This window comes from Anguilla anguilla, chromosome 3 (assembly GCF_013347855.1).
Source record: "Anguilla anguilla isolate fAngAng1 chromosome 3, fAngAng1.pri, whole genome shotgun sequence".
Lineage (NCBI taxonomy): Eukaryota > Metazoa > Chordata > Actinopteri > Anguilliformes > Anguillidae > Anguilla > Anguilla anguilla.
Genome location: NC_049203.1, coordinates 55,742,221 through 55,864,116, shown reverse-complemented (window position 1 = coordinate 55,864,116; position 121,896 = coordinate 55,742,221). Strand labels below are relative to the sequence as shown.

The following is a 121,896-nucleotide window of genomic DNA, read 5'->3' as shown; positions in this document are numbered from 1 at the left end:
CTGGAGGATTCTCACACGGAGGAAAACCACTATTGGGTGTGAGAGGCGACCCCACTCCATGATCCTCCCTGGGGAAAATTCCGTCCCGCAACTGTCGTTTGTTGACAAAGTCAGGTCCTTCAAGAAGCTGAAGTCCCCCTCTGTCTTCAAAGAGAAGTCCTTCAAGCTATATGGGACAAAATTCAGCAGGACTCTCAAAGATGACCCTAATTTGGTATCTCCCAGCCAGGATTACCTTGGCCATACAGATTCTCAGAAAAGACCCTTCAGGAGCAAAGGCAAAAGGCACTCTTATGCTGGTCACACAAAGGAATTTGACTGCTCAATCGAGGACATAGATCTCACAAGCTCCTCAGAAAACAAGCATCAGCTGCCTCAAGACCTATCCAGCAGCCCGAATGGTAGCAAAATGTGCGAAGGGGCAACCCACGCAAAAGAGAAAGCACACCCCAACGTCTCAAACATCAACAGCTCATCTGCCCATGAAGAGCATCCTTGGAGGGACTGCCCCAAGACGCCACAGGGTGGGAAGAGGTTACATGGAGCTGATGTCTGGAGCTACCTAAGAAAAATCTCCCTCATGGGAAAAGGGTCCTCTGGCATGTCCGAGAAAAGTTTTGACTCTGAGCTTCACTCCCTGGACAAGACGATCGATTCGGATTGTGCCTCTGCAGACTTTGAGTGCATCCAGGACCACAACGCTCCGTCCACGGCACCTGGTGCTGACAGCAAAGGTGGCCATTTCAGAGGTCTCTTTAGGTTCTTTAGCAGTGTGGCTGAGACGGCCAGGAAGTGGAGGAACTCTGCCCGGTCCTTCTCTCCTCCCGAGGGGGAGGGGTCCCATTTGGGTTCCCCCTGCTCTCAGAGGGCAGGTCTTTTTACCAGAGACATGCCTCTAAACCCAGGGAATGAGAACATGGGTGCTGCAGCTATGTCTCCTGACTCCGGTTCATGTAAGGCCATATCACTTGCCAGTCTTGAAGGAGGTTCTCCACGGGTGGTCTTGAGGTCATGGAAGGCTTGCTCAGACTCCCGAGGTCCCAACGGCCACCTCTTGGACCCACCGGGAACTCCACATGGGTCCCCCTGCTCGTCCAAGGCCTCTGCGGAACACCGTGCTAGGTGTGAGATTCCAGAAAGCAGGGTTTTCTTGGAGATGGAAACTGGGTCAGATTGCAACACTACTGAGCACGCAGGAGATGCAGGAAATTATAGGAATTTTGTGGATGTCTCTGTCTCGGTCTCTGCCAGTCCGAGACAAGATCAGGGGAATCAGAGGAATGCAGAAGGCACAGAAAACTGCTCAGATACAGACTCTGCATCAGAGGGATTAATGACCATGATAAAGGTAAGGGGTTATATTTATTTGTGTCTATTCATTCGATTAAAACCCAGTTCACCAAAACCAATGTTCCCCTCCAAGAAATCATTATGTAATTAATGAAAGTATTTCATTTCTGTTTTTCCTTGTGAAATAGGGATACCCATTAACATATATGGTAAATGACATTTAACATTACAGGATACATCTAGAACACGTTTAGGACTATAGGGATGCACACTAGGGTAGAGTGTGGGGTGGTGATTTGCATTATAACATACGTTTAGTACAATATATAGGCCATCATTTAAATGTAATTAGGAATATGTTTTAAAACGTGTAATTCTATGGTAAATGAACATAATAATCAATGTTTTCATTTCTGATGTAAAAAAGTAAACCAGTGAAACAAAAAACAATCTCACAATAAATCTTTCATATCAGTGTGAAACTAGATGTCCACAGGGGCTATTATGCTACTGGTATCACTAAATGGAGAAACATGTGCTACATTAATATTAAATCCATTCATTTTAGACTTCATTTGCACTGTAGAATAACCCTGATGGCCAAATCCTGAGATAAAGATTTTGCAATGAAGAACTGGGTAATGTCAGGCAATTTCTGTTTTCTGTGGGGAAAAAAAACACTGCCTCATAAGTCCCTAGAGACAGCTTATGTGTTAATATTGCCTTTGATATTAGTTTCCTGCACAATATAAATTATACAGCTGAAATACAGTAAAATGGAATTTGCCTGAGGAACGTCGTAAAGATGTTGAGCAGATCGATCTAATAATTCTGCTGTTCAATTAACGACCAATTTGTCTTTATTTGGCAGTGCGGCTGTTTTTTATGACGCCTCATTTTCAGAACATGAGCAGCATCATTACATTTCTTAATGGAATCGCTTCTTCATCCCATTACTGCCGTACATTCTGCCATTCATTCCTGGGGATGGTCTGTCTCATCACTGCTTTTCTTCCACCATGTTTGCATCCTGTCAGCCCCGTCAAATATTAACCATTCAGGGTAATGCCATTACCACACAGACAATGACTCATTGAAAATTCACTGACAAAAAGGAGGTTTAGAGTTAAATTTTCAGGTTTGAGGAGATCCTAAATGCTTACGGAAATCATTTTGCTCTATCTGCTGGATAGTACAGGTATATAAATCAGAACAAAGAAACGTATAGCCCACGCACACCTACATCCCCCCTCCCTCCCCCTCCCCAGTGTTTCACCCATGGACAAACCTGTAGTTGTTTAGGACCAGTGAGGACGCCGAGTCTGGTTTTGCTCAGCATAACCAGGCTCTCCATCTCACAGCCGGGTCCTGCTCTCCAGGTGTTTGCCCTCAGTCCTCACGCCTTGGTGCCCCTGCGACTCATCTCACTGTAATTAAATGGGGTGGCTGTTCATGGATGTGGAAAACGGGCCCAGACGCTCTGTCAGAATGGCTCACACTTCCCAGCCACCTGGGTCTCGGCAGAATGTTCCCTGTCGCCTCGCATTCCAGAACGCGCTGGCTGCCTCCAGTATCACTGTGCATCATTTTGCGCATGAATGTGACTTTTCCAAGGAAATGGCCACCGCTCAACATAGTGAAGTCACGCTAAGCACAAATATAAAATGGTGAGGTTTCTGTGCCGTTTTGGGGTATTTTGCTCGTGTGTGACAGGTGGCTGCCACCAGTATAGACATAGTGTAAGTCGGTCTCATTTCTGAGCCTGTATAGTTATAATCATTTTTCCCCCTTAACTATTGGCTGTACGCTAGGACGTACCGGCTGGGCTTTGTTTAGGCAGGGGCGGTCCAGCCGACCTTGGCAGTGTCCCAGAGGCGGCTACCTCTCCGACGAGGAGGAAGCGCCGGCCGGTCTCCGTGTATGCGCCGCAGTTGAGCTTGCAGTGTCCCGTTCTGGAGGAAGGGGTGGTGTTCTCGGGGCAAGACGGGCACCACTCTCCGCTGTGGAAGCGGCGGGCCGGCCCCGACGTGCCGGGCGTGCCGGTGACAAGACGACCGCTGACACGCAGGAGACCGCATTCTGTGATAGACGGACGTGTCCCCATGGAGACCGAACCCATGCACCCTCTCACAGTAAGACATGTCCCCCACTCTGCTCTCTTCCTGGTGTGTGGCCAGTGGCAGAATCTTTTCCCCCGCTGTATGATCTGTCTTCTTTCCTCGCATCAGGACCAGACAATGTGCGTTTCCATAGCAATTGGCAAAAATTATTTTAACCCGTAAAACAGATGCCTCACTGTTGACCATTCAAGAGGAGATGCCACCTATCCACAATTATGTGGTAATAAGAGGCTACGTCACCCCCACCTCCCCATATCCCCCGTTTATTTCTAACTTAGCAAACAAAAACATGAATAATATTGAACCCTCAGCACAAAGCTCATCATAGTCATTCCCAGTGGTGTCATTTCTGTGCTAAAGCAGCACTTCTTTTGTTCAGGTTTTTATTCTAAGGCTCCCAGCTCAGCACTTTGTATAATCCAGTGAGGATGTGACAAGCCAGGAGCTCTAAGCCTGCGGATAGACTTCTCCATCCTGTGCTTGTCACAGAATGCACTCGGCATGAGAGGGCTAGAGCGGCGACCATCTTGATGCTCGGTTTGAGCAAAGTTGCGTAACAGATACATTCTATTCAAAGAAACATCTGGCCCCGTAAGATAAGAACGGAGACCCGCGTCTGAGTTCATCATTTCATTTACATTGTGCATTCTGTGTGATTCAGTCCTTCTGTATTTATGCAGTGCCGCTAATGGGCATTAAAGATAGCCAAGCGGTGACCCCTGCTTGACCATTTTTATTTTTACTCTCAGTACAGTTCTTACAGATTCAGTTGAAAAGAAAAACGAATTAATCGTAAATAATAAATATATACATCTTATATGAAACGGCATGTATGTTATCCTTGTTATTGTGAGCCACGTGAATTTAAAATGACTCTAAAATAGCATGCAATTAATTACTTGAATATTCCTCTACATATAATCATTTACTGCAACAAATGAGTATCTCTCTGGTAATAAACATATGAGTTATGACGTGTGAAGCTTGTGTTCTAAACATAGACTCGGAGTCTATTTTCTCAGTCCCAGCTGCATCCACATTGCAATGCAAAGCTGTGATTTTATTGTAAAACCTGGCTGGTTTGCCGTAAACCATGTGAGGTGACTATCTGACAGTAAATATGAAACCTCAAACTGAGAGCAGTAGAATGGAGATGTCTGCCCACAACCCGTCGCCCACTCACTGACAAATATAGCATCGCCTGCTGATGAATCCACATCTATTGGCTTTAGCTGCAGTAATGAGGAGACACCAGACTCTTGCACGCTGTAACAGTGCATGCAGTGGGAAACCTTAACCAAAAGGAACCAAGTTCTGAGCTGTCATCTTTTCACCCCCTCTCTCCTGGTCACGCTCCTGCTTTTATCACTTTCGTGCTTTCGTTCCATCTTTTCATCTGTCCATATCCCAGGGCATCGAGCCAGAAAATCATCTGCTTGGAAATGATGAATGATTTCACAGTTTGTGTGTCAGGATGTAGCCATGGCATGTGTTGTGCAAAGGCCATGCATTCTGATCGACATGGACAATTTTTATGCTTTCTTGGACTGATTGCACTTATGCGTTTGAATATTATGTACAAATTCATTATTATTTAAGGGCTATATTGACCAGTTATTTTAAAGGATACATTGCGGGAGGATATGAACATTCAAATCTATTTGTCCATGTCTGCCTTTCTGTCCATTTGTGAAACAACAGTCAACCAGTCTACTATTTATGTATCATTACATTTTTATCATAAGCTGCTCCTGTTCCCATGAATATGTCCTCAATTTGTCCTGTGACTGTCAGCCCATGTCCCGCCCCCCTGGCCTGTCTCCACGGGATCCTCCAATGAGGGCTACACTGCAGAGGTGTCTGTCCCTCCCCCTGTCCCAGAGCACACCCACCGGGTTGGAGCGAACCGGCTGGACTCCTGCTTCACCGCGGCCAGGTCACTGCTCCTGTAGCACGTATCTCTACCACTGTGCCTTACATAACATTATCCTGACATTCCCATAACATTTCTGCCATATTAAGAAAATAAACATAAATGAATGCAGATAGTTATATGCTGATAATAAACATGCACATGAAGTATAGTTATAATTAGAGTTGCATTGGTATGCACATAAGGCATTATCTAAAGTACATGCACATGCAAAGAGGTGTAATGTGAGAGGAATGGAGGGTTGAACTGTACCACTTTTGTTGAAACCTACAGGCTTAATGAGCATACTGTAAAACTGCTGCACAAACACATTCTGCTTGCAGCAGCCCAAAGGGTGACTGGTTGGGATTCCCTAATCCTACAGTTCTAGTAATAAACCAAAAAAAGCATGTGCAAACAAATATCTGTAAAATACACTATGCATTTTTACCAATATCTCATTTTTGAGCATTTTGAATTTGATTCTAGAGTTTGACTTGATGCAGCAGAGCTGATCTCAGTGCAGCATTCATTTTGCCACAGTGGGACACACTTGTGAAAAGCATGGGTGTCTGGGTAATGAGGTCATGGATTACAGAGCAGAGGCCTTTGCTTGACTAGGGATGGCTGAATTGTGATGTCAGTATCTTTCCCTTGCAGTAGACGTTGCACTGAAACTTCAGTCGGATGCTGCCTGGCTGCGTGATGGACACACGGGCACCACCAGGAGGAGGCTGCTCCGGCCTGGGTCAGAACAACTGCATGTGAACATCGTGAGTCCTGCCCCACCTTAACTGCACCCTCCCCCCGCCCAACTCCAGATCACCGTCACGAGTCACAGTCCTGCCCCCAAATTACTGCTCCCCCTCTCTAGCTCACCCGTCCCATTTCAGGCCAGCATCGTGCCTGCAACAGTTCAAAAATAGCTGGGGAGATGGTTCTTAGGATGCAGGGGAACATTATTAATTGATCCTATTTTTACAGCACGCTGAGTGGATTCAAACCAAGCAAGTGCGATGGCTGGTCCTTGTGAATACTTAATACATATACGCAGGTTGTTTGCGAGGTAGAGAGGAGACACTTTTCTCTCTTTTTGAAATATTTATTAAGGGTTTGATATTATGTGGGTGAGATTTATCTCAAAGTTGCTGTCTTCTTTAAAAAAGTATACTCCTACATTTTGGGTTTGGTCATGGTGACCTTGGAATTTGGGTTATAAAGGTGAGCCTGGGGGCCCCCCTGTTGATGTACTTCACTCAGTGAGGCTAATTGCATATGACATGATATCCAAAGGCAGCATCCACCCCCCGGTCTCTCTCTTCCACTGTGACGTCTCAGGCTGGGCGATTTTAAACTGACGGGACTGCCGTCTCACTGGAATAGAGCACGGCTTCCTAACAACTCATTATGCTTCACAAAGGCTCTGGCAAATGAGGCGGAGTATTTGCAAACGAAACATACCTTGAGGGCTCTTTTTCATAGTGGCACAACAGATTTGCACATCTGCAATTTGCGAGTGTGTATGTGTGTGTGATTGTGTGTGTAAGTGCGTATGTGTGTGCGCAATAGAAACTGATAGTCTTTCATGAAGGAGACCTTGTTTGAATTTGATCTTGAAGTGATTGAACGTAACTCAAAGGTCTCTCAGAAATAAACAACATTATGCCAATCTATCGTTAGTAAAGTGGCTGCCATTGTGCTTGGGTTTTTTTTACAAAAGCATTAGTCATGTGTAACTTCTGTCTTGCCCACCATCGGTGGTTTTATTCATTTTAATCTCCTGCCTTTTAAACTGCCACTTCAAAGGAACTCACACTTAATTCCTCCCTTCCCCACAGTGTACCCTGGCCACCTGACTCAAAAACGAGCCTCACTTATGAACCACCTGATTACCTGCTTCTCAAAAAGGCCCTGTTGCCATGACATAGCAGCCTTGTTTTCTTTTCTTGCTTCTTTCTTTAGAATTCCTGTGTGAATGTTTGAGAGGGAGAAAGATTTGTTTTTATTTTAATTTCTCTCAGTCTTTCATTTTCAAATGGGAAAATGGCAACTCCTGAAGTACTGAAGTATGTAGGGTTGGTATGTACAGCGCAGTGCCAGAACTTTAAACAGCTATGACTGCAGGCTGCAGATCAACCCTTTTCTAGCATTGTCGTCTCGATTCCTTTTGATTGCTCCACAAACCTGGGACACTCATTTTCTGATCTGTCCTCTGTGGTCACTCAGCGGTGCTGTAAGAAAAAAGAGCCAGTTATTTTATAGTGTTTGTCAGCAATAGGTGTGACAAATTCTTTTTTGTAGAGTTTGTCAGCGTCAGAGTCAGTGTGCCAAGATATTTACATTCAGTCTACTCCAGAACATCTTTTTGGGGGCTTGTTTATTTGTGTTTAGATTAAGTAACCCTGTTAGCATTAAATGTCTTCATTTTAATTTGTGAGTTATTTAAGGACAATTAAACGCGATTCTGTGGTGATCGTATTATGCAACTGTACTTATTAACAGATGAGTCAGCATCGCACAAAGAAACACATGACAGAAGATGGGGAAAAAATGAAGAAAAAAAAAACATAGGGATGGAAAAAACCCTTCTCTTCTATTCATGCGTATTAATTTAATAGCTCGCTGCCCAGATGTTAAGGTGATGCCTGCCTCCTAACAGGAACAGTCATGTTTCTGAGGTCCAGGCCATCAAAATGCCTTTGAAGTGCCAACACTAAGCACTCCGGTGTCCCTTCTGAAAATAGGATTATTGTCCGAGGGAAAGCATCACCGTGCGACAAAATATCCCAACCTGCACATTCCTGTGACGACTCCGCGCAGTTTTGGGATGCTTCTTTACTGTTTGGCTAAGAGGCTGTCGGTAAGGCACTGCTCTTTATTTCCACTTGTTTCTCTCACCATGTGAGCGTCATGCCGTTTCGTGTCTCGCGCGCTCCCTTGTATTTACAGCCTGCTGATTCCCGTTCCTCATTTGAAGTGCTAAGAACATATTCCCTGTGCATAATGATGTGAGCCGTGCTTGCTGTCGAGCTTGATTTGATTCCTGTCTCAGTGCACTGCATTGATTTTGGCTCCCTTCACTCACACTGTTCCACTTCCTGACTGCATCTGTTGACTGAATCCTATTTTTAATTGTGTATTGTTCAAAGTGAATACCCAACACTGGGACAAAGCTAAATTATACCACTGTGTAAACAATTCTTTATTAGCTTATTGTTTAGAGAAATACAATATTCAGCCTATGAGTATGTAGGATTTAGTAATATATTACTGTAATATATATTTTCTTCAGGATATGTAGGATCTAAAACAATACAAATGCGGTTTATCACATCATTTCTGTTTACTTTGTTTCAGGCAAGTGTGCATAGCTTTATTGCTTTTGAAGAATAATTTATAACTGCAAAATCATAAATTTAAACCTCCTTGCCACATATAACATTTACATGCTTATATTTGTATATTTTCATTTAAAGAGTGATTCTCCAATAATCTGTCAAACACTGATTTAATAAAACAATTTAACTTGCATTTATTTGAGATTCAGCTTGCACAGAGCGGGTTCACTATCTAGTTGTGCCATCTGTGATTTATAGTTCTTTATTTTTAAAAAGGGGTTTACTATAATAACCTGCTAATTTAAGGTCTGTAACTAGCTACTGATAATATATTCAGCAATCTCTGAAACATCCCCAGTGACTGTTCACCGCTTCTCTTATTCATGTTGCTCCTCCATCTTAAAAATGGCTATTCTGAATATTTGAACATATTATGTAGTTGTGTAATAGTGGACCATTGTTTTCAGTAAAAAGCTAGCTATCCACATTAGCTTGCAAGAGGTGCTGTATGGCTGCGGCAGCTATCTTCATGTCTCTGGGTCCTATACTCTGGGTCAATAGTAGGATATTTTGTTGTGTTTGATTTAAGAAAATGCAAAACATTAGACCCATATCCATTTAATAATGTTGGCATGGGTTTGATGTCAAAATTGCAAATTGGCCCTGCTATGTGTAAATTTGAGCCAAAAGCACATCTGTAATCCTCAGCCTTTCCTGTAAATTCAGGAATGTGCACTCATATACTTATGTATTTGTTCATAAGTGCATAGTTAGCAGCCATGTCTTTTCGGTTTTAAATCCACCAGGTGAGTTGTACAGTGATTGTGTCGGAAAAAAACAAACAAGCAAAAACAAAAACGGATTCTTCAGAGGTCAGGTGCACTCAAAAGTACAGAATATCTTTTTCACTAAAACCCTCCACCCCTGGGTCTACAGAAACACGTACGCACCAGTTCTCATTATAGACCTCATTGGTATCATCTGCATCTGATTCTGGACCATGGTGTGAATAACTGCTCTAAACTTAGCCCCATTTTTGTAAACTTTCTTTTGGTACTTTTTAGCACTTATATACTATGGGATTTTTCAAAGTGAACAACAAAGTTAAATGTGTGTGTCTGTAGAAAACTATTCCTTGCTTGGTTGACACAATATTACCTAAACATTACAAGAAATGAATAATGTGTTGATGCCTCCCACATTCTCGGACTGTTTAAATGATTAGAGACCTCGGCATATATTAATTAGGAAAGTATTGTTCTGGTAATCATATTTCCATCAGACTGAAATGAGTAACTGACCCCCAGCAACGCTAGGGTGAAGTATTGATCCAGTGATATCATTTGGTCTGCAAGCCATTGCTCAAGATGCAGAATCTACGTACATTTTCCAAGCATGCCGAGGAAGATTGTACTCATACATACACTTTCTCTCACACACACGCGCACGCACACATGCACACACACACAAAATGATAATGTCAATTTCTTTTCAAGACTGACAGCCTGGTGAAGTGGCAAATTTTATGTGAGCACAGGACGTCCATACTTGCGTATGTGGTGCAAGCTCGGATTAATAGATCTCTATAGTTGAATGTCATTGACTTTTAGATACTGTCAAACAAGGATTAATGAATTTTTCTAATTCCAGAATGCTGATGCTGAACAGTGCACAAATTCACCTCATATACTGTAATTATTCTGTGACAGCCTGCAATCTGTTTCCTTGTCATTGCGTTTCATGTGGGCTAATTTTGAAATATTGCCGCTGATGAGTTAAATGAATTTATTTATGTTTACTATTTGATTTATTGTTTCACAATGTTCATTTTATACCTATTTTCCCATTGAAAAATAATATTTCATAAATAAGCCTTTTCAAAACGATTTGTTGAATGAAATAATTTTTGCATATTCACCTTATGCAAGCTGTCCAAGGGTCTGAGTACTTTTTAAAGGCAGATAAAGGCAATCGCTTCTTACAGAGTTCCCCTTTCAGCCAGCCTGAAAAGTGTCACTCTGGTTCTGACAGACTGGCAAATGTGACCTTCACTGGGATGTGCATAGAAGACAGTGAGCTGTGGTATATTTGAGATTTCTGAAAATATTCCTACCCAGAAAGCTCAACCAGGGTCTTTCCTTGCCTGCTCTACCATGCAGAGTTCTTTGATCTGTAGATCTGTGACACTTCTGTCTTGCCCCCGCTGGTCCACGTTACAAAGCCCCTCAAAGCATCTAATTAGACATTAATCTTCAATCTACTCTGCCTCATTGTGACTGCCCCTCTTTCATCCCCACAGCTAAAACCTATGCTTTCTTATACATGAACACAATTTAAGATAAACCAGGCTGTCTTTTTTTAAGTAAAGTGAGTTGTTCATTTAGAGCCATGTTGGACCTCAAGACACTTTATTAAAATGACTGGCTTTTGCAACTGTATTGTAAAAGCAGTTGCATATGATTGTAGGATTACAAAATGTGTTTTGAAGGTGATTTACAATAGTGCTAGTGGAAAATTGATGATAAAGTCATTTATTCTGAGTGCATTGACTGGGTGTCTGCCATCTTCCAAGCAGCAAGCATAGACATTGATGCAGTCTAATTGCTTGTGCTACATTGCTAATAATATTTACATACCTTTTCTGAACTTTCAGGTTGGGAAGCTCATTAGTTAATGATGGAAGAGGGAAAAATAGAAATGCTAAGCCTCCTCTGGATACTGATCTAAAGACGCTTTGATGACAGATGTACACCAGTGCAGTGGCTTTAAATAAACTGGCTGTCAAAACGAATCATGCACCTTCTGTATAAATGTGTACCAGAACAGAGCGCTGTTCTTTTATATCTGAAATGCATAATGGACTCAATGCTTTTTGTTAGATTAGTGAAGGCAGAATATAGTATTTACTTTTTGTAGATCACACATAATACGCAGAATTGTGGCAAATAGATTAGGTTACATGGAACATTTCACAAAGGAGTAATACATAAGTGATCAAATGGGTGACTATTCACCTTCTCTGTAAAGTGCTTGATCCATGAAAGGTGCTAAGTCATATCCACATATGATTATGATGATGGTGATTATGATTATGATGATTCTTAATAATTGCTGATGTTTCTTAATAATAATAATAATAATAATAATAATAATAATAATAATAATACTTATTATTATTATTATTTTGTAAAATAATATTTCTATATATATCGTAAAGATACTTTTTCTGGCTTAATCTATTCTTTTATTAACCACAGTGGAGACCTATTATCTTTAATTCAGGAATACATTTACACAACTTTATGTGCTTCTGAATTATGGATAGACAGTTTCATTTACACATGTAATGAATTTTATATATGTTTGTCTGTTTGTGTTATATCATTCTGTTTTTTTGTGAGCTGTACCTATTTCCTGTAGTATAACTGATGCACTATAACATGGTCAAATAAAGTTTTAGTTTTTTGTTTTTAAAGAAAAAATCAGAATTATTTTAGGATACAAATTGATTTCTCTGTCAAGACATATTAGAGATAAAAGCCAAAGTGGAACTGAGTTCAATAGACAGGTCTCTGGCAGAACTTGCTTACCCAGTGCTCCTCTAATAGAAATATTCATAGGCCCAGAGACATGAATGTCCTATTTTAAAATTACATTTGTCAGAACTTGAGTTTTTTCATTGTAAAATCCTCTCCCCTCAATGCCGGCTCATCTTTTTTCTTGCTGATGATGGCCCATGAGTGCTGTAGGGTGCTGGAGATGTGTTTGCCGTGATTATTATCACATTATTTTCACACTTACGTAAATAGATTTTGGTGAGATTAGCTGGGTGAACGCAGCAGATTAATAAATGATGCCCTTAAAATACCAGGGATGACATATCAGCTGTATCTTCTCTGCTCTTATACTGTGGAACCTTTTATATGTGTATCTATGGTGTTATCCAGAATGCACCTGCATTACATTTATCACTGTGTATTATGACTTCGTGGTCAGCAAATGGATCTCTACACAGTCTGTAGAGATGCGATTTTGTGATTCCAGCAGTTTTTCCTTTATAGCCAACTGGAATAGCTGAAGTGTTATTCAAGGTTTAACAGTTTAGGTGTTTACTGTGAGAACATTTGATGCTTTTAGACAGTCTCACAGTAACCATGGCTGAGACTCCACCTCCTTATTATAGTGTCTCACACATAGATAATTTTGTATGTTATCGTCAATTCACCAAATAGCTTGTTGGTTGTTTTTTATACATGTGACAGTATGCTTACTGTAAATACAATTACAGTACCCATCTAAGTTCTGTATATTGTGAAATGTATTACTGCACCTTGCAAGCTAATTGCTGCCAGCAAGTTACTAAAAATTTTACAGTATTCCTATTGCAGTGTATATGTTGTCTTCAGTTGCCTCTCCCTGCCAAACTTTCTCAAACTAACCGTACAAAGTGCCTTCTCCAGTGAAAAAAAGTTATGCTAATATTTTATGGAGAGCGGTTTTGTCTTTACATATTCAGTCTTGATATAAATATCAAAAGAACTGAGTTCTTCTAGAACAGTCCTAAAGTATACATATTCTAAAAATACATTCTCTGTTTATCAGTACTTATGATTTGCAGTTTTCACTCAACTTTTGAGACATTAAAAAATACTCTAGGTAGAAGTTGACAAGAATATAAACCATATTCCTTTGAAAGAAATATTTTGTAACTAAAGCACAAATCAAAGAAAGCTGATTTGCACATGAAAACTCTCATGAAGCACACTTAAATTCTTGTATTAATGTAAGTTCCACTTGAATGGACAGAACACTCATTATTGTGCTACTGTAGGGGATGCAATTTTAAACCAAAGCTAACACATCTGTTAATACAGCACCCGCCGAACAAAGGTTATAGAGCACTTTTAAGGATGGAGCAATTGCAAACCCCTATTTCATGACATGCCACACTCCTGTCTTAGATATGTGCCATTCTTTGTATCACTCAAGAGAACTTCTATCACTAACAGTCTCCTTGCTGTATGTGTGGTGGTCAGTGCCTACTACCACATCTCAGAAAGCTTTGTTGATGATTTTGCGTACATTTTCTGGAATGCAAAGCTAATCCAAGTCTTCATCACAGTAATATGACACATATTTACGACACGGCACTTAGATCAGTACTAAAAGGTTTGCACAGTTTCTCACACTTTGTTTTGAAAATTCTCTTATGGATGGATAGAGGCTCTGTTAGCATATTATCCTATTATGCTGAGCCATCTCATTCTTGGAACAGGAGCTTAACTTATGTGTCTACCCTTTTATCTTTGATTATTTATTTATATTCTGAATATATTGATGAAAACTGTTACATTCTGAAAAACCTCACTAGTCCATGGCCCTATGGTTTACCCTTACTCTCAATGCTTAATGCATTTATTTTGTATTTTATTTTTATTTTAAACTACACTTGCCCTTGCTGCAAGTCCTTATGAAGAATAACATGAAGTCAGAGGTCACTTGCCTCAGTGTTAAAGCCAGTCAGTCTTTGCTGAAGGGATAGACAGATGGATACACCCTTCAACATAAAAGCATAGAAATCATTGCTTTTATTACGTCAGGGTGACCTGGCTTATCCACTGATTTCATGTCACTTAACATTATGTTTGAACTAAGCGTGCTAGCCATTTGCATTCTAAGGTACAGTGTTTACAAAAGAGATAAAAAAGTAATAAAATCCAGATATGTCACAGGTTGGCCTACGGCAGTGAGAGTGAATAACAGTCTTGAACATTTGGATTTTTTAACACCTGAAGGGTTACCCATTCTGCTGTGGTGCCCATGGTCTCTGCTTCACAGCCCTGGGTACTGAACACTGCACAATGCTGCAAGCCTCATTTATATTAATCATCTCTCTTGTGGCATTGTAGCATACTTCTGGTGCAGAACCCATGTGCTGGCAGCTGGCTGTTTAATGCAATCTGTTCCTGTGTTCCTGTGTCTTTAGATCAAATCTTCTGTCTCTAAATCCAAGACTTAAAGTGCTTGAATGAAGCATCATGTGAATACCATGTTACATGCACTGAAAACCATTGTTCTTCAGTGGAGCCCTGTCACTGGCTTACTTTTCATTGTTTGTATTGATGCTTTTGTCTAAAATATTTTCTCACATCTTTTGTGAGCCAAATTACTGAGCTTTGTGATATTCAGCCCTTCTCAAATCAAAATGTTGGGGAATACTCAGTCATTAGAAAATCGACAGAAAATGTAAACAAAACTAAACAAAACAAAATGGTAAATTTAGCTAGAAAGCTGTGTGGCAAATCAACATATTAAATAGCAACTTTGCAAGGAATATTGATGAAATGATTACATGCATAACTAGTCATCACTAATGTTACCTACATGAAGTGAACATTAGCTGTTTAGCTAGCTAGACAGTTTCATATCCGTCGGTTAGTGTTAGCGCTATTCTGTAGCTAGTCAGATGTTCTGTGGTACCTATGCTGATTTAAATCTCCCTGAATCTCCTCACTGGCAAACATGTAGATGCACCACAGATATCAGCTGCTTAAAGATAAATCTTGCGGGCTGTGGGGTGGCGGCATTAACTAGGCCACACACTCCAATGTCCCTTTTCTACTGTGGAGCTAGATCCAGGCTGTCTCATTATATCCTTTTTCAACATAACAAACTGGCCTGTTTTAACTCTAATGAAATGGGATATAATGAGCCAGGTGGGTTATAATGGGATATAATGGTTCCAGTTCTACAGCGGAAAAGATGTATAGCTGTAGGTCTGGTGTGTTGTACGTCTTGGCACAACCACAGCCTCTCTGTTTATGGCATGACACTAAATTATCATACATACAGCGAGATGTGTGAGGAAGACTGACTCGACCTATGCTATTCATCTTTTGTTAACTCATCCTGTGTGCATTGCTGGGTTTGTTTGAAGCACTCTTATCTTTAGAGATTCAAGAAAAAGAGTGTTCTTTTTGATTTGGTGGCTGTGAGCTGTACTTCTCATTTGCTTGCATTGCCTCAGCAGACACCAGTGCCTCATCTCTCTTGTGGTATTACATAATCGCCCTATTTGTATCATTATGTCATTGTAATTTTTTATGGGCACAGTATAAAGAACCTGCATGTGTCTGTGCAGTGTGATGCTCTCCACCAGGGACCTCTTTTTCCAGGATTGCGAGAAGGATATTTAAAATGTTGAAACAAGAAGGCACAGCAGGCCACCTCCTATAAATAGACATTATTGTACACATCACACATGTATGCGTTGGCAACATTGTTGAGAGAAGAGCTCCTTTATATGATGGCAATATATGGATAAGATATGACATTATATTGGTTCACAAGGCTCCATTTTATACATAATGTGATATTCATTATATACAGCATGGTATTTGCTAATCAGAACAAATTAGCAATACATTTACAAATTTATAAACTAAAGTCCTGGGTTCAAGCGTTACATGTAAATTGCATTTAATCATTAGTGACATTTAAGAAGCAACTACACAGGCTGCTGAAATAGAATGCAGTGGTGCCATGTTGGCTCCAATACTGCACAGTTGAGAATTGCCATAGCTACTCGTAGCTGAAAGCTCTCCCAGTTGGTCACTTGTCCAAAGTGAACAGCAGCAAGCATGGCACCACGTTCAGTGGGTTCTATTTTCTACCAGCTACAAGGACGATACACGTTCCAAGATTTCCCATGGCCACCTGTATTTTAGACTAAGGGGGAGCGGCTCACTGCTGGGCAGATAAGCAGTTGGAGCATCTCTTCCAGGGAGAGTGAAAATGTGCTGATTCTCTGTTCTGTGAAGTGAGGGATCAGCAGCTGAGCACAGGGAGCGATGTTTTCTCTCTCCCCCTTCTCTGTAGTTTGGCCTGATTTACATACTGCAGAGATACATTTCCATACCTTTGTCCTCGTATCGATCACTGGCGTACACAACAATGATGTGAAATCATCGCTCACCCGAGGGTCACAGCAAGGTTTCGCTCTGGACTGAGAGCCGTGTCACAGAAACGGAGAGAGCCTTCTGACACCGAAGATAAAGCTCCAAAAGGCTTACTTCACCCTTATTGATCACGTCGCAGGGCTGTCTATAATGGCTCTGTGAGATTGTGGCTGGCCTAAGGTCACCGTATGGTCTCTTCTCAGACACCGAGCCGCACGCCAAAATGGAGAGGGCCTTTTAATGCGAACTTAATGAATCTAAAAAAAAAAAACCCTGGAATTTTACCGTGATTGAATCTGACTTCAATAGTATTTTGGGGCAAACATTTTGCGCAAATAAAAAATCCCTAACGGTCACCTTGGAAATGTAATACGCATCTCTGATAATCAATAATGATAATAAATCTTCATTCCGCCATTATTACCCTCACTCAGTTCCAACTCTGCCAATAGTGTCCCCTCATTTTAATTAGTGATGTGATTTTAAAAACAGGATTTTGGAATATTGCTTTTCTTACTCAAGAGAGTAACTAAAGCAGACTGGCATGTATAATGACACATTATGCTGATGTGGTAATAATATGCTTCAAAAATGTCCCATAATATACAGAATTAAAAATAAATATTGGTTGCAAGTATAATAAGAATGCAGCAAAAACATGATACCTTTTTGTGAATGGTAAGGAATTATTAGATCTTGAGTAAATTTATTGTTAGGCATGGTTGTGATATGAAATTGAGAGCAATCTTGCATTTGTGTATTGATAGTAAAATACAAATGTACAATTATTTACATTTCAGAATATTTATCTCCCATCAAAATTTTTGACCCCTACAAATCGGTTTTACTTATTCAGTTGGTCATGTGACCTTCCATACAGATTTTTTTAATCGCAACAGTGGTCATTACAGCTGTAGGTATTGTTTTATAGTAATATGAGCCCAGCTTTCAGATTGGAAGCTAAATATCATGGTCTGTTATGCCAACAACTTTTTCATGTGTTTATATTTTATATTTGAATTGAGCCCTAGCTGTTGTGGTTTTTATTCTTTTACTTAGCTGTATACCCATAAAATGAGTAGGTAGTAGATATGAAGTGATCACGCAGGATAAAACCAAAGTCCACTGTGATATATTTTAAAAATAGAATTGGCCAAATACAAGAGATATATTTAAAAAAGCTTACATGCATGAGAAGGTTTTAAAAAATGCCAGACAGGACAGAAACAGTGCGCATGTGTGTGCCTGTACAGGCATTTGTGTATGTGTGTGTGTGTGTGTGTGTGTGTGTGTGTATGTGTGTGGAAGAATGAGGTGGCAGCTTAAAATGATGGTCCAATACTTGTCAGGAACGTACGCCTGAGGTTATTCCTCTGTCCCTTATAAGGGAGTGTTTAATTTTCACTTCCAAGATTGCTTCACAGCGCAGGCAGCGGCGCAAGTACAGCAATAAATCTGCGACCCGCTGCCTCTCTCCTTCAAGCCTCTCAGCAACAGCAATAAAGCTCAATAAAAAAGGACAGTGATTCATATTACGCCAGCTGCTCTAATAAGATAACTGTTTCTTGTCCCATAAATAATGAAATAAAACAATGCCTTGCCAGCAGAATTACCCGGTCAAGCATGATGACCATTTGGGCAAACCTTCTACAGGGGATGTTAACCACTGGCTGTTGGTCTTTGACCTTCTGAATAGCTTGAATTGAACAGCAGCCATACTGTATGGTAGTAGCCCCCCTGTCATTTCCTGTCTTCTGGTTCTGTCTTCAGAGCTACATGGTGAGCATTTTGAGTGCTCGATCAGTTGGTGTTTTATCACCTTTGATCAGAAAAGACGGTCTTCATGACCAAATATTTACTACATTTTTGTGTGACCACCTTATGAATTGTAGTCATCAGCCTAGAAGGCCAAATGTCTGGGAAAAATCAATGATTCATCTGTTACCCTGACTGAGGAACATTGTGATGCAACAGTTTGGAAAAGCTAAGGCTTTCTGAACATCATGTCTTTGGTATATAAATGTTGAAAAAATATTCACTTGTTCATTGTAGGCATGGCACCTTTCATAATTGCCATTTGAACAATTGCCCTGTTGTTAAAACAAGGCAGGTAAGTTAATTAGATAAATCATCATTAAATATCATCATAAAACGATACGAGTCTGAACAATGTATATCTCAGTGATTTTTATGGTCTCATTTTCCCATCACCTCATGTTTAACAGTGTTTACCATTAACTGCAGTGCTTAGCTGACCTGCTCACATAAACACAGCCTTTGGGTAATAAGTGAACTTTTTATTAGGGTTTATACTGACCATTGGCCTCAATGTTTTGATGGCTTCCTCCAGTTTCAGTGAACCTGTATTAATTTTGGATTCTGACCAAAATTTGAGTTCTTCATAGTCAAATGACTCTTGAAGCGGATGTGAGAGTTTCATTTTGGGGCGAAGTATTACTTTGATGACAGCCACTGGTTGAAAAACTTGTTGCAAAGAATTCACTTAAAGTAGACCAACCTGGCACATGACAGCATGACTTTCTGATTCATGTGCTCACGATATTGTCACATAAAAACGACATTTTATGACTGCATTTCCTCCAAGTGCCTTGTTGGAGAAATTTGATGGCAATAAATCTGGCTTTACAGTCACAGAATATAACCTTGCTGTTCCAACTTCTCTGTCTCTTCACACTAGTAAAACACCACCCTCTGTGGTAATGAATGTTTAAGTGTTAACCATAACACAAATTGCTGTAATAAAAAATCTGATTGGCTGGAGTAGACTCAGTGAAATATATATGATAGGTATAGGAATGAGTATAGGTTGTATATGGTAGGTATAGGTATCAGTGTGTGAGTGAATGGTAAGTGAATGGTGTGTGTGGCAGCCTGTCCCAGGTGTATTCCTGCCTCTCACCCAATGCATGCTGGGATAGACTCCAGCATCCCCCGCGACCCCATATGTGTGGATAAATTTGCTGTGTCTTGTCTTGCTGTGAGGAATGTCTCAAAAATCCACAAATGAGTGCCGGTGATATGTAAAGGCACATTGAGTCATTGTCAAATGAATGTCCACACATTGGTAAATATTATCCAAAAAAATAAAACATGTTAAGAAATTAGAATGTATTGTTACATTTTTCTGTTTGGTGTTTGTGAGAGCAACAACATATGCAAACTGGTTATTTTTTATTTGTGAACAAATTATTTTTGTAAGATACGAAAAATATTTGTGAATCTCATTTTATTTTTGTAAGATTCATTTTATTTGTTTAATGATTTATGAGACAATAATAGCATCGTAGAAATGCGGTTTTCAAAACACTGTACTTTGTAAAAAATATCCCGTAAAAAGGGTGAAAAGACTGGCAGCAATGTTTGCCAGTGAAAAATCCTTTAATGAAGGGAAAAACTCAATATCCTGTAATTTTGTGGGATGGCAGTTAAATAAGAGTTATTGCCTTTTTCTATATGACTATATAACTATATATGACTCTGCAAGTGTTTTGAAATAAAAAATAAATTTTTTCAATGAACATTTTCCTATAAAAATAGTTTTTTTTATAGTGTAGTCCTGGTTTCTGGGTATTGGTGATGATGCTTGTATCCAGGATGATAACAGCATTAGTGATTCAACAGCTTTTTTAATGGAAACATTATTTCTTGGGTCATCTCATTATGGAAATATTTAATTGCATACAAATAGTTCATTGTCACTAATGACTGCTGATATTTTGATGAGACATTTAAGCAGAGGCTAAGACGGCCTCTGCTGCATTCAACTGACTTGCATTCATTTTGCATTGAAGACTTTAAGAGCTGACCTTATCAACTGAAAGAAATAATTTTAATGTAAGAAGGGGAATGTTAAAGTTACATTTTTGGGGTGATCAATTACTTTAACAGTTCAGCTGAGAGCTGTGAATTAGAAGCTCCCCAAAAACTCATTTACTGGACACAGTAAAATGTTCTCTGATAGCATAAATTTGATCCCTCTTGAATTACAGTTAAATTGACACTAAAAATTTTACTGTGTGACTACTGTGGCTTGGTTGAACCCACAGGCATTTAGTTCCAAACTGGTACAATCAAAGGTAATAACCAATGAAAAAAAACATTATTCTGCCCATTTCTTTTAAATATATAATCTTAGAACATATGCTAGGTTTCTAGTATCAGAGAATATGCTGAAAAGCATCCTGATGTGCTGAAAAGCTTTTTGTGCAATCTGAAATATCTAGAAATTGGAATATTATTAACTTTACCGAAGGTGGAAATATCCTAAGGGCACAGCAGGCAATGCAGTGGTGTTAATAAGGTACAACATTCAGAAAGATAAGCCATAAATGATCAATTTAGAGCAATATATGAACTTGCAGAATTGTCATGAACACAAATTTACAATATACAGTTTTTACAGGAGCAAAATAAAACTGCCATTTGGTTCAAAATTATACAATTTGAAGTGGATTTATATCATTTATACTTTTGAAAATGAAATCAAAAGCATATACAATAGCTTGATCCTCTCTGTGGAATTTTCTATGAGTAGGCTACAACAATTCCAATGATCGCTAGTAAGCGGAATTGTAGTGCATGTGACACATTTTCATTTTAAACATTGCATGTTGTTTGCAGAAAATTGGGTAAGATTTAACAGAGGAAGAAACAGAATGGCTGGTTACCGCAGTGGTTTTGATCAAAGCAGATAAAACTGTTGAGTAAAGCATATTTTATCCTCACCATATGAATGCATCAATAAGAGTTCCATTATAAAAAGGAACGGTTGAGCAAGGCCCTGTGGAAGTCTGTGGTGCATGTTTCACACGGTCATGTTTAGTTTTCCAAACCCAAGGGGTTTCTGCCATTTCATTTGGCTCTGGCTGCTGTTACTGAATTAACCTCCGTCCTCGTCTCAGTAGTAAAACACCACTCTGATTCTGCCTCAGGGAGTTTTTTTTCTTCTTCTATATTTCAACTTATCTGGAGTGAGGTAAATGCAGTACATACTGTTCCGGGGGAGGAACAAAAAGTTCCTGTTATCTGCGCCATTGAAAAATTCTGAAGCACTGGGATAATACAAATGACTTATAAGTTATGACACTTGTGCTCTTTCATTCAAATATCATATTACACTCGTTCATGTCTTTTTGAGCAAGCAGAAATAGGGATACAATATTTTTAAAAGCATTCATTCAATCGTAACTATCTTTATTTTTTAAAAAGCAGTCTTTAGTGCGTTATCATGCAATCAATACAACATACATAATCATCATGATCTTAATTTCTTTTTAAAGTGGCCTTATTGGGCACTTTATTTGTGCAAATTACCAACGATGCTACGATTCTTTTTGCAATGGAACACCAGAAGACTTTTGAAACACTGTTTTTACTTAAAATATGAATGAGGTACCCTGTAATAAAATACTGTAGCAACATTCACTGCTGTAGAATTATTCTGTGTCATTAGATTGCAAATATTTAATTGCAATGGATTTTTTAATCACAATAACACTGCTCACTTGTGAGTTGGAATAACATGCAATGGGAAAAAGATCATAGCAGCCCTATGTTTATTTGTATTGCTTTTAATCAGTTTTATTTTTTGTTCTATTGTCCCACAGATGCAGTTAAAAAAAAAAATGTAATACCAAATTAAAAAACGTAAACATTGCCCTGTGCATTTCATTATCTGGTTCATTAATGTCTTAAATCTTAAATCATTTTATAAAATGGAGATAAGTTAAACTCCTTCTAAAAGGGCTCGCCATTGTTGGTAGTCTGTGCCTAGCAGCCTTGAGAGCGGCTCCTCATACCCATCCGGTATTATGTAATTGCCAACCTGACTAATTAGTTTCCACATCAAAGGCTGCCAGTTCCCAACGTCAGCAGCACAGAGACATGTATTTCCCATGTGTGGTGGGTTACCCTCACTGCATATCGCATGCTTATAGGAATCTTCCGCTGGCTCGTAGTGGAAGACTGCTGTTGCCCCTTCTCACCTGGTTTCCTTGCCAAGTGTGTGTCAGTCTCCTTGGTAACCAATCCAAACCCATAACCAGTATGTTTTTTTAATTTGTTTTTAAAAATATCAAATGCCATACAGAGAAGGATTGAGGAAGAATTTGCTTGGGACAGCAGTGCTTTTTTTGGTTAATGTTTTATGACCAGAAGGTTGCAGACTAATTTTCTTGCATCTTTGAGAGATTTATTCAACATGAATTGTTTCAACCAGCATTTAATTAGGTAACCAGATTATACATATAATGTAAAGTAAGCAAGTATTTAAAGAAAGCAAATGATAAATCGTATTACATTTATAATCACTTGTCCGATGCTCTTATCCCATATGATGTATGGAAGTGGAGAATATGAGTGTAACTCAGGAACACAAAAATGTGATATAAGAAGGCACCTTAATAATCAATTGCAAAATAAGGTCAAAATAAAAACAAATGTAAAAAACTACAAAAGCTTTCTTTTGAGTGTCCAGTAAATTCAGTGAATGAATAAGTTAGCAATTCAGACGGGATTGCATGGGAGAGGGGCTGTGCTTGTTATTTTTAGGCTCTTGTAGATGGCCTAAGAGGCCCCAGGGCAGGAAGCAGGAAGCTGGTGTGGGAAAGTAGAAGACAGAACTGGAACAAAAGAAAAGAAAAAAAAGACTGCTATGCGGGCAGGAAATGGGTGGGGTAATGTTCCCCTGCCACCCATACCATTATCAAAGCATTATCGGGGGTGAAATCATGTATTTCCCTTGTAAAGAGTAAAATGCTTATGATGCATTCATACAGTCCCATGTGTCTGTATAACCTGAAAGTAGTCGAGTTCCCAAGCAGTCTAGGATCCTTCCTTGATTCAATCAAATCCTTGATTTGTTGTTCATTTTAATTTGCATATTAATGCAAGTGCTCATTTTTCCCATTTCAAGTACAGTTTGGAAAGTTCAGTGATCACAAAAATGTATTTATTAAATGTTAGTGAAGAATAACAGAAACAAAAATGTGCTAGATTTGTTAACAATAATTAACATTTATTGGTAAGGACAAATGTTGAGTGTGGATTCCCAGTGCAAACATGCAGATAAATTTGTTTCCAACATGTTGTGCAGCTGCAATGGTTTTTGAGAACTCAGTGAACACATTTCCATCAAGTATTAACCGCTAAAAGAAATAGGCAAGTATTTTCAATTAACAATGATGCTTTTCTTTCGTTGAACAATCCCTCTGTTGTGATACGCTTGAAGCCACCTACTTATCAAAGGCCTGGAGTTTTGGATTAACTGATTTTTCTGCCACTGAAAATATGTCACAGCCATAAATGCTAGTTTCGATCTATAATGTGTGTCGTTTGGTCTGCTTTTAATCATTTGTTTTTATAAAACCATCCCAGTGCAGTTATATCCATGTATTACCTTGTCCAATCCCGAACTGTCCTAACATTTCAACAAATCCTATTTTGGGATAGTTGGAAAAATAGCAATACTTTCAAAACTTATTTTGCCCATTAAGGAAACATAAAGTCAGACTTAGTCACTTTTGTTTTGTAATTATATTTGAGCTATTGTTATTGATATGTTTAGGAGGGTAGAAACCCTGAACAACAGTGGTGAGGTAGCTAACATTCCCAAATAAGCTTTTTGTCTTTCTATGTGTCAAGAATCTACTAAGAGTTGTTGTAGAGCATTCGTGCCCTGCACTATAGTGGGGAGGAATCATTAAAAAAGGAAATTCCTGTTTTAAAGTTCAATATCAGCTGAAAATTAATATTTGATTGTATCTAGCAAGCTACTACAGTTGTTGTAATAGTAATTGCTACTGTGGTACGTATGTACAATTGTCTGTGTCTTTTCCTTTATACTCTCCTTTAAAAGCAGACAAGGGAGAAACAAAATGAATGGAGCATGTAGTAGAATGTAGTTCTTTCATATTGATGTTTGTGCATCTGCAGTGCTTCATTTTGGGGACTGGACATGGCAATGTATAGATATGGCTGCACTGGAATGGTTTTAAAAAACAAATCAGAAAGAACAAAAATTAGATCAGAAACAGCATTTAGGCGTTAAAACAATGAATAGAGTTGGGATTAATCCTGGTTTATGAGGTCAGTTTATATGCATGTGCTCATGTGTGAAACACCACACCTGGGTCTTAGCCAGACAGCTGAGGAACTGTCTACTGCAACATGTCTGCATCACAGGCTCCAGGGTCACCAAATCCGCCGTTCCCCAGCTCTCCAAGCTTATATAATGTGTACAAATGCATTATCTAAACCCGCTTTACACCACCAGAAAAAACATAAAGGCAACTTAACGCACGTACCTAACACCTTAAGAAAATAAATAAATCAATAAATTAGTTAGTAAATAAGCATAACTTCATGTAACAATACTAAAAAAGATAAGTTGCCTATCTTTGATGATCCTGAAAAAAAAGGCAAAAGAGGCAATGCATTCTTTGGAGAAAGGCTTGATTTATGTGGTTCTCCTGTTCACCAGAGAAATGTTCCAGTTACTTGTAAAAGAAAAAGCATCATTCATTTGTGAAAAGTACATTTTCCATAACATAGAGTTCAATCTATCGGAAAAGCCATATATGTGTTTGTTTGCAAAAACATATTAGCAGGACTGTTACATTGTATTCATGTTTTATTACGACATAATGCACTGCAGTTTTATTCACTTGTTTTATCACCTTCCCTGCTTATTGCCAACTGGGTTTTTAACTGGTGGCCCTTGCCCTTGGTTTATAACTGGTGTAATGTGGGAGCACTGTATTTTATGATGTGGATTAATATGCAATTACAGACAATATATTTGTATATACTGTATGCATGGTAAAGAATATCTGTACATGAAAAGTGCCTCATCACAGCTGTACAATTATTTCAATATCCAATTTTACTGAGTTCAACGTAACGTTAGCTCAAGAGAAGTCTATACATTAAGTTTGCTTTAATAATTTGTGTGGTTTTGGAAGACCTTTTTTCACACCCAGTGTGTACCTAGAAAATCATACCTAGACAGAAATCATAGTGTGTCGTTTATATCAGTGTAAATCAGATGTTTTACAATGAAAATAATATCAGTGTAAATCAGATGTTGCTTGGCTAGCAAACTAGCTGCATTGCATTGCAAAGATTATGGCGCAAATGAAGATAAATGCTTCTGGGACCTGAGTTCCTGGAATCAGTACAGACCTCACAGAACATATGCAACATTCAAGGTCAATATCCTGGACTATAGTACCAGAAGAGTCAAATGGTCTTCAGAATCAGGATCACAACATTGCAAGAGGTTTCCATGACTGATTATGGGCAAAAAATAGTTTTTGTAGATAGCTATTAGAGGAGGAATCATACACGTAAGAACATTTAATCTTCTTACTCCACTAAATTAAATCAGTGGTCCCAGATCTGTGGATGCAGCTACGATGCAAGGCCTCCTTCTGCTCAATTCGCAAGCCATATGCTCGTTCCTTGTGGGTGCACATCGCAGACATGCGTGCCGGTGTATGATCTTGTACATTGTCCTGTGAGCTTTATAGAATGATCTTTAGAAAAGAAAACTTGGTGTAGGAGAAAGAAATATTCGAGCCTGGATGCATTGTCTAAAATAGTATTATCACGCCACTGTAACGTAATACTTCATACTGGGCTTCGATAGGAAACCTTACATTTCCCATCATTCTTATTACAGATGCAGTAACTCCCTGAACCACAGGGACTTGTGAGCTTCACGCTTATATTTCCCTGGGCTCTTGCACATTTCATGTATTCTTAAAGCCCCAGACAACCAAGCTGTTTATTGGGAAACTCATTTTAACTGTTTTAGTTTTAGTCAACACATTTTTCTGAATGCCCCATCACAGTTAATCTAATACTGTCAATCTTTGTTTATGCTCAAGGTAACCGTTTTACCTGTCCTTTGAGGGAAAGTGCATCATACAGGCATTCCCAGTTATTACTTCTGGAACCACGCATGGGTGTGACATCAGCAGTTTGTTGCTGATCAGTAGCTTTTGACATGATCATACATGAAATCAGTGGCATTTACCTCTAATAAAAATGCATTTATGAGCTTCAGTGCGGATACAGAACTTAACATCATACCAATGATTTGCTTCACACCCTGTCAAGAGAAACTGTCTCTTCCATTAACCTGATCTGCACTTTCTGCAATAACTCTTGTAGGCTTGAGTTTACAGTTATTGGAATTTGTTATTTTTCAAAAATTTCTTCATAGTTTGTCATTGACCTACTGAAAATAGATACAGCTTACATGGACAAAATAGGATGGACTAACAGCATGGAGAGACTAAGAGGGAGAGAGCCATTCTGTACACTGACTAGCCTCTTGGAATGCGCATGAAATATTTTAGTGCCTGTATAATGATTAGCATATTTATAAGATCTTTGATGGGTTGTCAAGAATTTTCTAATTGATGTTAAAAAAAGGGGGGTGGGGTAGGGGGAATGTAGGTAGAGAATAACTGGTTGTCAGTGTTATATGAATGAGGGCTATGTGTAATCATTTCTTGTTCATGATTTGAGTAGTTGAGACTTTTGTGTCAGAAATCGTTTAGATTCTTTCTGGGGAAACATAGCCACATTGGACGCTGGTACTGCTAGAACAGCTCTTATTTAATAATGTTCCCTTTTCCCCCTCTTCTCTTCCCTGGTTTGGTAGTCTGGTGGTGATGGCATTAGCATCAACCTGGCCTAATAAAAATATTCAGCACTGTGCAAGTTTGGTGTCCAACTGTCCACCCATAGTCAGACCATCTGTTAATGGAAACACTGGTGCTATGTGCTATATTGGTGGCATTACCAACGTATGAACATTGAACATATTGAACATTGAACACTTACACATTTCATTATTCTCAGAAGTAACAGTGCAGTTACTTCAGTTCCTTGTGCTGAAGTGCAGTGTGAGAACAAGAGGCCCTTGGCCTCACAACTGTATTGATGCATAATCTTGACGAGTCAGGAATCAGTGCTGCACAGGTACTGGTGGACCAGAGACTTCACCTTGTTTTTAGAATCCGTAAGAGTAGTTCCACTAAATAAGCTAATATAAATAAGCTAATATATTATATATATATAATTTAATTACTCTTTATATTTAAATTTAAGGGATTTTCATTTTGTTATTCCCTCTAAAACCTATAGCAAAATACTGCCTTGATGCATTCAGGAAAAGGGTGATAAAGGAATAATCTTATCATGGTACATTCAGATGTGAAATAAGTATGCAGATTTTTCTCTACAAAACAAATAGCCCTGGATGTGTGTAGCTCATGAAAATACCAATAATATTATTGGAGTTGTATAATATTATAATTTCAATGTATCACATAATAAGAACATATACATAATCCTTCAGAACCTGGGGTATTACGTTAATGATGGATATACACCCAATACATTAAAGCCTAGTGATGCTATGCAGTTCCTGGTCTGTTGGGGGAAACGTGTGAAGTATTTATCCAGAATTAAAATAGCTGGGTGCTTCTTGATACCTTTCCATTTTTACTGTTTTTGGAATCTGTCATTTTAAGAGGATTCACATAGTTGTATATGCACTAATATAGCAATCAATTTGTGCTCATGCAACAATGTGTGCTATTTAATGCATGCCATTTTGTACTGCTCATCTCTGGATGAACTGCATTAAGGATAGCTCTGCATTGTAGTCGACACAGGCCGATTGCTAATTAGCAATTAGGGCTGTTGTGCCTGAAGGAATGTTGGCAGTAGCTTTACTTGGGCCTGAGGCTGGAAGTGTTGTTATTATTTTGTCTTGTTTTTTCTAGAATGTTCTATAAACAAGTACAGTGCTGTCAGAAAGTTGTCAGCACCCATTGATATTTTCTTATTTTGCTGTGTTACAAAGCCAAATTAAAATATATTTAAATGGTATTTTTTCTACTCTTTTATAACTCCCTATGTGTCCTCCTAGGGCATTTGATTTATAATTAAATACAGTATTTTGAAGTTTTCTGAATTATTTAAAACTAAAAATCTTAAAATGACTTTATTTACTGTATACTATTTTACAGTAAGTATTCACCCCTTTGTATTAGCTACATAAATTTGGCCAGGTGTATTTCACTTTTTTTGAAAGATATCATTATACGTAGATGTCCAAATAAGTCCATTGTAACAAAATGGAAAAAATATGGTGTTACCCAGACACTACCATCCTAGCAAACTGGATGAGAAGGGCAATTGTAAGAGAAGGCTAGCTACAACTCTTAAAAATTCTAATTTGTTTTAAAGAACTTTCAGACAATCACAAAACGAAGAGATAAATAGTTTCCAGTAGAACTGAGAAGGTGTGCTGAGATTATTTATGGGTTGCTCTTTGGTAATACCAGTTAACCTTGCACAGCCAAAGTCTGCATCAGTGTTCCCTGACCACAGTGTCTCCAGAGGTAACACATTTTGACAAAGTCATCCTTTGCTGTTAGTTATATTCATGAATTCATTAGCATTTGCTGGTCTCCTTTGTAAATTTAAAATTTCAGATGTGACCTTTTGGCGTCTAAATGTCACGAAAGAGCTGAGCTGGTATCACAATGAGGGGAAGCATGTTGAGCATAATTCAGAGCTTACATAAGAGTTCCCTGCCTCACAGGGGAGAAAAAAAGAAGTGTTTTTTGTAATGCAAGCACATTGTGGCTGTGATCATTCTGTCATGCATTAAATCTGTATATCCCCCGTGAAAGCTAAACTGATTTTACAGTTACATCATCTATTTAAATGAGACTAAAATCATGCTGGAAGGTGTACTTAATTGGATCTGAATTCATCTGATACTTGCTAGTTCGTGCACAGTTAGTCTACGGTATGGAATGTATGACCTGTTGGGGGTGCGCATGCATGTGTGTGTATGTGTGTGTGTGCAGGAGGGTGGGTCTATGAGATCTGAGGTGTGACTACCAACAACGCAGATGGTATGTATGGAAAGGGAACCCCCCCACCCTAGTCTAATGATGTCAATGATAATGACTTCATGAGAGGAAAAAGACATCTTGGCAAAAAAGCATCGCCCCCCCACCCCCAACAGGCCCATCAAATCTCTGCTCATCTTGGCAGTTTACCTGAAAATGAGCAACCCCCCCACCCCTTCTCTCTTTCTGCTTGTAAATGAATGAACAATATAAAATAAGAAGGTTGTATAGTCTGGACTTAGTGCTGAGATAGAATAGGGCTGCATATGCATTTGATATAATCAGTGACATTTGACTTGAATTCTGGTGAGCAGTAAGGCTCTTGAGCCTTACATGTAGATGAAATATCTAATTCCTCTTCTGTGCATGTCAGGGGGTTTTAGTGAGGATAGTCTTCCCTCGAGCGACAATTTACATGGGAAAAAAATCAGCTTAATCCATGGCCTTGAATATTACCCTCTCTGAACTCATCCCTTATTCTGTGTGGTACTGATTTTATACACTAATCACTGTTGGTTTGCCCAGATAAAATTTTCTACATTGAAATGAAAGTGACTACTTTATTGTTTTCATCATGAAAAAACCTTAGTGTTGTAGTACTGGCATGACACTGGCAAGTTTATTGAAATTGTGTAGATGTCCGAAAACATCTGAATAAATAATATCTGAATAAATCTACTTGTGAAAAATATATTTTTTTTGTTAGCTGAAGGTTGTTAGCTATTGTTAGCTGTGTGGTTTAAATGTTTGCCAAACTTGCCTAGCATTGCTCATGAACTTGCATGCCATTTAGTTTGTGTTTTAAACAGGGGCTTCAGAGGCATTTGCTTAATTGTACTATGGATGTGCAGTATTCATGCGATTGAATTGAAAAGCCAAATCTTATGCCTTACTTTTACTGTTTGTCAAAGAAAAGTTTCTTCAGATGATGAAATATTATTGGTTTTTGATTAAACAGCAAAGGAATATGTGCTTGGTAGATTCACCATTGCTTTGGCTTTGCTCTCAAATAACAGATATGGAATTCAAGATGAGCTGGAAGGAAGCCTCTGCATTCGGATGCATGACCACCAATTCTGAGATGCTCTCTTCCCCTTTTTAAAGAAATTGCCGGAAAGCTGTCATGTCAAAGCTTGGGCCTGACGGCCCGGATCGGGTCAGGGCTCACGCATTGTCAGCAGTGTTGAAAGCCCCCCCCCCCCCATCTCTGTTCTGGCCCCTCCTCATGCATGGGAATGTGCATGAAACTTTGGAGGGAAGATGGTGTGAAAGGACAACAGCTGCTCTGTCGGGTACATTTTAAGATTTTGAGGCAGGAATCATTATGTACGTTAATGTTAATGAGATACATACTCAATGGCTGTCAGGAACCAGCTTGAATTTGGCAAGATTTGACCCCACAGAATACCACCAGATGTTGGGGCCGTAGTGGGTTTGGATTTTAAATTACTTCTCTCAAAAGTTTTCATGCTTGAATCCGTTCAACCAATGAGAGTGGAGATTAGTACGAAGTAGGTACTAGCATTGACTTCAGCATTTGCCATATCGGAAAGTCAAATATTAGTTATTGATGTTGATCTTAGAATTCACATGCCATGCTTAAAAAAAAAATAATGGTAGAGTAATGCAAATGACCATTCCAATGAAGTACCCATATTCAATTTAATGTATTTTGACTTCACGTTCAAGCCCACAGTACAAACATTTCAGATGTCTTAACCTACATTGTTGAAAGTTTTGTATCCCTGATGTCTTACTGTATTTAATGCCATTTGATTAGATACCATCTGTATATAATGGGTTTTCCTGTAAACTATGATTTTACAATACTTGAAAGATGCTTGGATGGCTGTTTCCATGGGAACAGCAGGATGACCATGAGGGCCTGTGACCAAGGGTTATAGTTAAGCTTTCTTGTAGATATAATAAAATTTACCTTTTACTGTCTAATAGAGGGTCATCTGGTAAAATGACGGGTTCTCCACATGCAGAAAATGAGATCTTTTATTTTTTTCTCAGAAACAGAAATATAGCTATTTTGAAGTTCACATTTGCTATGGTCAGTCATTATTGCAAATTGACTACAGATCTAGAGGATTAATATTTCCCCCAACTTTTATATGTAGAACTATAAATTAGCCTCTTTGAACCTTCTTAGTATCCTTTTGCAATTTAATGAAGGATCATTGGAAGGAAGTTAATCTGAACCATGGTGAATTGAACTCTTGGATCTATTGTCACCATAACCTTCTTACCTAAATGAATCTTTAAAAATTAGCTTTTGCAATGACTAAGAAAAGGAAACTTGTTGAAGTGTTGATAGAATCCGTCAAAGATCATTGTGTGTGTGGGTGTGTGTGTGATTGTGTGTGCATGTTTGCAAGTGTGTAATTGATTATTATTATTATCATCATTAATAATTATTAATAAACATAATTCTAGTCACAAATATAGACATAAAAGTGACTGATACCATTAAATTGGACCAAAATACATAATAAAAATACAAAAGTACATAATGTATGTATTATTATTATTATTAATAATAATAATAATAATAATAATAATAATAATAATAATAATAATAATAATTATAATAATAATAATAATAATTATTATTATACTTGCTTTATTTTCGGTAAAAGTGTTCATTTTCTTTAGGACAGTGAAAAAGAACAGAACATCACTTCGTAGCACACTATACCCAGGGCAGTTTTTATTTTATTTTTTTATTTTTTTGGGACTAGATGACTTAATGGGTTTGGAATTTTGGGCCTGATGGCTAAATATTGGCTGTGGAACTGTAAAGACTCCCCCCACCTTTCGTATGATTGACGGCTGAGTCCTCGCTGCCTAGCTGCCGGTTACTGATTAGCATTCAAGAGGAGCCGCCTCGACTGCTGTTCACTGCTACACACAGGGAGATGCAGTAGCGGCCGCAGCTTCTTTGCGCTGCCGTCAGAGTAGTGCACGTCAAGGTTCGCGCAGTGGCTGTAATCTACTGTATTCACTGCGTTTCAGTCCCCGAGTCGGGAAACCAGCGGACGCCGGGTTTAGACTCGAAGAGACATTAACGGTACTGAATCTGATGATGATGATGGTGAGGATGTTGATGCTTCTGTTGGCGAGATTTTAAAATGAGCTACGATAAGAAAGAGTAAGAAGAAAAGCTTTATGAGAACAGAAAAGGCTGTTGGTATTGTTTTTTCCTCCCTTCTATGGTTATAATGGTGGATGTATGGACAGTTGCACAGAACCCAGGTTGACAACAGAAAACAACCTGCCAGCCCGACACCGTGATTATTTCAGTCTCCTGCATTGCACCATGACCTTGGACGTACAAACGGTGGTTGTATTTACCGTGGTCGTGGTGCTGGTGATTGTGAACGTCATTTTAATGTTCTTCTTGGGTTCTCGTTAAATGGATTTTTTTCGCTTGGGCCAGTGTTTGCCTGCCTGCGCTGAGATTCATACGGCAATTATACAGTGGAAGTGAGGGAGCGAGTGCGCGTTCACTCTGAGCGGGGGGACTCCCAGCGCTCCGACATGGCCACACAGTGATATGAATGACGTTGGTATCTTATATCTCTCCCTAAATCCTTTGTCCTGTCTTGTCTTTTTAATATGTCTGTACGCGTATAGCTGATGGTCGTGGTCGTCGTTGTGATAGATATATTAGGTTTCGCTTGTCGTACGGCTGTCATAACGCACCTTTTTATCGTGTGTGTTCTTTCTCTGATCTATCTCTCCACCCTGTGTTGTTAATTCGTTTGTGTGTAGATTACGGTGTGCATATAAAATGTTTTATTTCGTATTTATTCGTAATGTGAATTGATTGAATATCTGCATGAAATGACAAATATGTGGCCTGACGTTGTTATTTTGCGTTAAAGTGGTAACAGACAAAGATGCTGATCTGATTTGCATGCTTAGTCTACTCGCGTAGACGTCTTTCGCCTAATTGGCAAATTTGTCTTTTATGAGTTAGGCCCATGTCATATTATCACATATCAGTGTGGTATTATTAGGAAAAGGCTGTGCAGTAAAAAAGACTGTAATGCAATGATTGACCATTAATTGTTGTTTGGTCCTGAGCTCTAGGTTTAAAAGTGAAAATGATCTAGTCAAAGGAGGTTTCTGGCTGCCAAATAGGGTAGCTTTTAGTTGTTACAAATATTGAACGTGTGCGGGTGGGTACGGGGGTGTTTCTGGTTAGCAACGTAGCAAGTTTATGATGCCATTATAAATTTGCTACACTGCCAACACTCCTGTACAGTCCTCTCAAAAACATATTTTATCCATTATCCTTTAGAGTAAGTTGGCTCCCTTTTCCAGCAAGCAATTTTAACCCAAATGTGGTCTCCATATTTTTCATATATTTTATTTTTTGCTGTAGAATGTATTACTTAAGGCTACTTTATTTTAACTATTTTTTGTGACCAACCTTTGCTATCCAGAAATATCATCTACAGTATAGTTCATGCAGACACAGGTTGTAAATAAAAATAACTTTCTAAGATAGCTTGCATATCTTGGTTTTGCCTGAATTTGGTTGAGAATTATTAAAATATGTGCATGTTAAAGAGCTATTCTCATAATACTGTGGGGAGACATTCACATAAAAATAAATTGGTAAGTGGGAAGAAAACCCATAAGTTGCCAAGAGGAGGTCATCATCCTCATCAATACAAAGCTAGACTGAAATTAATCTCTTTCAATGATGTCTTGTCACGGTGATGTGCATATCATTTATATATTATCTGCCGTGATTTATGATTTGTCAACATGTATGTTCTCTGGGCCATTCAGTGGATCTTAGTCTGAGGGCACGCGGGTGGCTGTAGTAAAGCAGAGGCATGCATATTTGATGCAGACAGTGGTGCTGTCACATGTAGTTGCATGTGGTGCTCAATATACCCTTTTTCTGGAACATGTAGCAAAGGTAAATCCGATTTTTAACACAGTCGAGCGGAACATTGAGACCATGTCTGTATGAATTGGTGTGTGTGTGTGTGTTTGTGTGTGTGTGTGTGTGTGAGAGAGAGAGCGAAAGAGAGGGTTTGTGTGTGTTAGGGGGAGGGGGTGGCTGGTGCATGTTTTCAGAGATTTTTCTGCATTTACTATTTTTGCTCCCTCTCTGTAAATTCAGGCTAATTGTGCATCACTTCGAATACTTAGTAGCAAGAGTTTCTATCCAAAATTGCACTAAAATGAAACAATCAGCCAGTACATACTACTGAGTGTGTTTGCGTGTGTTTCCTGCTGGCTTGAAGCAAAGCAACTTTGATTGGCCTTCATACTCTGGGCATAAGCCTATTACATAACATTTTGCCAGACACAGGCTAGAGATTCAGAAATAATCTGCAATGCTGAGAAGAGCTCTCTTTTTGCCAAACAACTTGCTCAATGATAAAACTTCAGTTCTTTTAAAGGATGATGTTTTATATTTTCTGCTTTTTCCTGCCTAACAAAATGTATACATGTTCCTGCCGCCTATTTATCCTAATTGCAACTGTTATGTTATGGACATTACATTCACTTTGCATGTTTTTGAAATCTTTATGTGTGTTGCTGGGATACCAGCTGAATGCATGTTGATTTCTTTAGCAGGATAATACATTACCGTTGGTATTAGCTTTATCTTTTGACAAAAACTACCTTCACCTAACATACCTAGTCTGTATCTTTTGTGTTTATGCAGCTGCAATAATATATATATATATATATATATATATATATATAATTTTCAGCTCAGCAGCTTCCACTAGTATATAGTGAGCTCCATAATGTTTGGGACAAAGCATTTGTTTTTGGCTCTGTACTCGATAATTTTAGATTTGTAATCAAACAATTCACATGTGCTTAAAGTGCAGATATTCAGTTTTTATTAATGGGTATTTTTTTAATACATTTTGGTTTCACCATGTTGAAATTACAGAACTCTTTATACATATTCATTTCAGGGCGCCATAATGTTTGGGACAAATGGCTTCACGGGTGTTTCTGATTAGTCAGGTGTGTTTAATTGATTCCTTAGTGAGGGTATAAGAGAGCTTTCAGTATCTAGTCTTGATTCTAGGCTTTTGATTGGTGTTTGTCGGCATGAGCAGCAGGGTTGTGCTAATGAATTTCAAGGAAGCCATTATGAAGCTGGGACATAAGAAAAAAAAAACTGTCAGACACATAGGGCATACCTTAGACTTACCAAAATCTACTGTTTGGAATGTCATTAAGATGAACGAGAGCACTGGAGTGCTCAGTAATCGCAATCGGCCTGGTAGGCTATTGACTTGTATTGAGTTGATGGCAAGAGTAAAATGAGGAGGCCAAAAGGAACTGCCCAGGATCCAAAGCGCCCACATTCATTGGATGGTGCTGCATCCTATAGCAAGACAATGATCCCAAACATACTGCTAAAGCAAAAAAAAGTGTTTTTCAAAGCCAAAAACTGAAAACTCTTGACTGGCCAAGTCATTCACCCAATCTGAATCCAGTTGAACTTGTGTTTCATATGTTGAAGATGGCTGCAGTACAGACCTGGTAGAGCAACACTAGAGAAGATACTCAGCGCCTGGTGATCTCTATGGGTTACAGACTTCAAGTAGTCATTGCATGCAAAGGATATGCGACAAACTACAGATCATGACCACTTTCATTTACGTAACATCCACATAATCCAAACATGATGATGTCCTGAAATAGTGCGGAGAGGAAAGGGGTAGGGGGTCATGTTCTAAAAGTGCTATCATTTCTACATGTTGAAGCTAAAATGTACAATTTTGGAGTACAGGGCCCAATCAAGAAAAAAAAATGTCTTTGTGTCTTAAAGCGTGTCTGTGTGCTGGTGGGTTAAACGTTTTAAGGATGGTTAGAATTTAAATTTAGTTTTCATTTTAAAATATTTTTTCTGATTATATTTATTTGACATCACCATAACTTAATTGTTTGGGCATGTTCCCATTGTGACAGGGCAAGCATATTGAAACTTGCTCTTGAAAACGTTAAATAAAATAATATTCCTCAAAAACATTATGCGGAATTGAAATGTGTATGTAACATATAAGCTTTAAATGAAATAATTGCAGATTTCTTTTCAGTTATGAGTATAACCAAATGAATACTGTATGTAGAACTGATTAATTCAAATCCATTTGTTGAAATATTTGCTTTCTTATTTTACACAAGTGTGTGGCATTTCTGTGATCTTTCAGAAAGGAGGAGTCAAAAAGCCCGCTTATGTAACTTGTTAATCTCCCTGACCTGTTCAGTGAAACAGAGGAATATTTAGATTGGGCAGCACTGAGCAGAGTGGTGAAACATTTCCTTTTGAAGCGGGACTGGCTGAGAATGTAATGCAGAACAAAGCAATGCTGCACGGATTCCCAGGCTCGGTGATCCTTAGATATCATTTCCACGGAAGATAAAAGTACCTGCCGCGTGCTTGCGGTATGATGCATACAAACTCCCAATTTGCCCAGAGCTGTAACTGTGTCTCTAGAAGACTTGTTACATTATCTTCTCATCTATACAGCAGTTGGCAGTTGTATTTCATATGGCATAGTTGCTATGGTGTTAGATTGAATCTTCAGCGACTACTGAGTGGTTAGGTTTTTTGCTGCTTAGGCCTGGAAATGTCTTATGAGATGTTGAGGACGTCATTGGGTTTTGTTGGTGTCAGCTTTATGCTGGATGGCAATGCTGTTGCATTTTTAAATTTAGTTGTCTCTGTAATGCAGCTGCAAATCCTGTTTTCTTTTTAGCTTTCACTGTACAATATGTTACTGTTAAAACTGTGGCAATATCTCAAATTTCCGACATTTTGTGATGATGAAAATAATTAATTTGCGTAAAATTGTAATATTAAAGGCATATTCAAAAATAGTTTGATTATATGGTTCAGATATTAAGCAAAACAGCTGACACACTGTAGCCCAGTGCATACAAAACTCAATACACAACAATGAAGAAACAGACTTGGCCTTGGCAATAGAGAAACACAGTGGCTCCATTGTTGGAGATTGTGTGGGTCGTCTCAGTATTCATTCTGCAGTGTCTACAGTGTAGTCGCCTGAAGAGGTCTGTACAAAATGTCTAGTTGACTGTGATTAAGCTTAAAATCTAAGCAGTAAAGTCAATATAATTGTTCCAGCCATGCATTAGCTACTTACCAATATTTTTTAATGACATGGCAATGACTAAAGAATAGCAAAATAAAGACATTGCTTCAGCACATGGAATATTCTTGTAATACTAACAACATGAACAACCTAATAATATTATCAACATTATTGTTAATAATAATAATAATAATAATAATAATAATAATAATAATAATAAGAGGAAGAAGAAGAAGACGAAGATGACTTAAGAAATATGCACATACTGCCTTTTCCTGTTTTTAAAATTCAGTTGTCAAAGTAGATTTATCAAAACACCACCGATGTCTTGCAGATCAGGGTGTTGTGCACCACCCATTTTAACACTCACTGCCTCAACTAAGGTGGAGATGAAGGGTTCTGTCCAACAACTAGCACATTTTTTGAATTCCAGGTTATATTTTATCCTCATGCACCTGATTTGTATCTACAGCTTATATTCCACAGATAATACTGTATACATATAGGCAATTCCAGGATGAAAGGTATGTGGTTAACCAATGGATTAAATGCTTAAAACTAAACTTATAACTGCAGATAAAAAAGGGCTATATAGCAATACTCCAGCTGTCCCTAATACCCATGTTACATGACGTAAATTACACATAATAAAATTTCAGACCCAGATTACATGATGTAATCACATGCAATTTTTCCACAATACAATTTCAAAGTCAACAGCAGTTTAAATCACAGAACATTTTAGTAATATATTTTAAAATAATTTAAATATATTTCACGCATGTGAACAGAACACATACAAGTTAGTATACAAGTATTGTTGTGCCTAAATTAAATATAGGCTGTTGAATGTGAAATAAGTTTGTTTTTTATGTAATGTTGATTGCATTATGTGCTTTAGTTTAGACCTGACACCAACTGGTGATTGCCAGTCTGAGAAAAAGCAAGGATGTCATGGAGGTCACTACTTTATATGTCAGTATATGTGAGTGAATCACATAAATCAGTTTTTGCATTAAGCATAAAGTTGCATGGTATACAGTAGACCTGACGTCTAGTCTGTGTGTGATGAATTGTACCAGAATTGAAGTGCATTGCAGATCGATTGTACTGCATCTTTGGTGGACTTGGTTGGAAGTGTACTTGCATATAAATTGCATTACATTACATGGAAGTGAATCTGCCCACAGTTTCAAAAGGTTGTGGTGTTTGTTAAAAACCAGCGTTATTCATCTTCAGATTTTTTAAGCGAAGCCTTTGGACAATTCGCTATGTCGGCATATACAGAGCTGTATGTAGTAAGAGCTGAGACCTCAGAACTCAGCTCCTCCTGGCCACGTACTTTATGTGAAGCTTGACCTGACCCGTTAAAGGTCGTTGTATTTCTTCTGCTGTCGAACAATTACTACAACGCACGTGTTTAGTGGGTTATTGATATTTTTGTGAACTGCGCACCAGAAGATCAGAATTTCTTATCTGACACCATGCATTTGGTATAAAATGTCTGCTTTAACAAATGGCCCAAGAAATATCTGTGTGGAATTCTGCCAACAAGAAAAAAAAATGGTTTGATGGGAAGAGGCAAAGAATATAAAACACATTCTGTACAAGGGGCTTTCGTTGACTTTATGGCTGAGGCCATTTGTTCCCAGGAGCTCTTCAATTGCATGGGCTCTGGTGTAACTAAACTGCTAGAAACTTTGGAGTATGACGTACAACCTTTAGTTAGCCTACCTCATGCACACTACAGGGTAGTGCTAACCAAAATGTGGAAATGTGTGAGACCCCACAAATAGTGACATATTTCACAGATTTTTTTTTTTAAGTAATGAGTCGGTGGGTCACTCGTGTAATAGGCAGAGGGAGGGGCTAGAGCTTCCTGTTGTGTCTGCTTGGCGGTCTTGTGCTGCTACATATTTTTGATGAAGAAATTAACAGCATTGCACTGTGTGTTTGCCATAGGCTATAGCCTATCCTTTAAACTGTTACAGTTTTGTCATGACATAGATTATTATTTGTTTGCCACTACTTACACTACAGGCCAGCGAGTGGAGGATAGGATGGTCATCTATAGCTGGGTTCCTTGCGAGATTTCATCCCTTGGGGTAGTTTCTTCTTGTCGATTTCTCTCGATAGCTAGCTAGTGAGATAGATCACCAGCAATAGCTTGCTAGTTAGCCATATCTCTTGTGGTGTAAAATCCAATGTGTGTTTTGGGGTCAGTGTGACTGATTTTGGTAGAGCCACAAATTTGCCATATAGCCTATGCTTTTAGTTATTGGCTGCTCCTCCATTGCAATGAGTGAAGCCAGGTGAAACAATTATTCATGAAATTGTACATTGGTTGAATAAATAGGAAGTGAGAAACTGATTGGCTGTTGGCGGGTGTTGCCCCCAAAAAGATAAACTGCAGGCAATTTTTCTCAGGCAACTTTTGTTGCTCAGTTGCCCAGGTTGCTGGCCATCGCTCAGCTTCACAGAAAATGAATGGACTTCTGGCAACTGGTCAACTGAATCGCTCGCTGTGTGATTGGGGGTTTGGCTCCATACTTCACAAGTTTATCAAGGGCACTTGACCCAAAATGATTTTCAACTTGCATTCAAATCTAAATCCCTGTGGGGTCACTGTAGACACTGGGTTGTTGACAACAATTCCTGATTAGATGTGACCCTCATATGAGCAATATGTTGATGCAATACACCAGGTGAGGAGTGTGTCATGAATGGAATGCCAAACACAGCAAAGTCTTTCATCAACCGGGTGCAAGCGTACCCTCCTTGTACACTGCACTTCAACAGAGTCAATTTACTTTATGCAAGTTGCGATGAATTTGTACAGGTACAAGAACAACTACAAATTGACATTTACAGACAAAATACGAATCATAGTCTGGAATAATGAGGGGGGAACCTCTGTCAGTTAACAGTGAACAGATGGGTCCTTTTTTGAGCAAAAATATTCCACTTGGAAAAAGCTGACAATCCTAAAATCACTCACATTTTTAAATATGCATGTAAGAAATGGTGGGGCTATTCCCTCTGTGAACAGATGCCAACTGCAGAACAATACATCTCTTCCTATGGATAGGTTTACATTAGGTCCGCCACTGATAAACAGCTGACCTTCATTAAATTTAATTGTGCTTAATTGCAGGTAATAGAACTGTCTTCGATAAACTGGTGTCGCTAATTTTATGTGTTTAAATTTGTACATATGTGTAGCATAATGAGACCATGTTTTTTTGCCATTAGCACTACATTGCATTTTGGAAGGAAAAAATACATATTTTGGGCACAAGAACAAGATATGAGCATTGAATATAAATCAGGCATATGAAATAGCACAAGCATTGTATGTTCGATGGATGTCAGTCTCCAATCTTATACATATTTCTTTACTTGTTTTTTGAGAAATACTGAACTATGCCTTACAGTATTTTTTTTTCTTTCATTTTCTGCTAGGCCATCCTGTCTAATTAATGACCAGCTTTCTTGATGGCTTATAAATGGCTTTTTGTTCAGAGGAAGAAATAATAACATGTCATAAAATGAGTATCATAGACAGATAAAATAACAAGGAAACGCTGAATCACTCCAGATCCGGGCAACTGCCCAGCTGTGCTTGGATCAGTGCTGCTAAACAAGATGCTTTGTATCGAAAAGCATCAGGACCTTGAGCACGCTGGTACAGTTCCAAGGCGTGTGCCTGTGCCAGTTTTGGGGGGTGAAATAGGAGCTTCTCCTTTCGGAATGGGCCTCCCCTCAGGATGCTGTGTGTCTTGGCGAATGCAGGGGAGCGGGCCGCAGCCTTCTGAACGGGCAGTGAGAGCAGCCTGCGGATGAAAAAAAAAAACCTCTTCAGAGGAATACAAATGATCCTGAGCAGCAGACCCTCTCTAATGAGCTCCCCTACCACCTGCGGAAGCAGAACTATACCAAGACCTGTTCGTTTCTTTCTGGAAAAAAAGGGAAGAAAGAGCAATGTATGGGATGCTATGCTCTGCCTCCTTTTCTGTGAATTAAGGTCAGGTTTGTAATTGATGGCACGGTGTCCGGGGTGGGGAATAGGCGAGTGGGAGCACGACAAAACTGAAGTGGGGTGGGAATCACCGATGTGTGACCCACACACGCTGAACACTCGCTGTGGACAATGTGGGTGTGCAGTCAGGGGTGGACGGTGCCGGGGGAAGGAGGGCCCCCTCCACATTATAAACAGCGAAATCCTAAAGACGTGCAGACGCACAGTTGACATTTAAATGCCTGGGCTACAAATTCAATTTTTTTTTTACTACTTCCTTTTTAATTTGCTTAAACCTGGAGCTGGAGCTTAAAAAAAAAATCTGTACCCCCTCTCATGTTAGAAGATAAAAGTATGGCCTGATAGGACTTAGGACAGCTGTCTTCTTATTCATTAATATATAGTATATCTGAAATGTCCCTCTGGCCCGAAGAACCCGTGTGGGACATCACAGATACAGCTGGTTCTGAATTTTGGCATTCATTAGTCTTCTGTCAGGTCTCATGGAGAATTATCGGACAGACATTGGGCCAGGTAAGCCTGTGGGAACCCAGGAAAGACCACGGGCCAATCTGACTGTGTTAATTCCAGCAGTGCGATTATCCTCCAAAGAGTTTATTACACCAATGAAATGATGTCATAGTCAGGAGTGCCAGACCTTGCCTCAGGTCCTGGGGAGGAATTGAGCTGTAGGTACATGTCTACAACTTTGTCACTATGCTGCAGGAGCCTATTCATTCTGCCATGAAGCAGTGAATAAATACATTCCCAAGTATGAATTACATTTACATTTTTTAAAGATGGTAGCTAGCAGACATGGAGCATGTTGTAAATGGATGTAGTTAATGGATGTATTAAATGGGTAGCAAGGTTCCACCTTCAGAGTGTGCAAATAAATATGTGTTTTCACATTTTACTTATCATACTGAATGTGATTTTGGATGTTTTGAAGAAGCATCATGTTGTAACACTGATATTACACCTATTGGAAAACCAATATTCAGGTATTACTACTCGTATTGTTAAGAAGTCAATTCAGTTAATTAAGCTGAACTTAATTTGGAAAGATAATTTGATAATTGCATTCAGTTATGTACTATATGTCATACATTCATGTTACATTTTGGCATCTACCTGACATTCTTATGCAGGGTGACTTACACAGATTGAGGTTTTACGTACAATCCCTTTATGTAGCGGGATATTTACTGAAGCAATTCAGGTTAAGTGCCTTGCTCAAGGGTGTAACAGCACTGCCCCAGCTGGGAATCAAACCCACAAACTTTGAATTACAAGCCCACTACCCTACCCATTATGGCACACCGCATGCAGTAGATGTACTGGGAATTGGTGATAAACGATTGTAAGGTTTTACTCTGAGTCGATACAGAGCTGGGTATGGTAATCACTTTCATATTTATTTTCCCCTCAGGTAAAACCTGTCTCATTTTCTTATTTGTTATTTTGCTAAAGTGGAAATTATTCTGTGCAGGAGTGTGCAGTCCCAACACCCAGGTATTAAAAAGAGTAAGGATCCACTGCGGCCTGTGTGTGTGCATGCATGCCTGTGTGTGTGTGTGTGTGTGTGTGTGTGTGCTCACGGCTAATTTAAGGTCCCACAGCTCTGCACTATGCAATACAATCTAGTCACATTATAAGACAAGTGGCATACCAAAAACCAAAGTGGAAATCGTATTACCTATTTTCTTCCCACTTACCATCTGTTTTTAAAAATTAAGTTATGCTTTTCTACAATCCAATAATACCCCAGATCCCCTCTAAACTGATGTGCAGTGAGCGTTCTGCTACAAAATGGCTGCTGTGAATCCACTGGGTGGGTGCTGTTTTTTTGGGGAGGTATTGAAGTGAGTCACCTTCCCCCACCTCTTCAGTATAGAATGCATTAAGATGCCCAAAAAGGCCGGAAAAGCTATGTAAATGCAATTGATTTGTTACCTCATTTATATTTACAGTGCACTAATCGAATAATACAGTAAATAGTATGGCCTAAAAATAGAGAATGACATATACTGATGCTGTGTGTGGGGGGTAGTCATTAGCATGCAGGGGGCATAATGAATGAGTGTGTGTTTTGGACATATTCAGGCCACTGTTAAGGATTTTGTTCAGCAATTCTGTTAAATAGAGCTGCGTAGAGCTGTTGTGGAGAAAAAGGAGCTTCTTAGCTTCATAAAAACCAGGAAAGCCTCTTGGAACTTGTCAAGCATTGAAAATGTCTGTTACAACATTTTTAGTAGTATAGCTTCTCTGTGAGAGTGTCATTTGGCAGTTATGAATGCATATAGAATTAAATTGTCTCTCAATTATGTCATCTCTCAATCACTAATTCAAGTTTTATACAGCCATGTAGTGTCAATTTATTAACCAATTCTGGGGTCTTCTGAAGTGTTTTATATGCATTTTCTACTGCATTTGCACCTACGTCTAAGGCACTTTGCCAACAGAGAATAGGGAGAAAAGTGAAAGATTCGACAGATGCTTGTTGGCCTGTAAGGACTTTTTTCATTTCCTGTTTTCCTATAAATCCTATAAAAAATAATATCAGTTAGATATATTACTTGGGTTCATTGTGTTAATCTCATGTACATGTATATACTGATTCATTGTCATAGTTACAAAATGTACTTTTGTTTCGAATTCTGTTGTGCTCAGCAAACTGTCGGCATTGCAGTTCAATTCCTATCAAGCATTTTGCCAGCATCACATAGCATCATAGACTTAAATTACTTTAAGTTTGGAAGCTTGAGGCAAGGAAAACATGAAAGTGGCTGTGTATGCTCTCTTCCAAGGTAAATTTTAAGACAGGAGCCATATTGATCCACCTGATTGTTGTCAGAGAATGCTGAAAATGTTGTTATTTAACAGAGGACAGTTACCTGCATGTACGTACATGCAGTCGATAATTGATTTTGAAATTGTCAAGACAAAGATAAGTAGCTGAGAGCATGAAAAGGTAAAACATATAAAGGTAGTTAACATATATACAGTGCAGTATATAAGTATTTTGATAGTAAAATAATTTTTTGTTATCCAGCACATTGGTTTTCAAATGAAACAATATATATGAGGTTAAAAAGCAGACTGTTTGAATTTGAGTCCCTCCATTTCAGGGGACTAAACATAATTGAACAATTGGCTACTCAGTTGTTTCTTGGCCAGATGGGTGTCTTTGCATCATTAATTAACGCGAAAGAAAGCTAGAGTTGCTAGAGTTGATTTATCTAGAGTTGACTCTATGTGTTGCATTTGCATTTGGAGTCTGTTGCTGTTTTCTCAACAAGAGAACCAAAGAAGTGTCAGTGCCAGGAAAGCAGGCCATCATGAGGCTAATCAAAATAATCAGAATAAATTGATCACAGACAGCCTAAATATTGGGTGTCAAAATCAACTGTTTGGTACATTGTTAAGGAGCAAGAATGCACTTGTGAACTCAGCAATAGCAACCAACCTGAAAGACCACAGAAGACCACTGTGGCTGACTGAATAATACTTTCAATTAGAAAAACCTTTTTTAAACTGCTGAACAGGTCAAGGACACTCTCAAAGATGTAGGCACAGATGTGTAAAAAAATGCCATAAAGAGAAGGGTACACTAGCATAACCTCAGAGGGTTCACTGCAAGATGCAAACCCCTGGTAAGTCTCATGAACAGATATACCAGGTTATAGTTAGCTAAGAAGTACATTTAAAAACTGTAGAGTTCCACAACAAAGTCTTATTGACTGATGCAATGCATATTAACCTGCACCAAATTGCTGGAAAGAGGGAAATGTGGAGAAAGAATGGAACTACTCATGGTCCAAAGCATACCATCTCATCTGTGAAACGTGGTGGAGATAGTCATGGCTTCAGCATGTATGGCTGCTTCTGGAACTGGCACGCTTATCTTCTTTGATGGCAGCAAAAGGATGAATTCCAAAGTGTATAGGCATGTAATATTTTCTCAGATCCAAGTGCCTCAGAACTCATTGGGTGGCACTTCAGCAGGACCAACAAACATATTGCAACTCGAGAGTATTTTTAGGACCAAAAAGTAGAATGTTCTTGACTGGCCAAGTCAATCACCCAACCTGATTCCAACTGAGCATGTGTTTCACTTGCTGAAGCCAAGACTGGAGCAAAACCCCCCAATACAAACGGGCTGAAGATGGCAGCAGGACAGTCCTGGCAGAGCATCACCAGGGAAGATACTCAATGTTTGATGATGTCTATGAGTTACAGACTTCAGGCAGCCGTCAAATGCAAATGATTGCAACCAAGTACTAAATATGACAACTTTTTTTCAGTTTTACTCATTTGTCCAAGTACTTTTGGTCCTCTAAAGTGAAAGGACTGTGTACAGAAAAGGCTGTAATTCCTACACAGACCACACGGTATGGATGTAAATACCCTTAACTTATCTGATAGGTTGAACTATAACCTCATATTTTTTGTATTCTATTTTATATTCTCAAATCCAATGTCCCAGAGTACAATGTCCCCATTACAGACTAGCTCTTGGTTGAATTTTTCCTTTAATATTTTCTCTTGGACAGTGCTTTGCTGGTCACAGATAAAGTTTAGCTTTCTCCAGAGTGCTGCGTTCAATATGTGGTGTATCCATCATTTTTTAAAGTTATTTATAATTTAGTCCTTTAGCTGATGCTTTTAAACAAAATAACCTCCAAAAGTGTATTCCACATGGGCTACTTCCCTTATATACTAAGGAAGACTTTCAATTTAAAGCAGTTTCACTATACAGGTATCCACAGGTTGTTTTAATCTATTTATTTTACATTGTTTGCTGATTTGTTCATGGAGGAAAATCAAGGATTTAGTCACTGCCAGCGTTGGCATTGTGTGTGTTGGCAGAAAGGTGATTGATTTGCCAACAAGATTACTGTGCTGAGAATGGAAAGCAAATGGATATCTGCCATTGATGATCATCTTATGGGTTATGTTAAATATGAAAAATCTGGCAGTTGTTTGGTTTGAATCTAAAAAAAGCTAAGTCATTTACTCAATGAAAATATTTTGTCAAAAGCATAACACTGTACCAGAATATTGTTAAAGAAGATTGCATTCCCATCCGTATGTTTCTTCTATTTAAAAGATTACCTTTGTAGAAACTTTGGTCCTTAGGAAAGAGTTTAATCTTATTATAAAATATAGGCCTTAGATACTGTAACCTTAACTTTGACTTATTCATAAATACAAGTGTTCCTGAAAAATGTTTTTGCACTATGTATTAAAATGAAAGAAAACAACTGCATTGTTGTAAGGAAAAGCAAGGAATCCAATCAAGTTTAATCGGATGATTGTGATTTGGGATAATTTAGACTAGTTTGTTTCTGAAAATGATTTGTAAATATTTCGCTTGGTGGATGTCTGTCAACCTTCAATGAGAAAGTCCTGTACTCAGAAGAGAAAAATGTACTGAATAGTTTTATTTATTTTGGTGCAATAGTGCTTTTCTATTTTTGCCTTTTTTCTAGTGGTTTCCTCTATGTGTTAACTTTAAATTTCGTCTTGCTTTCAGTTAAGGAGGATACATCTCTGTAGATGCAACGGAAAACATTTTGAAAGGGTTAGCTTGTGTTTCTTTTTACCATATCATAACGTAAGTAGCCTTATATAGAAAACAGTAGAAATTTGAAGGATTTGTATGAAGTTTTAACAAAACTAGTGCAAAGAAACCCTTTGTTTTAAAAGCTCTTTCCAGTAGTGTGACAGGCAAAACTACATAGATTTATTACACAAGTAACCCAGCAAATTTAATGTGGATTTATTTCAAACTGTAGCAGTCCTGCTACAAACAGCGTAATTTAATTTGCCTATTTCATTCACCGGAGCTGCTGCTCATTGCATTATCTCGGTCGTGCTTGGATGCTCATGACACGGTCAAGACAATTTGGTTTGACCAACTTCTCATGTGACTTTTGTTGGCAGTAAAAGAAAACATTTTACAGTAATTGCATTGCTTTTTGGTTGAGAAGCCCTTTGTCTTTCCAGAATTTTGCAGGCAATGTGCAGGAGAGAAACTGGACTTTCTCAGCACTGCCATGCTATATCTGCATGTGGGCCCCTCAGTCCTGCTGATTTAGAGCATATTTTGTTTATTGATTTATTTATTTTGTTTCACCTAAACAATAATAACTATATTACTAATTGAGCAAAGCATGATCGCAATAATGGGCAAAAGGCTTGGTAAGGGATAAGACTGGTTCCTTGATATTGTCTCCAGTTGTTAATACTTTGCTATACATTATGCTAAATAGTGTTGTGGTCAAATGATTATGATGATATTATTATATATCTTCTTCTATTTCTTCTTCTTCTTCTTCTTCTTCTTCTTCTTCTTCTTCGTAGTTATACTAGTTGTAGTAGTAGTAGCATTGTGTAACATTTTCTTTGTAGATATCCTTATGTGAGTTTTATATGTAATTTCCATGTTGTCCATTGCTTTTTTATACTCTGGATAGGCTGGGTGTGCAGGGTATATTCTAACAGCAGAGTGAACTCATCAGTCGTTCTTTGTCAGCAGGTGTTAAAAGGGTAACTGCAGTGGGAAAAATGTTTTTAAAAAATTTTAATTTCAAAAAGTTTTAAGAAGTATTTCTGACCTTTTCTTCATCCTGACAGAGGAGAAAATGTTTGCAGCACCACAGGAAAAATAATAAAGCATTAAACCTATTTTAGGATGTATTCTTTTGGGACATGCTTAGATCTACAGTACCTTGCCTTGCGCTGACACTTTCTCAGCAAAGTCCCACTTGCGTATGATTGTCAAGTTGAGGCTGAGAATGTTGAATAAAAGGAGCAAAGTTTCTGAGAGAAAACTTTATTTCAAATACCCTTGGGTTAATGCATAATGAGCAGGAGTGGAATATTTCACAGTATTTCAAATTGTGTGTGATCACGATTGGTTTGGGATGGGGTAAAATGAATGTATGGATAAATGTTGACATGAAGCAAGAGTGCAAAAGAAAACAAATGATGGCAGTGCAACACTAGGTATTTTTACAATCATTCTGTGTTTTGGAGTCTTTGGGCATGCATAACATCAAGATGCTTTTTTTTAGTTTTTAGTTTATCTATTTGACGATTCACTTAAAAAAAATTACATGGTTGCAAACACCAATGTACATGCACAATTAAAAGAGAATCAAGGATAATGCTTTCTTCAGGTTACAGTTGCATAACTGAAGTCAGGAGATGTTTTTGACTGTTTTTTGTAAGAAATGTTCCCCTTTGTATAACAAGGAATTCAGCAAAATGTGAAGGCCACTCTTACCTGCACAGTTGCATTAGCATATTCTTTTAGTGGGCGTTAGTGTCTGCTGCCGTTAGTCCATTCTGTTCTTGCAGATGACTCTGTTGTGTCTCAGGCTGTTGTCGTATGTATGTTTCGGTCTCGTATTTACTGCTACTGTGTTGTCAATGGCTGTTACTTTTTTGTATACCGCATCTAGTAGTCTTGTTCTGGTATTACGTTCTGTGTATGTGTCCAAACATCCATGATGATTGAAATCTAAAATTATTTCATTTTAAAGTGAACAGGTGCCTGCAATGTACAATTTGTCCCCTCCCCCAGTTCAAGTCAAGGGGCAGTAGATTTAGTATTGAAGTAAACAGAATCTCCCTTCTCAAAATTTTTACTTAAACCCCATTACTGCAGTTTTCAAAATTGTGCTCTATTTTCAAGATCAACAGCCTTCTCTTTCATAGGAATGAGTCAGGAATGCATGAAGGATATTCATAGCCATATAGCTTTTCAAAGTAATTTTTCTCCCTCCTCCCTTGGCCGGCACCGGCTCAAATTTGATTAGAACTGCAGAGACCGTGCTGAGGGGAATGCTGTGGACTCAAAAGGGTCTTTCTTTTCTCACCTCCAGTTGATTAGCGGAGGTTCAATCGTCAGTGCCGAGGCAGTATGGGATCACGTTACCATGGCCGACCGAGAGTTGGCGTTTAAGGCGGGGGACGTCATCAAGGTCCTGGATGCTTCCAACAAGGACTGGTGGTGGGGACAAATCGACGATGAAGAGGGATGGTTTCCGGCCAGCTTTGTGAGGGTGAGTGAAAGCCGCGTTAAAGTGTCGTCCCTTAACCATCCAGCATACTTCATCACATCGCATCAAGAAAAGGTGAAAAAGAAGAAAGAAAAGCAAGATGATCTATGCCGTTGTGCATCGATGGTTTTCATATACTGTCATTGTCACATTTTAGGAACGGGTTCTGCATTTGAGGGCACAAAATCATTTCCATTATAGTCGCGTTTTAACTGGAGAAAATATAGAAGAAAAGTATACTGAAGACAGTAGTGTCTAAGGTCATACAAAATCATGGGAATGCATGATTTGTTTTAAATCTTAAAAAAAAGCTTTTTTACTCTAAATTTAACCAGATTGAGAGCATTTTCTACTTACTCCTTTTGATGCTTTTATTTATTTTCAAAGGTGGACTTATTATTTTTTTTTAATTGACATATTTCTTAAAGAATGGAATGATACTGCAACTTACGGGAGGATATTAGCTAATGTATATGTAGTGTTTCGCCCATCACCACTCTTCCATCTCCATTTATATTGCCATATATAGCTTTTGAAACCGAAGTGTATTTTTGTTGTTCTTTTCTAAGGTTGAACCTCACCCTCCTCAACCTCAAACAAAACAAGTTTTCTATATCAACCCCATAGCAACTCCACGGTTCCAAAACACAGCTTCAAAGGTGCGTTCTGTTGCCCCTAAATCATCACGCTCCCTTGGGTTCGTCATGGCAACCGTTATGTCTTCGTCCACAAGCATCCTTGCGCATTTGACCCTCCCATGACCTCTCCATAACTGCAGCTCACGAGTCATCTATTTCTAAAATAATAATAATAATAATAATAATAATAATAATAATAATAATAATAATAATAATAATCTCGCATCATTGCTCAAGGTTATTTTCAAAAGGAAATTGAAGTTTAAATGTTTTATATTTATAACCTTGATCATGATCTAACAATGGCATTGCTTAGATTTTTATTATATGTTACAGTGAAAGATATATTTCCTGAATTAAAGACTTAGTGTACTGTCTGAAATTTAACATGATTTGACAAGACAGACTGCTTCAGAAAACTGCATGCAAACCTTACTTCAGCCATGTTTCTTGAGATTTTGCATGTTGAATTTTTTATTAATGTATCTGAAGCAGACTCTTTAAACATAAAAACAGTAAACATGACTTTAGCCATTTAGCATTTCACAAAGTAGTCGTGCACCATGACTCATCCAGTGCATAAATATTTCTGTTCCTTTTTATGTCTGTGAAGTTCCTTTACATTTTAAGTGGATGTTTCTGCTAGTGTTTGTTTCTCTGTTAAATACTCAGAAAACATGCTGCGATAAGGGGAGTTGTTTCAGAATGTATATGTAATGTCCTACAAGGATTATAACCTTTGCTATGAAAAGAAGATAGTAGTTGTTAGAAGCGCTGATATATTCCCTGTCATCCACTCTGGATCCCTTTTTGAGTCTCTGGACCGCATGAACATAGATCTGTGTGTTGTGCTGGGGCTTAAGGCCATTGTGTACAGTAGGTCCTACAGAAAGGGACACATGAGAATGCTAGCAGTGTTAAATTACATTACATTATAGGCATTTAGCAGACGCTCTTATCCAGAGCGACTTACACAACTTTTTACATAGCACTTTACATTGTATCCATTTATACAGCTGGATATATACTGAAGCAACGCAGGTTAAGTACCTTGCTCAAGGGTACAACGGCAGTGTCCTTACCCGGGATTCGAACCTACGACCTTTCGGTTACGAGCGCAGTTCCTTACCCACTGTGCCACACTCCGTCCTGTAGCAAAACTGCAGTATGTTATTTAGGGTATTTTTAGGGACAGATCTGAGGATTGTGCAAAGTGACTTTTCTTGAGTTCCCTTGACTGTTAATCACACACATTTATATTAAGCTCTTGGATCCAACACCTTGAATGCCATATGACTATTCAGTTAAACACAAGGCCTCTGAGCTGAGATATAGTATGTTTATTTAAAAGATTTGCAACTCAATATCCCAGACAGTCCATCTATAACTTTTATATTTTTTACCTTGTTAATACCACTGAGACAATCTTTCGAGCCAAATTTTATCTTACTCCTTCTTATTCCTGCACAGTTTCCTACAAATTCTACTAATGGAGTAAATTTCAATTTCAGGTTGATTAATGAAGGTGTTTGCTATGGCACACCTGGCACTGGCTGTGGTTGAAAACTCAGATCCAAACAATGCTAGGAGATTTGGGGTGAATGAACAAGACACATGTTGCAGATTTTTGCTTCAAATTGCTAAAATTAAATGTGAAAGCAAGATGATGTGAGTTGATTAAAAACTCTTGAAGGTTCAATATAAGGTGTACTTGAGTCCATAGCAAAGATAAGCCAAATACTGCATGTGTCACCACGTTTATAGTGTGATGTAACCAGTGGTGCTGTCATCCCTATGTATGGATCACCACATGTGCAATGTCACCAACAATGCAGTCAAGGGTCATTTTGTGCCATACCACAGTTCCCATTAAGTGTCTCCAAAGCATTTTAGCTGGGTCCACCTTTGAAAAGGGAACAAATGCCATGCTTAAGCAATCCGAGTTATGTTAAGAATCTCGGAAGCCCCCTGATCATGATCTTAAAATCATTGAACTGTGAGAGTGCTTTCATTAACTCTGTGTGTCCTCTTTCAAATGGCCCTTTTTTGGCCCAATTAATAGAGGCCCACATGTGTTAGTGGATATGACAAATACGGGGGATTTTCTTCCAAGGCTTATTTGGGATTAGCAGTATGTTGAAAGGCTGGCATGTGATTGCGAATGAATGCGGGGACAATGTGGGCTTGTGTTGATATTGATTACCCATGTTTAATCTGGATGTCTGAATGGGAGAATGTCATGCTGCTGCTGTTACATGCAGTGAATAATAAATTGAAAGTCTTACAATACAATGTTTTTCCCCCATCAATTTGTTTAAACTGGGGGTCACTGCTGATGTGCTGTACTTGAGAGGGGTCGGAGTATCGTGTCAGAGAACTTAGGGTTAATTTAAACTTAACGCAGCTTCAACAGGACCCCAAGATCAATTAAACTGTAGCATTTGATAAATACAGTGAAGGGACTGAAAAAAGGGGCCAATGCTTAGCCATGCCATGTTCGTGGGGTGAGCGGCAGGGTAGGTAAGGAGGAAGGCGTTGAGTGGATGAACTGAGCGTACTCTGACTCCAGCTCTGGTGAATGGACACGAAGCGGTCCTCAGACCGAGCCACACTTTCACGTTCTGGTTTGATGGACACACACTGAACATCGCTCAAATGAATCATTTTCCCACTTCTCTGGATGCATGACAGTTCAATCAGAGAATCAGAAGAGGTCGTCATTATTGAACAGGAGATTCCCTCGTGGTGAGATCTTTGAGAAAATATTGACGGCGCTGAAATGCGAACACAAAAACCCTCGCTGGTTATACATAATGGCTGCGGTTCTTTCAGATTTGAAACCTTCTGTGTGCTTTTTTTGTTGGCCTCGCTCCCGCTGTGTCTGAGTGTTGCTCCATGCGCGGTGTGCCATGATGGTGCTGCTCCATCGCCAGCGTCGTACGCATCATTCCACATTCTGCTGAAATTGTACCCGCTCTCTGCTGCTCATGCTGTGCTTTTTGAATTCAGGTGTAAGGAGCATTTTTTGTGGTGTCTTCATCAGAGCCTGATCGTTTGATGTGCAGCTATAGATTATGTAATGTAATGTCCTAGACCAATGAAATTTGTACATTCATTATGCTTATGTCATTACCAGTGCCAAAATATTGATATTCTCAATATACGAACTAATCTGTTTCTTAAAAGAAAATGTCTATGTATTTCATTTAACAAAAAACCATGCTTAATATATTACTGAATGTATATGTGACGTACATGGACGTCAAAATATAAAATAGTACAGCATTTAACACAATGTTATTGCAAAATGTGTTGCATGCATTTACTGTAGAATATTTGTTTCATGCATTCATAAAATAAGTTCCTTTTTCTATGTAATTTATATGACAAATATTAAAATATATTTCATGTATATTTATTTTTGGTTTGGGACATTTTAAGTATTTATTTACTTGTGTATTGACTAAATGAGACTTTTCTTTGACTACAGCCACCATGGTGGATTTTGATCAGCATCTCTAACGTCTCTAACGAGACTGTGATTCTGTGGGTAGGTGGTGACAATGCTGCTTGCATCATTTCCTGTGCCCCGTGCTCACATGTGCTCTCTGATGTTGCCAGCTATGGGTGAACCAGGAGGATGGTGCTGCGGAGCCAGCGGAGGGCACCAGCGAGGTACAGAATGGCCACCTGGACCCTGGCAATGACTGCCTCTGTCTGGGCCGGCCGCTTCAGAACCGGGACCAGATGAGGGCCAACGTCATCAACGAAATCATGAGCACAGAGAGGCACTACATCAAACACCTGAAGGACATCTGTGAGGTAACGCGCTCACAGAGCCCTCAAAGATGAATGCAGTCACAGAGCCCTCACATATAGCATAACTCAGAGTTCCCTGTATCTGAAGCACAAATACTTGTTATGCCAACAGCCATGCCACCATTTGCCGTGCTCCTATCGATTGTTTGAAGCTAAGCTGGGTGTGGGCTTGGCTTGGATGGAACCAAGCCTCCAAGCCTCCTGGGCAAATCCTGTTGCTGTTGGAAGCGATGTTGGTGGGCTTGTAGGGGGCAATCAAATAAACCCCAATGCCCCAGTGCAGTGATGGGGACCCTGTGCTGTAGGAGATGCTGTCTCTCAGATGGGACATTAAACTGAGGTCCTGACTCACTGGGTGCATCTCATTACTTTTCACCTCACCTCCTTTCCTCCATTCCCACACTACTACTGGTCTCCTACCCAGAAGTATGTGTAGGAAAGGAGAGAATGAGGAGGCTCATTCCAATTGCTTATCTTATCAGTACGTTGTTTCTTTATTTTGTGGCACAACAAACATTTTGTGGCTTAAAATGCATTGTGTGCACAAAATTCTGCATGTTACATTTGGCGTCCCATAAAAAACCAGCATGGCAGGGGTCCCCCAGGACTGAGTTTGTGAACCACTGCTCTGTTCTGTGACATCAGCACAGAGGCGAAGGATGTAAGGTTCATTTCCACAGCCTGTCTTACATCTCTAGTAATAAATCATTTCCACCAGACAGAAATGCCCCCCCCCCCCCACAAAAATATCGACCTGGTCGCTGACAATATATCACCACAGTGGTAATGCAGTCAGGGTGCACTTGGATTGTGATGAAATAAATCAACAGAGCAACATTAAGTTTATGCATTTTCTTCAGAGATTGATTTCATAGTGCTCCTGCAGTAGTATATCAACTGAATCTGCAGGACCAGTTGCTTTATTATTATGAAATATATATTATTCACATATACGTCATTGGTATTTTATACATTTAAATATGAAATTAGTGGGTGCATGAAGTATTTTATGGCTTGCAGTGCATTGAAGTAAATTAAAGTAAAGGAAAAGTGTAGAATCATTTTAACATCCATGATGAATATTGTTGTGTCATGCTTTTCTGAACTGATATTTTGCTTGGCTATTTTAAATGGACTTTACCTTCAAAAGACTGACACAGAGGGACCAATTTATATGTAGGTCAGGTTGGCACAGTATTTGAGATATTTGCAATATTGGAATACTGCTGCATTTTACAGAACAGTCACATTCAGAATTAAGGTTTTGCAGCAAGTTATGTTATGTGTTCTGGGAAACCCGTTTCTTACTTGTTGTTTAATTTAAAATATTTCCTGAAATTAACCAGGAGCAGTTAACTGATACCTACTTTTTTCCTGTGAAAATAATATTTTTAAATTGAATATAAGGTAGTACATATACTGTATACATACCCTGTTTCCACTTAAAACAAATAAAACAAAATATGAGCTGACATGGTGCCTGCTTTGTGAGAACAGTTTTCTTGCCATCATAAGCCTCACTTGAGTCAGTAGCTGCTTGCTATGAAGCAATGGTATGCACCTGTCTTTCCAAATGATAAAAAAGTTGTCACATTAAACAGCTGGCTGCTGTTAATAGAATAATATGTTTTAAACGACTCCTAGATGTGCAATATCACTCCAAGCCCTTCTGCCAAGTTTTTAGATTTAATGTTTCAGCACTAAATAAGGAGCAATCCCTTCTTATATTATAGATATGAATTTGAATGACCCTGTGAAACAGTTAAGCTCAATCAGCCAGTAATTATAGCAATGGGTTTTCATTCAGAGTTAACAAGGCAAGGGAGGTGACCTTTTAATGTTGTCAGCATCATATGAATCAGATGCTGGACATAAAAAGCAGTAATTGAGAAAGACAAATTTTGAAGCCCAAAGCTTCTGGAAACCAACCTATCCATCTCACCGGGACTTCTTGCCAAGCACTTCTTGTGACATATATAGTAACTAGCACTTAATCTCTAAAGGCCTTGTCTAAGGGAGACTACACAAGTGTCTTTATTTCCACAAGTTCAAAGAAGGATATGCTATTTGCTAGGAATAGGACCTCTAGGACTCGTCATTCTGGAGATGCATGCTCCCAAGGGTTGCAGAGATGCCAATCAGGCAATAACACACAGGTGATTGACACCCAATAGAACAGAAAAATTTAAGCTCCAATCAGTGGCTCCATCCTAGGCATGTAAAAAGTTGGGAAGCAAAGATATTCTTTTTGCTCCGCAGATATTGTTCCATGGCTTGCTTCACAGCTCCACTGCTGAAGTTAAAAGTGTTCTCATTTTCTGTGTTGTTATGAATATGCATGAAGGGGAGTTGCCAACAGCAACCAGAAACCACTGGTGCCAGAGGTCTGAAGAGATGTTCAGTGGTCATCTGCTATAGCATTATCATCCTTGAATTTACCACCAACTGTGACCTCCCCATTAAATTAATAGTTCAAATGAAATGTCTTGGTTGCAGTGTGGTGCAATACTTAAGAAACTGGACTGGTTAAGGGTTGCGAATTTGAATACCCCATAAGGTAGCAGCCTCTGCAACCTCATGCAAGGTACTTAAAAGGACCTTATTAATGATCTTCATCAGCATAAATGGAGAGCAAGCAAAATGCCATTAAGTGTATTTGCCAAGCAAATAAAGAAATATTGTATAATGTAAAAAATGATATTCAGCTTAAGAAATGAAAATGTGTAATATTAATATAATATATTGAGTATCTCCATAATATAAAGGAACAGGAGGCTTACAGGGAAGGCCCCAGCACATTATTTTAGTATCTCAGTGTGGAAATCATCCAGTTTATCAGTAAATGAACTGTAATAACGATGAGCGTGCTGAGGTACCTCACTGAAAAGCAGGCGTCAGTACATAATGGGGACCCCTGGACAACTCAGTGTCTCCAGCCCTTCCCACATACCCAAATGAAATATTCATGGAGCCAATGAGCTTCCAGGCGTAAAAAGAATGTGATGAGATCGCTCAGCATTCAGTGGTGATTTGACCCCAATCTAAATCTTGTTAGGAGGGCAAGCATACATGCACTATTTGCTATTCAGTCTAATGACGTCTTGATCAAATGAGATGAGATTTTCACCATAAAAGATCATTTTCCTTTATAACAATATGTGCATATAAAACTTGAGTTGGGTGTTCCTTTCAGAGTGCTATTACGATTTTCCACTTCTTTAAGCAGTTTCTGACTTGCAATTTTATTTCCTTCATTTAAGGGCTATCTGAGGCAGTGCAGGAAGAGAAGAGACATGTTCAATGATGACCAGCTGAAAGTCATATTTGGGAATATCGAGGACATCTACAGATTTCAAATGGGGTTTGTTCGAGACCTGGAGAAGCAGTACAATACTGAGGAACCTCATCTTAGCGAAATTGGACCTTGTTTCTTGGAACACGTAAGCTCCCTGGTTCAAAATGTGTGGAGGGTGTTGTATGTAACAGAATATATATCAAGTGCCATTTGACCTCACCTTAATGAAAACAGTATGTTTAACTCATGATTTGTTGGGTGGCAAATGTGTCTTATGTGTCTTCTGTTAATGCTGTAATTATGCGTTATGCAATGCACTCTATGTCGATCGATCTTCATTGTCTGTTGTACACTGAAATCTCCATAATAGTCACAATACAAGACAAAAGCATTTTACAACAAACAATAGTAGACTGGGAATGCAATGCAGGTTAAGGCATCACAAGACATTACAGAGTATTTGTCAAGTCCTGGATCTCCACCTCTTAACTAGGCTTTATAACTCTGTGACAGTGTGTCTTTTGGATGATCTTGCTTAACTGTATAAATCAGCACGGTGCTGAATAGATGAATGATGGGCATTTGTATTGGCTTTTGCATTGTTTACTTCATGGATACCTTTAAATAGAATTCAGTTATCTTTCATATTGTTGAATTTGTGCTGTTGAAATACATTTTCTGCAGGCTCAGATGTTATGAGCTAATTTTTTGAAGTGTCCGGAAATTAATGTCATCAAAACATTTGCAGTCAGGTGCAAGTACTTAGATCCTTGACTAAAGGGGGAAAAAAAACTGGCACAAGATTAAAAGCAAGTGTTCCTGTTTTTCATTACAAACACAGTTTTGTGAATTCATGTTGGCAACTGCTGAAATGCTTGTTTTGATATTTAAGTTAATTAAGGATAAATGTTAATTGAGTGCAGGCCCGAATCAGGAGAATCTAGGGCAAAATTAGATTGCTAATTTACTACCCTTAGAAAATGCTCATATAGTGTTGTTGTTGTAATAGTAATGCATCTCTTGTGTTAAAGTGAGAAGCTATGAAAGAGTTCTGGAGTAAGTGGAGTGACATTTTGTCTGCACATTACCTTGGAGCTGGGGAAGACTGGTGGCTGGGGAATTGATTAGTCAAACAGGGCTTTGGGCCCTGTGCCAGTTTAAAGGACCAGCAGATGCGTTGTACTTACATATACATGTGAATCATCAGGGATGTATAATACCCCTCTTTCCTGTGGGGTCCAGGAGCTGAGTGTTTGGTCTTTTTTCCATTATACCCAATTCCTCCAATCTTGTATGGTTAAAGTCTAAAATGGACAGATTGCTTAATATAGGGCCCTCTGAATGCTATCAAAAATGCAGCAATAGGGAGATGTGCTTAGATGTGCAGTTTTATGCAAAGGTGGTTGGGATTGCATCATGGTTTAATTTTATAATGCATTTGAACAATTTCTTTTTTTGTTGTTGCCATTTTTCTCCCATTTTCTTCCCAATTTAGTCGTTATACCAATTCCCTGTGTGTATCACGGTCCTGGTTGATGCGCTATCCTCTGTCGGTTTGGGGTGGGTGTAGACTACCACATGCCTCCTCCGATACACGTGGAGTTGCCAGCCATTTCTTTTCACCTGACAGTGAGGAGTTTCACTGGGAGAGCGTAACGCGTGTGGAGGTTCACGCTATCTCCCCCAGATCCCCTCCCTGCTGAACAGGCGCCCCGACCAACCAGTAGGAGTCGCTAATGTATCGATCAGGACTCATACCCTCACCGGCTTCCTACCCGCGAACACTTGCCAATTGTGCTCGTAGGAACGTTGGTTTCATTACCTGTGGCACCTGTGGCCATTCTATACAACCTGCACAGTTCCTTAAAAATCCCTCATATAAGCCCAGAAGACTGTTTGGTGATGACAGAAGGTCATTCAGCCAATCTACATTCCTCATTTTGCCTCCCGAAAGTTTTGATCACTGTGTCAAGGCTGGTTTGAACAAACCAAATGTCTCTGCTTCTGATATGTATTACCCTACTAAAATACCTGTGAAAAGTACCTTCTTTCTGATAGCACAGGTAGACATGCCTTAACATCTGGAAACAATCTAGTATTTCAGTAGCTATATATCAGCCTATATTGTGTGATGTGCAAAACTGGACACAGTACTCTAGATCAGGTCTGACCAAGGCATTGTATGATATAACTGTAACCTCCATCGATTCCTGTCATAGCCAATGCACTTTGCTGTACAGTATATGTCAGCATCTCGCTTGTGTTTATCTCTGCTATGGTGCAATGTCTAGGTTCAGATAGACTACTGTGATATGAGGTTACCTCCTGCTGCTCCAGTCCCGCCAACTCGTCCGTCTCATTTGTGTCACACAGCAAGACGGTTTCTGGATCTACTCGGAGTACTGCAACAACCACCTGGACGCCTGCATGGAGCTGTCCAAGCTGATGAAGGACGGGCGCTACCAGCACTTCTTTGAGGCCTGCCGGCTCCTGCAGCAGATGATCGACATCGCCATCGACGGCTTCCTGCTGACGCCCGTGCAGAAGATCTGCAAGTACCCGCTTCAGCTGGCCGAGCTGCTGAAGTACACTGCCCAGGAGCATAGGTACAGTGTACTACAGCGCCGAGCCGGCCTTCACCGCCATTAAAGGGCACCCAGGGCTGTTCTGCGGAGTTCTGCCTACGATCGTCCTTTAAAGTCAAATTTGAAGCTGGAGACAGATGTATGGAGGGAGATTAAAAAAAAGTTGACGCTTGTTTGAAAATGAACCCCAGGGACAGTGTTTAGTGGGATTTACTGAGCAGGTCCCACTGCGTGGGGGGAGATCACTTATTATTAGTGCTTTGGTATGTCCAACCAGACACTCTTCCTGGGTCTCATTTTCTTGCGGGAACTGCCCTAGGTGCCTCTTAATGGATGCAGCCAGTGGTGTCATTGAGCAGGTAAAGTGAAATGACATCGCTTCATGACTCAGAAAGGACAGATTTCCCATTTCAGTCATTAATCTTCATCTGTATGCACTGCCCCATCGCTGCATAACAGTATCCCATTACTACACGAGGCTCTGGTTAAAAAAGGTAAGTGCACATAATTCTGTCAGTCAGTGTTTGCTTTTGAGTCGGGCAACATAATATGTTCAAGTACCTACTGATCGTTTTTATTGTGTTTAATTGAGTTATAACTTGAGTTTCAGTTGAGCTTACTCTGTTTATTTTGTCAGACTGGCATTTAAGTTTTGTACAGAATATCAGCGAATGTAGTGCTTAATCAATCATTTTGATAGTTTATTGAAATTCAAATACATTTTAATACATGATTAATCAAATACATGATTAATCAATGTAGCTTCACATTCTGTTAATTACCAGGGCAGGCTTTGTAACGGCCACTGTTGCATCTAGAATTTATTTATTTATTTTCATTATTACTTTCATTAGGGAGTAAACTTTTTGTTATTAAGTGAAACTTCAAATTATGACTTCAAACTAAAATGATTAAAGTAATCCCCGGAAGCAGTGGGAAATAAGCACAATGCCCGGTGCATCATTTTGTTTCTCTTGATCAAAATTGCCCATGATTTGATTATCTGCCCTTGGCCAAACAGTATTATTTCTGTTAAATGAGATTGTAGTGTAATATCACCCCTGTAATTTGATTTATTTTTATAGGCTTCAATGTCAGTAATATAATATCTCTTTCAATATTGCTGGGGATTCTGGAATGGTCTTTGGCCGAGATTTGTTTAATTTTTGTCCTCAACTTTGAATTACAAATAAATGCTGTGTTATTGAGTGAAGCTTCAAATTAAACCTTCAGAATGAGGTCATTTCAAAATAATATATATATATATATATATATATATATGTGTGTCTTTATCTAATATATGAGGTATCATTTTGTTACACTTGTCTCAATAATTTGCACAATACTTTTGATTGTTTTCCTTTGGCCAAAAAACGTTATATTTATGAAATTATTGGACTGTATGTCTTCTTTGTAATTTTATTTAAATGTGTATGCTTGAATGTCAGAAATATTTTGTTCAATATTGCTGGAAAAGCTGGATGCCATTTCCGTGGATTCAGTCACCGTGTGTCTCTAACTTCGACTTGCACTTCAAACACATTTTTCATCAAGTAGAGTAGGAGTAGAGTAGAAAAAGAAGACAAAGAATAAGAAGAAGAGGAAGAAGAAGAAGAAGAAGAAGAAGAAACGTTGCTCCTGTGGCTCTACAGGGTTATTTCGGAACAGCTATGGCTTTGATGACATATGTGGCTTTAGTTGATTATGGGCTCCTGATTTCAATAATGATATGTCAGATATCTTTAGCCTGTTTTCACCAAAGACTATAATTGAAAATAAATAAATTAATAAATAAGTACAAAAAATGAAAGAATTTTTTTTCCAGTCTCCAGTTTGAGCAGCAGAAATAATGCCTCCCAATTAAATCCTATCAGACTCAATTTCCCGTTGTCACATCTAATCATATTTCAATAGCCCTGTGCCTTCTTAAAGCATAAAATTGTGAGCAGCAGCCAGAAACGGTGTGCTATTCACGGAGGTGTTTGTGCTGCGATTTGGCCTCTCTCTGTTGTTGCCATAGACAGTCTCCTTGATATCTTCACCAGATGAACACAGTGGCCTAAAGCGATCATCAAATATCCGGCCCGATATTTCAGGAGCATGTCTTAACAATGCCGCTCGATGAATTTTTTTGTGCCTTCATTTTACCTACCTAATGCGTTTCAGAATAGCCCTCCCTCTGTGGATTTAGCCTCCCCTAGGATTCTCTGCAGGAAGTGATGTGGTAGGTTGCCGTGGTTACCCAGTGAGTAATGCTTAAAAGAGCTGCGCTTTGTCACCCTGTAGGGAATCCTAGGCCTGAATGTAATATTGAATCATCCATCGTCTCTCAGAGGTGGGAGTGAAACCAATCAAACTACGCATCATGGAACCCTAAAATTAACGTTATTCACTGAATATTCAACTTTGTGCTTTTTTACTGTGCTTGTTTTTAAAATAGCCATTTTTACGAAACATCAGCTTATCTCCTTAGCTGATGTCTTAAGTAAAATGTCTTCCTAATGCTTAACCTTGTCTCATCTCTAAATATGCTGTGAAATTTGACTCTCTGTTACCGGGGAAGTCCGGTGAGGGGAATCATTTTGGGGTGGAGAGCACCGGTATGTCAGAAAATCTTTGTTCACCTTGTATGACTTATGCAACACATTGACATTAGATTGCGAAAGGTAATTATTATTTTATTTTATCTTATGCATGATATTGTTCTTGAATGATTGTATTTCAAGCACAACCTCAGTAGAAAATGTCAACACTAATACCTGCTGATGAGGAATAATTTTGCTGTAGTATATACAATGAAAAACCTGCTCCAGTGCTGAGGCATGTGGGGAATGGGTTATCAACTTCCATGGTCCAAGTGCTGCTTTATGAATAACGTGACCTGTACTCTATTGCTGAATTGACATCATACGAGAATCATCAGTTTATGACATGTGCATAGCATATAAATAGGAAGTGAGAATTTGGACCAAATAAGCAAAATAAAATACAGCAAAAAAGGTCCAGATGAGCTGCAGTGGAAGTGCTGAGTTGGATGTACCTAATACACACATTGATGTCTGTGTTCTAAGATTAACAAATCAATATTCAATTTATGACGTGGTAAGATGGCTGAGTACCACTTTCATGTAAGATGAAGGCCATTTTGATTGAATCATTGAATCCACGGGCAAGTGAATTTGACTTTAAAGGCAGATTTATGGGACGTCCAACCAAATGCTGTTCCTGTGTTTTATGCATCGTGGTTATTATTTATGCCACAGGGTGATAAGGAATGGTCAAGGGGGGGGGGGGGGTACGACCAGATGGGATATTGGGAATCCATGGATTGACTCGAGCTGTGTGTCCCCACTTCTCCAGTGACTACCGCTATGTGGCCGCAGCCCTGGCTGTCATGAGGAATGTCACCCAGCAGATCAACGAGAGGAAGAGGAGGCTGGAGAACATCGATAAGATTGCGCAGTGGCAAGCCTCCGTCCTGGACTGGGAGGTAGGGATCTGGGGTGTCGGCCCGACTCAATTATGGTTCGCTGTGTCTCATTGGGGGCGGCACGGTGGTGCCGTGGGGAGCACTGCCGCCTCACAGCGGCACTACTCGCCTCGTGGAGTTTGCATATTCTTCCTGTGTCTGCGTGGGTTTCCTCTGAGTACTCCAGTTTCCTCCCACAGTCCAAAGACATGCAGGTAGGCATGGAGGCTCTAAATTGCCCACAGGTATGAGTGTGTGGGTGAAAGGATGGATTGATTGGAATGAATAGATTGGCGACCTGTCCAGGGTGTATTCCTGCCTCTCGCCCAGTGCATGCTGGGATAGGTTCCAGCCCCTATAAGCAGGTATAGATAATGGATGGATAATTGGATGTGATCACTTAACCTATTTATTCCTCCCTATTTATTATGATATGTGCCTGGTAAATTCTTAATCAAAGTTCTCAGAAAATCTAAGAAAACGTTTAATGGGGATGTGCGACATCATACACAATAGCCAGGCGAACAAATTGATGAAACAGAAGGTATGATGGTCATGATGTTGATAATGATAATTATTACATCATAAGAGTTTGCTTATTTCCATTTTCTGAATAAAATGAAAAACTACAGGCATATAGATATAATTATCTCAGAGGAAAGGTAGGACAGATGCATGTTTCATCCTAATTTTTTCTTGAAGCTTGAATAAAGAATCAAATTCCAAACCATCTTTCCATTAAGACAGGTTTTAAAACAACAGAACCAACACAACAACAAACGCAATAGTGGCGAAGTTATTAAGGTGAGGATAGAGAAAACAATGTCGCATTTCATTGCATTCAGAAGCCAGGTGTTGCGGCACCCAGCCCAGCTATGATTTTGCGAAGAACACCAGCTTTCAAAGCACATTTGGTTACATCATAATGGTGTGGAAGCTTTTACCCTAAGGGGTGTTTTAATTGAATCGGCTTGAAAAAGCCAGAGGTTGCAGAATTATTTTATAGGCCAGGAGATACTACCCACGATGCCTTGCATTTCCTAACATTGCTGGGCTGTAAATGCGTCATCAGCATGAAGTAATTTCACATGCCTTCAGGATCACAATGTGCATGTGCATTTAGGCCAGCACTTCTGTTTGGGACGCTGTCACGGCTCTGTGTCTCTCGCCTACGATTGGTTCGCAGAGAGGGTTGTGAAGACAGTACGCCTGAGTGGAGAGTGGTCTCACACACACACACACACACACACACACGCATGCACACACACACAAACACACACACACACACACGCATGCACTTATTGTTGTGATTATATATGCCACCTGGTGGTTAATGCAAGAAGCACTAAAGATTGTGATGCCATCTGCAGAAAACTTCCCAAGGCAAACTGGGCACATTCTTGTCTCAAATATCAGCATGAAATTCCCACATGGCATGCCTGTGGCATCCCAGGCCAGTAGATACTGCATACACAAACACATCCACACAAGCTCACACCCAGACACACACGCACGCAGGCGCGCACGCAAACACACACACACACACATGCACACCTCTGCAATCAACCTTATCTGATTATTGTAACAAGCCAACAAGGACTGAAAATACTTTCATTGGAAATATTTAGAATATTCCCATTGCCTCCTATTTTGTATCATCATATTATTCCTAATGATGGTTTTATGTTCACAATGTTGTATTTGTCTATGGTTACAGATGTCGACCCAGTACATAATGAGTTGATGAGATTTATGATTTCTGCTTTGATTATTTTGCAGCCAGCAGGGAATTAGTATAGTTTGTGTATGCGTCTGTGTGTGTGCGTGTGTATGGGATTCACACTCGCTGTAAGCCGAAGCCCTTAGATGTCCTCAGCAATTAAAATAAAAGTTCTGGAAATACAAATGTTATGGTACAAATAAGGAAGACAGGGAATCACATTCACAGTGAGTCACGTCCCTTCAGCTGCACTTCTCTGTGTTTGTTTAAAGTGGCTCCGGAATCTCTGCATGCTGTCTAAAGAACACAGACCTTCTCAGCTTCTTACTGCAGAGTCTATATATGGATATGAAGGACGAAAAAAAAAGTGCCTTTGCTGGAACCCGTGGTAGTCTTAGAATGCACAATGCTCAGTAACTGATTAATTTATGCTAAAACATTTGAAACAGATGCCCTATCTCCCTCTGGCACCAGTGGTGTGTGACTTCAGCCGACATGGGAAAACACGTGAGCCGATTACAAAGCACACACATGCGCGCGCACACACACACACACACACACACACACACAGGCACACACACTGCACTCAAACAGAGGTTGAAGGTGACCTTTCCAATGAGTGCCGATCATGAGTCCTGCATTGGAAAGCTGTCCATGGTGGATAACAACATCAATCACTTGCCCTGATCGGGCAGGCAACGGTGGCGTTTATCCCTTAGATAAGCCTCGCGAGGGAATAAAGCCACACTAATTATGGCATTTATTTACATGTACTTACTTGATTATTTGTCTAACTTGTCATATATATTTTTTTTAAGATTGCACATTTTTCTAAATGTTGTGTCAATGTAAAACTGTGCTATTATGCTATTATCAAAACTACTCACGTATCAACACCCTGTAATCAGTGCAAAATTAATACCTGTGAGTCAACTGTAAAATGCAGCATGCAAAAGAAATTCATAGCATCACAACATCAACATCATTTTCCTATTCATTGAAGCAAAATAATATAAATTATTCTCTAATAAATAATGTCATAGAACATTAAATTTTGTGCTCAGAGGGTGGGGCGTAATTATTAAGAAGATTAAGTAAATGAATGTGTCTTGAAATATTTATGATAGTCTAATTTGACCACTGTTTCTCATTGCAAGACAGCTGACAATGATAGTCAGTCAGTCCATGCTGAAAGGTGATGGTCATCTACTTTGTCCAACTGGGTGCTGGCCAGGTGGGATGGTGTTTGAAGATCATAAATTTTTATAGTTGGTGTTGAAGATTCACAGTGGCTGTGAGTTATAGCAAGGTCATGTAACTGGTTTTAAACTGGGTAAATTTTAGCTTATAGTAGTTCTATGCATCTTTTAGCCCTGGTTATAAAGACGTGTCATGAAGCCCAAAGTGGATAAATTGAATTTTTAATGAAATTTGTGTTTTTCTTAGTGTGGCAGCAGATGCCTGTGTTTGCTGGAGGAAGTGAAACCCTCGCATTATCAGTTCTGTTTGATCAAAGTGGAAGCTTGCGGCTGCCTCCCAGCATACCTCACTTCCCGAACCCTCCGCAGAAAGGGAGCTGCCTCCCCCCGAATCAAACAGTTCTTCTCAGCGCTAATTACCCTTTCTGTTTTTTTTTATATTTCTTTAAAATAGTATACCAAACACACAGGGAAGGATGGCCCTAGCTTAAGGCTTGAATAAAAAAGTTCTGGCTTGCCTTTTGATCTCTGAATCAGATCAGCTGAAAGTTTTTGTTTTTCATGTGCGGTGTGTGTAGGAAAATACACCTACGTGGTTTTGTCATCGAAATGCCGAAAATGGTGAATTCATTTAGTAATGCTTTAGAGTTCAGTTATGGAAAGAAAGTCTTTCTGCATATTCTACATGCCTGCAGCAAGCCCATTGCAATTTACACAAAAAGTGTGTAAAAATGCCTTTAAATAAAATCTGAGAATGAGTACTGACGCAAATTAAGAAAAAATATGTCTTTGTCCCAAATGTTATGGAGCTCACTGTAAGTGAATGCACATTGCAGCGTGATTGGATAAGATAATTTACAGTACATGCCGTGCATGGTGTTCAGTGTGTTATGTTTTGGCAGCATACAATTGGTTTTATTTTGGGTTATTCACATTTTGTAAGTGTCCTTATTAAACCTGACTTACAGAATATGTTGTAGCTTGAGCGTCATTCACCATCATGCAGTCCATTACATAATGAAATCGCTGAATACACTGAGCTTAAATCATAAAAGAGGACGCCCAGAGCACCCACTCAGCCAGGAAACTGTTTTGTGTTGCTCTTTTGCCACTTACAAATTGCATAACTTAAATCACAGTTTTTCAAAAGTCATGTATTTTGAAGAGGTATGAAGCAATAGCATACATAATTTCTTAATTTAAGAAAATGGATTATTATAGATTAGAATAGAAATTAGATTTTTAAAATCTTGCTTAGATGACTCAGCTGTAAAGGGCTTTATTGTCTGTTTTACCTTAATTAATGAATGAATTAATGAATTAATTATTTTTAACCTGTGTAGGGGGACGACATTTTGGACAGGAGCTCAGAGCTGATTTACACTGGTGAGATGTCATGGATTTACCAACCATATGGGAGGAGTCAACAAAGAGTCTTCTTCCTGTTTGACCACCAAATGGTCCTATGTAAAAAGGTTAGCTTCACTTTACGCCTTCTTCTTTTTTCACAGGAATGTACAGGGAAAATATATCCTGGCCCTAGAGAACAGGATATATGTATTTATATATAAAGAGACTGTTCACTCTGGACCCAGGAGTCTGGAGAGTTAAGATATCATGCCTTCGTACTGGATGACATAAATGCGTTTTGTATTCGCATTGGGATGACAGAGATCAGCATGCCCGTCAAGAGCAAAAATAAGGATCACCATATGTGTGCTGCCTGCTGGAGTTATGCATATGAATAGCATGCTCTATAATATGAAAATGTCTCTCAAAGGTTGCGTAACTGGGAAATTCAGAAGAATTAAAAGACCCCATCTAGCTACAATTCTTTTTAAAATGATGGAGTATTTTTGATTGCAACTGCTTGACTCTTAACTCTCCAGTTCACTGCCTGAACTAGAGAGTTAAGAGGTGCTAATGGAATAGCCCTGCCAGACATCATGTTACCATTATGCTTAAAGATGCAAGGGTGTTCTGCAAACATTGCCAAATTGCCCAAACTGGATGAATAGCAATCCAGTGGTGTTATTTGGAAGGGATACCTCCAAGTGGAAGTGGTATTTTGTAGGTAAGTACTGTATTCCCTCTGTACACATAATATCGCTTCCTCACAACTCATGCACTAATGCAATGACATCCTGTACAATGTTACAGATTAAACTATGGTCCTGGCTCATTGTGGTCATTACACACCATGTGGCACTTATCACAAACAGTGGGAGCTTTCTGGCTCCCTGTCAGGCTCTGGCTACCCCACACCAATTGGCTAAATAATTAATTCTCTGTTGATGATGCTAGAGGTCTTTCCCAGATCATATTTTTTGTGATGACTTAATAGTACTTATTCATCATGGAGACAGAATGCCTTTTGGGGAAATTATTACTGACTGTGATTGGTTCACATGAATTTATTGGGTGTGCTGCGTGGCATAGTGGTGAGGTAACTGGAGGTGTCAAATATAATATTTATCTCTCAGTTGCAGAGGGGTACTGTAATTGTATCATTGACCAAGACATTATACTTCATCAGAATTCCCTCGATAAAGATAATGAGTAAATGCTGTGTGAATGCAATCTGCAAAAATGTAAATAGCTCTGGACAAAGGCATGTGCTAAAGAACAGACAAAAAATGTGAGACTATGTTAAACACACACCATGAAAAATCCAGGGCAGAACTAAAGAGTGTATAACAGATAACATAATAATAATAATAATAATAATAATAATAATAATAATAATAATAATTCTTATTATTATAAAACTTGGCATGTCTTAATCAGGTCCCCAATGCATTGGGCAATTTTTTGCCAGTTAATGTCTGTTGGACATCCTTAATTATTTACCGCACAAGTCTTTGTTCTTCAGTTTGTTTCTGACTTAGCAGCGGCAGTGGTATAATGAGCACCCCGCAGTCTTTTAAACAAGGCTGTTTGTTCCTCTCTTTCGTCTTCCTCTTATTCCTATTGCTGCGTGATCAGCAAGGAGAGATGCCGGGTCTCCTGTGCACTTTTTAGAAACAGCTGCTCCACTGCTTTGACTAGAGGAGTGTGCTCATGTAAATAACATTATATAAGCTTGCCTGGCTGCCTAGGTGCTGTTAATGGGGAAACACGGAGTCTCTCTACGCGCATGATGGTTATGGAAATGAAAACTGCTCATATGGTCCTTCTGAAACTGAGAGCTCTTACCATTACATAACATTTCTTGGAATGGTAATCTTTTGACCCATTCATTTTTAATGTGTGTGTGTAATTCACTGTATTAAATGGTTACCTACAGTATAGTACATTATCCAACCAAATATAATAATGATATTTCTGTTTTATAGTAATAATTATGAATTAGATAAATAAAGATTTTATTTGTTTTTGTTTTTGCATTCATATTGGTTTATTCTTTTGCAGCCAAAATGCACTGACCAAAAAAAAAAAAAAAAACATACCAAGTGTGTGGACAAAGTTTGACAAGAAATTTTGATGGGCTCTTTATTTTTGTCACGGTGCATCATGATTGGTTTAATTACTCTACAAGCACATCTGTTTGAAGCTCCTCATTTTCTCATGCATAAATTTAAGATATCTGAACAGTTTTCCCATAAGCATCCAGTGCCATGCAACAATGTGCCTGATTAAAAAAAAATTAATTAAGGAGATGACTACTGCAGTCTTGTCAGTAGACTTCAGTTTGATAATTGGCCTAAACTAATATTCTGTCTTTTGCATTTTAATCTCATGCAATGAACAAGTTTGGGACTTTTAATATAGATTATGGCAGGCATTCCTGTCTCTGATAATTCTGGTAAGTATCTGAGTGGAAGTGAGGTGATTATGTGATTATGACTGAGGGTTGAATTTAATCTGAATGATAATATAATTGCCGCCAATCATTGGCTTTGAATGCTCTATTTCTTTTCTCCATTACTTGTTTTTTAAAAGCCGTAGCATAGGCTGCTGGGTGGCTCATCACTTTAAAACACTGTTCTAGTGCATGGTGTCAAATCCAGACCATGCCAGTGCCTATTGTAGCCAGTGGCCCTGCAGGGGACTCATGCCTGTGTGGTAAGAGGTTGACCCCATGCGCTTCAGAGGAGAGACCATTTTATATTCATCTGTGCTGCCCCAAAGTGATAATGCAGGCTACTGGAATGAGTGCTGATATACTGTATAAGATTAAAAAGCTTTAGGACATTTTAGGACTGGACTTTTTTTTTTAAAGGTAACTGAAATTAATCACAAATCATTAAAAACATATTTTCATTAATGAAGTGGACAAAAAATATTTGGAAAAAATGTAGTTGTAAAGTAGAATGGGAAAGAGAATCTGTTGCAATATCATTTACTGTATTCTGAAGAATGGTGATTTTTGATGTCTCTAGAATGGTTTATTTTGAGTATTGTGTGAGATATGATTAATTGGGTAGGACAGTATGAGGCAAATGCCATCTATCTGTTCAGAACCCAAGGGCACAATAGACCATTTGAACACAAATCAGCACATTTAAAGAGAAGGAGAAGTACAGGCTCAGGTGATAGCGATGCAGTCTCGCTCAGTTTAACATGTTGGTGTTAACATTAACATGGTTGGTGTTTCCACCCGCAGGACTTGATACGCAGAGACATCCTGTACTACAAGGGCCGCATCGACATGGACCGGTACGAGGTGGTCGATGCAGACGAGGGCCGGGACGAGGACTTCAACGTCAGCGTGAAAAATGCATTCAAGCTGCAAAACAAGGACACGGAGGAGGTGCACCTCTTCCTCGCCAAGAAGCTTGAGGAAAAGATTCGGTGGCTCAGAGCTTTTCATGAAGAGCGCAAGATGGTGCACGAAGATGAAAAAATAGGTAAGCGAGCCATGGCCTGCTTTCCTTCACACACACTACATCCATGTAGTTGCACTGAACGTAGTGTCACAAACCAAAACCTGAACAGAGCTGCCATGCTGTCAGCAGCTCTCTGATTTGAACCAAACATTGCATTTTGCTGTTGAGTGCTAAAACCTTTCATTTTAGCTTTACCTATTGTCGAGTTTGTGAAACTTCTCTCAATATTACGGTAACTAACAGATAGTGTGTGAAAGATAATTCGGGAAAGACAAGCATTTTTATTTTCCAAATTGTCTTGAAAGGATAAATACAGTGAAATAATAGCATTTTTTATGTAGCTACCTAGAATAATACTTTCTTTGTTTTGAATGCAGTAGGACATGTTTTGCTTTATCAATATGGAGGTGCAGGTATGCCTTTCGATGTTTTTCACCAGACATTTTTTTCTTTTCAGGCTTTGAAATATCTGAGTACCAGAAGCGGCAGGCTGCCATGACTGTACGGAAAGTGACCAAACAGAAAGGTGAGGCAACAAAGAGACACCAGGTGATCCCCAAAAACTTTCTCTGATCTCACTCAAATTATCGTCTTCAAGTCTCATCACTGCTGTTTCTGTGACAGGGAAAAGGGAGATAGCTCATTTCTTTTCTGCCATCTATTCAGGAGTACAAGTGACTTTAGAGGCATCCAATGTGTCTTTTGAATCACAAATTCCTTTTTGGTGTTTTTGGTGATAACCTTTATTTAAAAAGCATCCAGGGAGCAAATCCACCAGGGTTGTGCTACTTAGAAGACTGTCTCAAAGCTTCTCTTACAACAGTCATGTATCAAGGTAGCTCTTATTTTTGTTTTCTGAAAGAAGCGAACTGTGTGAATCTGTGAGCTTGGAAATGCTGTGACAACCTCTTTTAAAGCTGTGTGCTGAAGATGGTTTACTGCACTGTACATGCTTGCCGTGTACGACCAAATACACTCCTCAGATTACTGTATATGAGCTTATATTATTTTTTGTTTTAAAACGAGTATAAGCTTACAGTATATACAGTAACCCAGACATGTTAGACATGTTATATTACAATGCAAACTTACTTCAATTTAACATTTTATTATTATTTCATTTTAGAGAATTACTGAAGATTATGAGAATTTTAAAAAGGCCTAGGGTGCCATTCTCCTCTTCATACAGTTGAGCACTCGGGTGACATTCCAGCCCATTAACAGTATGCTTTTCATCTTAACATTTAAATCAATGAAACAGCAATGAAAAGACTGAAGGACCTCACGGACCTGTTTATTCGTAAAGAATGCAATGTTGGCCTGCAGCATGTTCTGTTTCAATGACGTTTAAAAAGACTTGTAAAGTGGGGAAAAGGGCCTTGCTCCCATCTGTGGTATTTCCTTGTGTTTTCCATTTTCTTTCATCTTATATTGTTAATGGAAAGCAAGGTGTAATAATAGAAATTGTAATAGTAATAGCAATGCTTATACAATGAATCTCTAACACTGTTGTGTTGTTTGTTTCATGACTGCTGATGTGGTGTCTGATTCCACTCTGCTGGAATGTCTGTTAGGGCAGTTTGTTATTATTATGAAATATGTGTTTAATTATTTATATATGGGCAACACAAGGTGAAGTATTCTTTTAAATTTTCAGATTCGTTTGTAGATATCATCTTGAGAAAGATGGACAATTTATATGGACATGGTATGAAAATTATAAAGGTATATTTTTTAGAGCATTAAGTAGAGTATAAATTACTCTATAAGATGCCATGGCAGCTGTTGACAGGGCAATTTTCATTGCCAGAGTAGAGCCTGCTCTTAATCAGTGATTTCTGTCTGAAAGAAGTATAAACCCATGGATACTGTTTAGCTCAGAGAAAAAAAAGCCAAAACATCACTGTAATGTTGTTGGTTCAATCATTATAACATTTGAGTTAATGTACTTTGATATGACTTATGCACATGTGTAATATAAAATCTAAATGGAAAATGTAAATGGAGGAATTGTGGAAACAATCAATGTGGAAATAATATGATCAAGAAATGTAATAAAATCTAAAATCAAAGGAATGCTGTATTTACCAAGATGCCATGGCAACTTTTGTCATATATTTTTTTATTCCAGCTTTTTAATTATCAAAATTTCTGTTCTTCTGAACTGTTATTGGCTTTAGTGCAGTGTTGATTTCCAAACAATCTAGGAATACAGTAATTTACCACAAAAAATCTGGAGTCTTAAAATCTGCCCTCTTGTGCCATTACTGTATCTAAGGGGGTGATTCAATCCAGCCGCAAAGCATTTGGTCATATTTGTATGACTCGATGCAATTTGCCGGGACCTCGTTGTGCTTTGCATGTGTCAGTGCAATTCAGTCTTAAGGTTTTGAAGCCTTCTTACCGCAGCCATGCGCAGATATCTCACCATGCATGTGTCCAAATACAGGTAGGCTGCACCCCTACTTAACTAATGACATGGAAAATCCTAACCCCCGGTCATCATCCTAAAACCCTACCTTTGTATTACTTTTAAAATGCTCATCTTTCAATGGCTCCATCAAGATTAAGACTCTGTTCTTGTTTCAAGAAAATAAATAAATATTTTAATTGTGTGTAGTAGTATTTTACACATACAATTTTTTTCAGTTGGCCACATGTTAATGTAAAACAACAAAATCATCAAATTGAGGTTTCCTTGAGATATAGTTTGGTTCAGTTATAGAATTATATTGATCCCTTTTTCATTGGGAACGATACCTGCAAAATGTACTATATAACTTATCCAGTTCAGATGAATGAAAGTTTCCACAGTACAATTATTATTGTAAAAATAAATGTGAACAATAACAGTAGACACTGTTCGGATCACTCTCAGAATGATCTTTAGAACACATCTTCATTGATAAAACATTTCCTGCAGATTACTCCTCCTTCTTATTCTTAGCTAGGAAATAAAATTGTATTATTTATAAAGTCCAAAGATTATGTGAAAAACTGAAAGATAAAATTGTCATGGGACACAAAAGGAATGGTTGTGTGATGGAAAAACCTATCCATTGTACTGTACGAAGTTTCCAATGAAGGACATGTTCGTAGAAATGCGTAACTAGAGGCGGTGTCCAGCTAAGTAAAGCAGCAGATAACTAGAAAGCTTGCTATCATTCCTGTTGTTTTATTTTTTCAAACAGTACTTATTCAACTTTATAACTAAGCTGTGAGGTAAGTTATGCACATGTATATTGCTCTCATTTAGTTTATAACATCCCTTTTGCTTGTAGCATATTACTTATTGATTCAACTCCACTCTCTTGCTTACCACCACAAGAAGATAAGATATATCTGAAGTGATGAAAGAAAGAAAGTCTTTTGGTGATGCAATGTCAGTGAAAGTTTTTGACAAGTTTACGGTCTGCAGTATTGGTAGTGCAATTAATTGGTTCATGTTAGGTAGTAGTACCTGTAGTGTAGTACCTATCAAGGAGCCTAAATTTAGATCCTTGAGCTGGGTACAGCATGATTTTGGCAATAGAATTTTTTAAAAGAGCCTGCAATCTTTGTTTTGGGGTATGGTGTGGTACGGTGCACTAATAGAAAGTGCTATTTCTGTTTGAGCTCAGCAGTGCAGACTGGTTAGCAAAGTCTGTACTACAGCAAGCTACAGAGGGTCATACATGAATCTTTTTCTGCTGGGTCAATTCCCTTGCTAGTAGCTTGAGTGGTGTGTACAATAATTATATGTTCTCCAGGACAGGGCTTTAGCAAAACATTAATTGTAAAAAGTGTCATTATCTTGCTAGGTTATGACCGCCATTAATGCAGTTGTCAGTAAGCTCATATACATTTACCTTTGCTGTCAGATGAATGCCCCATGTAGTAATTGTAAATCTACACAAATCTGAGATTCAAATAGACAACTGTTCCTAACTAATTTCCCCAAATTTTTCACTGCGTCTGCAGTTCTTGATTGACTTAAGAGCTTGGGTTTTTGCAAGCTCACATGACTGGATTGCATTGCGACCTTCATTTTAGCATTGTTGATGTCCTAACTTGTGCACTGAGGGAGGATAAAATCACCCCTTGAGAAGACCTTTTTTTTCTCTATGGTTTAAAAAAACTGTTGACATTTAAATGTAGCGATGTGTGCATCGTACCTCCGGTGTCCAATGAAAGCTATGGCGTGTGGTCCCGGTGGATACGATGACGATGTGTGTCGTATCAGTTTTCATGTTTGTCCATTTGTTGTGGCATGGGTGGTTTCGTTTTTCTCATTTTGCCCTGAACTAACGGCAGCATTCATTTGGTCTATCCGCCTCCCCCCCCCCCTCCCCCCCTCTTCCCCTGGCTCTTGCTGGTTTCTGTGTGCTTACATCTCTTCTGCCCAGGTGTAGGCCAAAGCAGATCCATGCCCCCTTCATATCCACCTCCCCAGGACCCCATGAACCCAGGACAGTACATGGTACCGGATGGCTCACAATCCCAGGTCTTTGAATTTCATGAGCCCAGGAGGAGCCAGTCTCCTTTCTGGCAGAACTTCAGCAGGTTAACGCCTTTTAAAAAATAGAGGAACTCTAGAGGACATTTTTAGAAAGACCACCTTATTTTTTGAGAAGCACTATATGACAAATGATCTATTAAGACACAAAGAAAAAAAAAAACAAAGAGGAAAAAAGGACCAATGACATTTGGAATGCTGTCAATTTGCAAAATTCCATCTTGCCTGACGGCCAACAATTACTACCACTGTTACTTGTACTACTGCTTCTACAGCAACTACTACTGTATTACTTCTAGTACTACTATTACTACTACTACTACTCCTGCTACTTCTACTACTACAGCTACAGCACCTGATCATTTGATCCTGTACAAAAAGAGAAAGAATTTACATATTTGACCAAATCACCTGCAAATCTCCTGCTTTGTAAAGATTGTGTTATTTTATTGTTTTGGCTTTACCCTCAAACTGGAATTTAACAGTGAGTACCATATTCTTGAGCACAAACTGAGTAAACAAATGCTCTTCAGTGGAAGAAGAAAAAAAACTATAAGTAACTACCATTCACTGGTTGTGCCATAACAGGATCCACCCTGTTTGTTCACTGTGATGTCAGTGGACATGTCAGGTGGTCTCTCTTATCATTGTTCCTGTGCTTTGCACTGTCTGCCAGTGTTACCCTCTGTCAACGAAAGCTGGTTTATCCGGCCAATCATTCAGCAGGGTTTCGACTGGCAAAATTTATATTCCTGTGTTCTCCTGATTGCTGCATGTTTAAGTCTGTTCACCTGCAGTTACATAACATGCCAAGGTATTTTTGTTGGTTGATGGAAGAAATCAGAATCGGTAACTCCAGTTTAATGCTGTTGACAGGGTATTTATTTCTTGTGGACCAGAGTAACTTTTTTGTTGCATGTGTTAAAGTACTTTCAGTTTGAGCAACAATTTTAACTTTTCAGAATATTATTTGTAATCGTTTTCAAATCATATAGCCCAGAAGGGCCCTAAGTGACAGGGTTTATAACCATATTAATTTCAAAATCAGTTGTTAAATCATTTTAGTTATTTTATGGACGTTTGTGTCATAAAACAATCATTGCTATGAAAAGGCAGTTACATTAATGGTGCTCACCAAGTGTCATCATTTTATCAACTTGAAAAAAAAAACATATTTCTAAACAAGTACACTGTAATACAGTAAATCCAGAATAACATAACTGATAAATGCACAGGTATCCAAATGAAAGTTCTAGAGCAAAATGTGACGAGAGAAGACCACTGTGTTGTTGGTTCATTGGCTAATAGGGACTTGACCTTGAACTGAATTGAAATGCTGAATTTGTTCTGTGCTGTTGGTGCACAAAAGCCAGCATGCCCTTTGGGGGCAGTTGTCTCTTCTTCCTTAAAGCTCAGCAGTTTGCTTCATTGGCATTTCTACCCCGTGTCCACACCCCATACTCCATAAACAACACCCCATGAAAAATGGCAAGAAGAAATCTGTCAATAGATCTTTTATGTCAATACAGTGCAGATTATCATGTACTTGACCTGCCAAAACTGCAGACAAAGATCATAAAACATGATACTGACTTATTTTCATTAACATGTAACATACTGCAGCATGCACAACCGGTACATAAATTATAACGTAACAATCTCATAAATGAATGTGGACAATTAAAAATATTTTCAGTTTTTACAGGGTCACCGGTATAGAATTACAACTGATATTAAGTCATGTCCCTGCAGAAGTTAGTGTGATAACTTACAGCGCTAATTCATAAGTATAGCATCCTTAGAGGTTGGTTGAAATTCATCATTTCAAATCATTTCAAAAAGGTAGAAAGCATATGGAAACATACTAAGTTTCTAGGTTTGTGAGTGTGTATCATGACTCCCTCCATATCCCATGAGAAGTTTTTTCAATCCTGATGCTCTTGAAAGCATTCTCAAAGCAGGGTGTGTCTGATGTGATTGCACTGGGTTTTGCTCATAGCGAATGGAAACCTCAGGTTTAGATTTGAACATTGCTGCATGCTATCAGATTCCAGATTTAAAGACATACATGCCATCTAACAGTGCCTTCTAGCATTTTACTAGTGATGTTTAATTGAATTATCGAGACAGTAATAAACACGTTTCACATTTGCTCTCTGCACATTGACTCTGTCTACACAGTTCAATGCCCAGTGTTAGTTCAACTCTTACAGAGAACATGTGAGTCCAGTTGGGACCATATGCACTCTGTAAGAGTTGATTTAATGCCGAGCATTTACAGTGTACATACATCTTCCTTTGTCACAATCATAATTTATAATTATTCATATTTCAAGACATATGTGAAATCAGATGTGGAGCATTGTGTTTGGGCGATATCACTTTGACAAATACTTGGATAAATTTCTGGCCATCAAAATTCTGGCCATCAATTGTTTAAATAACGCCGCTACACTGCCGTCAAGGATGAATGGGTGACCATTGTGAGACCTGTGTAGTGGGCTTTGTCATTAACTTTGTGCTACGAATTTCCTAAATTATGGGTATTTTTTTCTAAATTAATATTTTGGTTCTTGTGAGCAACTGGCAAACTTATGCTGCTGTTTAAGGAAGGAAAGAAAAGTAACTTGTACTAATTATTTTTTTTCTCACTATCAAGGAATGATTTAGGTTTTGACTGGTAAGTTTCTGAAATGTATTTATTTATCTAAAATGTTTGTTTCTGAGAAACTTGCAGAACCCAACACAATGGAATTTTGTGAAAGTTGCCATGACAGTACTGTTTGAAAGATCCTACACAGAATCCATTTGAGTTTATGTCCAGCAGAAAGACCAGTACACTACAGACTCCTGCCAGAAAATGGGACAGTGGGAAAACTGTATTGACAACCATTATCTTAAACTAGCAGCTACACCATGTACATATTGTAAATATGACAGATCATATATTTAAATATTGGTATTTTAAGTATGAGACAGATATTATTTAAGTTATATGCTAGGTTTTGTTTTCAAGTGGACGCATGTTAATGGCATCAAAGGTTCTGCATGACACAAGAAACTATCAGATTTTATGTTTTCTTAGGTTTTTCAGGAGGGGGATTTCACTTACGTGTTTTCTGTTTATGATTTGAGAAAAAAAAACATGCTCCTGCAAAATGGGTTTCTCAGCTGTTTCCACGAGACTTAAAAAAGGGCATGTTGCTTGTTGCTTTGCACACAGTGCACATCGCTGTCTTTTGATTAGTCTGATGGCCTCTTGTCGTGACCAATCAGAGATAAGTGCTTGTCACATGCAGAGCAAAACAACACACCCCTTTCAATAGCTATGGTTCCACCAGCATGAATTTATGTAACTTTTGAATGTGGCTGTCAACTTCATGAAAACAATCAACCTTAGCCTTTTCACTAAGTTGACAGTTTGGGAAAATAGAAAATTACTGGCTTTTATTACACACTGAAGCAAATGGAAACAGTTGAAATTTGCACAAAACCCACACTGCATCAAGCAGTCAGTCATTTGGAAACACCTTTTTTTTTGCTCTCCAAAGAAAATTAGTTAATGTTCAAATGTATCTTTTAAACTTACACAGCTCATGTTGCAGTTGTATTACAGTAGTCACGCCCTTCAGATTGATGGCTCCACCCTAAATAAAAAAATACAATACTTTTTTCTCAAATCAAAATACAGCCTAAAAAGAAAAATTATATCCCAGATTGTCCTTTTCTTAACACTAAACCCCTCCCTCCAAATAGACACAACATACCCTACCACATGTCAGTCACAGGTAGTTACTAGTGTGTGACAGCTACAATTAATGTTTTCCTTTACAAATGGGGAGGCAACCAGTCTATGTAAATGTGTTGGTGTATTCAGAAGCACTGGGAATATGTTCTGTATTGATGTAAAAAGTGCATTTTATTTGATGAACATCAATTGTAATTAATTGTAATTATCATTGTAATTAAGAGCACTGTATTCTGAATTGTGGTGTCAGTTGGGACATTATAACACAGTCTTCTGTAACACGTACTTATACTTTATACTTAAACTGTGCCACCTACCAGCTGCATAGCTGCTTTTGCACTGTAACAATTCATGGCAGAAGTACAAACAAATAAATGAAAGAGTAGGTTTTACTGGGAAGCAAACACATTTAGTAAGAAGTCATTTCATTTTTGTGTAATACTGTTCCTTTCTTTAATATACAGAATATGTCTTCTGAGTTGTTTGGTTTCTCTTCAGACCTCAGGAGAGCTGAGAGTTCATTCTATGTTTGAAGTCCCTCCCCCTGTCTCTTTCTCCGTTGAGACCCTATTAAATGCACTTTGAATCCGGTGAATGAAATGTGTATTTCTGTTGAAATGTAAACTGGGTTGTTTGACCACCTTGGGGTTTAATGTTCATGTCCATCTTTGTAATTTTCCACTTGACGCTTTATCCCACCACTGTTTCTGAAGAGGGAAAGTCCAATTAAAATGTTTATCTTAATGCAACTTTTATCAGTAGTTTTAATGTGATTGTATAGCCTGGCTGCATTGCCATTCTCGCATCCTTACAATTTTCTCCTAATTATAGTCACACAACAAAATAATAATACTCCAAAATGCCCAGAAGTTGAAACACATGTCCCTTCGGTCTAATTAGAAAAAGCAAGGTTCATTCCATTCCAGTTTGCACACACACACACACACACACACGCAGTCATGCAACAGTATGTTGACCACCTATACTGGTCAAGGTATATCTGACTTAGTTTCTGGAAAAATAAAAAATACCTTTAAATGAACAAAGGTGATGTGATAAGAACATAATTGTTGAAATTGTGAAATTGAAAGAAAATGCTACTCTAACATGGCCCTGGTGTTTACCTATAAATTTGTTCAATGTAATACAAAAGCCATATACCGAATATGGAGAGACATTTTTAGATACAATTTACAGCTGTTAAAAACATATTTCCACTACTTCCTTGCAAGTCACATGGTCCTTTTTTTGTAGCATTGTACATTCAATTGTTTTCTCCAGAAAACCTAGAAAATATATATGTGAATAAATAGATTATTAGCTAGTTTATTTATAATTATCAAAGAATAGCTAATGTCATCTTTAAATCATTAATTTGTCTACTAGAAAATGAAAAATAAATGTGAGCAATTTGTACACAATACACAGTAGCCTTGAAAACAAATTATTAATAATATAGCGAGCTATATTATCGTGCTTGTAATTTCATGTAATTTATTATAAAGTATTTGTTGTTAATGGTATATAATTTCATAACAGTTCACACATTGCACATGATAATTTTTGAAAGCACCCCTCTAAATGGTCATAAAGTCAATTTCCGCAATTTCAAGAGCCATTTGTAAGCTTTGGTACTTGGTACGTAACTGCCCCATTAAAACCTGCTGTCTGCTTGGTGCTGTAATGTTACAGGAAAAAATGTTCTCTATTTTTTGTTTTTTAATTTTAGATATAGAGATTTTGTTACTTGGTGACCTGTTATCAGTGTTGTATACATAAAATCCCCTATATCAAAGGCAATCACCAAGCTAACTGAATAAATTCTATATAATCAAATTGGCTATTTTTCTTTTTCTTGTTTCATGATCATTGGGCAGCTTCACACAAGACAAAATTTTGCAATTAAAGCGACGCAAATAATCTTGGAATGAATAAGGAATAAAATAATTTATCTGCACCACTGTAGATGTAACTGTAGAATAATTCCTTCATTAAACATACCCTAGTATGCATGTTAACACTAAGCAGCAACCGCAGTTTTACTAAAACACAGTTACATCAGTACCACATTACATGCTAATTTTAATCCCTTAATTGTAATAGGATACAATGAACAAAATCATGGGAATTTTCAGTTATTGTGTGTAACATTGACTGTGATGACAAACACATCACCACTTCTTTCTTGCCAATCGCACGATCCTTTCTTTTTCTTAGTACTGTGCATTCAAATTGTTTCTCCACAAAACCAAAGCCCTAGTAAGCATTTAATATGCTGTATAAATGTTTATTTCTCTTGCTCCCTACATCATATTTGAACCAATAATTGCCATATTTGTAACTCTGGAACTCTGATTGTATATTGGAGACATATTCTTCCTGCACACATGTGCCACACTGAATTTTAATAATGTTTCCCAGTTCATGAACTGTACACTAAGATGTACCCCATTTGATATATCTTAATTCAATATTAACTAAAAAAAACATGTGGATATATATCTACTCTGAACACACACAGTGTGTTGGCCGGCTAGTATTCTTAATAATCATGTATTTCCCTTAGTAAAAGTGTTAATGGTGAGATTCCTGATTCTAAAAATAATACACCCTTCAGTCATAACCAGATCATAGTTCTTTCATGTCATATGGCATTCAGTTTGATACATAATTAACTTTGATTAAAACAGTAGTGCATTTTACCTCTGGATACAAGACTCAAAGCTATTTTAAGCTCTGGTGTAATTGTGTTCTTTGTGCAGGTTAATCCTTCTTTTGCTTTCAGAATAAACTCTATGAACTGACTGAATTTATCTACAGACATGTTATGACTCACCATTAGAAAAGTGAGGGTCTATTTTAAAACACTCAGAGGGTCTTTGACTGGTAGGAGAATAAATGAAAGCAAGGAAATGGCCAAGGAAGAAAATGGGACAAATCCAGATGGTGGCTCAGAGAAGTTGTGCGGTGTGGGCTGCCCATCTTCACCTGCAACAGCTGAATGAGCCTGAAATCCATTCTCCCAGAATCCCCCAGTGCAGGAACCAGCCCTGCGGAACGGCAACAGCCCTCCCCTGGGTAAGTGTTTGGGGAGCTGGTGAAAGATTTTGAAATAGAGAACATTAAGCCCTGTGAATGCAGTTCTCTTCTCAATCTCTTGCCACAAGCCAGGTACCTAAATATTCTGCTTTTGTGATGACTCATACAGAGCTTGAATCTGCACATGCAAAGGTTTAATCTGGACATAAATGGATGGGAAAAAGTAAATATATTTAGAAAAATATTTTTGGGGGAATACTGGTATGTGTGCACAACTTCACATGGAATTTAGCAAACAGAATAGCATGCCCTATTTAAAATGATAGAGGTGTGGCTACAGGCCACAATCACTCACATCAGATGTTGTCAAGATGAGAATGGACCTAGAGTGGCGTTGGAAAGATGAGATTTTGCTAACATTGTGCCTTAACAGCACTGTTTATTTTAAAACTCAGTAACTTTTATTGGATGTAGATACTATTCTTTCTGAGATCGTGGACCATAGCATGCCTTTGCTTGCAAGCTTTTGTCTCCTTAATTAAATGGCCCAGTCTTATCCTACCAACTAAACATTTCAATGCATTGTTTTCACATTAATTATCAGCTCATAATAAAACACTATACTTTAATTGACTCCAATGTTTGCTAAGCAATTATTTTAAATTACTGCGAAGATGGAACTCTGCTGTAATGCAGCATCTTTAAAAGAGAGTGTTTAGGGACCCTTGGCTATTATTGTAATAATGTAGTCATGTTTCTCCAGTATCTCCCTTGAGATGTGCAATATAATAAAAATAAAATAAAACTCATGGGTTTGGAGTTCATCTTTGTACATAATTTTAATCAATTTGCCCTTGTTGCACATTGAATGGTGACCACACATGTATATATGTATATATTTGCAAAGCCTTCAGTCATATACTGTAGGACAAATTTACCATTTTAACAGCATTGTACAGCATTATTATAAAAACAAACAACAAATAGAAGACATAGCACGTCTGTCTCTGGCAGTACTTAGGCCTTGACACAGTGATTGAATTTCACAAAAAATAATGACTTTGAAAAGTCTTCCCTTTTGAAATCTATTCGACAGTGCTGTCACAGTGCATATTAGAACACCCTGATAAAGTAATTACAATTATGTTTCAGACCAGTAACAATCTTATCTTTCTGTGTATAGCCCTGTTGTCAAAAAATGATAGTCATTTTTATTTCCATATTTCATTTCAGGTGACATTTAAAGTAGTTTATAATAATAATAATAATAATAATAATAATATTTTATTTTTTAGCTAGTATTATTATTATTATTATTATTATTATTATTATTATTATTATTTCCCTTTGGCCAGCACTACATAATGATTTAGCAGTTGCCGGGGATAGAGCACACACAACATTTATGGTCAAGGCAATAAAAGGCAACAAATACATGTACATATTTGGTGTTAAGAGACTTGGTGGATCACAGTGCATTGAAATGGCTATATAAAGCACAAAACACATAACCAAGTTAATTCATGGCAGTTTCAGTGAAAGGGTAATTATATGGAGTGAACAAGCATTTTATCTCTTTGTATCGCAAAACTGACTAGAGAATTATTTTGAATTACTCAGTGAATACAACAAACATTTTATGAAGGGACTATGCTAATGGTTTGGAATGTAAAGGATTGTAACATTAAATACACTGAAGTCAATCAGCATTCTCCTAGCATGTCCTAAGGCTGACACAGAACAATGTTCTAAGCATGAGATTGTATGATAATCATGTATGGTTTGATTGATGAAAAGATTATGATAATTTAAGAAATGACTCCCTCATAGGCCTCTTCCTGAAAAACCAAGCCTGCTGCTGAATCTCTGTAGCTATGTGCCTGCCACATCTGGGGCCTTCAGTGAGGAGAAAGCATTTGTAGCCAAGTCTATATGTTTTGGGGTATGATGAAGGAGCAGTGCAGTGGTCAGTTATAACTGATTGGGTAGCCATAGCGTTGTCCTTCCCATGGAAATCTTTGTTTTTTTCTTCAATCTGGTTATTCAGGAAGAGGTACTGTAACTAACTCCTGAAATTAGCGAGCTAGACAGTTTTTCATTAAAGCCTGTACACTATCAATGATCATTGTTAGTAAGCCAGTGTTTGCTACTGTAACAAGTCTTTCTATGAACAAATATCCAAATAGACTGCCTGCCATTGGGATTGGTTGAGCATGGAGCAAGTTGATTGGCAGCTTACAATACATGCCACAACTTTATCTCTCATTGGAAATTATTTTTTTCTCATTTGTTTTTCTGCTTTGTGTGGAAAGTATTTGCAGACCTCCTTACATTCCCAGAGTATATATGCAACAAAGTATTTCTTTAATGCAGTTATCAAATTGGCAACTGGTGAGATTTTTAAAATAGATTTGAACCTGCAATCTCCAAAGCCACACCACAGAACCCAAAAGAAAATGTAAGTACCTCTCAGTACAAAAGGATTATCAGAATAGGGAGCCCACAGAGCGGACTTCACAGTGATAACTTTATGGTGTCAAAGCGTATATTGGGTTTCCAAATGTTAAAAAAAGAAACAAGCAAGACTAGCACATCTGCATATTGTGACCACCGTAGTCCTTAGGGAATCACCTCACAAAATAAACTGTAGATTTGATAAAAAGGCCATATTTGTATGGAATCTTGCCAATACATCACATGAATATAGCAACTAAAATAATAATTTAAAACATAAATTGACAGGAGAGCCTATTTTAATACATGAAACATTTTTTATCAGATGGTACCTCATGAAACCTATGAAACAAACTTTAAAATGACAAAAGATAGGACACACATAGCATCCTAACATTTATTGTGAGCATTTCATGCTGTTTTGTTTTCTTCTTATATTTCAATTAACCTTTGTTGAAAGCAAAGTACCATAGGCAACACTGATTAGATCTTAAATGCACTTCAGCACTCCCATTATATAAAGTCCATTACGTAGTTATCATTTATGAAGGTTAATAGAGCGCGCTGCAGTATGAATTTACTACCACTCATGTTGAAAATGAACACTGCAACATCATTATCAGTATTAGAAAAGAGTTTATGCATGGACTCTTAACAAATAATGGCATCTCATTTAAGATCGTCCTCTTGTGTAAAATCACAAATACTGATCCTCAGGTTCTTATCTATAACACTGATGTCAAGGCGATGTGTTTTTTGTTTTTTGTTTTTTTTTGGGGGGGGGGGGGGGGCTTCTGTACTGGGTGTGTTGCCTTTTTATTTATTTATTTATTTTAATGCTTCTTTCGCCCTTTCCACCCTGCTTTACACTTTGGATTGCCGGACATCCTTCCACTCCATCTTAGTGTTCTGCAGGGCCTGGGTCTTCTTCTCATCAACCTGTACGTAGTCTACTCGGTGCTCATCAGCAAGCAGAGCCTTCTGGAAATAAAATAAAATAAATCAGGAGAGTTGATTAAAAGAAATCTGCTGAATATTTGCAGAAGGGTCCTTAACCGTAGCAACTTTTCTTTTTAATTTATAGTGATAACTGCAGTTAATGGCTGTTTTCTTCTTCTGGTTTTAGATAAACTCTGAATGAAGAAAAATATTTCAGAAAAAGTATTTACGTGGATGTCAGTTTGGTAGCATAAACATTTCATTCATTGGGACAACTATTCAATTATGTAGTAATGATTACTGCCTACTGTCTGGTCAGTTAAATTAAAGAGAATATTTACAACAGGCAACTGCAGAATTTTCCATTCTGCACGATAACAGATGTTAATTCCAGACACGTATGACGATTCCAGACAATATACGGTGCAAGTGCTTCAGTGCAGAGAAAGTATTTGTATTGCTGCCAGTCCATCTGTTTCCTGCAGAGCTGGTGCAGGTACTCACTCCCACACAAAGCTGTCTGAGGGGCTGGTGCACAGGCTGTACCGCTGAAGCTTTTCTTTAAACCATATGATAGTGAGAAATGACCACACCCTGACTAAAAATGGGGTTTCCCTTCTCTCAGGCTTTATATATAACCTTAAATTCAAGGGAATCTAAGGCTAAAATGCACTAGAATTTCATCAAACAACCAATTCCTAGCAAATAAACAGCGTAATGTAGTGACACCAGTGGCAAAAATGCTTCCTCAACTGAAAAAGCAGTTCAGTATCGATGGGTTATTGCTGACCCATGTATATATTTTGTAACCGGAAATAAATGTTCATTTAATGTATACGTAATTGAGCATATCTGTAATTACTGTATAACAAGTTATGGCAAGTTTAAGTTAGTACATTTCTTGCCCACACACTGCTAGTCAACTCTTAATATAGTGCCATGGTTACCATCATCTGAGCTGACCTGCACATGAAATATCTTGCTAAATGCTAATAAATAAAATGCTAATTATATCAATTACACAAATTCACATAATGTTATCACATGTTAATATGCTTTCATTGTTTTTTTAACGGAGACAAAAATGGAAACAAGTTTTAAAGACATGAACAGATTTTATGAGGTCCATGCTTTTTGAAATACTGTATGATGTGTAAAATATATGTTCGGTGCAAAATCATAGAGGTTGGTGACATGATAGACATGTTTTGAATGGTTTAAAAGCAAGTTCTTCTGGGAGACGGTTGAAGGGATAAAGAGTATTGAAAATAAACATAATACATAAACAAACACTCATACATCCTGGAGAAGTGTCTGTGTAAGCGCTCCTGTAGGGTAATGTCAGACAGACAATCTGCCTCGGCCCTCAAGGAGCAGTTGCCTAGATACAGGCGTTATGCACATGGGAACAGGCTGATCCAAAAACGTAAATGGAGTTGCAGATGGATGAGGAATATCACATAATGTGCTCTGACCTATGGTCTAACATGGGGGCCAAAGGTGAGATTATATAAGAGGGAGATATCCAGGGAAATGTAGCCAGTGCAGACAAAAGTTCATTCAGAGCACAGATATCGGTACAGTACTATTTGCATTATAATGCCCCTATGTTAGGACTCATTGAATGTGAGTACTGGAGCTAATGTGAAAGAGGCATTGGAATATAGATTGGGAAATTAATTCTGAAACAAATGGAATCTTGATAGGTAAGTTCTGTTTCCTACAAATGTAATCTGTCACCCACTTGCAGCAAGTGAAAAAACTGCATTTGAGATAATCCAACGAACATACTTGGAAGAAAAGATTAACCATAATTAATCAGTCTAAAGACATGCGGGTAGACTAATTGGAGATTCTAAATTGCCCATAGGTATGAGTGTGTGTGAGTGACTGGTATGTGTGCCTGCAATAAACTAGTGGCCTGTGCAGAGTGCATTCCTTCCTCTCACCCAATGCATGCTAGGATAGGTTCCAGCAACGCTCTGTGACCCTGCCCAGATAAGCGGGTATAGATAATGGATGGATGGATTGATCATAAACCAACTCTTCCTAATTCCTGGTATATTAACATCACTTACATCTATTTGCTAAATACCATACAGTACACATTGGCCAGGTGAAAACCTGGGACACTGATTCTGATAACTAAGGATCATTTGTATTGTGAAATGTCTCTGAAATGTATGGTCGGTGAAACACGTGTAGGCCTGTTGTTCAACACAAACATAAATGGCCAAGCCCTTCTGTTTGCTGCTCACCTTCTGCACTGGTGAAGGTGACGCCGAATTGAAGTCCAGTGATAGGTAGTCCAGATTTGATTTCCGGGGAGTGCAGAGAGCTGTGCTTCCATTGGCAGGTAACAAATGCCGGGACTCCTGCGATTAAGGGAAACGACAGACCTTATTAGCTTCTCCCGTAAGTGACTCTAAGCAAAGCTCTGATGTGTCAGCCTGTGAATGGCTGCCCTTCTCTGGGTGGGTGAATCTAATTTCCCCAAGGCTGGACCAGCCCGGGCTCTGCATAAGATCTGTGAGGCACACACTGTTCTCATTTCAGAGGAAGGTGACTGCCAGCATGCTTAATCATTCATAAGGCCCTCAGGAAATCATTCCCAATTGGCTCTACTTTTTATCTTGAATTTTACTGGTGTCGTATTCAGTCTGATAGACTTTCCCTTCCTTTCCTTCCCCTGCTCTTCTTTGAGAATTACTTGGTTTTCTGAGTGGGGGAGAAAAAAAAAAATCTGCAAAACTGGCAGGAGACAGGGCACTTCTACACAAGTTTCTCAGAATCCAATTAAGACGTCAAAGGAGAAGTTGCACAGAGATGCGCAAAATAAGTTAAAAAATGAGAAATGAAATTGAAATTCGGGGACGTTCTGTGAAAGACGAAGCCTCAGAGGGGATTTGGCGGCGCTCGGGCTTTGTGAAGCAGGGTTCTGCGGCACACCTCCACTCCCGCGTCAGTGCAGACGAGCGGCAGTCGCATGCATCACCTGTGTGCTCCACAGCAGGGATAACTCCTGGGCTCCCTTTCTGAAGCCAAACTTCAGTTTCCTCACCCTATTAATTTTATTTTTTATTTTTTAAAAATTTTTTCCCAGTTTTGCCAATAGTTCTTCATAAGTTGCTGCTACATACTTATTTCACTGCAGCTGAATTTCTAGTGCCGTTGCTATAATGTATACATTGTTTGACATATTGAAACTGCCTTTCCCTGGAAGTGAACTTTTCTATGGCAGCTGGACTTTCCTGGTGAAATGGGTAAAGTGTACCACTTGCCTAATTTATTAGTGGAAGGCACTGTATGTAAAAAAACAAATGCTTTCATTCTGGATTAGTTTTGCAATTTGTCAGTGTTAACAGGTTCTGTTCTATCAAGACAAAATAGTAGTCTGTCAACATGTTCACTGTCATTCCCATCCTCAGTTCTCAGTGCATGTTGAATGTTTGGCTGTTTTTGGTATTAAATGATTCCGACAGCATGACAGCTGCATCCTTTGCTGATGTAATAGCTTTAGCTTTTTCAGTTTTTTTTCTCCCTTGTAAGCTTTCAAAGGAAACACAAGCCAGTTTGTGAATGATTTCTCTGGCTAATTTTAGAGTTGCTGAACTTCAATTACCCCCAGAAGACAGCTGTCTTCTTGATCCCCCAAGGTCCCTGTTATGCCAGGTCTTCTATCCATTGGGAACCAATGAGCTGAGTTTCTGGGACATAAAAAAAAGTACAGCTCTGTTAACATGTAGTTTTTACATTATAAATTGTGTGACATAAAGAAAGGTCCTTATAACCGTATACTGTAACATGTAAGTAACATTTTCCAAGATACAATTTCAGGAATATCACATAGAATATAATGAAAATGCTAAGTATATACTATGGTAACTGAATGAATGTTTGGGAGAACTAGTGTATGTTTGCCTGTACATATGGGCATACTTAGTGAAACTGAAATGTAAGGAAAAGGCGTACTGCAATTATAGTCTGATTTGGAATTAAATTCCCTGGCACCTGTGACTGAACTAAAGTCAGGAGGTTATTTACTGTAATAACAGCTGGAATCCAAACCCCAAGCAGTCAGAATGGGTGATTAAATGAAATAGTAAGATCAATTGCACGTGCCTTTGAAGGAACCTTGGAACTTGTATTAAGCCTATGTCTGTACGACGAATGGAAATTATATAGCGCAGTACATGTACATAATTAGATTTTTTAAAAGGTTGTACTTGGTGTGATTAAACGTCACAATGAATATTTGATGCTCACATTTTTTGCCACTAGAACATAGCTTTATGTCAGGCTTTGTCAACCATAATAATAAAACAGATGCTTGTCAGTTGATACATTAGCCCTGCAACGACAGCCATCCCCGCTAATTTGCTAAGTGCCTCTTGTGCCCATCTCTCACACAGACAGAGTGACCTGGACTAGACTGGCTGTGCTACCCCTTGACCGCAGATTCAAAAGTGACAGAGAGTTGCATCTCCGCAGGTCTTGCGCTCACCCTGGCTCTGTCAGCGTCCGTGTCAGAGACAGATGGGGTGGACATTCATTGATGGTGGATAAGGCCCGTAGGTCTAATGGTGGAGGTCTTGCTGCGAACCAGGAAAGAGAGGGCAAGATTGTGACACAGCTTGTGGTACAGTGAGTGAGCAGAATCTGTCTCAACCTTTCTTTGCCTTTGCGATCTATATCCACTTTGGAAAAAAATAGGCTAGACTAATGTCTCAATTCTGCTGTGGTATTATACGGAATTCAACACACACACACACACACACACGCTGCACTGCAATGTGTATGCAAAAACTCAAAGTGCGTATCACAATTGTTTAAGTACTGTACATGTACATGTACATTGTGAACATATTATTAATTATGCAGAGTAAATTGCGATCGAGTGATGAAATATTTGCAGAAGGGATTGCTCAAATATTTCAGCAGCAGTGAAGCACAGCGGAAGACCGCTCGCGGAGTGAAGGTGTGCTTAAACAGGGGAAACGGTCCGCTGCTCCTCATTGTCAAGAGGGTTTTCATTTTCCCTGCGGGGGCTCCAGTGCTCTTTCATTTACCGCTGCACTGAATTAGCCTGAAGGACGTGGTTCCCTGCGTGCCCCCCGATTTCATGGGCCCCGCGGCTCTGTCTCTTCTATGCTTCCTGGACACACAGTCCGGATGAGGAAATATTTGCTGGAGCTTGGATCGGGTACATAAGTGCTTCCGAGCCTCTGTGCTGTTTGCCGAGCTAAATGCTAGTTCTCCTTCCAGCTGAGCTCAACCGTGTTTGACCAAGCAGCTAATAGGATGCATTTCTTGAATTGACATGAAGTTATCAAATTCTGAGTGAAAGCATGAATGTTCTAACAGAGCGGTTTAAAATATGTTGCTGTAAGTTATTTTTACACTTCCTATATAGGCTTGCAGTATGTAAATCTTACAGTACGTGAGACCTACAGCTGCATATCACGCTCATAGGAACTATATATTACATTCATATAACAATTCATAAACACATAATGCCACTTGGCTTACAGTGGCACCCAGTACTCTATTTCTTTCCATGTTATAAATGACACTGGTAAGTGAACTTGTCATGGGACGGAAAATATAAGCATTTATAAATGTTTATGTAGAGCTTATAAAAGCTGTCATTAAGAGTAATACACTGGGCAATCAGGCCAGAGACAAGTCATTGCATAACTACTTAAAACAGGTTCTCAGAAAATGTGGACACTTAAAGCGTGGATGCTTTTGGAAAAACTACATTTGTAGCAGGTGAAATGTTGAAATGGCTAAAAGCAGATAAAATTAGCAAATATTTCTGCTGAACCTGACCAATTAGGAACTGACCTGGAAATAAAACTTGCACACACAGTGTGCTCCAAGACCCTTGGGCTCAAGCACACTGAAATAGAGGGCTGTGCCATTATTTATGACCAATGCTAACAAAACGTTAGATACAAAATATAAATAAAATAGACCAAAAAGGATTTATCCTGCTGACCATGTTCTTGGCAGGATGTGCTCACAGTTGTTTTGTTTAACGTTGTGGAACCGAGCTGTTTGTGCTTCTCTGCTTGTTTACCACTACCAGGTCAGCTTTTGGCAGGTTGTTAAAAAAAGCATCAGGAGTGCACACCAATTTTTCAGCACTTTAGATTCAAATTCATCTGTATTGGCTGCAGAGACACAGACTGCCAGAACACAAACACTTCAGGCTGTGCGCTGCTGTTCTGTGTATTTGCTTTAGCACTGCCTCTTTCCCGCATATGTGTGAGGGACAGAGCGAGACCTTTCTGTGCAAATGCTAAGAGACTACCTGTTTCCATAAAAAAATAAAATAATTGAAATGTCATATTTGAAATGTCATGTTTGCTTTTTTGAAGGAGAAGAAAAACAGACAAGGGAAGATCTATTTCTGGCTGAATCTGCTTAGCATGGGTTCATGCCCTTACCTCTTCTCCTTGGCTTCAGATCGCGGTTCACAGGAGGCGGTTCCAGATCGGTTGGCAACCCTTGCAAGGGGGCAGCAGGGGGAGGGGTCTCAGGGTTCCCGTTGGACATGAGGAATGGAGCTGATGTTGGACTCATGGGGACGTAGCCATCTGACTCAATGTCTGAACTGGCTACTGGGGGGGAAGCCCCAGAGTTCATGGGGATATAGGAGTCTTCATAACAGTCCACCGAACTTGGACTGCATACAGAGTTCAGTCGTGGCTAAAACAGAAGGAGGCAACAGCGACAACACACACAACAGCTTGTGACGATTTTTTGTTAATTTTTTTGTTTTTGTTTTTGAATTTCAATTAATTGCCCATCCATGAAGCAGAATCTTACCACGAGAAAGTTAGAGCACCACCAAGAGATGTGCACTAACCAACTTATAGTAAAGTTTTGATTGGCAGAAGAAAAATGTTACTTACATGTCTAAGACATTTGAAGACAGTCAATATAATTGAAAAAAACAAAACAACTAATGATTGTTTTGCAAAAGGGCTATTATTTTTAATTAAATAATTTAAGGGTTTCAAACAGGCGTCAGTCTTTGACTATTTTTATAAGTTTTCTTACATTTCTTGTAACTGGTTCAATAAATCAAATGCAATTGGTTGAGCAGAGATGTGCATGGTTCCTTACCAAATTAAGACTTAGCCTTTTGTTCCAACTTCTTACAGAGCTGATGTCAAACTCTCCTGAAGGTAAAGAAGATATTTATTTATTATTTTTTCCCCCCAATATCTAATTCCTAAGTATATATCCTGCTCCTTATCTTTTCTGGTTAATTTCACAATTTGTCCTGCAGACAAATTGTCATGGTCAAGGGCCAGGTCCAATTCCTGCAAGGGCTGGAATTGGTTGGACACCGCAAACTCTGGAGATACCACCCCTGTGTGATGTGCACACTCTGTCACTGCGCCCGACTGTCACCCAGCTCTCTCTCCCTGCCTGCTCTGGAGTCTCTCCCCTTCTGTGGCGTGTATGGTAGCTTTTTAAAGGAATTATGAACGGTGGACTCCAGTAAGCTGCCCCTCAAAATCAAGGATCTTGCTTTCAAGTCCTCACTGAGCCAGCAACGGTGGCAGACGAACTCTCCCTGGAAATCACTTTCCAGAAGTATGATCACCCTGCTCAGTTTTCACAGCTTTGGATGCATTTTAACCCCCCAATTATCGGCCTATCTCTCCCTAAGTCTAGACAGAGTAAGTTACTGCTGAGACAAAGACACCAAGACCACAAATTATAAATGCGCAAGGTGGCTCCGGACCAAAAAACCAGCAACAGAAACCAGAGCGGAAAAAATAATGCATTAAACGTTTAATTAATAACACAAAGAAGAATGACTAGATGTAGAATCAATTTGGTTATAATTAAGTTGGCTGTTACTAAATGCAAATAACTGAAATAAATAGCCCTTGTATTAGATAGTATTTTATCTATATTGTCAGAAAAAATACAACCAAATGTATCTGTAGGTCACACTGTACCTCTCCGAACGTGATCCAGTCCTGCCAGGGAGATTCTCCGAGGAATTGGGGCAGGCTGAAGTGGAAAGAGCCCCTCACCACTCCGGAGAGTCATGTGATGAGGTCCATTATCTGCACATCTCTCAGAGAAGCGAATGGGTTTGGGCGGCCGGGGTGGGGGTGTTTGACCATCCATGATGCCTTCTGGAGACAAGGACGTGGCTGGTTTGTCAAACTGGAAAAAGTCCGGGGCTGGGTGGAGCGTCTGGGTGGGGGACGTTGAGGAGCAGGAGGAGGAGAATTCAGACAGTCTCTCCAAAGGTGTGGAGGAAGAAGGGGTACCAAGTGGGGGCTCTGATAGCCCGACTGAGATGAAAGGGGACAGCGTCTGATTGGTGCAGAGAGGGGACAGGAAAACATCCTCAAAGGTGTTGTCCGATGAACTCTGCTCCAGGGACCGCTCTGAGTTTGAGCAGCTGTTTAAACACCGACAAAACAAAACAATAAAATAAAATAATTAATGTTTTATTTTATTATTACCAAAGTCTGAATCACAGTGAAAGCACAGACAGTACATATAATTCTATAATGATTTTAAAAAAAAAATGAAACTACGTAATCAATTAGAGTTTCCTTTACATGCATCTTAGCGGCTTGGCTTGAGAACCATTTTCAGGCTCTTGAAATAATGAAATCTAAAAGACCTGAATGCATGAGTACATGGAAATTTGTCATCTCCTCAGAGGAAATGGAGGAATGATAATAAGAATATGGTATCGAAGATGTGCCCCTGTGACCTATGCCTCATGCCCAGGTTTCCATGGCAACTTGCCTGGTGATGCTGACCCTCCCGGTCTCGCACTGCGAAAGGATGAGGTAGTCAGGGGGCAGACTGGACTCTGACTCACTGCGGCTGCGGCTGCCCTCTGTGGTGTTGGCGTCTGCGCTGAGGTCATGGCTTGTGATGTGGGATGTGTGGGTGGAGCTGGCGGGTGAGGGCTGCTGGGAGAAGCTGTCTGAGTCTGTGACAGAAAGGGATACCATTTCAATTTGTTTTTTTTAACATTTTACTCAATACTCACAAATATGCTAATATATGATTAGATACAAAACATTCATTTTTCAAAACCAGTACAATAATAACATTTCAATAGTAAAACTCATGGCTTCTTTTTCACATTTACGGTGTGCTTAAAAACACACAAAGACACACAAAATACAAAACCACACACACACACACACACACATTAATTATTATTATTATTATTATTATTATTATTATTATTGTTGTTGTTGTTGTTGTTGTTGTTGTTGTTACTATTATCATTATTAATAAACATCTTATGGATCTTCCATCATACAAAAGCCAAGCAGATCATGGTAACTTTAAATCATGCATCCCTCCATTTTGTGTCCCATAGTATCCAGCAGAGGGCGCAAAACCGATGGCTATAAATACTTTCATTACGTGTTATTGAAATCTAAGGTCTGGATGTACTGTACCGAATGGTGATTTAAATTTAAAAATAATAATAATTAAAGCCCTCCTTTTATCACAGCTGACAGATGAAGGCTCTACATTTTCTTGTTCTTCTTAGAAGAACTTCTGTTCCAGTCACAGACACCATTTTGACACATGCAGAAGTAAATATCATCAGGCTCTTCAGAAACAATACACTGAAACCCAGGGAGTGCTGGCCCCTCACCAGTGCTCCACTCATTCTCTGCTCTGATTAAAGCTTGAGATCAGAAGCAGGAAGAAACCATAACACTGCCTTCCCTTTCAAGTGCTTCACAGACCTAAACACTGAGCAACACAGCACCACTTTTCTCTTTGGTCCAAATGCATGTTCTCTGGTGAGACATGCAGGAGGGGATGATGTAACAGTGGCCCAATGTAGGAACACTGCTTCAAACAGTCAATCAATTCAATTTGAATCAATACAAATCAATGCTGGGAAATAACATAGATACGAATTATAACTTTTACCTGACAACATTATATATTGTATATGTAATTTCTAAATGGTGAAACCAAAGTGCATAAATACCCTTAAATAAAAGCCGAGAATGTGCCCTTTAACCACGTGAATTGTTCGAATAAAAATATAAAAATGTGGAGAAATCAACACAAATCAAAAAAACATGTCTTTGTCACAAATGTCATAGAGATCTCTGTATACACCCACATATATACAGTATATATATATATATATATATATATATATATATATATATATCCATCCATTATCCTTCCCCGCTTGTCCTGGTCAAGGTTGCGGGGGTTCTTATCCCAGCATGGAATCAAACCCAGGGCCTTCTTTCTGTGAGGCGACAATGCTACCAACTGCACCATTGTGCCAATAATAATAATAATAATAATAATAATAATAATAATAATAATAATAATAATAGTAACAACAACAACAACAACAAGAACAACAATAATAATAATAATAATAATAATAATAATAATAATAATAGTAACAACAACAACAATAATAATAATAATAATAATAGTAATAATAATAATAATAATAATAATTTCCAGGTTTCCAGACATAACAGTGTTGTACAGACGGTGACAGCAGAAACCCAAGAGGAGAGTAAGCACGCTGTGGACAGGTTTAATGTCCCTGACCGGTGACAGCTCATCCCTCATTAGCGGGGAGCCGATCCGTCTCGTTATTTCACGTTTGCCGCTCGGGGCGTTTGGAGTGGCGTTAGCCATGCGGTGCGCCGGGGCGGAAACTTCGACGTGACGGAGCGCGAGTTCCTACGGGGCGAGGTGGGCGGGGCGCAGACAGGAGGGGACGGGGACGACGGAGGGGGTGGTGTCCGAGCTCATCCCTCTTACAGTGCCAGTCTGCTCCCCCTTCTGCCAATTTGGCTCATCGGACTGCCCACCTTCACGCAGCACAGTTAATCATGCAGCTTGGCCTCGTTCCCTGATGTAGTAAGATTTCTCATGCCAGTTTGTTCTAAATTTGTTTTGTTTGCGATGCATTATTGCATTGCATGCAATGGGATCATATTGGTGATAACGGCAGAGCAGATTTACACATTTAATTACAGAAACAAAAACAATTTGTGTATAATTAGTGAAACAATCAGTAAAATAATTACCAATCTGCTCAGATGTTTAGTTGTTTAAAGCTGTGGTGGCCCAAAATGGCCTATCCGCAGATAGGTTGAATTAATGGAGAACTTTATTGCCCCTTAAAGGAAGACTTGTCCTCTGACATAAAAATACAAGCAAATAAATAAATAAATAAAAACAAAACAATAAAAGCATTGTACAGACTGGGAAAATAAAAATAGCGAATACTGAACGGTACAGGCTAGATTTAAAAGAGGGAAATGTAGTCATGCTGGAGGGAGCCAGCTCAGTGCACTGGTCAGCTGGATGGGGGACAAAAAGGCAACCCAAGGCAGCCCTGTTACTAATATATATATATATATATATATATATATATTTAATACACACATACATATGTAGGACTAAAAGGACCCTACTTTTTACATGAAGCAGCTTGCCATTTAGAGTGAATAGTATAGACATCCATATAAATGTTTGTCAGAGAATAGCAGGGCTGGAGGGGAGTAGATGGTAAAATCTGTTCCTACTGAGAAGGAGAATAACAGGAGCAGCATGCTGACATAAAATCTCAGAGAGAGAGAGAGAGCGAGAGAGGGAGAGGGAGAGAGGTGGGAGGGAAGTGGTCATCAATGTTTCATGGCTCACTCGTGGCTCTACTGTTAATGCACACTCGCTGGTTTACGGTTTGTTCTCTCTGCAGCGAGAGGGGCCTGTGGGGCTTTCTCAAAAAGCAGGTTAGTAAAAGGTTGATGCCGGCCGGGCTCTTCCCTCCTACCGAGCAGTGCAGGTCTTCCACCATTTCGCGTTCCCGTTCGGGCTGTCGCACACGGGCCCGGCGGGACCGCCACGTGCGGTCATTACACGTGCAAAACGCAGTGCGGTTAGTTTCGGCGCGTAGCGGCTGAGCGGTGGGCCGCCCGCTCCTCGGCGCATCGATTCGGAGCTCGTAAAACGGGCGGAAAGGCTCTGGGTGACGTCGTCGCCGGCGAGGCGAGGGAGGCGATGACTGGGCTCTGAGTCTCTATCTCAGGGCTTCCCACACAGATCAGGTGACTCATGCCGCTGCCTCCTACTCTTCATCGGCAGCGGTATTATAAAATTCAGCTTTATCTTCTCAGCAGAGCTGCTGCTTTTACAATGCATGAGTGACGCGGGTACCACCGAGACTCAAACCGCGTTTTTAGGCTTGGATTTATTTTTAAGATAATTACAAGGTAAATGCTCACCCACGGTTAGCATTCATGCAACTCGGGCCAAGTTCATGCGCAGTTTTCCTTCCGTTTCTCTGTATATCGTCTTTGTGAGAGTTCTCCGTAAAAGGCGCTATACAAAATAAATGTTGTTGAATGTAGTTCATAATTCAGTTTGCATCACATTTAATTTTAATAATTCATATTAATTCAGAAAAAAAAGAAGCAACTTCTATGGAAAGAAAAATAAAAGCCAGGTTGAGCATTCGTGAACATGGTGTGTTCAGATTAACTCTGATATTTGTCAAAGCTACACGACTCAGCTGCAATCTGTCAGTGTCAGTGCTGGTTACTCCAGGGGTGAGATGCTTGCATAAGCCAAGATTTGAAAAAGAAACCTTCCCTGCTGACATTAAGTAAACCTGTGAGATACTGGGTTTTGCTGCTAAACTATGAAAAAGGTTTATGCACAAGGCTTATAGTAATTCAAGTTGTTAAGAATTCAAATCAAAATGTGCATTAGTGGCTGATAACGAGGGTCACCTGTTATGTGTATCTATCAAAGAGCTCAATTTTCTTTACAATAGAAGCATATACAATAATTGTTTTTGGCATTTATTGAAGAATGGGAGAAAAAGGTGGTGTACTGTGCTATTAAGAGTCTGTCATAGCAGAGATTTTACTATTGTGATTCTATTGAAATATGTATGCTGGGTTCTAAAAAATGATGGAAAGGTAAAAAGGATTTTCAAGCAAACCAAAAGGTACAGTTCCCAGCATGTGAGTAGTTTCACTACTTGTTTAAGACAGCTGTTTCTACCTGCAACAATGGTACTGTTCAGCCCTCATTGTGTGTATTTAGAATACATTTTTATAAAAAATTAATTCTGCTATTATTGCCAAATACACACGTAAACATAGAAATATTACGACAACATAATTTCCCGTTGGCTTTGATTTATGAATAAACGCAAGTGTTACTTTAAAAAAAAAAAAAAAACATATATTTCATAAATATCCTGACTATGATATGGATTCAAAGTCATGATAATATTATGTTAATATTACCGGCATCTTAGTGTTTTAAAAATAGAAGTTGTAGCTTGCAGATATTTAATGTGCATTTCTATCATGTGATGGCAATGTGCTGTTTATATAGAATTCATAACACCCTAATGAGTGAAAAAATTGCATATCATATCGTGCTAATAGGAACTGGTTTTCATTAAACATGTGCCATATGGTCTCATATAACAAATTTCATAATGCGCATGATTATATGTGTCATAACCTCCTAACAGTTGTTATAAACTGGTCACAAGAGTTAAGTATGTTAATGACAGGGCTTCTTAAAAGCTGACGAAGGTATTACGAATGCATCAACTAAAAAAGAAATGTTACTAAATTCAATGACTATCAATGTGTCACCCTTCTGCCCCATCTCAGACTTCAAACAGCCAATCAGGTGAAGAGAAATGCATCACGAGTCCCCTTACCTGCCGCCTCTTCGTCCAGTGGGCTGAAGTGGCAGATTTGGCTAATGTTGCGCACCCAGCTGTTCATCTCCTCCTCGGTCTTGGCAACCAGGTAGAAGATGCGCGAGGAGGTCTTGACTACGAACAGGTGCTGGTTCTGTAACTCCCTCTTGAGCAGCCGGATCTCCGTGTGCATCTGGACTTGGCACTCCCGTAGGTCTATGGTGCGGATGGGCTTCTTGGAGCTCTTGCCCCTGTAGTATTCCAGCACGTCTGGGTTTCCGCTCATCCGACCCCGTCGGAGCACAAACCAGCGTTTTCTCCAGGCCTGGTAAAGACAGAGAGACGGATGGGTGGGGGTAAGTAAATCAACCAAAGCGAGTGGACAAATTCACACTTCTTTCACACTTCTATAATACGGATAAATTTAGCATGGACATTTCTCTCTCCCCCCACTCCCCTTAATTGACAAGTGCCCAAACTCACTTGCATCAGTTAAGTACACAAGTCAAAATGTCTATTTATTTACACCATCTGTGTGGGGACTACTGTACCAGGGCACTGTACTACCTTACTTCTGTCTTTTGACACCTAGAGAGGATATATTTTTTAAATGAACGGTCAGTTACAGTAACACTATCCTCCCTTTACTTCAGGTTCAGGTCCCAAGTGTAAGTGTTTTTTTTCAGTTTTGGTAACCTTACTGTGAGGAACTATGTCACATTTCCCAGAAAGGTCTAAAAGAGGAAGTACTTTCTGCACAACTGAGGTTTTTGCCAGAAACTAACAAAATGTACCATTTGGCAGTTTTGAAAAAAGACATATTCTTCTTGTCCCCCAAATAGGAAGGCTAATCATCACATTGTATTTGGTCACTTAAGCCGAAGAGTATGGACAAGCCCTATATGATGTCCAAGGACTGCAGCCAACAGGAGCTTTTCTTCACTCTGAAAACCACTTCAAGTACAGCCAGCTCAGACATGCTGCTGGTCTCCAATCAATCACAAGAATAACACATGTGCTGTGACATACAGTTGGGAACAGGACACTTAAACTGAAGCTCCACCTCTCTGAGTGTTACTACAGCAAGTTACACACTGTCCAAAAAGGCCTACTGGTGGTAAGTCCAGGGGTCAGGAAGTAAAAGTCCTGCCACGTGTTTCTTCCGCCCATGAACTAAGTCAGCTGACTTCACCAACTGCTTCTACCTCCTGGCTGAAGAAGAATTGTGCTAATGAGCAAAGTGCCGGGAGGACTTTCACTGTCTGAACCTGGATTTTCCACCTCTGTTCGCTGGCCACAGTCTCCATAACGTATCAGACTGCGAGACATGCCACAACGTTAGAAAAAACAGTCTTTCTCTGGAGGCATGATTTTCTTTTGATAGTATTATTTGGTTTCAGCAGTGGCTCAATAGAATGAACTGGATTTGTTGATGACTTATGGAATTGTATTTTATTATAATTTATTTAAAGCTACATCTCAAAGTTTTCTGACAAAATTAAATGAGATTCTGAAATTGTCTTCAAAAACACAAGGAAAGCTCTCTGACCAAGTTACCACTCATTGGCTGTCAGTAGTCATGCAGTCTTTGTATTACACAACATATTGGCAGTACAGATAAAAGTTCCCCTTTTAATTTTCAAGGCTATATGGTCCTGCTTTATTTGAATAATTTTTTGCACTACTTTTTTTTTTCAAAGGAGTTTGAATGTTATACAACAATTACATGATAGTATGATCCATATTCTAATTATATGATGAAGGCCAGTTTAATTATATTCTCTATAACCACTCTCAAGCATTTATCCTTTTCAGAAACAAAAAGGCCATTTGCTAGATTTTTGTACGGTCTGTAACATATTTGAAAGTTTATTGTGGGGGAGGTTAAGTGTCTTTGCATAAGGGGAAATGACACATACCAGATTGGAAAATGTACTAAAGTAATCCAGGTTAATACCTTATTCAAGAGTACAACAGCAAGGATTGGATCCCATAACACCCTGAGTTCAAATCAATACAACCCCACAAACACAGCCCTTATGCTGATTACAAGACAACAGGCAACATGCAGTAAGACACATGACTATGGAGAAGACAGGATGACGATTGCTGCCTCGTCAGTGCCCAGCTCCCCCTCCTCTCAGTGTCACTGCCCTCTAGTAAAGCATATGGTCTTTGTTCTCTGTCATTTCGCCCCACTAATGCACCCACCTCCTGTCCCATATGACCTCTCCCAGATTTTGGGGTCACATGTTAGCACATGACCCAAGGGGAACCATCTGCCACAGAACAACTGCTGATGCTGTAATGTTTCAGCAATGAAAAAGCATGATCCGTACTACCTTTTCCCTCCTTGCTTTGGTGCTATGAGTCAAATGGCAGTGTCTGTAGTATTGGTTCTTCTATAATTAAGCATACAAATATTAATCTTTTTTTTGCCAAAGGGTTTAAGCAACAACCTATAAAAAGTTCCAAAATATGTTGTGCTGCATAGTCATAGCATTTCCAAAAATCCAGGGACACTACATGAATTATAAATTTGGCTAGAGTGAGGCAACAACATAATTTGATATCACTTGTTAATTCTGAGAATGTATTTATTACTTTTGGTGAGTCTTGTATTATTTCTGAGTTTTTCCTTAACAGCTTGATCTGAGGTCATCGCTGACCCAGAACTACACTACTCAAAAGAGAGGGACCATTGTACAAGGCACAATGTCTTTATGTTATTGTGACATTCATGAGATTCATGTATCGTGATTATCTAGTTTGAATTAATTTTAGCTTAACCCACCAATGTTACGAGCACTGTCCTCAGTTCAAATTGATTGCATCATTATCAAACTGGCAAAACTGCTTTGTCTTCAATGCTACCACAGTGAATATGGAAGAGGTTTAGCTATGCAAAAAATGCTGTGTTCCACTTAATTTACAAAGCCTGAAGTCACATGAACTGTATGTAACCCACGCTATAAAGCTTTTGAGAAAGTCTCTGAACCTAAATGTGAGACAAAGGAATCTCTCGAGGGGGAAAAAGTTTCATCCACAGAAAAACCTCTTTCACATGAGATATAACTACATAATTTTGAAGCTTTTTCCTTTTCACAATTATTTAGTGCTCTCAGTGAAAAATACTGCACATTTGTCTGTGGAATATGAAATGCAGGAGTGAATAACTAATTAACTAAACCACAAAAAGCCACACATTCTCCACATAATTCAATTGGTTTAATTTTATTTGCAAATAGAGCATAGCAGCATTTTGTTTTTGTTTTTTTGCCAGAAAACCTTTATAAACAGTACATTCTGCAGATATAATGCAATCAACATTAACATTGCCTTAGAAATGAATACCTGTTTCAGATTTCTTTCAGAAACACAACTACTTTTGGTGGTTGTTGTTTCTGAACTCAGTTTAACATTGAGTTTGCATGTAAAATTTGCAAGGAAAAAAATATTGAATCCCTCTCAATCTTTGATGTTAAAATGGCTCTGCAGAAGCCACGTGACAGCGTGTGCCGGATGTAGCTTGTGTGTGGGAATAGCCTTTTCCAACTTCCTGTTTTAGGACAGGTGCTAAATATCTTAACAGGAAGAAAGGAGCAAGTTCCTCTGATGCTTAAACACCAGTTGCAAGAGTTCCCATTATTTTCACCGCATACTGTACAATAACATATTGTAATATCAAATGGTTATACTGTTTAATACTGTCTGCAAGGAAGGAAATCACACACACATACACACACACACACACACACACTCCTGACACACACATGTACACACACTCCTGTACATGCCTGTAGACATGTGTAAGTGTTTATTTGCATGTGTAAGACAATAGTTTTTTTTCATCTTTGAGGGTCAACATGACTTTCTCAAGTTGCATTTCATGTTTACTGAGACCACAATAAGCATGAAAAAAGACATTGGAAGGACTTTTTGAAATAGCTGTCCTCTCAAGAAGTTGTGCCCTTGTTTCTGATTTAGTCAAATGATAAGAGACTTTACAGGAACTGCAGGAAACTACCGAGTAAGACCTTTCTGATAAACTAACTATATCTAAATCCCAATATCAACTACTCAACAACAGTGCAAAGCCAGTCAAATGTGCAAGACAAACCCTTATTAAGACTGTGAAAATCTAAATACAGGCCATTTTGTTAGGAATGCAAGGACTAAGCATTTATTTATTTGGAAAGCATAACTCAGAGTGTGTCATTTTAACATGGCAAATGATTACACCAAATTAAAAAAAGTTAAAATGTGAATTTCATATCCACTTACACTTTTTGAGACAAAGTGGTTGGCACTGTACAATTCCAAGATCACTGTATAAGCATGAGGTGGTGATACACTACTTGCTACAACTCCCTGACATACATACGTGCAGAGGTATTGGGACAGTAACACAATTTTTGTTGTTTTGGCGCTGCACATTTGATTTTAAATAAAACTATGAATATTTGGTTAAAGTGCAGACTGTCAGCATTAATTTAAAGGTATTCAGATCCATTTTGGGTGATCTGTGTAAAAATGACAGCCCTTTTAATACATTTTCCCTCCATTTCAAGGGAGCAAATGTAATTTGATTGTTGAACATAATCTGAAAAAAGTATTTTGTAACAATATAGTTGCAAATCCTTTGCATTCGATGACTGCTTGAAGTCTGTGACCCATTGACATCTACATATTTGGTATTTTGCCTGGTGATGATCTGCTAGGCCAGTACTGCAGCCATCTTCAGTTCTTGTTTGTTTCTATGATGCTTTTCCTTCAGTCTTGTCTTCAGCTAGTGAAACACATGTTTGATTCAGGTCAGGTGATTGACTTGGCCAGACAAGAACATTCCACTTTTTTATCCCTGAAAAATGCTTTGGTTGCTTTAGTAGTATGTTTGGGGTTATTGTCCTGGTGCTTTTGATCTTAGGAAGTTCCTTTCTTTCTTCACACTTTCCTCTTTCCATCACTTTGGTTCAGGTTAATAATGATAAAATTAATTATAAAATGGACTAGAATGAGGCAACAACATAATTTCATATCACTTGTTAATTCTGAGAATGTGTTCCTTACTTTTGGTGAGTTTGGTGTATTATTTCTAAACCCTCTGAGGCGATGCTAGTGTAGTCATCTCCTGTGGTGACATATTCATGCCTATTTCCAGGCCTTCTGTGATCTACCGGGTTGTCTGCTATTGGTGAACTTGCCAATGCGTTCTTGCTTCCTCACAATGTATCAAACAATTGATTTTGAGACACTCAATGTTTTGGCTAGGTCATTGATAGGTATTCTGTCTTATTTGGTCCTTATTTGAGAAAAAGACTTCTAAATACATATTTCAGGACTAGAATAAACTCTAGACCTTTTGTTAGCTTTTATGTGCATTAAATAACAATACAAAGACAAACAGCTGACCAAGATACAGCTGAGCAGACAATTACTTTTGCTTCCCTAAAATGGGTAGACTATGTATAAAAAGGACTACAGTTCCTATACCTGATATGGATGTAAATACCCTTAAATTAAAGCTGATAGTCTTTAACCTCATATTTATTGTTTTATTTCAAATCTAATGTGCTGGAATACTGAGCCAAAACAACAAAAATTGTGCCATTGTCACAATACTTTTGCATTTAACTGTATATACAGACACGCTTGTCCACACTTTGTGTGTGTGTGTGTGTGTGTGTGTGTGTGCATGCATGCATGCATGCGTGTATAAGAACAATGAGTATATTTAGAAACACTTGCAAAGCAGAAGAATAAAAAATGTAATGCTTTTTAAATTGCATGTAATATCTTAGTGGCACTTCAAGCTGCATAAGCATATCATGAGGTGACTTTCAACTTACAGTAGAAACAAAGGACAAACAGAGAACAAGTTATAGTAACAGAGAACAAATGATAGTTCTCATTTGTATTCCGTTCTTGCCTTGTCTTGCACAATTGGCCGTACCATTATACCCAGTTATTAAACGTGGGAGGATGTGAGGATGGGAGAGGTAGTATTGTGCTTGGGTGGAAGGAGGTAGAAAGTAAATAAATGAAAAAACATTTTAAAGCCACATATACCAGAAATGTAAAAAAAAGTGTATTATTATTATTATTATTATTAATAACAATATTTTAAAAATAACAACAACAACAACAATATAATAATAATAATAATAATAATAATAATAATAATAATAATAATAATAATAACAATAATCTTCTTACATACGCTGAAGCATTGACTCCATTATTATTAAACAGCACACAAGATCTACAGAAATAGCCATCCATGCCAAATGGGCCGGGCTTTCATGGAGAGCTGAGAAAAACATGTAGCTGCCTTAATCAGCTCATTCCACAGAATTCACCAATAACCGCGAATTTGCCTCAGTTCAAGATACTGTTCTAAAGTATTTAGGTCACATGGCCACTGTTGATAAACAGCTTCGCAATACCAAGAATCTTCAGATAACAAATGAAATAGTTACATTTTTTATAGCTTGTAAAACAGTCATTCATGCTCCTAATGCTATTTATTTCTTGGGAAGATATACATAGTTTGCATTCTTTGCATTGCCCATTTGTACATCTCGATTTGCTGAAGATGATCAGGTTCAGTGCAGAATTCAAAGGGACAAAGAGCTGTGTCACACCTGGGATTCAAACCCACATCATTCCGCTCAGTCTAGCATGCCCTAATGCCAGCAAAAATATCATACTGCTGACCTATGTAAGAAGATAAAGCTTCTGCAGATACAAACATTACTGCAATGGCAAACACTTTCACGTATGAATCTCATGGTACAAGCTTATAACGCAGCACTTCTAGCACCTGCAAACTTAAATTTACTTCCCGGCCAATCCAGCAACCTTCATGAACGCATACAGATGGCCTGTTTGGTTTGGTCATTAATGACCTTATCCTTTATGTTTACAGAAGTCTTCCAAATTTGTACATCACACCATGGATTTTTCCCAAGTTGCATGTACTCAAACCCTTTATACAGCCCCAGCTGCTCTGAAGACCTCTGACACATGGGCCAAATCCAAATCCAAACAGTGAATTGAACAAGTGCTTTCACTCTGTATGGCTCATCTTACTCTAAGCTCTAGTGCAGCAAGATTTGTGTGTGTGTGTGTATATATATATATAATAAAATATAATATAATTTCCTTCCTCTCTGTCCCTCTCCTCTCTCTCTCTCTCTCTCTCTCTCTCTCTCTCTCTCTCTCTCTCTCACACACACACACACACACACACACTCTCGCTCTCTCTCTTTCATTGCCTATTTGAAAGGCTTATTAGTATCTTAGGCTTTGGCCTGTGGGCAATTGACCTCTTCTCTGTGTGGCTGATGACCAGTGTGCTGGGGACTGAGCCGGACAGTGTCTCCTTGCGGGAGAAAGTGCCCCCCGCCTCGGGGTCGGACACGGTGTCCAACAACTGCCCGCAGGGAAAACCCCGTCCTTCCTGTTGTCTGGGACATCCTCCTTCATACCACAAAGGGAACTTGAACTGCGGGCCCCAACCCACCCCCTTCCCGCCCATGCTCCACCAAAAATAATTCCAAATGGAATTTCCCAAGCAACCATCGAGTACACGGTCGTCAAATACGCCAGCCCCTCCACCCACATTCACCCACAGCAACCCACCCGCCCCCCCCCCCCAACCCCCCCCACCCACCCGCTCACACGCCCTGTCACATTCAGTGGTTTTCCTCTCACTCTCTACTCTCACTATCTGGAGACAATACCAACGGTCATCGACGCATAGGATCGTTTCCAGCAGTTTGGCTGTGATAGGGCTTCCTATGTTTTGCAACACGCCCAAATTTCACAGAATAACAGGCAGTTACAGAGCACAAGGGGCACCCTCCCTCTCCTTCAACACAATACAGACAGTCTGTGCACATACAGTTACACCCGCCAATCTCTTCTGAATGTACTGGACTTTACAATGCATACTGAACCGATGAATATGCAAAAAACACATGCTGGTACCTCTGCATTACAGTATATTTCTAGATGATATATAAAAGTGTAGTCTATAAAATAAACATTTGCTCTACTGTTGAGAGCAACATGCTTTTAATGCATGTTGTAAAGCTGAATATATATGCCGGCAATACAGTGAATATGATTGCATACAAACAGTTCAAATCAGGTTCATCCAGGCATGATGGACATGTTGCAGGGTAGTACTGCTTATTCTGCATCAGGGATCATAGTAATGTGCAATACAGTACGCTACAACAACATTCCCATCTGCCACAGGAGGAAAGCCTGCCTGCATACTACTGTGTGCACTGAAAGACAAACAGCAAATATATAAACGTCAAATCCAGCACAACCCTGCTAATTTGATTCAAAGACAGAAATAATTTCCTCTGTGTAAGGGATCAGCAGCTCCGTAGCTCAGTGGGCTGAAAGCTCTGTTTCCTTACAGTGCAGGAACTACAACCGCCTCTATAGTAGCCTGGTCAGAATGCAACACAAGAACACATTACTGATTGTCATGCTCCCACCCCCCACCACCACCAGCAGCCCCCCTTGCCCGTTATGAGCACTGTACTCACATATCTCTTCAATTTCTTCTCAGGCGGAGATTTTACGAGCCAGCCGGTGCAGACTACATCTCCTGCACTCATCCTGACAGCTGAATGCTGGGACGCAGAGCCTCCAGTGTGTGTGCGTGCGCGTGTGTGTGTGTGTGTGTGTGTGTGTGAGGGTCCGCGCGTGTGTGTGCGTGAGCGCGCGTGTGTGTATGTGCGTGCGAATGCGTAAGCGTGTGTTTTGCTTTATTATTTCTGATGCTGCCGCTGCCGCTCCCATGAAACTGAGCAGCAGTCAATCGCTGCGTGCTGCTGCACAGCCGTACCAAAGGAGGAAGTCAAGCCATTGATCACAATGACAGAAAAACAGGGAGGGAGGGGAGGGAGAGAGGCAGGCAGGGAGGGAGTGAGGGAGGGAGGGGGCCTGAGAGAAGGATGTCCCCGCCTACTAATCAAGAGACAATGCACTTGCTCAGCAAGCACATGACTGGGATGTTTTCATAAACACAGTAGCCAGCGTGCTGGCGAACCGCCGATTGAAAAGTGCAGCTGAAGGGACTTTCTCGAAACCATCTGCCATTTAGGCTGTTGCCTGCATGACGTCCGACAACCACAGGCTGACCGATCCCATTGAGGGGAGAGTTACAGAGTCTGGGAGTAACTTTTTTCACGAGAAAGCGAAAGAGCAATGGCCGCCTTCAGAGTCTGTCTCGGCTGACACTGTAAAAAGGTCAAAAGGCAGAGACAGAGAGAGAAGGGAAAAAACATGGAGGTTTGAAAGAAGATGTGACTATAGGTCAATTTGATTGGGGAAGGACTGGAAGCGAAATCACAAGATGCATTACATAAGGAAGGAACTTTTTATATTGCAGGGAAATGTCACTTAAAACGGTCCTTAACAAGTTTCAATAGACAATACATTTGGCAATTTGACAGATGAGCTGGAGTGATAGAGCAACGGATATAATGACTAAACTAAAATATTAACACAATGTTTTCCTTCTTAATGCTGCCATGTTTTTGATAATATGACGGAGTTGCTCAACAGAAATAAAAACATGTTCATTTTGATAACATTGGCTGCAGTTGCCCATTGTCCCCTGGCTAATTAAGAACTAAAAATATAGCTGAAAGCAGCAATTAAGGGGGTCAAGCACAAAGAAGCAATGTGAAAGAAATAGTTATCTAGTGAGCTATTTTACAGATATATTTGCAACTGCAGTTAAATTAAAAGTTTCATTGATTACACAGTTTGACTTGAATACTTCTCTGTAGTCTGCTCGCTCAGTGAAGGTTGGTAATTTGGTCTTTGCCATTTGGCAATGAAGAGGTAAAGAGTGTTGAGGAATAGATGACAAAGCAATAACTGATTTTTTTAAACATTTATATATTTATGATTATCTTATAATATCATCATTAATAATAGATATATGCTGTGATTTACATGTGGACAAAGATCTGTGCCTGTGTTCCAAAAAGATTGTATTGAACTTTGTGGCAACACACAGCAGAGATATAGTTAATACTTGAAGGGCGCATGTGTACCATCAATATCAAAACCTAAGAAATGTGTGAGGATGTACTCACGGTACAAACATAAGATACATAAAAAGGCATAAACAAATAAATACCAAACAAAACAAACAAATTGCCTCATAATTTAATCTACACACGCCACAAAATTCAGCTAGTAGCTAATTCCTGTACACAATTTTTTTTCAGGGGGGTTGTTTTTCATGGTTTGGGCTAGGCCCCTTAGTTTCACTGAAGACAAATCTTAATGCTATAGCATGCAATCTCATTCTGGAAAATTCTGTGCTTCCCCTTGAGGAAGGCCTTTTCCTGTTTCAGCATTAAAATGCCCCCAGTCACACAGCAAGGTCCATTTTGAAATAGTTTTTTTGAGAACGGTGTGGAAGAACTTGACTGGCCTGCACAGGGCCCTGACCTCAACACTTCTGGGATCAATTGGAACGCCGACCATGAGCCAGGCCTAATCACCTAATCAGTGCCCAACCTCACTAATGCTCTTCTGGCTGAATGGAAGCAAATCCCTGCAGCAAAGCTTCAACATCTAGTAGAAAGCCTTCCCAAAAGAGTAGAGATTGTTATAGCAGCAAAGGCCGAACCAACTCCATATTAATGGCCATAAAATAGACGAGTGACAAATTAAAGGAAAAGCCTGAATAAAGGCGTGGAGAAACACAACGAATGCAGAAGTTTCCATACAGGTGCACTGCCCGATACAATTAAGGCAATTCACATCCTATCATGCTCTGTGGCATGTATAAAATCCCGAGCAGCCCCAGTTGACCTCAATTTTGAATCAAGATGGGAAGAGGAAAAGATCTAAGTGACTTTGAAAGAGGATTCATTATTGGGGTATGGATGGCAGGAGCTTCAGTCACAAAGACTGCTCAACTGGCTAGTGTTTCAAAAGGAACAGTGACTAAGGTGGCATCTGCATTTAGATATATGGGAAAGGCATCAGTAAATAGAGCTGGAAATTGTGGTTGAAAGTGTGCATTTGATGATGGTGCTCCTTGTGCATTATTGCGATATGTAAGGAAAAACAGTAGAGCAAGTCTTCCTCAGGTGACTGAGAATGTCAATGCAGGACATGATCAGACTGTGTCAGCAAGAACAGTCCATTGATAACTACATAGAGAAGGATAATATAGTAGGGTTGCAGTGCATAAACCGCTCGTTACAAAGACCAATACACATTTAAGAGTTTGGTGGTGCAAATACCATAGGCACTGGTCAACAGAGATGTGTAATAAAGTACTCTGGCCATCCTTCACCATATTCTCTACAAGTGGGAGAGTGCACACGTGGTATACACTAAGAGAACGGTACCGACCTGAATGCTTGACCCCTACAGTGAGGGGGTTAGGTGGTTATTATGCTGTGGGGGGAATTTTCCTGGCATTTGAGTCTACTTGTCCCCTTGAAGGGAAGGGTCACTGCAAATCAATAAAAAGTTATTCTGACTGATCACCTTTATCCTATGACGAAACATTTCTATCCTGATGGGAGTGGTCTCTTCCAGGATGACGATGCCCCCATCCACAGGGCACGAGGGGTCACTGAATGGTTTTATGAGTATGAAAATGATATGAATATGCTATGCTATGGCCATCGCAGTCACCAGGTCTCAACCCAATTGAACATCTAAAGGAGACTTTGGACTGACTTCTTAGACAGCACTCTCCACCACCATCATCAAAATACCAAATGAGGAAAAATCTTTAGGAAGAATGGTGTTCCATCCCTCTAGTAGAGTTCCCAAGGCTTGTAGAATCCATGCCAAGGCACATTGAAGCTGTTCTGGCAGCTCACGGTGGAAAGAATAAACACCTTACTAACACTTTATGTTGATTTTTCCTCTTTGTCACCTGTCTGTATATACAGTGAGCTCCATAATGTTACACAAAGACATTTAAAAAAAATATTTGGCTATGTACTCTATGCACAATTTTAGGTTTGTAATCAAAAAAATCACATGTGGTTAAAGTGCACATTCCATGCATTTATTTAAGGGTGCTTTTATACACTTAAGTGTCACCATGTAAAACATACAGCACTTTTTAGGCATAGCTAGCTGAAGAATAACTGAAGAATTTCCACCATAATAAAGAAACACTGGTCTGACAGATCAGAAACACTCTTCAGGTGGCAGGTGTGGATGTGTCAGTGACAACTGTCTGCAGTATTATTATTATGCTTGTTAGACACCATTATTACAGGACAATTTGAACCTTGGCTTGCAGTCCATACCTCCATACAGTTGGTCAAACAATGACCCAATAGGCCTTCTTGTACAACTCACCTTCATTTCCTCATCATTGTCTAGAGCTAATGGACATGCTATGTGCACACATAGAAACAATTTTAGGAGGCTCTAGATTACATGCCACAGCCATGAAAAAGGATGGCAGCTGACATAGAAATACGATATGATCCACATGTCTGGCTATGATGCCGGGATCTAATTGGGGACATTGCGCAGATGGCACTGAGGGACAGAGGACATATGCTCAGCCTCACATGGGCCCCCCTGGCACCTGCTCAGACGTGTGGCACACATTCACTCAAATCCGAGAAACATCTCTGGCATTGCTAAACTAGTCTCAAAAGAAAACCTGTTCACACATGCATAGATGGTTACTATGGGAACTGTGACTTCATCAGCATCACAGCTGCCGCAACATCTCTGGAACTGTTCATTCCTGGAGTACGTGCTTCACTGAGCTTGTCTGTTGATAACTTCCAACTGTGTTTATGATATATCTAATCCTTTCTTAACATTTATCATTCGTCTTAAAAATTGAGGTTTCTTCATGTACATGACTGTTTATGTGTGAAGTTAACATTTTAAACATTTCTGGAGTAGATAAATTAATCTGTTTGTGATGTCAGTTTTTGGCAAGAAATGATATAGCCACATTAGGTTCTTGCTTTATCTTCAGATATACAATTGACAGGAACATGGACAGATTTATTTACAAATAAAACATTTGTGTCATATGTTTTCAAATAATAATTATATTTGCACTGTTAAATCCTAATCCTCTACTTACAGCTGAACTCATGGTAGCACACATCCATACTCATTCAGGAATAGGCAAGATGATTTATTACCTTCAAATTTAGTAAATCTGGAGAACTATAACAGAATTTCAGGACAAACTAAAGAATTGTTTTTTTGTGTGACAGATTTGTTTATGTAAGTGAGATGGCTTTCTCACATAAGTCATAAATGAAAGAACTAGTAGAAATACTTATTTTATGGGTCATTCTTTTAACACGTGCATTAATAAACATTCTAGCTGATTCTCGATTTTGGAAAATGTAGTTTGATTGGATTTGATCACAAACATATATTTGTGTTTGTGCTATCCATTTTATTGAGCCAGGGCGTAGACTGCATGCATGCACATATTGAAAACCATAAACTTATTTAAAATGTATGTACCATATGTTTTACGAAAAAACACTAGACATTAAGAAATTATGTACTTGACTGTTTTTCTCGATTTGTGTATAGCAACATGGAAATATGCTTTGACATTTTTTATTTTATGAGGTATCTGATACAAGACCACCTTGTGGACCACCAAATGTGTGTAGCAGCACTCATAAATACCTCACGTTACAACTGCATTTACAATGAAGCGATCTCTTACACAATTCTGCCATCTTGTGGCCATTCTTATGCATGGTGTTCCAGATACGTCATATTTTGGTTTTATTTAAAAACTCCGGCACATCCAGAGCTCTAGAAAAAATCAGTTGCATCAATAGAGGGTCAAAAAGCTAGTCGGTCACGTGGTTCATGTAGGCTTCATATAGTTCCTAAAAGAGCCTAGCAGCTGATTTAAATCCATGTGTTTTCTGAACACATTTAAGACCGCTCTTACAGTAGAATGACATAAAATGGCAACGAATGAACCAGAGACAAACGTAGATCAGATAATTTATTTAAATGTATTCACGTATCATGTGGAGAATATGTATGGACTTTCCCATGAGAAGGAACGGGCTTACCACCACCCAACAGACTACACGCACACGCGTCAATGTTATATCTGATTGTTATAATGTATTTCTCCCATGCACACACACACACCTTTGTCTCTAATTTAGTAACAATATGAAATGACAGCACAACTGTTACCTGTTGCTGTTCCATTAGTTAAGCACACATTAGATAACCCAATTCTGAACCTGAGTGTGATTTATTGAATAGAGCTGTTTGTGTTAATTAGTGGTAGAATATTACAGTCCAAAAGCAGCCAATGAAAATAAAAATTCTAACAAAAGAGAAAAGTATTAGAAACTGAAAAAAGCTAAATAAAATTTGGCAGCAAGTACATGCTTTTCATTTTTCCAACAGCCAAAGTAAAAATCTGGTTATCAATTTTTATTTATTTTTATCATGAAAAATTGATTTTCTGCTTTTGAACTTATGTTTTATGGAGTCAGAACACCAACACACAAGTTGAATAGTGTATTTTTCCATGAAAAACACAATCAAATGACAGTGGGGAAATAATGTTAATTTGCCCCAGAGTGTAGTAACCTGTGAGTAAGCTTCTTGCACTGATTATTCTTGAAGATATATTGAATAAACTGTACAATTTCTTTCATGAATTGCATGGCTGAGATGGTAAGGGAGGGATTTACTGACTTACCAACTGGGGAATGATTTGAAAAATTGGAAATCTGGCCCAGACACCAGTTTATGATACAACAAACCCATAGACCAAAAATGTTTTTATTGGCTTGCATTTTAATTTTAATTACTTTCCCCATCTTATTTACTCACCTCTAAGGATTTCAGTGATTATTGTATGTACAATTTCCTTTATAAACAGTACTTTATTATTACTGTCTAAAACTAATTTCAACTGAACTGGAGTCATGGTCTCTTCTTAATTTTCTCTAACACAACATTTATTATTTCCACCTTCTTTTTCTTTTTCCAGTTTAGAATGGCCGATTGTACCTCTTGAGTACCACCGTGTAACTGGCACCTACAGTTCACAAGGAGTGCTGTAACTAAAGAAAATGTACTCCTCTACAACAATCCTCTATGACACAGTGATTGTTTTACATCCTGAATGCCAGGACTACAAAAGAGAGTTGGACCACAGGTGTATCCTTCACTGAAGACAAGATGGCAAGTATTTGGATGGTACTAATACAGTAATAACCTAAGGAAACCTAAGCTGATAAACTTCGCCAAACTCCTGGTGGGACAATTCTAAATGCGTCCTACTATTGTGAACTCCTGGACCCAATCAGCTAAGAATAAAATGATCAAGGCTCAGATTTGTCATTACAGGGCTCAGCATGCACTACTGGCGAGCGCTTTCATGAAATGTGTGTATTTATATAGCAGGTTCAAGACTTGCGCTACTACCACCGCTGCTGTTAGCTCCTTTCATTATGAAATAAGACCAAACTTATTTTAAAAATGTATAATGTATGATTTTACAAAAGTTCTCCCCCTTGGCAAAAAGATCAGTAGTCCTCTGAAGATTCATTTTAACCCCCCTGCCCCTCACCCCCCACCCCCGACAGTCTTCCAGTCTCGCTTTGACGCCATTTCTGTTGTTTCAATCTCAGTGAGTGTGCCCCCAGGTGGTACTTTTAGGTCTTAAGTCTCCTTATTACCCTAATGCCAGCCTAAAAGTGACAAGTCTCCCCTCTGGCACAGTTCTCTCGCTCCTTATTTTGTGTTTGATTTGCCTTCAGATGAGAGAAAAATGGATCCCCCCTCTCCCAGGACCAGTGGTGATCAAGACCGATGCACATCATCCTCTGCGCTCTGCATACGCGACTGAAATGCTCATGCAAACTTTTCGGTGGTGACAGGATTCTCCTCAGAAAGCAGCACTGGGGTTTCGCCAACCCTCTCACAAATCAGTGCACTTAAAAGGCACACAAAGACAAGAGAAGTCACTCATTAAATATGCATGATGTTTTCTTTCTCTCTTAGGATGCCGAGGCGGGGTTTTACTCAAACAACAATCCAGGGAATCGAGAACTGGTGTTGTGAATGCCTGTGGAATATTTACCAGGCATTCAAATGGCTCCACCTGACCGCTCCCACAATAATTAAGAGCAATAAATCAAAAAAGCATATGATTTCTGAAAAAGCTCAAAAGAAAAACAGTCTGCTAGAACAGAAGATGGAAACTTTCATATTGCAAAGGGGGAAGAAGTAGTTGAATATCTTTATGCAGATTGTGCAAGTGCTGGAACCACCACTGACCGTGCAGCAACATTCATTGTTATATTGTGTTCATTATCTGGTTTGAAAAGGTTATACTACTGGAGCTGACCTCCTCTGCCTGAGGAAAAGTAGCAATAAAATAAATAAAAGTTCTCAGGCACTAATTTGGTGCACTTTTATTCATAGGCTGGGAATTTCATATTACTGCTCTGTGCCTCGGTGCATATACAATGCATGCCAGGAGAATGTGACCCTCTCAAGCCAGTTTTCTATTAGGCTAATATGTCCAGTCTATTCCTTTCGATGACTGTACTTGATTTTGCTGTCTTTGTGCAGGTCTATAATGACACAAAATAGCTTCATGATGAGGACATGCCATTCAACTGATCTACAGTAGGCTTGTCATTTTGAATACTGCAAGTCCTGGTAAGTTATCCTGTGTTATTAAGTCTGAAACAGCTTCTGAAATCCATTTAATGCCTTAAAAAAAAGATTAAATCTGGGACTGCACAGTGTCCCCCATCACTCCACAGGGCCATTGTTGGTTTATTTGACCCATCACCCCCTACAGGCCCACCAGCACCACCCTAGCTTTCCCAGGAGGTCCTCCACCCTAGATTAAACCAAGCCCAGCTTTGCTTAGCTTCACCCATTTGGCAGGAGCAATGCACAGCGTGGATTGATTTTAACAAATGTAGATTTTCCGCTATTTTGAAATTTCTGAAAAACATTTAAACATTGTCTTCTCATGAACCCGATGTCTGGTTGATGTCAGATACGATATGAACCATCTTTGTACTAGCCCTGAACTAAATTGCTATTTTAAACCGTCTCTGCTTTCTGTACTTCATTGTAATTATAGCATGTGTCTAACTGTGATAAGTTTATCTGTCACTGGATGACATGTACGTAGCCATGTACGTGTCCACTGTTCGGCTTCCCCATTGAAACAAACAATATACTTCCCTGATCTTTGGTTTTTCCGATGCTCAGAGTCCACTACATCATGAAGAGCAGGTGATTCTCTACATTTAAAACATTTTTTTTCTTTACCAGCTTCAGTGTATGCAAATATTAATGAAGTACACATGCATTTACACCTTAAGCATTACTTTTTTATGATTCTTTGAATGACATTGAATATTGTTTTGACAAAAGTGATTCATATTTACCTCTTACATGCTGTAATTAATTTAATACATGGATAAAATGGTTTTTGTTTTCTGTGTGAAGTAGACTTTGAGCACAAAGACTTATTTGCACAAAGAATGTGAAAGAGAGCTCACTTATCTTGTAACTGTTGGGGTGACATTCCCTTAAAAATGCACACACATGCAGCCATTTAAAGGTGAGGGTATTTATCAGTATTTATCCCACAGAGGGCACTGTGTACTGTTAAGACGTAGTTGGCTGTTGGCATTACATGTTGTAAGATCAAAATTAAAACTGAAAATTCTTATATTTAATATGCTTCAAAGAGATTGTGCTTGTGAAAACCACATATGGCTAGGTTGTGGTGTTTCTAAGCAATGTCCTCTACCGTTTTTTAGGGGAAGCATTTTCTCCTTATTTGGATCATGGGGGGGTATAGGCTTTATCAGCCTGCAGTAGGTGCTGGCGGTGCATATTTTTTTTGATGTACCTGTTGGTTCCCATGTCACGTCCCAACACTTTGTCACAGCTGTAAACAGACAGCTACCTTTTCCGTATTTGCGGACTACTCTGCATCCCCATCTTTGGCAATTTGTGTCCTGTTACATCTTGACAGTAACATCTTCCCTGGTTCGCCATTCAGGGAGAATTTTACCCATATTTTTATATGCCGTTATATTCTTAGAGTATGTACACATAGATTTTTGGGAATATCGGTAGCAAAAATGGACAAAAATACATTTTACTGTGGAACTTCCAATTTATGAATGCAGTGTATTCAGTACTGGGCAAAAGATTATTTAAAAAGTTTTCTTTATTTTTATTATTTTCTACATTTCAGAATAATAGAGAAGACATGAAACTATGAAATAACACATATGAAATTATGTAGTGACCAAAAAAGTGCTAAACAAATCAAGCTATATCTTCTATTTTACATTCTTCAAAACCACCCTTTGCTTTGTTTTTCATCTTTGCAGACTCTTGGCAGTCCCTCAACCAGCTTCATGAGGTAGCCACCTGGAATGCTTTTCCAACAGTCTTGAAAGAGTTCCCACCAGAGACTGTAAAAAATACACATGCTGAGCCCTTGTTAGCTGCTTTTCCTTCGCACAGTGGTCCAACTCTTCCCAAGCCATCTCAATTGGGTTTAGGTCAGGTGACTGTGGAGGCCACATCATCTGATGCAGCGCTCCATCATTCTTTGTCTCATGCATAGCTCTCCCACAGAACGCAAGTGAACACAAACCAGATGGGATGGCATGTCACTGCAGAATTCCGTGGCAGTCATGCAGGTTAGGTGTGCCTTCAATTCTAAATAAATCACTGAGAGTGTCACCAGCAAAGCACCCCCACACTATCACACCTTCTCCCCCATGCTTAACGCTGGGAACCACGCATGCAGATATCATCCGTTCACCTTCCCTGTGTCTCACGAGGACATGGCGGTTGGTACCAAAAATCTCGAATTTTGACAGATTTCCGCTGGTCTAATGTCCTCTGTCTGTACTTCTTCTGAAGGCCAGGGTAGGAAGTGCACTGTCGAGTTGTATTTGACTGTAGTTCAACAATTCTTTAAAAAAAATACGTTTCTTTGAAAAACCAAATCATCTGGAATTTGGAATGGTCAACCAAATGCATTGCTAAATAATTTATCCCCCCATTTTAAAGCGTATATTTTGCAGCTTCCGGTTTCCTTATTTTCAACTATTAATGTTTTTCTCTGCATTTTAAATGCATTCAATAGTTACTTTCGAATTACGAAGTAATATTCTGCAGTTTTGTGCAGTGGATTTGTTCTCTACTGACTGAATATCAAGAGAGAAACTTTTCTTTTACTTCAGTCAGCATTCGTTTTTCATCGTTTTCTATAATTACTTATCACTCACGTATCACTTATGATCTTCAGTCTATCCCTGCCATTATTTGATTCAGTCTCTTTGATTCATGACAGTTTGCAACAATACCGAGAACCTGCCCAATCAACAGAACATTAATATTTATAAATGTATAATATTTAGTATCCTTATAGACACCAGATATTCGCATCGCTGCATTCTGAAACGTGTGCTGTAATTAGTTTTGTTCAGATTGGCAAAGGCTTTCTTTTTCCAGCACGTGAATGCAGTGTTGCGCAGTGTCCACGTGGCGACGTTGTAACGCTGTAATAAAGTAGCGCTGAACACAGTGGATCTTGATCTACATTCTTGAAACTCGGCAGCTGTACTGATGCTTTCAACACAAAATCAATGAAAATACACAAAATGCATGCATAGGTACAAGGACGAGTTAAGACTGAGTATGCCCTTTGGGGGGTGACTTCCCTGTGCTGTTGGGAATTATTTAATTTTTAAAGTTTGTTTTTCCACCTGCAAACAAAAAACCTCTAAGAAATTATGAAAAAGGTATGGGTATTTTGTATCCTCGGCAATTACTCGTGTACAGACTTCATGTTCATGTGTAACAGTCGCGTAAGTAGGCCTAATTGTAATCTTTGCGACGCGATGTGTTCCGGACAATTTTTGTATTTCTGGGCCAAGGGAAAACAGACTGCCAAGAAGAGCGTCTCGTGGTGATACGCTTTTTTCTATTCCCCTAACGATATACATTTAATATTGTATTCTCATTCAAGAAGTAAAACAGGTTCGTTTCGAAATTTATTATGCTTAAGTTACGATTTCAAACGCAACTATCTGTAACCAGCGAGCGAAATCAAACTATAGCTAATCTCCGCATTCTCATTTCGTCTTAAATTCCATTTTACTTAAAAATAGCATCTCCGATTTGTGATGTTCTTCTTTTTGACTTAAATACCCAGCTTTTCACCGCTGTGCTTGTGTTAAAGCATGCACTTAAATCACCCCATGCACTGATAAGAAAACAAATTAAAGTGGGCTGATGAGAACTGTGTGTGGCAGAGCCTTGTGTCTCTCATCACCACCTATCAGGAGCTCAGCAGAAGAGTGGGCTATTCTGTCAGAACGGTAAACAAAGCATTGAGAAACTAGGCCACTCGCAAAATTTTGAAGGCACGATGACTCAGGCTATTTTCAGACCAAATGCGGTTGGTCAGGCAGTGGCGGGTTCTACGTCGTGTCCATTTTTATTTTTATTTTTTTACATCCTTCTCACACGTTGAGAAGTTTCAATTGAAGTCTGTTATGTTGCATTGTGAGGCAAGACACAACACAGTCTTTTTATTGGAAACTAAATTTCTCTTGACGTGGTGCATGAGTGGAGTAATATATGATCTATGGAACGACATGTAAATAAAATGTAATAGTTTATGCGTGTAAGATTATTAAAACATGATATTTTGTTTAAAATGTATATTTTTCTTCTATGATCCAGATTGAGTGCAGAGAGGACAGTGAATATATTTATATCTATAAAGGATTTTATTATTCATGGCCAGCTTAGATTGGCAGGTTTTTATCATGTGAATCCAATGTACTAGCGCAGAACATGGACTCTGTAATATATCTTTCTGAACTGCTAGAAAGTGTATCTTTTACTATAAACTAACTCCTCCTCATTATATGCATGCAAGATTGCTTATGATCCTGTTAGACATATCCATGTGTCATGGTGCATTCAAATTGACTTTGTTTTAGAAGCTGTTTTTATATTATAAACTGTAGATTAAGCCGGCAACATTGTGCTAATTTCCGGAATATTTTCCCCATCTGAGATCAAGTGTTTGAAAATGTAACAGCCTGGTGGGCCAGCCCTATGTGAGACCAGCTGTAACTCACTGAAGAACTTGTCTGTGAGCTTGGAATTAGCTGTGAGCAAGTCTGGCCCTCTGTGGAGAGAAACAACCTTGGCAGAATTTACTGTTAAAGCCTCCTGTTCTCTGGGGTTTTAAAGACCCAATTACTTCTACAGTGGCTCAGTGATACAGCCACACTTAAGATGTTTGGCAAATGAACCATGAATCTAATTTTCCAGCGTTGTTTTTCCAACCAAATCGAGGCAGAGGCAAATAGAGCAGCACTCACTTCAACGGTGATGTTAGCGAGAAGCAAAGCCACACATTACACCAGAAACAAACCAGACAAAAATGGCCGTCTGCCATGGGTGGACAGAGAGATAATTATTATTATTGCTGAGAGGCACTAAGGGAGGACACGTTTATGGCAGGCGCAGTCATGAAATGGTCCCGCATGAAAAGGAAGGTCAGGGTTTCAATCCACTCAACTCCATTCAGAGTAGAGAGTAGCTGTGGAGGCTTTGTGTAGGCTTAGAACAGAGGCAGGAATGACAAAGGAAAATGACACGCGTACAGTAGCTGCATTCAGAATCATTTGAAAGACTTTGTACCTATAATGCTTATATATTCACTCATCACACATTATAGGGGCTTTATGTTTATTTGTACAACCTTGGCAGCAATGGGAACTACATTTTATGATTTTTCTTGCAGCAGTCCAAGATAATTGGGCAGGGGTGGATGGATGGGGTGGGGGCAGGGTGGCTTGTTTGATTCCCAGTGTGGGTGACGCTGAGAAGTCAGCATGAGAAGGAGGTGTGTTTCAAGATGAAAATGCCACTGTCCACTCAGCATGAGTAATCCCGCCATGGTTCGAGGAAACTGACACTATCCACAGGCCATGACCTTCTGAATCACCAGATCTGAATCCATTTTGAACCTCAAGCATTTACAATGTGAGATATTCTTGAGTTTGAGTCAGCATCTTTGCATGTTGTACAAC

The 121,896-nt window shown here is 39.0% G+C and overlaps 2 protein-coding genes across 15 annotated transcripts; one reads left to right on the top strand and one right to left on the bottom strand.

Annotated features, from left to right (window-relative positions):
* The first annotated feature begins 3,293 nt into the window (after window positions 1–3,293).
* Window positions 3,294–80,325, top strand: LOC118222197 (rho guanine nucleotide exchange factor 9). 13 transcript variants are annotated; one of them, XM_035407581.1, is made up of 14 exons: window positions 3,294–3,422; window positions 5,205–5,346; window positions 5,986–6,095; window positions 49,608–49,787; window positions 50,354–50,443; window positions 54,044–54,244; window positions 57,502–57,681; window positions 59,910–60,142; window positions 63,482–63,611; window positions 67,853–67,984; window positions 71,116–71,359; window positions 71,796–71,864; window positions 72,996–73,046; window positions 75,724–80,325. In XM_035407581.1, the coding sequence occupies exons 1-14, from the start codon at window positions 3,393–3,395 to the stop codon at window positions 75,900–75,902; spliced, it is 1,971 nt and encodes a 656-aa protein (XP_035263472.1). In that variant the 5' UTR covers window positions 3,294–3,392; the 3' UTR covers window positions 75,903–80,325. The 13 variants fall into 13 exon arrangements, 12 of the variants coding, with proteins under 12 accessions (XP_035263472.1, XP_035263477.1, XP_035263478.1 ...); XR_004764244.1 differs by lacking the exons at window positions 3,294–3,422; window positions 5,205–5,346 and having other exon boundaries at window positions 5,983–6,095; window positions 71,796–71,887; window positions 72,996–73,063; window positions 75,724–75,860; XM_035407586.1 differs by lacking the exons at window positions 3,294–3,422; window positions 5,205–5,346 and having other exon boundaries at window positions 5,983–6,095; window positions 72,996–73,063; window positions 75,724–75,860.
* Window positions 80,326–83,440: 3,115 nt separating this feature from the next.
* LOC118222198 (GRB2-associated-binding protein 3-like) lies at window positions 83,441–108,633 on the bottom strand. 2 transcript variants are annotated; one of them, XM_035407594.1, is made up of 10 exons: window positions 108,310–108,633; window positions 99,761–100,067; window positions 94,807–94,996; window positions 93,996–94,450; window positions 93,148–93,203; window positions 92,466–92,727; window positions 90,518–90,608; window positions 89,636–89,720; window positions 88,272–88,388; window positions 83,441–86,055 (listed from the first exon to the last, which is right to left on the bottom strand). In XM_035407594.1, the coding sequence occupies exons 1-10, from the start codon at window positions 108,379–108,381 to the stop codon at window positions 85,939–85,941; spliced, it is 1,752 nt and encodes a 583-aa protein (XP_035263485.1). In that variant the 5' UTR covers window positions 108,382–108,633; the 3' UTR covers window positions 83,441–85,938. The 2 variants fall into 2 exon arrangements, with proteins under 2 accessions (XP_035263485.1, XP_035263486.1); XM_035407595.1 differs by having other exon boundaries at window positions 83,441–86,052.
* Window positions 108,634–121,896: the final 13,263 nt, after the last annotated feature.

Excerpts from the sequence above, each read along its gene's own strand:
- LOC118222198 (XM_035407594.1), bottom strand. The coding sequence starts at position 108,381 with ATGAGTGCAGGAGATGTAGTCTGCACCGGCTGGCTCGTAAAATCTCCG. Across the intron at positions 93,204-93,995 it reads ACTGGATCACGTTCGGAGAG|GAGAGTTTGACATCAGCTCT; the intron begins GTACAGTGTGAC and ends CTTTACCTTCAG. Across the intron at positions 88,389-89,635 it reads AAGACAGCTGTCTTCTGGGG|GAGTCCCGGCATTTGTTACC; the intron begins GTAATTGAAGTT and ends CCTTAATCGCAG.
- LOC118222197 (XM_035407581.1), top strand. The coding sequence starts at position 3,393 with ATGGAGACCGAACCCATGCACCCTCTCACA. Across the intron at positions 71,360-71,795 it reads GCACGAAGATGAAAAAATAG|GCTTTGAAATATCTGAGTAC; the intron begins GTAAGCGAGCCA and ends TTTTCTTTTCAG. Across the intron at positions 73,047-75,723 it reads GGACAATTTATATGGACATG|GTGTAGGCCAAAGCAGATCC; the intron begins GTATGAAAATTA and ends TCTTCTGCCCAG.